General features: G+C 42.1%; 3 protein-coding genes across 4 annotated transcripts; 2 read left to right on the top strand and 1 right to left on the bottom strand.

Annotated features, from left to right (window-relative positions):
* The first annotated feature begins 26,917 nt into the window (after nucleotides 1–26,917).
* On the top strand, nucleotides 26,918–65,669 carry NEDD9 (neural precursor cell expressed, developmentally down-regulated 9). 2 transcript variants are annotated; one of them, XM_030481583.1, is made up of 7 exons: nucleotides 26,918–26,994; nucleotides 42,624–43,061; nucleotides 58,310–58,411; nucleotides 59,517–59,618; nucleotides 60,062–61,285; nucleotides 61,614–61,703; nucleotides 63,044–65,669. In XM_030481583.1, exons 1-7 carry the CDS (start codon nucleotides 26,983–26,985, stop codon nucleotides 63,551–63,553), a joined length of 2,478 nt encoding a protein of 825 aa, XP_030337443.1. In that variant the 5' UTR covers nucleotides 26,918–26,982; the 3' UTR covers nucleotides 63,554–65,669. The 2 variants fall into 2 exon arrangements, with proteins under 2 accessions (XP_030337443.1, XP_030337452.1); XM_030481592.1 differs by lacking the exon at nucleotides 61,614–61,703.
* A 9,919-nt stretch (nucleotides 65,670–75,588) lies between these two features.
* On the bottom strand, nucleotides 75,589–88,456 carry SMIM13 (small integral membrane protein 13). Its single transcript, XM_030481568.1, has 2 exons — nucleotides 87,993–88,456; nucleotides 75,589–79,015 (listed from the first exon to the last, which is right to left on the bottom strand). Exons 1-2 carry the CDS (start codon nucleotides 88,066–88,068, stop codon nucleotides 78,822–78,824), a joined length of 270 nt encoding a protein of 89 aa, XP_030337428.1. The 5' UTR covers nucleotides 88,069–88,456; the 3' UTR covers nucleotides 75,589–78,821.
* Nucleotides 88,457–94,671: 6,215 nt separating this feature from the next.
* ELOVL2 (ELOVL fatty acid elongase 2) lies at nucleotides 94,672–140,244 on the top strand. The gene is made up of 8 exons (XM_030481553.1): nucleotides 94,672–94,796; nucleotides 121,929–121,992; nucleotides 126,028–126,215; nucleotides 135,091–135,168; nucleotides 136,298–136,469; nucleotides 137,163–137,287; nucleotides 139,296–139,430; nucleotides 140,074–140,244. Exons 1-8 carry the CDS (start codon nucleotides 94,794–94,796, stop codon nucleotides 140,200–140,202), a joined length of 894 nt encoding a protein of 297 aa, XP_030337413.1. The 5' UTR covers nucleotides 94,672–94,793; the 3' UTR covers nucleotides 140,203–140,244.
* The last annotated feature ends 3,935 nt before the right edge of the window (nucleotides 140,245–144,179 follow it).

Here is a 144,179-nt window from a genome sequence, read left to right as displayed (position 1 = left end):
GTGACTCCTCATACAATTCTTAATATTAACCTGCCCAATTAAACACAGCCTCTAGTCATTATGTTCACTGTTGTGTAGGGTTACCACTGTGTATGTGAATCACAAGCAGCAGCCAAAGTAAACTCTCTTTGTAGTAACATATAGCAATTTTTGGATGGCCATTTTACATAAAACCCTATTGCATGAACACCATTACTATTCTGTGGGGATTCAGAATAGCAAGCTAAATACACATACAGAATGGGCTGGACTAGATCAGTGCTAACATTTAATGTTAGGAACCAATGTTTTCACAGACAGAAGCAGCCAGGGAGAAATCCCTTTTGCTCTTCTCAATTTTGATCTAACTGAAGCCATTACCACTGAATAGCACAAAGGGAAAACCAGAGCAAAACAAACCCCCTTCCTTTCACAGTTTCTCTAACTTAATCCAAGCCAGAAATACTCAGATTTTCACAAGAAAGACGGATCTATAACACATCCAGCAAAGAAAGAAGGTAAACTGAGTACAGCCCACCCTGGAAGCTGCCTGCTTGTGAGCAGGCCCATGCAGGTTAATAGGGCCAGGCACAACACCTGCAGGCTAGGCTCAGACTCAGGGTAAACATTAGCCTTTCAAAACAAAAACAAATGAAAGGCTTTAGGTTGCCCCAAATGAATATAAATATTTTCCTCCAGGAATTGTTTTGTGGGTGGTTGGGTTTTTTTTTCCTGTTTTTTTTTTTTTTTTTTTTTTTTTAAACTAACAAAGACCAGGCTAAAAGTGAAGGGGCTTTCTGAAAATACCTTAAGGCTTTATTTTCTTTAATCCTAAAGCAAGAGAATCTAGCATCTCTTTAAGTTCTATGAATACATGCGTTTCTTACCGGCTGCATTAGAATGCCACTAAAGAACACGGATTCACTAGTCTGCCTACAGTGTCTTTGCTCTTAATGTCTGAATATTCTTTAGGAAAATATTTTTTAGGAGCCTTATTTTATTTCATTCTTTTTCTCCCTTCTCTCATTCCTGACATTTCCTTATGCTCATGATTATTTATTTGGCATGGCATTTTGCTGTAAGAGAACAGCCAAGCCTTGTGCACATACATAGCGCAGACTTTCCACTTCAAGAGAGATGGGTTTTTAAATTTATAGATGGCACAAAAAACTAACTTCAAGTGAATAACCTTAAAAGTCTAGAAAAATTGGAAGGTGGTATCTGTATAAGGCTTGTGGCAAGTCAAATCAAAGCCATATCATCACCTGCAGCATTTGACAACTTTTGTACTTGGCCCCAATCCCAACTTTACATCTTGAACTTCTCTCTGCTATTGAGCCTGAAAAAACATCTTGACTATATGCAGCTGGCCCGCTCAAGGGGACTGCAATGCCACCAGCAGTTGCACCCCAAGCCTGCTCAAAGGGAGGTAGGAAACACATAAGGCAGCTTGTCTCAGACTCTCTGCCTGAGAGCTTAGAGACAGACTCAGCTCTGTAATTTTCCCCCAGACACCCAGAACTTCTCCCAGACCCTGTTTGACTTTTTTCATGGTTAAGCCCAGAGCCATTTGCAACCAGCAGAAAGACTTCCAGCAGAAAGACTTACTCTTTTCACTGAGCTGCAGAGCTTGCCTTGCTGTTACAAGCACACCACACTTGTCCAGGCCACGCAAACAGAGGCATGCTTCTCTCCGTCACACAAGCAAAGGATAGTGGCAGTAACATGGGCCGTTCCTACCTGTCCACAACTATGCAAACCTTAATAACTACAGACACCTGGAAAAGGAACTGATGGCTGCTTCCCTCCCTGCTAATCAAGTATTTGAGCTACAGCCATTGTTTATTCAAGAAACTAACAAGAGCAGACTGTAGTTATTTTCTGCTTAACATCATTAGTTAAACAGAAATTGATTGCAGATGGAGAACAGCCATTGTGTTTTATTACCAATTATTTGTTTCCTGGCATTTAAGGGTAGATACAGGTTGTTAGATCTGTTCCCTTAGGCTGTAGACACTGCAAGGTGTGGCCACACTCTATGTTTACAAGCTATTACCACAGCTCATCCTTGGCTTTTTCAACTCCAGGCATGTCTGCAAGACTTAAAGGCTCCATGTGAGGGAACACAAGAGGAGCTTGGTTTGTTTGTTGTCAGCCAAAATTGCTGGTGTGCTTTAACTACCTCTTAATAGAAAAGCTATCTACCACACACAATCATTACTTGCTTTCAACAGAAGACCTCAGCAGCCTTGAACAGAGATGATCAAAAAGGAACTTAAATGGCTTTTATATGTTTTAAGCCTTCAAGTGAAACACAAAAGATAGCCTCAACCCCCAAAGTTTAATTTGGCTGAGTCTTGTTACTATCCCTATGCTGTGCCAGACCAGACCCAAAAACTACCCACACCTGCAATAACCAGGATGCAAGCCTGAACTCTGTCAGGCCCATTTTTCTGCATTAGTACCAAAACACATGCAAGATCCCACTCACAATTTTCATCTGGTGCCTATTAAAAATGAGACCAAGCTAATTAAAACAAGCAGTGGGTGTTTTATCAAGCAAATAGCTTCAGAAATCTTTAGTGGCTCCCAGAGCATAGTTGGAAATGGTGCAAAATACCATTATACCACTGCTGAACATCTCTGAAGACTGTCTCTGGTTTCTTTGCCATCAGATTTCCCCATTCTCTGACTTTGCCCCTTTGCTACTCAAACAATAGGTGCCCCAGCACATTTACAAGCAAGTGACAGCACTGGTAGGGTCTTGTAAGGACCTGGTTCTCAGCATTTAACTATACAGTATATATACAGCTATTGCAAGAAGTAACTGGCAGATGTCTTTTACAGTATGTTTTCACCATCCGTCAGAGCTTTCCTACCCATCCTGACAGCTAGAGTACACAGGAACCACTGTATTTGATACAACTAACTCTCCACATAATCCAGCTGCCTTGCTAAGATAAAAATAACCCAGCAGTCCCCCCAAAGGAGAAGCCTGTCCCTAGTCTCCACTGGTTACACGTCAGAGCATGCCTCAAGCCTGAAAATTTATAGCCCTTCTAGTGGCTTCTAATCCACACCTATCGCAGAGCCACCAAATACCTGCTGGTACCCAGATTACCACTGAGACAGATAAACTCCACCAAAGCAGATTGGCAGATCCTCCTTCCAGACTCTGTACGGTCCATGTGACCAATTGCTACTCTGAACCTTGTCATCCTTGCTCCCTATGATGATCCATGAAGTTATACCTTCATAAAGCTGAGGTGGCAAAAGTATACTTACCTATTTCTTTACCTTTTTTCCCCCAACACTGAATATTTTCAGAGAGTTACTGAATCCAGTTGCAAAACGCTTTCCATAGTGCCATATTTAGCAGCTATAGCAGTTAATGCCTGACATAGATTGCAATCTTTCAAATACAAACCTCAATATTCTTCTGACCCTCCCTAATGTTATGTTACATTTCAGTCTAACATCTAATTGATGACCAAATCCAGATCAGATTTGCAGCAGGTGATATGCAGCATATATTTTCCAGCAAATCTAGCAGATTTAGCTCAACTAAAGGCTCCAGATTTTTCTTTTACATAGCTATCTTCTATCCAGTACAATGGTGAATATCAAGTGCCATAATGGGAATTTTTTCTCCTGTGAACCATTTTGTATTATTTCTCAATAATAAGCAGCATAAATAAATTGTTCTTTCTCAAGACTAAAAGGTATATCTGATGTGATAATCTGTACAATTTGGTACCATTAATGAATGTGTTATCACTGCCTCCCCTGTGAGCCTGTACAATGGTATGACATTTGTTAGCTTGTTCAATTGCACTACAATCAACTTGCAAATTCAGATTTCATGAAAGATGTTTTTTGCTCTTAAGCAGCGGGCTGCTGGCAGCATTGTGTACGTTGTGTGCAATTGTGTGTGGTGTTTTGTGCACTATCATCTGCAAAACTTTATTTTACATCATCCCCCGCCCAAAAGTGACTAGACTCTTAAGGGTGAGAACAGATTTTACAGTAGATGATCGTGACTAAAACTTCAAGGTAGAGAATGAGTAAAGAATCAGCTGCAAATGCAGTAAGATTAAAGTATTAATCATCTGCTGGCATGACACACTCTGAGAAAGAGGCTAATTAAAAGGCATTTGTGGATCATCATCTAGTATTACCTTCTACTAAGAGCAGTGGCAAGACATCTGGGTTATCAGTGATTTTTGAAAGTTCTAATTCAGGTTCTAGAAAACAGAGGTTGTACCAAGAAATTGAGTCCTCCAACTTCATCTGCAGTGGAAATATGCTCTTCATATTAGTTCTGCAAGCATTTTTGGCTTTAGGAAACTTGGAAGAGCAAAAGACTGGGGCTCTGTTCTCTCTTTAGCCTAAATCCTCTTCCCATAAACTATCAGTGTAATGACTTCCATTTACATCAGTGACATGGCCTGATGAGGTAACGTAGTAAAGTTCTGCTGATTTTATCAGCTGAAGCATGTGATCTGCAAAACTTGTTTCCCAGCAAATTAAACAAGCAACCAAATCAGGGAGCTGAAATCCCAGCTCTGCTCTTCTGACAGCAGCAGAATTTTGCCCAAAACACATGTTCTCAGGTTTTTCAAAAGAAAACTAGAGAATGAGTCTGAGGACACCTCCTTTTCCATCAATTGTCCATTTGGAGACTGCTGTGCACTTCAGAAACAGTGTTTTGTAGCCTGGTTTTATCTGCTACCAAGAAAAGCTCTTTCCTTGCATGCAGGGAAGAGTTCACTTACAAAACATCTCTAAGCGTGATCAAAATTGCATCTAACAACAGAGACAGATGCAGACATACGTGTTTGCATATGCAGAAATAGGTGTCCTTCAGAGGGCCATTTGTAAGAAGAGATACAGGTTGTGTCACTGTGGGGGGAGCCTCATGTGAAAAGAGCTCGGGTGCTCCTTCTAGCCAACCTCAGTCAATCACAGCATCCATGCAGGAAAGCTGTGTTCCCACACTTTGGATCATTGCTGGACCTCCCACCTTGGCTTCAGAGCAAAAGAAGCAGCATTGTCAGGGTCACCCCCAGCCCACATTCCAGCTGAGGAGCAGTGAGGGTGGGACAGAAGAGTAAATTCAACATCTAATCCTACAGAAAACACAAACTGTCATGATAAAGCCTCCTGTTTGGAAATGCAAGTGTCTTACATTCCCAAGCCAGAAGAGTAGAAAACCTTCCTTACAGAAGCAGCAAGAAACAAGACAAAGAACCCCCTCTTTTTGCTCAGTAACAGCCAGGAGAGGTGCTTCATAGTTTTGTAATGCCCTGAGAGAGCAAAAGTAGCTTCATGCACAGATGTGGTTTAGTGGGATGAATGATGATGTGCATTTAATTTATATTTTGAATTACTGAAGGATGATGACTAGAGAGGGTTGTCAGCGATGAAGTTCAGGTCCAGGTCTGAAACAGCTCCAAGCATTTCAGGGCACGGGGCTTGGGTTTTGCTTCAAGTCATTGGAGAGAAAATGGTCAGCTACACAATTTAGCTCTGGAACCATCCCCACATTTGTTTAGATTCATGGCCTTGGCTAGAACACATTAGTGGTAACAACTGTGAGAGAAAGTGCAAGGGAGGAAAAAAGATAAAATAATGGCATAAATTCCAGTAGCTCCTGGAAAAAATACATTTGACCTTTATTATCTACTAACTTCTAACTCTGACTCTTAGCTCTGGTTTTTGCTTTTAAAATATTGGCCCTGGCAGAATGGGGTCCGAAGAGAAAATAGACTCTGGAAAAAGTGTGAGACTCTGGGGAGATAGATAGTTATTTACTGGCAGTTTCACAACCACCCCTGCACTTCTAATGAAATTTCGTTTGTCAAATTCAGTGCAAGTTGGTGACAAGCCAAGCTTATTCTGCCTGCCTTTTAGCTTAGAAACATCCTTTTGGTCTCCTGCTCCCAAGCAGTGCCTTTATTTCATTTGAGAAAAAAAAAGAGTTGCAGCTTGTCGTTAAAAAGCTGATCGCAAGCTCTCGTGGACACAACTTCTTATTTTAATACGAAAAAGGAGTTCAGATTTTGAACTGGTGTTAACACCATGCATAATAAAGCATGCTCCTCACCAACAGTACTTCAAAGGGAAATATATTCAGCTTTGGCAAAAAAACCAACCCACAACTGGTTGTGATATTATATGGACTCACCACTGTCTGGGATGAGGCCACCTAACAGGAGTCTGGACTCAGCATCCTTCCAATGTAGGATGAAATCTGTAGTTACTAAAGCAGAGAATGGATCTTACTTCTTATTGATGGAGGGTTTTTTTATATGTGAGGCCTGATTTGTGTACATACTTTGTGTTCCATTCCAGTGGTGGGTAAAACAGCTAAGCTATTTTGATTTCTCCCGGTTAAAATACTACTTTAAGCCCACTGAAAGTTTTTGCATGTTTAGTTCGTAGGGCAGAGTTGTCAACAGAAACAGTCACAGGGTTTTTTTATGGAAAAGTAGAATTAAAAAGAGTTAGCACGAACTGATAACATGTCCCCCATTTCTCAAGAAGGAAAAAAGAAGAAAAAAAGGACAGTGATTTATTTCAGACAGCCTGAATAGCTGGAGACAGAGAGCTGAAATATGGCAAGGAAATTGCCACCCTAAACAAGTTCCTTTGAGCAATTTGATGATTTTTTTTTTTCTTTCTGCCTGAGTTATGAGTCCTTGGAATGCACATACCATTGATTTGCTTGGTAATTTGCACAAACAGCTCTTCCTGAGGTCCTAAAGCCATTGTATATCCCAGAGTGGAAATATTAACATGATACAGAGAAATAGAGTCTGACGGTTTGCTAGAGTCAGGCTACCTAACCTTGCAAATGGACACGAGCAGCTCTGGCTTCTCACAAAAAAGCATATCCATCCTGCGACCAAAATACATGTGCTGTCATACACACAACAATGAACATGAGGAGATATATATATATATATATATGACCACCTGCCCTTTGCTGAAGCTTGAAATTTCTGTTTTAAACTACTCATATTCTCATGGAAGCATCATTGTTGCGCTCCTGGATGCACATCAGGTGGCATGACCATCTGTATCACATGGAGTGCCCTCTTCCTGACAGAAAAGTTGTTTGTGCAACGAGCTATTTTCTCTCGGTAAAGAGGTTTGTTTGTGTTTCCCTCTAAAATACAAATATATCTATAAACATAAACAGGCAAACAGCATTAGATGGGATGAGATTGTGTGGGTGCTTTAGGTGTGTAATTGCCACGTTCTGCACAAAGCCTGTGGTTTGCATCCCAAGAACCTAGACCTCAGCCTGCAGATGCTGAACCTTGTTTTCTCTTTCATTTGGCTCCAAACTGCTTTGTCCCTAATCCGTGTTAAATATGGGTCCTACAACAGGATTGCTCATGGCAACCACAGAAAACCCATGCCCAAGAGGAGGTTACGAGGACTATGCTTCTCTTTGATCGAGGCCCAAAGGCTAAATCTTACTTCTGGGACACCTTTGTTTGCCTGATTGGAAACACGCATTTGATGATGGTTTCTCAGACTCCTAGGTGGCCACCTTAGCCGTTACGTTGTGTTATCCTGGAGTGGTCCTCCCACTGTCTTACTGGATGGACTCATTCCACTCTGCTCCCTTGCCTAAACTGGGACAGAGATAATGCAGGAAGCAAAGGGGTAGATCAGTAACCCAGCAAGTTGGATGCTCACCCTGGATGTGGCAGCTGGGCATGAAGCTGCCTTCCAGCAAACATTCAATGACATCAGATGCCCATCAGTAAGAGACACAAACTTTAGGTGCCCTGTTCTTTCAGCCAGTTTTTCATCTTTCCTAGGGAAGAGTGGACAGACTCCATTCGAACTCTTCCTCTAATACCTCGCCAGTCTCAGAGGCCAGCTGAGTGCCCCATGGTGACTGGCACTGCTCACAGCCTCCATCCTGGGGATGTACTGCCAGCCTCCTCTCATATTCATGCCTACCTCCTCCTAACAGTGTCACAGTTCTCAAATGGAGTGTCTGCTCTTAGCTTTTGGGGAGCACAGTGGGCACCCTGATTTCTAGCAGCAGTGGATTAAGTTCAGTGACTTGCACAGCTCAGCCTCCTGTGCTCCTAATTTGAATTTAATTTTAGAAAAGTAGAGCTGAAAGAGACCTTATGAGATCATCTAATATAATTTTTTGCCCAGAGGCAGGGTCTGTTATGCCTAGGCTAATCACAACATGTTTATCTAACATGTTCTGGAAAGCACACAAGAAAGGAGAGCCCATAACCTCATTCAAATACCTGCTTTATACTCCCAGAATTTATCTTCTTTTGTCTTATAGTCAACTAACTATTCTTTACTACAAATTCATTTTCTTCCTCTCCCACCATGTATGAAAGAAAATATTAACTTGTTCTAGAAATACTGAAATTGAATTTCAAAGTTAATTCTTCCCATTGAAGCTAGCAGTTAGTAGACAATTTTGCAAAACAAAAGGGAATAGCTAAAAAAAAAAAAGTTATCTCTTAATGCTGTATCACTGTGTATGGGGCCTCCTTTTGGAGCTTTGCTGTGGATGTGGCAGCTCTTTGTTTATTTTGAAAGGATAAGCTAAGCAATCACTCAAGGATGGGTAGGAAAAGCCTGAGGCTGGAGATTACCATGTAGCTTTCTAATTAGACCAGAATCAAAATAGACCTAAATCCACTGAGTACACAAAATATGTTTGCATACTCAGTAATTGATAATAATTATGGTTCCCTATAACAACAGTAAATGCCTGGTTGTTATTTTGTAACCTAAGGCAAATGAGTAGGGTATTTGTTTTACTTAAGCTGACAAAACTTGTAAAAGGGGCCACCACAATGACATTCCAGAGCACAGGGGGAGCTGTCATTTATCTGCTGGCTGGTGAAAAAAAGATATGATTTCACTATCTTATCCTACAGAATAGTTGAGGAATTGCACATCTTGCTGGAAGGATCCAAGGAATTAAACATTAGTTGAAAAGTCTAATTCGGTCCTACCTCAGTGCAGTATAAACAGTAATGTACACCAGTAGCAACAGAATGAGCTTATCCCTGAGAAACCAGTGGAAAAGTCTGACCCTCATTTCCTTACACAGAAGAAATGACATAAAAGCAATCACTCTGAGATTCAAAACACTTCAGTACAGACACAAACTATGCAATGACCATGTCTTAACTGTCAGCCAAAAAGTACCTAAAAATCCATCCTAGTTATCTAGGGAGGGAATAGGAAACAACATGTGGACATATAATGGCTGATTGTTAAATGCTGACCTTTTTTTGTTGGATTCTGACTTTAATGGTCAGACCTCCATTATGCAGGAAGAGAAGAGATTTTCAGCTTCACGAATAGAAGTTATGCAAAAGCACTACCAAACCCACAAGTCTGGTTAACATGTAGAAAAGTAGAGATTTGTATGTTGAAAGCATTACAACAACCACACACATTCCCTTGTGTTTAGTTCTGAAAGTCAGCTACCAATGCAGCCTATGTAAATGTGCAACCAGACAAAATAGCTCTTCAGGGACCAGCACAGTTTGGTAAACTTCTCAAACTGATTCTTAACTTAATCTACAAAATGTCTATCTGTATTTGTGTGCACCCGTGTGTGGGGTGTATGCACCTCATTTCCTAAGGAAATGAAAGCTGAAGGGATAACACTCTGTGCATGTACATGCATATATTTCTTCACCATGTGCCTGGTTGACCATTTATCTGAACTTAAGAAACTCACAACTCTTGACTTTCTGGGAGCCAAGGCTGGTAGCTCATCCATAGTCTAGCCCAGTGAGATGAAGTTCTGAATTGCCTGCGAAGTCGTTGGTGTACATAAAGCAATACCTCTAAGAAAGCCATTTCTTTGCAATGCAGAAATCCCCTTAGTAGCAGTTATGCAGCTGCAAGTTGGTTTTGCATATTGAAAATGTTGGGCATTTGCTGGGGACTTTGCAAAAGGAGATGCTCTATCTGCACAGAGGAGTACCCCTGCACACTTTATGAGCCAGCTTCTTTCTGCACTTTCGGTATTTGGGATTAAACTCTGGCAATAGATGTGGTTTGCAGGCCTGGGAGATATTTAATTTATGGGCATTCTCAAAGCAAACTACTCAGATTTCCAAAGATTTGGAAGATTCGTATGTATTTAAAAATACTTTATTGCATTTCTGTGGATGAGTTCCAGACATTACAGTGTCCTGCAAATCCTTGTAGCTACCTCCTTTATGGCAGCCTGAATTTTAGACAAAGTCTTATTCACAATAGACATAGGTCCTTTACAGCACTACCTGAGAGAGCAGGAACTGTTCTGCTGGGTAGTGGGACAGAGCTCTGCTGGGTAGTGGGACAGAGCCTTAATCTTCTTTTGCTAATGTGAATTAATGAACTGCTTCAGCTGTAAGCAAAGCTATGATGAGTAACAAACATGAAGTTTTCAGCCAGATTCTAGTGGATGGTGCTTACAGTGATGGACACTCATAAAAAGATTGGCCTAGAGAAGTGAGAGGCACTAGCAATCCAAGAGCTCCCTGCAAGAGAGAGAAGTAGGTCGAGAGCTTACGTTTCTGTATAACGTTTGTTGTTTTTTGTTTGCTTGGTTTTGTTTGGTTTGTTAGTTTAATTTGTTTGGTTTTTAAAGAGAAATACTTCCAATTATTATAGAGGTTTTATTCTCTGTCCTCTAAAAATTTGGGAAAATATGTTTAAAATCTTAGGAGACAAAGGGAATAAAACACCTTCACACATCTGTACTCTTTTCATAACTGGAAAGAGGGTACTTCCTCAGACTTGCAAAACTTTCATCCTCTTTTTGTGCATGAGAGAAAAATGAGAGAAATCAGGTAGAAATACCCCAAAACACAAGCATGTTATTTCTTTTCCCAGAAACTAAATAATGACCAGAAAAACAATTTCATGTAGAAAAGCATGGGTTGTTTTTTTGTTTGTCAACCTGCTGCAGTATCGTCACCTGCAGTATACAGATCATTTTGAATAAACAGAATGACATTTTGCCATTGTCTCACTATCCTCAGGATACTGTGTTCATTTGATTTCATATACCAAAAATCTGATACACTGCAGTCACTAGCTAGGCTCTCATATGGACCTATGTGACTGCTGTTTCCCATCCTACCTTCCTGCATTGTCGGTATAAGGGGACAACATTAGTAGGAAATACAACATTCATACATATAGCATGGAGCAGAAGGAAAAAGCTTCTTCAGTGACACAGGTAGTCCCTGCCAAACTAGCCTTGCGTTACTAGAAACATGTAGCCATTTTGGAAGAAGTTTCAGAGGAACCACCGCATTTGCTTTTCTCTGTCATTTGGTTTAAGCAGCAGATGTCCCCACCTACATTTCTTCCATGCTCCTGGGAAGTCTGCTCTCATAACTGAATGAGAACTGGTTGCAGGAACTAGCTCCTGTGAGCACAGTGAGGCCTTTTGCAGACTCCAAAGCCAGAGGGTCAGGCTAGACCTCTTGAGCACTGACAAGGACTTAGCAGATGTAAAGATTCCTTCTACTGTGCAGCTTTGTGGGTATGGTGTCAAGCCAGGATGCAAAATCTAGTTAGGTACTTGTCATGGAGGATTAAAAAGTCAAGATTTATTGTGGTGGCACCTTCAGTATGAGCAGAAGCCAAAGCAAAGAATAAGTAAGGGCCAGCTTTACTAAGCACTTGGATGAGAACCATTGCTCTGCATGTCTCCGTTTGTCCCCTCTGTCCTACTAATTGTCCTACTGTGCCCACCATGCAAGTTAAACCTGAGTCTACCCTTCCCAGCTGGCAAGGTGCAGTTCAGAAGATTAAAACAGTGGGTTTCATCCTTTTGTGAAGAATTATGGTGAAGCATTTGTCACAGCTGGCACTATGCAGCAAGCTTTCTCCAAGTCCATTTTGGTGCAGCTCTGTGTTGCAACCTATAGAACAGAAAAACCACATCCTTTCTGATTACAAGCATACGACCTAGAAACTCCGAGTGTGAAGTGTGATTTCACTCTATAAAACCAGAAAGACACATTTTATTGCTGCATCTCGCAAGGTAGTTAAGACTGCTGGTGCAGAGAGCAAGATACTGATGCAGAAGTTACTGAATCAGTAATGGATTCAGGGTTTTTTTGTTTTTATGTACAGCACGAATTAGTAGAAACAGAAAACAAATGAAGAGAGTAGTCTCCCTCTCCTGTATCTTTGCCTTCTGTGTGCATTCCATCACATGAACAGGCTTTTCAGAAAAGGCTAGGAAAAACTTACTGGCTACTTTGAGCACTGAGATGCTTGACTGCAATGAATCATTTTCTGTTCCTTACTGGACCAGGAAAGAGGCCACTTTGTATTTACAGGATAAAAGTGGCAGAGGTCATGGCTGCCTAAGCAACCAGGCTGTGACAATTTGACAATGGATGAATTTTCACTTGGCTGAACCTTAGGGATCAGAAATTGGCACGGATGCTTCTACTACTATTACTCTGACTACCAAATCTCTCCTGTTCCCAGAATTCCTGGACCAAAATTTTACCTTGAAACAGCTCAAACATATTTTGAAGAGGTGATGATTATTATTTTACATGTTTTCTGCTCTGCATGTCTGGTGTCTGCCAGAATAAATGCATTTGTGGACAGGTGAGATGCAGCTGTCCTTTGTTAAGCTTTGCTAAGTCAGGACATTCAGATGTTTTGGTCCCGATCCCACAAAAATTCAGGGATTGGCTTCAGAAGACTCAGGAACCCAACTCTCAACCATCCATGAAAGGGTGAGTATAATGCAATAGGACCTATTGGACACCACTGCCTTCCTGGAGTTACAGCTATATGCCAGCTGGGATACCCTAAGATAGAGATGTCCACAGACTCCACGCTCAGGCAACCCAGGCCCCTCATGGTGGACCCACATTTACTTTTGGAATTCTAGCCCTCAAACATTCATGCGCTGACCTACCACATACATAAAGGAAAAAAACTGTTGTAGAAAACGCAGTCAATTTTCTTAAATGCAAGGGACTACGTGATCAAGTAAGTGTATTACATCTCTGCCATATATAGTTCTAGGTCAATATGCATTTAAACACTGGAAATTGTTCTTTTAACCAAAATACAACCACAGTGTGATCAATAAACCACTGACAGACTATAGTGTATGTAATCATTCCCTTAATTTCCTCTACTAAAGAAGACAGCTAAATGAACCAACTTCTTCTTCAGCACTCCTTTTCTCATGCCAGTTGCAGCTGTGGTCCAGAGATGGGTTCATATTAGCATCTCAGCACTTCTTTTCTAACCTCATCTGGTCCAAAAGTGGCACTCTGCAATCAAGTTATTTTTGAAACCTTGAAGGGGAATGGATCATAGAGTCATGAATAGCAAGGGGGAAAAAAAAAATCAAGAGATGATTTTTTTAATGAAATGGAGCCATGATATGAGAAAAAAAGACCCAAAAGTAATTTGAAAATACATCAGCGAACCTGAGAAATAGCACAAATTGTTTGTAAATAAATAATGGAGAGAGAAGGAAGCAAAATTCATCCAGCTTGTATTAGCTATCTGGTTCTGAACTTTGGAATTTAATACTGTTATAACAAGACAGCTCCTTTATTAGAGAGGAGGTAGTTGCTGCTTTGAAGGATGGACTCACTTTTAAATTAAATCTTCTCACACTCTGACAGAATTTTTCTGTATCTAACTACATCATTCCTGATGAGCACTTAGAATTAATCTATAGGAAGCCATATAAATGTAATAAGTCAGAAATATTACCCTACACATACAAATACAACTGTCTCCTACTTCAACATAAGCTTTATCAACTGGACTGGTTCCAAGAGGCAGCAGTCACTCATAAAACTGTGCAGCTTCAGTACAGTTTGCAGGTTCCCAGCATCACCAAGATCTTGAACAAATCAAAGACAGATGCAGACATTAGGATGTATGCCTGGTTTAATTAAGTGGTTATACATATCTACAAAAATGGCATGCCTGATACACCTTAAATACTCTGTGACATCTGCTTACACACAATACATCTGAAGTCTAGAACCATGACTATATAAACATGACACACAAGTGTTTGTTTTCTAAAATGCAGAACAAGCCCTGCAAGAGAAAACAACAAAGACTAACACTCAAGCAGAGCTGAAAGCTGTCCAGAGCTGCAGGTGTAAAAAGTCTTCTCTGCATCAGGTGTCTTTCCTTGTATCATTGTGCACAGAGAAGGTTGAAAGATGCAAATGCACAATGCACTTTTTTATTTACCCAGGTGAAGTGGTGATAAATAGCAAAAAGGGATATAAATTCACAAGTTTTTAAGGAACTCTCATTTTTCCAAAGATTGAAATACTGAAATAACCACTGCCAACCTCAAAGAAGAGAACTGAGGTCAGCAAACAGAGCAGCCTCAAAGCCTGAAGGAAGGGAGCAAAGAGGAGCACTTGCTACTCACCATATGAATGGCAAGCAAAGAGAAAAGCAGGCCTGACCTTTCAGGGAGACCTGGAAACAGCTCCAAGAGCACTGGTCATTAAAACAAAACGTAACAAAACAAAACACATAAAAAGGCATTAAGAAAACCTCACTCCAATGGGAAGAGGAAATGGTTTAAGGGGATTAGCTCCTGAAAAACAAAGCTCCACTCTTCCTCAGACTGCTGAGGAGTCCCAGAAATATTCTTCTATAGCATTGATGGGGCTGTGAAAACGAACAAATGTTGGCAACTACTCAACAAATGATAGTAATGGGAGGTGACATCTCTGGACCTCAACCAGCTAGCAGATAATTGTCTCATTTTCATGGTATGTCAACATAAATTTAGACTTTAGTGCTTTGCTTGTCTTGTGCCGTTATCTCCTTTCCAGAGCAGAACACAAAAGAACATTTACAACTTTACACTGACTTTGACCTGCAAACAAATGCCAGCCCACAAAAACTAGTGCTGAATCATTTTTTCTCCCAGCTGTGACCTTTTCACCCTCCTCCCTTCTCATGTCAGCCCATTTCTTCATGAGTGGCTCTCATGCATCTATATCACAGAGGCATTTGAGAAGATTCAGTGGAGTTGTACTTGATGAGCTGCAGGGAAATTTTCTCAGCCAGGAGCCTTTCATGTTGGGCAACACACGCAGTTCCTCTTTTCTGACAGTCCTTCGTCCTTCTCCAATAACCATAACACCAACTACAAAAACCACAACAGCCTCGTAACCTATTTCACAAAACTGAAAAGACCTAAAATCTTGCGATATTACAAGCAGACATTCATGGATACAAAATAGACATAATTTTTGCCTTAGCACTGTAAGACTGGGATCTGTCTCAGACCCTCTATCTTAAGACTAAACAGATGATGTGGAGTCACAGCCACACTTGAACCAGCTTTGCTGGGACTGCGATTACACCCTCTCTTTACTGAAGTAAGAGCCTCTTCAGCTCTGCAAACCCAACTCTTCTGGAAGTACTGCTACCGAGATCAGACAATTTCAGAGCATTGAAGCTTTTTTTTTGAAGCTGGCATTAAGAATCTGATGTCTTGCTGCACCAAGGCAAAAATGATCAAGCCTTTGAGCTTCAAAATTATTCAGTGATTTGGGCTTTAAAATGGGAGGGAGTTTATGGACTCAAAACAGGGCTGAAGTTACAGTCCTTGAAGTTGGTTAGTTGCTTGTGTGACTTCAGGAGACTCTGAATTTGAATCTAAGACTCAACAGAGAGCAGTTGTAGAGATGGACAAGGAAAGAGAGGTATCAAAATGAAAGCAGGAAATACAAGTTTCAGGTAACTGCATGGGGACTTTTGGAAAAGAGGTACTGGTATGACTGCTAGATTAGATCTGAATTAGTCTGAGTTTACCACAGAAGACAAGGGGATGTCCAATACTACCTACTTCTGCTCAAGTTGGAAATATCAGAAAAATTCCCTCCACTTGTAGTATTTTGGCACTTCTGGGTTCAGAAGATCAGTATACAGAGATGAATAAATATTAGGGAAAAGCCTGAACCAGAGCTCCATCCAATATCCATAAATTTGAGAATTCATTGCATCTGGTGCAAACTTTGTGGATAAGTTTAATGGGAAATAGATGCAGGAGAACAAAGCTACGATGGTTTCTCAAAATCTTGAAAAACATAACTTTTCCAGAACACAATTTTGTTGCACAAGTGGACAGAGACTCATCAAGGACCCAGTTCAGTAAAGCACACACATACAAATGAATAAGAAGGGACTGACCATGTGTGTAAAGTTAAGCACACATCCAATCACTCTGCTGAACACAGAGCATAGCGGTCACTTGCCATTTGGAAACCCTTGTCAGGGAGAGAAAGGGGAAGAAGGAGGGTTGTTTAGCATGATATTTTTAGATAGATTTTTAATGGAATATTTGTTAAGCTTTCTTCCACCCTGACTCCCCCCTGCCTGCTGTCTGGGTTTTGTGTGTTTTTTAATGGTTAGCAATGCATCACAGTACGGCTGCTGTTTAAATATTTGCCTTAAAAAAATGTAGTCTGTGCTTAAGAAAAGTGGTTTGGCACAAACCGGACATTTTCAAACATCCATTTACCAGATGGATCACTTTGTCCAATTACAAAGGGGAAAAAAAAAGATGGTGAAGGAGTTGAAAATCGAGCGGAATGTTCCTAAGCACACTGCATTGTTTACTATGTGCATGTCTCCTGGCATCTTGTGAGAAGCTATCAATAAGCTCTTCAAAAATGTTCCTTTCCTTTAAAGAAGTCTGCATTTTTCACTATACTAAAAAGGCAGTAAATATACTCTACAATAGCCTGATGGAAAAATGTGCTAAAGTATTTCTATAAATCAAATGTAGCAGTTTGGCATTAGCTCTGAGGCAGTAAATTTAGTAAATTAGGACCAGATGATTTTAAAATAGAATCTTACATAACTTTCTAGTGTGATATATAGATATATTTTAATTTAACACAAGTTTGTCTGTCTTCATGAAGTTATCTTGGCTGCTACCAGAATGTAGTTCCATCTTTAAGAAATGTATTTTTTGTTATTTACCAAGTGCAGAATGTTTTAAATATCAAAGTAAGGAGGGGAACAGATTTCTCAAAAGACAGAAAAGGCTATCATCTGTACTGATCCACATAAGGTGTGGGGTGCTTTGTATCCCTAATGCCCCTGGCTATTTCTCTCTTGTTATTTTGATTAATAATAGTCTATTTCTCTATCCATCTTCCTTTTCTTGCCCTCTTTCCCTTTTCCCACAAATTCAAAGCAATGTCTCTCTCCATTCCTCCCCACAGCGGTTACAGCTCCTACAAATGCAGCTTGGTCCAACAGGCTTTCTTTCATCTATGTGCTTAGATCAGCACTTGAGATCTTGCATTTCTTATGTTTTCCCACTTTAAATCTCTGCATCAGAAGATCCACCTCTGAGAAATAAGGAAAATGAAATGGTAAGACCAGTCTAGGGAGCCTATTCCACCAGCCTTAGTCCAAACCTTTGACCCTATCTGAACATATGTACCTGAAACCTGCTCTCCCAGCGCATAGAATCAGGTAGTTGTAGAGAGTGGTAAGGCCTCCCCTGAGCCTTTTCTTCTCCAGACTAAACACCCCCAGTTCCCTCAGCTGCTTCTCACGAGACTTGTGCTCCATACTCTTCACCAGTTTTGTTGCCCTAATGAGTCATTGAAGGCTGACTCTTCTTGCAAAGAGAGAAGGGTATCACAGAGGTACCAGTGCTGACACTCTTCCCCTCAGTGGAGGGGAGTGTGGGAGATGTTATGAGAGGTGGGTGACAACACATTTTTAATCTTAGGATTAACTCTACTCCATAAGCATGTCTTAGCATTCAGACATCACAGTTTTCTGCAACATTTTTACACATCTTTGACTTTCATGTTTCTGAGCCAGTGTTTACACCACTAGCCAATCATGTCAGACCACAGCTTATGTTCTGGGGAGAGTGGATTGCATATGCACAGCCTTCACGGTCTTCTCTTTGGGCAAACAGTCATCGTTACCATGGTCTTTCACTGGAGGCAACAACTCCTGGAATAGTTACTGTGGACCCATCCCACAGCAGCTGTGCTCATTATGGCATGCTACAGTGCCTTATTTTTGAAAGCATGACCAAGGTCCTTTTACAGTGTCTACTTACTGTCTGGAGAGCCAAAGACAACACACTCTATCTCAAAACTTTGGAGGTGCAGGAGAGCCCCTCCAGTACTCTGACACTCACAGGGATTTTTAAACAGGGGAAGTTTAGGTTAGATATAAGAAAGAAGTTCTTTACAGTGAGGGTGGTGAGGCACTGGAACAGGCTGTCCAAGGAAGTGGTGAATGCTCCATCCCTGGCAGTGTTCAAGGCCAGGCTGGACAGAGTCTTGGGTGACATCGTTTAGTGTGTGGTGTCCCTGCCCATGGCAGCGGGGTTGGTCCTTTCCAACCTTAACTATTCAATGATTCTATTTTTAGCAACGGCTTCCAGGATCTTATGGCACAACTAATGAGCCAGGCCACTCCTCAAAAGTCATGAATACACACGGAGACAGATCTTTATAGCTCCCAGACAGGGCTGAACTCTGCGGACGTGAAGAGTCAGAGCCTTGGTCACCTTATGACTCAAGCCCCAGTTAGACGTCAGAAGAAAACACCATGAGTCAACTGGGATGTGAGGATAAGGGCAGGGAGAGAAGAGAACGTAGGTGTTGAAGGAGAGACCAGCAAATGGTTGTGTGCAGCCTTCCTTTCATGCGATCCCAAGACTGGTGCTTCTATCAGCTCTGCAAGTGTAAGTATCCAGACTGAAGCAAGCAGAAGAATAACTGTGGTGGATACTCCTGAAAGCCAATTTATCTGCAAGTGCTGCCTCCCTCCATAGAGACACTCTACTATGAGCAGCCAATTAAGTCAAAGCCAAGGCTGGGGATGCTATGCAGTGTGGGCCAAATCCTGGTCCCAGTGAAGTTGAGAGAAGCTTTGCCAATGGGAACATGCTCTGTCCTTTTCACCCCGTCTTTGGCTACCCTCTTGCTGGAAGCATTCAGAGTTCGCATATGACAGTAATGGAAAAGAGAGGGAACAGAGTTCCCACGTTCCTTCTCTTCTAGCATTGTTTCCTGAGAGTCCTGCAACACGCAGTACTGCAATGATCTTTTCTTTAAATGACATCGGACTGAAATGCGTGTTAAAAATAACAGAACAGGAGGAGGGGTTTGGAAATCAGTCATTTTCCTTTAAAGAATGATTGGGGAGAGACGACCATAAACAGATTTAGATGGCAGCAAAGATAACCATTTTGGGCAGTTTTGTGGAGATGCAAATTTACACTGAGTATGAGATGAGAGCCTAAACACCAATACCCAAAGAAGAGAAAAATAAGTCAGACAATGTGAGACATTTCATGTTCCATTCCCTGTTGTTATGGATCAACTGACCTCCATAGATCTGCTTAAGGTGAAAGAGAGAAAAGATGATCACTTGCTTATTGTATATCCTCCCTCCAAACACCTCCAAAAGCACCAAATTTCCCTGAAATTCCTCAAGCCTCAGAACATCTCCAGGCTGAGACTCCATGGGAAGCTTGGTGGTAAAGGTAAAAGAGAGTTTCCCCTTGGATTGATTTTTTGGTTTTCCTTTTTTTTTTTTCTAATCTCTAATTCGCATTTTATTAGATTTTCCTCTTTGCTTCCCCTCCTGGGGGAAGTATTTTCCCACTGGAAAATACCGGTTGCTGGCTAGTGGACAACAACCGAGCAGCATACTGGCCCTACCAGGGAGAAATGCTTCTCATGCTATGAGAGAGTTGCTGGTGAGAGATGAGGAGAGGGAAAACATGAGGATACAAAATATAACAAGAGCAGATCACCTTTGCTGAAAGTAGCGCGGGAGATATGCAACAAAAGGTTTCTAAAACCAGAGAGAAGAAAAATAACAGGCTTTGCAAGCAAAATGGATACAGTTGGCTACTCCAGTGACAGAACAATTCCTTGGATGATATGTAAAACGGACAATTGTCAGGAGAGACTGTATTTCAGGGTCAGTTTTGAGGTTTTGCCAAGATAAAGCAGAGTGTATTTTGCAAATCGGGGGAAGAGGAGAGTATTTAGACAAGGGCTTCTTTGGTCCTTGCTCCCTGAGATGGGGCTAAGATGCAGAAATGGTCTGCACAGGATTCATGGGATTGCAAGGATGTTGACGAAGTCTTTTAAATCTAATAGATGTGTAAGGACTTCAACACACACCCCTCTTTATATGCCATTTTATAACTTCATACTTCTGTACAACCTCCTTTCACACGAATTCAGAGGAAAATGCTGGCACGTGTGTTTGGAATCGGAGTCCTCCACCCTGTTGACTGCAGGACTGGGAAGGCAGGATTGGAAGGAGAGGCAGGCAGGAAGAGCAGAGAGGAGCCAGCCACTAAAGACTGGAAAGAACAGAGCCATTTGCTACTGCGTTCAAGACAAAGCTTCTGGGGATGGGAATTGCTGCACATTACTTTTTGTGTGCATATGTGGAGGCGAGAGAGATCGCACCTGCTGAGGAAAACTTACTGATACTAGTCTACAAAACCTTATCTTTCTAGATGTCAAGCAGGATGTCACAGGAAAATGAACCTTTTTATTTCAGACCACTGTTTCCTACTTAATTGTCCACACTCACGCTCCACTTTCATGAAAGAACTCCTTTGCAGGTGGTTAGGTGTTGAGTCAGGACTTCATTCCCACAAACCGAGTATGCCGGCTGCATGGATTCAAAAGAGCCTGAGGCGTTTCCAATCTGGGATCATAGTGCTGTGGTGGGCTGACTGGCCTCCACCAAAAAACCCAACCAAAATAAATTGAAAATAAAAACCTTACTCAACCCACTCTTACTTCAACAATTTTAATACCTGTTGGAATAATGTAACATGATCCACACAGATAAAATCTCAGCTCCAGAGTTTCGCCCAAAGTGGGGAAAATTAAAATAGAAAGTTCAGGTAAAGATCTGAGCATTTGGATGCCAGCCCTATGACTTCTTACTGCAGTCATAGTGACTGCATGAAAAGCTTGACATGCCTAAGCTTTGTGCCCAAGTTTCTCGTCTGAGGCAATTCCGGTTCCAATTCTGGATTCCTTTCATCTTAAACGAGCTGTGATGTCTAAACATACATTTCCTCTTGAGCAATCTCTCTGTATTACATTTATCACATTTGATCCACACAGTTGTGAACCAGAGAGAACAGAAGCCTTTTGCAGTCTCCATAGTTGTGCTATTTCTCAGCTTTTCTTAACAAAAACAAAAATCCCCTCTTTTGGCATCAGTAGGTTGAATGGCATGCACGCCACACGTCTGGAAGCAAGCCTGTATTTTTTAACCCATGTATTAAAAATATTCAGTGCCAGAGGGGAAAATAAAGGAGTGTATTCTGTCAGCACAACTGTTAAGACTGGTTTGTTTGTTTGGGAAATGAATAAGCCTTTGACAGTATCTCTGGAAGGAATAGGCCACTTTGTGCTCCATCCTGACATTCTTTTCTCTCTCCAGTCTTCCCCGCATACCTTACATTCTTCTTGTCCTCCGAACACCACCGGTTCGTGGGCAGGCAAGCACTGGGGACCCAGTCTGCCAGAGCCCTGCACCCATCTTGAAGCCACCGGCTTCTGCCGTCTCACCAAGGCACCAATGTTATCTGCACAAATGCACAGATCAAGGTTTGCAGAGCTCTTACTTGCAAAGTGTGAATGGCAGCTCAGCTGCAATTGCTGCTGTCTTGCACAAATTCCTTCCAACGCTGCTGAGAACATGAAGTCCCGCTGACCTGTGTGCTCTTACACCAGCCAGATGGCTGGGGAGCTGCTGTGCTCTGTGGACCTGGAAAAGCTCTTCTTTTCCATCCTCATCTGCAGTTAGTACTCAGCATCGGATCAGAGATAGATTTACTTCATTTTGATTTTACATTCTTTCCTTTCTTTTCTCCAAAGTGAGATGGGTCCCTCATACTGTTTAATAGTGAATCCACTGTTTCCCCTTCCTATGCTCATTTTCCCCTGAGGTGGTGACCACCTGCTTTTCATAACAAATTAAAATTACAGTGGTATTTATTTTCCTTTTTCTTTTTTTTCTTTTTTTTAACTGACCAGACTTTTCAGTTTTTATTCACTGAGTCAGACTGGTGGCTTAGTGATAGCCAGTCCCTGAACATGTGAAATCCAACTGCCTTCCATGATTTCTCAAGCTAACAAAGCCTGGATTCACTTTCAAAACCTTTTGGGTGGGAGGACACCAGTATGTTTCTTTCTGGCTGGCATTTGAAGCAAAACAGAGAGGATAGAGGGAGCTGTATTTATTCCTTTTTTCTGAAGGAGGGTCACTAAACAGGGCCTTGATGGTTGACTTACAAAGTTAAATGAGCGATTCCTGAAGAAACACTGCATAAAATGCCCTTCTTTAGAATGTGAACAGCTTTTGTGCTTTCTTATGAAAGGAGGTGGGATGCCTGTAAGATTAGTTCATATGTATTGAAGGAAATGTAAAATTCTAGAGCAAGGCAAGTGAACTATTCCCGTAGTTAAAAAGCATCTTAGGTAGAATGGCAAACAACCGTCAATGTAAAAAAGATACTTCTATTAACAATTTTCGTCCTCACAGTTTGACTCTTGCATTTAAACCTAAGCACTGCAGCGATTGCTACCCAACCTGTCTGTCTGCCAGGACAGACTTCTGTTACTGTTAAATGGAATAGCCCACTTGCTTGAAAAGATTTCCATCACCGGTCAAAGAAAAACAGAGCAGACTTTGTTTTGGTTTGCTGAAATGCAAAATATTCCCTTCTTTGGGTGAGAATGAAATCTTTTTCTCATTATCTCCTAGTGAGGTGGGACAGGGTGCCTTTCTGTGCAGACAGAGACAGAAGCCTGCCCACGTCAGTGGTGAATTTTTGTTAACGTTCCTTTCAGGAAACAGCAGCATTTCATCTTTTTTAACAGATTTGTCCAAGCAAGCAAATTCCACCACTCTGACTGTGTATAAAACTGTTCTATACTGAAGAAATTTCATCCACTGCATGCTGGCTGAAGTAGTCCGGGTAGTGTTATAGTGTTGGCATGACCAAGGCTAATTACGACGACTCCTTTGCTCGTAAAGTGCAGTGGCACTGTAACTTAATTAATTAATAATTATTATTTATAATAATAATAATAAATTTAAACTAATATTCATTAATTAATTAAAATTATTTTTAATCCTAATCCCCTGCCCAAATATCACAGCGAGAAGTGATGCAGATGCCACACAACATAATCAAAGGATAGTTAGGGCTTTGTGTGGGGCGGGAAAAAAAGAGAGATCTCCGTGTTTCCCAAACACAGAGCTCATAGACCCTTCCTGAAAAGACTCTCTCAGCTGTGAGGGAGACACTCTGCTGTGTCTCTCTTTTCTCAGGTTGTGCCATGGGGAAACAGGAACAAGGGATTTTTGTTTGAGTAACCTTTCACAGCAGGGTATCTGTCTTATGTTCTTCTCCTATCAGTTGTCACAGGGTGATGGCTGGCTGATTTGCTTCAACAGGTATTCCCTTCCCAGCCCGGCTGACGGCTCTGTTCCACCTTGTGTGCTGAGGGCTGTGGCTAGCGAGCTGCTGACAAGCAATCCCTTTGGCTGCCCTACCATTTCACCTGCTGCTGCCCCCAGATACCCCCAGAACCCTAACTGGCAATGAGGAGGGCACCAGGAAGACACAGACCAGTAGTGCAGGCAAAAACAATAAGCTCACCAGGATGGTACAGGGGAGTGGGAGACAAGCAGTAGGTTGCCCAAATGAGCAGAGAGTAATATTAATTGCTCTCAGCAAAAGCAAAGAAACAAACAAAAGCCATTGATGCAGGCACAGGACGAAGTCACAGAACCCATTTGCTACTCTGCTAGAATTGTAGCAGCATAAAATATGAGGCACTGAATCAAGCCATTGCTGTGCTGTGAAGCAAAAAGACACATTACATGAATTACCCTCCTGAGAACTTCAATAGGACCCTGCAGTTATAAATCCTGGCAACACAGCTCAAGTTGCCTCTGCAACACAGACTTCAGTAGTGCCAGCTCTTGGCTTCCTCATCAGCATGTTCCATTGTATAACTGAGCTCATTATCCAAGGCAACCAACTCAAAACTTTCCTAGACTACGCCTGCAATACAGTATTAAATAGTAAAGGCACGACAGTCAACGAGGTCATCAAGAAAAGCAACGCCTGCACTAACCACAGACGTGTGCTTGCCACAGTCCTGACTTCTTACAGTAATGTGTTAAGGTTACAGGATCACATTTACAAATCTCTCTTTCAAGGTATATCTAATTCCTGACATTCGTGACAGATCGGGGAGCTCCACCACGCTGCTACCTCTGCCAGAACTGTTGCACTAAGAGGGAATATTTCACCCTTAAGGAAATCAAAAACCCCCTCAAAGTGCAAAGAAAGCCTAAGAGGGTAAACAGAGCAGGTGGGAGAGAGGGAGGAAGGGTGCGTGAATAAAAAGAGCAGTGGGATTTAACTGAGGAGGTGGTGTGCAATGGCAATCTCTTTTTCTCCCTGTAAAATAACAACTCTTGTACCTGCTTCTTCAGAATTGTAAAGTATAGTTATCAACACCAACAGACTTTGTGTTCTTGTGCCAGAAGTGCTTTATCAGTGACATCTAATTGAAAGTTTTTAATACGAGTTATGGAGAGCAATACGGGCAAAACAATATATAAAGAAGGAAACAATCCAATTAGAATTTTATACACATCTGTTGCCTCACATTAAGATCAGTCAGGGACATTTTACATACATTAAAAGCAATGCAAGCTAAAACAAAAGCAGAAGGCACAGCTTCTCACATGTGCTCAGGTTTCATAATGTGATTGTAAAGGCATTCTGAAAAAGGAAAAACACCAGTTAAATGAAAAGTGTCAGTATTGGTAGGATGACTTGAAACCAGATGCACTCTGAATTTAGATATAGGTGAAGTCAGAAATACGATTCTGCTTTTCTTATTTTTGTCTCTGACACTTCTCCAAATCTTATAAATGTAGTCTGACAATCTTTAACGCATTTATCTTCATCACTACGGTGCCACGTAAAGAGATTATACAGAGTTTAATCAGGGAATGGGATCTGGATGCTAGTCCAATACCACACTTACATCTCAGCCATTGCATCCTCTGTACTTGGGAAGAATTTCCTCCTCCCAGGAGAAATTTTTATCCTTGGACAAAAACAAGCAAGAAGAAAATCAAAGGTCAAACCCTACAGTTAAGAAACACTCCAAAGAGATTTGCGCTCTCCTAACAGTAGGATTATGCATAATCACTGGAAGAATTCTGTTCTTAAATACAGTGTCTAAGGACACAGCATACAAATGAGCTTTACCCTCTTAAAACTACCCAAATTTATTTTGATGCTACACTTAAAACAACACAGCCCCAAAACCAGCTCATATGAAATATCTATTTCAATGTAACTTCCTGGAAAAATCAGAAGAATCAACAGCAACAACAAAAAAGGAAAGAAAACCCAGGAGAAAACCCCTTACAAGAGGTTACAGCAAGCCAAGTAATAGCACTGCACAGGGAGCCCAGTCACAGCAGCACGCTTTGCACTACAGAAAGCAGAAGCACTTTTCCCACCAAGACACCTTTTGTACTGATAGGGACTCATACCCATGAACTATTGGGGTATATGCAGTCAAGAAGATGGTACAGGAAAAAAATTAATAAATTTTTGCACTCATTTAGTAAATTTGTATAGACAACCATATATTTTTTGCTGGAACTAGAGAATGGAGGAGATTGCAGATTAAAAGTATGACATTCTTTAGAAGCCATGAAGCCATTTTAGCAACAGGATCCCTCTCTAGAGAATTAGTCACATGAGAATTTAAGGATATCACTGTACGATGGAATGAAGTTATGTTTGTAATCTGGTAGTACAAGATTATTCTTTGCTGTTTTTCCTTAGGCCACTAGAAATAGTCTTGAGTCCATCTGTGACCTAGAAATGTTGGGTAAGATCCCACTCGGGCAAAAAGGAGAGAATTTATTTCCTGTTCATCTAACAAGCTGGAGTATGCCCCATACACAAAGATTCCCATTATGTGTACCATATTAATCATGCCTGATTAAGAGGTCTGACTTAAAAAGCATGGAGGATCATCACACATTTGTTTTCCCTGCTCTTTCCTACCCCCAGGATATCAGAGTTAATGATTACTCTCCCAAATAACCCTTATTTGCCACAGCCACTCTTTATAATGGACATCTCTAGATCATTAAACACATCTTGGCCTGTGGTGCCTAACCACTGTTTGAACACCAGGTTCTCCTAGGCAAAGTGAACACTTAGAATCTTGATTTGAGAGGTAAAAGATTATATTCTGGGGACAAATGAGAAAAATCAATTGCATGACAGAGCAGAGCAGCATGAAGCACTCAACCCCTCCAAAAGCTGCTCTAGGAAACGGCGACTACGGATGGAAAAGGTCTAGCACCCGGCGGGTCTGGCAGCCCACAGGGACCTCCGCACAGCCCTGCAGGCCCCACACTAGGCCAGGCTGCGAGGGGCGGCGTTGGGGCCGCCTACACCGGGAGCCTGGGTGCTCTGAACCCTGTCAGGCCCAGACTCCCACGGCACAGCCGCGGCGGAACGGGGCACACAGAAGCGCTTTTGTTCCGAGTGTCCGCTTCACGCAGCGAACTCGAGGTAAGCGGCTCTGAAGCGGCTCGAGCGGAGCCGCCGGGTCACGGAAGCAGAGCCGCGGCCCCCGCTCCGTGCGCGGCTGTATGTCGCGATACACGCCGCCGCGACAGCAGCCCCCAGGCGGCGGGACCAGGAGGGCGGCAGGGGGCGTGGCCGGGGAGGGCCCACCTTTTCCGAGCGCGGCCAATGGGAGGGCGCTATGCAAATGAGCGGGGTATCCTGGCGGCGGGGCGGGCGGCGGGGCGTAGAGAGGCGGCGGCGATGCGGCGGGTGGTAGCGTGAGAGCTTCAGCACCGGACCCTCAGCTCTCCGCAGCCATGAAGTACAAGGTGAGCGGCCGGCGGGAGGAGATGGGCGCTCAGGGTTTCATGGGCTTCTCAGCGAACAAGGGAAGCGGGTGGCTCGGGTCTCCCCTCACCACTCCCTTCCACTCAGAGTGGGCGGTTACAGTCGGTGGCGCCGGGGGTCGGCCGAGCCCTCTCCCCTCTCCCGCTGCTCTGTGCAGCCTGCAGGCACAGAGCCCCAAGGGAGGTGCTCCCGGGGAGGGAAAGGGAAATGGGGGCAAGCCGGCGGAGACACCCCCTCTGGGCGCTCTGGGGTGTTCGCGGTAGGGGAAGAAGGAGAAGGGGCTTCCCGCCCCAGCGCCGCGGTTGGGTCGGCGCTTTCCTCGCTTGCACCGGTGCTGGCTAACGGGGCGAGCCGGGTGGCTCGGGAAGGGCGAGTGTGTACGTGGTGCCCGGCACTGGTTTGGGACAGGTATCGCTGCGTCTCCCTGCGGTGTAACTCGCCCGTTTTCCAGCCCTTTGTGAGTGTCTCGTTTATCGCAGCGCAGCTTCTCGGGGCGGGCTGTTGGATGGGTCACAAGCAAGGAGAAAAAGTACAACTGTGTGTTTAAAGAAATGGGTAGCCTATCCCCTTCTCCCCTGTTAAATAAGTGATTTCAGATTAAGCTTTTACCAGAGTTGGTTTTATTTTTCAGAAGTCACAAATTTAGAGGCTTTCATCCTAATATTACTCTACTTAAAAACATCTGGGCAAGGTACTGAATTGCCCACAGGGCATTAGATTACTGTACAGACATACCGTAATCTTGTGTGCTTGGAAAAAAAGGGGAAGGAAGGGAAAACTTTCCTTCCTCTGCCAAAAATAACTTCAGCATCAATAAAAGAAGTGATTTGGAAATGTCACACGTTATATGCTTACTTGGAGACTAACTTGCTTTGGAAGTCAAGTGTAGCATAGAAGAGCCCTGATGCTATAACACTGTATAAGACCTATAAACCTGAGCAGATTGAGATGTGCAAGTGATACCTAGGCAAATATACACAGATTTTCTTGCTTTTCCATGTACTTCTGAACTCAGCCCAGGCTTTCAGGATCTCTCATGCCCAAACTTTGGGAAAAGTCAGAGTTAAGTTTTCAAAGCTGCTGCCAGTTTCTCTCTCTCATGGTGGCTAAGAATAACCAGGAAAAATAAATAATGCAAGATAGAGATAGACAAAGATACATGACTTGAGAGAATTTTTATCTGAATTTGACAGCTTTTTTTTTTTTTTTTAGTATTATCTTTAACAACTGTCTGATCTGAAGTCTGTGATAACATTCATTTCCCATCCCTTTTTACTCTGTCTCAAATCAGTTCAGGTAGACTTTATACCTGCTTAGAGAAGCTGTGAATCTTACCCCAAAACATCAGGCACTTGGGTTCGGAAGAGCAGTGTCACAGTGGCAAAATAATGGTCCTGCATAGTTCTACAGCTTCCAGATTTCTCAGTCACCATCTATCCTTCGGCTGCTGCAAGAAAACCATGCCTTACGTGTAGCCCATTGGCACGGCAAGCATAGGGACCGAGAAGGTGGCTCAAAAGGGGGAAGTCTTCCCTGCTTTTAATGTTTCCTTTGCCCTGTCTGGTTGGAATGAGCATTTTTGTTTGGGTTTGTGATTACGTAATTCTGGGCAGAGAAAGCTAGACAAAGAAAGAACAAGCCATTAAAAAAAAAAGAGACTGAAGGGTTTGGCCTCAAAAGCCTTCTTGTCAGACTTGGGTGTTTACTTTCCCTGGGAAATGTGAAGTAGTTTCTTATACTACTTAACTAGGACAAAGATTCTTAGGTCTATTTCTTATTCCTGGAGCAACATGTAAAGAAAATACCTGCTCATTCAGTCTTTATTATTTTTTTTTTCTGTATTTTCTTCCTTTCTTTTATATTTCTATAGGAAAACAAAAGTTCTATAGTTTTTATTGTATACAGAAGATAAAGGACCAGAGTGTGCTCATGGCCTGCCTGGGGACATACCATCACTTCAGAGGTGGCTTAGCTTCCAGGTGCAGAGTTGGGTCTGTTTGCTCCTAGTGTTATATTGGGGCCTGTCATTCTTTACTTTCATTTTGATAGTCCATGAAGTAAGGCCTCATTTAAAGAAACGGTTGAGATGCTTATTATAATCAGAGTATTAACAGTTGGACAGAACAGGAACTGACTGGCGTGAGACCCTGAGTACCTCTCTCCATCATTCACGGCTTCACTTTCAGTGTGACTAAACCCAAGGTGATTTCTGGCCTAGATAATCTTTCCACTACTCAGTCTACCCTTTTTTTCACTCTTCTTTTCGCTTCACCTAAGCTTCTTTTATTGTCTATCCCACTCCTCAAAAATTCTTCCAATATACTAGTCTGAATCCTCTGAAAGCCACTGGCAAAATCCCTGTGGATTTAAGCAAGTTCAGAATTTTGCCTTATATATGTCTCTGCACTTCTGTGTCTCTTTTGCACACTGTGTGAAATTCAATGAAGCTGTTACTATTCAAAGGAAAAGCAAATTTGAGGCTTAGGGATGTTACCAGGTTAGGTCCTGTTCTATCACTCATGTTCTGGTTAAATAATGGAGAACACATAAGTTATTCTAAGTGAGCAATGGAAAGATAGGAAATGTTAAGCTTAACAAATACTTGCATGTCAGTTGTGAGCCTTAGTCGTACTTATCTATACGCTGCTTTCAGAAACTAATTCCTGTTGGGTGCAGATGTGTTACGGCAACACCCCAATTCTTCATTTGATGAACTCGGCATCCTTCTGTGCTAGCTCTTCATGAACCACCAAGTACACCCCCATCCCATCAAGTTCTCGCAGGATGCCTTTCCAGTATTCTGTAATCCAGAAAGTAAGATCAACCCTTTCTGAACCCTAACCCAGACTGTGACCCCAAGGATGAAGCAGTTACAGCTGAAATGTACTGTGTAGGAACAGAAATACCAGAGATTACTATGATGAGAGAAGAACATGATGGGAGAGGATAATCTAGCCAGCAATTCCAGTACCCTTATCTCAGGCAATAAAAGTGTGACAGAAGCAAAAGGGAGAAGATGTTAATCATAACAAGGCTTCTGTAGCTTGTTGGCTGTTCACAAGCAAGACAAAAAGAGAGGGGGAAGGAGAAAGAGGGGCTTATCTGTTTACCAAAAGATCCAAACAGTGAAAGAAGAGAGGAAGAAAAAACCCCCTACATTCCTTACCTCATTTAAGCCAGAAGGAATGACGTAGATGTAAAGTATGAGGTCTTGATTATCTATTTTTAGATAATTTGTTGGGCAAGGAAGAAACCTAAATAGGGTTCGAAATGCCTGCCATTTGTGCTAAGGCACAGTCCTGTAATATATAGACTTGATTACAATGTCTGCACGCCAAGACAAACAAAATAGTGTCCCTGGGAAGAAATACTATATTCCCAACCAGGAATGCTTGTGAAAAGCCGCTTGTAACCCTGGCAATGAAAGACTTTGAATGTCGGGCCATGTAAAGGGAAAAGAACTGCCTGTACTTTACTAACTAAATCCTCTCTGTTTCATTTATTCCTCGCACTCCTCTGTTTTCTTTTTCTTTTTTTTGTTTGGTGTCTCAGCAGTCACAGGGTGGCAATCAAACCTAGAAGTAAACAGAAACTGTAAAACCTTGTAAAAGGTAGTATTAGAGGAACAAACCCACAAAGGGAAAAACTGCCCGAAGTTTGTGCCGTCGCTGTTACCAGTGTGAATTTGCAATGGAAGTTTCCTGATTTTTCTCCCCTCTGTACGGAGAGAAGTGGCAGAAGTCTACCAGGGTCAGGCCTAAATCAGTCGCAGCACTAGTGAGATGTATCAATATGACTGACTCCTTCCCAAAGCTTGGAGAGCCACTGTCATTTTCAGATTCCCGCTCTTCACTGCTGTAGCCTCTGTGTGTGTCTCCCCTCCCACCCCCTGTACTGCTGCTTATAAGCCTCCAATTTTGGGTACCTCCAATAGAAGTAATTGCCTCAATACCTCGGGGTGTTTTAGAACCTCACATGATAGAATTGTTTTCCCATAGACTTGGTAGGATAGCAAGGTGCTGTTAATTCTGTTTGAGAGATGGAGGTGCTGAGGCTTAGGGATGTTACAGGACTTGTTTCAGAGGAAGAAGAGGAACCATCACAAAGCATTACAGCTAACAGCATGCAGGTTTTTGCATGATTTCTGAACTTCTGTGTTTTTATGCTAACAGCTGCTCCTGAGTAATGTAGCTGTAAATCTATTTCATCAAGAAACTGGTAGCCTAATCTGCCTCTGTCCAGTAGTTCCTAGTATACAATGTGGAAGCGGAACTGCTAGATGAACAGTGTTCCTTATATTCTTGATAGTTCCAATTCATTTTGACCCTAGATAATACAAGAGACTTTGGATACTAATCTGAGGGTTTTACTCATGCTTTTAAGATCCTGCTAGAGGCTGCAGTCACGTTACACTATTACTTAGCCTTGAGATACCTTGACCCAACATTAGTCATTCCAAACAGTGCCTTACTATCAAAAGACCTGATCAGAGGAGGACCTACCAGATCAGAGAGCAGGAGAACTCCCCAATAGTAAGACTTTATGGAAACACTTTCTGCAAAGGAAAAATGAAAGTACATTTCAGGAGAGTTCTGCAGCTCTTCTAAGCCAGTAACTACTGTTTTGCAGAACACAGCCTAGACTTTGGGAAGTCTCATGAAGTGTTACTGTGAACTCATTAAATGTTAGACCACGATTCTTAAGACTGTACAAACTCACCTTTGGAATCTTATGATTTCAAGCATAGCAGCAAGTGGGGTTAGAAAAGATTATACTTGCACTGATATCTTATCACTGAACATTGAACTCGTACGTGTGGTGGCTCAGGAGAAGATTATATTATTGAACTGCCTGTGCTCCATTACAAACACCAGAGTCATTTCAGCAGGGCCAGGTGTGTCTAGTGACCCAAGTAAAAGTTTGCATGAGGTAATTCTCCCAAGTCACACACACCTCCTGCTGGAGGCACCACTACTAGGATGGGTGTGCCTACTGGCTGCCTTGGCCAACTTTAGAAATTGTAGGAGACAAGGAGCCTGTTGGTCTTCTCGCAAAGAGTAGGAATGTAGTCCTCAGTCCACATTCACGGTAATCCTCAGACAAGCATGAGATCCTGCTCTTTCACAAAAGTACATGAGATGAGGATGTTCTCTCAGTATCTGGAAATAGCAAACAGCCTGTGTCTCTGTGCATACGAAAAGTGGAAAACCATGACTGGAGCATGGTTCCATGATGAGGGCTTCCTTGATAATATTGCTATTATCAAAGTTGTTAGGTGCATGGGAATGACTTCTGCATGCAATAGAAGGTCACTTTGGGGCCTAGGTAATTTTTGTGTTGCTATTTTATTTGGACTAGCTTATCACACACATTTATGTACTTAAATCCCATTCATACCAACAGGAATTAGGAGCCTGCCCATCTTCAAGATATAGAGTTTAATTTAATTTTTAAAGCAACATAAGCACTTAAAAAGAGCATGAACAGGTAGGTGTCTGCCTTAGCTGCAACAATTATGGAGAACCCTTATCTTCTACTCTGTTTCTGGCTGCACTTGTTAGAGACAAGTATCTGAACTTTGAGACAGTAAAGTCCACATACCTCCGTAGGAGCCCACATTCACTGACATTTGGAATTGTAAACGTGAAAGTCAGTTTCCAAGCAGTTTCCAAGATGCTTCTTTACGTAGTATGTGCTCCCTGAGCATTCATAAAAGCAGCGGACATTTATCTCTTACAACAGTACTCTGATCCTTGAAGGATGCTTTATGCTAGGTCTTCAGTAGGATTGATCAGACAGCTGTCCAGGACTGTGCTACAGAAGAATGTTTATGGCATGTATTCAGCAGTATTAAGTCAGGCTATTGCTGAGTAAAGCTGCATTTAGAGGTACTCCTTGCTGCCTGTAAATGGCTGCAGCTCTCAGTGTCAGTGAAGCTGGGTCACTTTATAGCAGCTAAGAGTACAGCCCTAGAATATTGCTGCCTGTTTATCACAGGCTGCTCTTGGCAGGTGTTCTTTTTCTTTTGCCTTTTGGTCTAGACATTACAGTAGTGGAAACTGTCTTAATTTTAAAAAGCTCATTTTTCCACAGCAGATTTGGACGTGGTTTGCGTTTGACAAGAAACAGGACTGCTAAAAGCTATAGTTTGCAGTCCTAGAAACACAAGCGCATAGCATGGCAAAAGTTGTATATTTTTTTTTTCTCTATAGGGATGAGGCCCGTTCTCGCCTTTCTATTTTTGTGTTTGTTTTAAAAGCACTTCATTCACAGTCAGAGTGGATTAGCCTGCCCGGAAAAGGAAGAGTAATAAGAATAGTTTTACTCTACAGGAATGCAGTCAGTGCACCAGCAGCTCTTTCTTAAGCAGGCCCCATTCACAGCAAGGTTGAAATTATTAGTAGTAGCAATACTGTGAACCATTTGGTGATGACAAATCTTAGAAAATGCTGAAGGATCCTAGGAGTAAGTCTCAATTTCTGCAATGAATGTCCTGCTTAGTTGAGCTCGGGGGAGGAAAATACAGGCCATGAAAATTCAAGTATTGTCTTTCAAAGGAATTTCTTGATCTAAAGAGTTAAGTACAAAACAACTGGAAGTATACGCTCTTTGATGCACAGCTTTCGGTAGGTAGGGTCATGAATGTCCTTGCCCTATGGACTTTACATGCAGTTAAAATGCTTGGGGTAATAAACCAATTTTTACTGTTATAGAAGCCTAGTTTACAAGCAGTTATCTTCTCTTTTTTTCTCTCTCCCAGCTTATACTGCTTTATGTTGTTTGCAGCCCAGGAATTGCAGAAACCGATCTCTCACGCGATCAAGAATACAGTTAAAGTTGTATTTCAATGTGAGACTAAGCATAGTAACTTGAACTGTTTGAAATGCTCCCACACACTATCCCTCCCCCTTCTCCAGTGGTATGCTTCGCTAGAAAACGTCAGCTTGTCAAAATCAAGCTGTCCTGGGAGGGTTGTTGACTTTTGGCTGCTGCCTTGTGGTATGGAGAAGACCCTCACCACACCTGGCAAGCCCTCATCTGCCAGCCAGGCCTGGCTCCCCTGTAAGTGTGTCTGATTCACAGGCAATTTGCTACGTGTCCCCCTACCAGCCTGCTGAAGGCTAGCCCAGGACTGGAAACATGAGTTCCCAAGCTTCAGTATCTGGATTCTCAGGGCATCCCAAGTTGCAGCTGCTGTGTATTATCCCAGATGGTGACACTAAAGTGACAGAGAACGGTGGCTTTCCCTTCTGTGGAGAGCTTTGGGGGGAGAAGAGCATGTCTCAATTCAGCTAAGTTCTAGATTTAAAAAAAAAGGGGTGGGGGGTGGGGGGTGGGTCATATTTCCCAAAGTTAAAAACATCAGACAAAGAAGTTGGTGACAGTACTGATGTTCTAAGTCTACATAGCCATTGTTTCTTGACAGTTGGGTTGGGATTGTTTCCCCAGAGCTGCACAGAGAAGAGTTAAGTTTAGGAAGGGGTTTTTTTTAAGGAAACTTTGTCTGGGAGAAGACTGCTCGCAAATGCCAGAAAATGGAAAACTGAGAACTCGAAACACACGTTTCGGGATTCTTTCTTTCCATCCTTTTTTTTTTTTTCCTTTCCCTTCTGCTCTGCTCCTTCAATTCTTAAGCATTTAACAGCCGATCTCCTTTCATTAAGTTTTTAATTGCTTGCCTGAGGGAAAGAGGTTGGGTTTTCCATCTGCTTTTTGATTTTGATGTACTGTGGTTTAATCACAGTGAGATCATATTTACTCTAAGGCTATTGTTTGCATGCTTTATTTTTTCCTTCCCCCCCGTTGATGTCACAGGAGGCACACAGCTCTGAGACAGATTTGAAAAGGCCTTTTAGAGTCATGGAACTAGATCACACCCTTCCTTGGGTGGGGGGGGAAGGAAACTGGTTATGAGGTAAAACGTACACAGAAAACTTTGTAAGTTAGGTGTGGTGGAATTTCCCAAAATATTAATAGGTCTTCAAGGTAAGTCAGGGGATGTGGTCTGCATTCCCAGAAAGAGCAAAGAAAATGGTATTGCAGCACTCCTGGAAAACACTAGGAACTCAGAGGGCTCCCCAGATGTGTCCAGATCAGGACACATCATCAGTGGATCACTGCTCTGCTTCACTGTAAAAGGGACTGTCACAAACTGTAATCGGCCTTCTATGATAGCTCCAAAACAGCGTGGGTGGTCTGACATCGAGAAGCAAAGTGCATTAATCTCGGGGGTGTTCCCCAGGGCTGAGCAAAACAGCATTACCTCAGGTATGCTCTTTCCTAGCGTAGCTATGACCTGTCGTGTCTCACTGCACAGACTGCAAACAGAATGTTGCTATGTAGTAAAAGGGAGTTGCCACTTCTGTTAAGCTCCCCCTACACACTCACTGAGCACCTCAGAGGTTTTGTGTTACTCGAATGGTGTTTGTGATATGATACATCCATCCTTCACTGCCTCCAAAACAGAGGGGGTAAATCAACTCCTTATTTAACATCTGACCTCAAATTATATATCTATGATTACCTTTGTAATGCCGAGGAAAGCAGAGCAGCACCACCGCACTTCATATCCCTTCTAGCTAAAATCAAATAAAACCGGCCAAGCAAAAAACTGAAACTCAGTCAAGAGACAAAAGAATGTCATACAAACAAACAAACACAGCCCGCCTTACTATCCTTATTGCAAACATAGAGTTATCATTTTGTTGCTCTTAATAGATGCAGAACCAGAAAACTTTCTTTTCAACTCGTCCAGTTTGAAATGTCAGGCAGAGCAATAAGCTGATGCACTCAGTACAGAATAATGAAGTATTCTATTCACACAGGCCAAAGCTTCGGTTAGGATCTCTTGCTCTAACCTTCATTTTCAGTTTCCCTTTTCTATTTCTAGCCCCTTTACCCTCCTAATTCCTTCTTTTGGATTAATGGATTTAGATTCCCTTCCAAGTTTCAGGTTCACTGCTGTGCCTCAGTTTTGCAAAGTACTTTGCCAACTGCCTACAGAAAAAAAACCCAACAAACCAACAGATACAGAAATACCTCCTATTAGCTTAAAATGGAACAGCTATGCTGAAACAAAAAAAGTTCTCAGACCAGAAAGCCTTCAGTCTTTCACGTGTTTATGTTACATTCTAACGCCAGTCTAAGGTGAACTGATGGACCACATCAGCGTCTTGATCAGGAGTGTGAAGTGCTTGGGCCCTTGTTGTCTGCCTGCCACCCCTGCTGGGTGGAGTATTGTGTCTGCAAAAAACTGGCAGTGAATATATCCAGAGCATGACAGCCATAATGCCTGCTTTTGGCTTCTCCCCTCTCTGAGGCCAGAGAGAGGGGCTGGGACTGCTCAGTGGAACACTGAAATAAGACACTTGTCTCTTTGCCCTGCAGACCCAAGGTTTTCCACATCGCAGCCTCCAGGCAGCTTGGCATACTTTAGCATGACTGACAGCCTCTGTTCCAGAGATGCATAGGACCAGAGTGCAAGAATACTTCAGATGGATGAAGACCTGTTCTCAGGGCTCTGCTCAGATTGTTACCTCATAGCACTCTCATTATCTGTTAAGCCAGCCTTCCAAATCCATGCATAGAAAACTGCCTTTATTTCCATCCAGTAGGGCTTGTAATTATTTGGGCTAGCAACACTTGACCAGAAAGGTGTCTGCGCTAAAACAAAATTCGGGGTTTCGTGGTGGAAGAAAGCAAGAGAGTGCTTGAAAAGTGGAACTGTGGACTTTGCCTGTAAGATTGAACTGAAACGTTTATTATGCTGAGCATTTCCAACCAAGCTCGCTCATTAGCTGTGAGCCAAAGAAGCTCACAGTTCCCAGAGCCAGCAGGCAGATCTGCAGTCTCAACTAGATACTAAGGACCTTTCAGAGTCCTCCTGCTGAGGCTGTGGTAGCTGCAACACTCTGGTAGTGCAGCAGACTCTTTCATACATGCTGTGGTAGCACTTCCTGCCTCAACTACATAGCTGTTGACTTAAGATAAAAAGTGACAGTGAGAAACAGAAAATGAGATGGGGGCTGAATCACCTGTTAAACTGTCCAGTGACTCTTGCACTGAAGCCCTTCTGTCAAAAGGCCCAACAGAGCACAAACTTCCCTCTCTTTTACCAGTACTGCTTGTAGTCAAACTATTTCTCTCAGAGTAAAACTCACTCTTTACTGGGTTTTCAGATTGGTTCTTCAGTCTCATTACTATTAGGCCTACTGCAACCATGAAAGGGTATGTAAATGCTTAAGCTTACTTTCGAATGGCAATGATTAATTTTTAAAGAAACCTAAAAGATAGGGGAATCTGTATTTAGAAAAATGTGATGGATAATTAAGAGATCCAACCAAAATGAAGCTACTGGTTTGTGCACAGACACTCCTTTGGGGTGTCTCCCCCCACCTTTCCTTCCTTTGTTCCTCTCTTCCTTCCTTCTCCTAAGCTAGCTAAACATAGAAGAGAAGCCATTTGGCATTTTAAGAAACAGTTTGTCCAATAATAGAAAAGAGGGGTCCCACCCTTTTTCGGTTAAGAGCAGAGGTGGTTTCTCTAGTTCTATTTGCACATAAACTCTACACATAGGAAGCAATATTTAAAAACAAGACAAAGCAGAACAGAACACGCCCCACTAGCCAAGCACAGAGCAGGGATCAGCGTTCACAAGCCTGTGCGCTCTGGAACATCCTCATATTGCAGCTCTGAGGGAAGCAAATGAAATTCTTCTAGTTTAGGGTCGAACCTTTTCCTCAAGCATTCATTCACTGCAGAGCTGGCGGAGGAGTCGTCAGCAGCCCTGCACCAGGAGCTTGGCACCGCAACACTCAGCCCTTAAAGAGTCCATTGTATTAAAAATCTCATAGTGTGTCATTTATTATTCCTGTGTTTGCTTCCATGGCTGTGGGCACCTCACACACTCTTGTTAGCCAAGTCACTGAATGTGTTTACTCTAACAGAAAAAGTAGATGTTTCCACCAGTCTCTTTAACTCTTGCCTCTGTCCTCTTGTGCCACTCAGCCTCATCAACAGACCACCTTTTCATCCTCCAAACCACAAATTACAGAATTCTGTCAGCTCCCTACAATGCAGGAAAGGCCAACCAAAACAGATCAAATTCTTCGAAGTATTTTAATGTGTCTTTATTCAGCTGCAGGCATGCTAACCATCAATTGGAGTAGGCTAAGGAGAGTAGACACCTTTGACTGTTCTATAGTAGACCTCATTTATGCATCTGAATTTGGCCTGTAATTCCTTCAACATCCAAGAAGAAAAATAGTTTACAGAGTTTTGGAGTTTGGTTTGCTGTTTTTGTTTGGGGTTTTTTTTTTTTTCCTCCAAAGGTTCTATAAGTAGAGCAGCTGACAGCTTTCAGGAAAGCATCTTTTGCTTTTGGTTGTGTACTATTAGCACATGCATCCTGGATGCAAAAGAGAAAATCTAAGGCATGCAGAGAATATGAACTGCACCTTTCTGGGATTCATCTGGTGGACTTGCAACTGGTATTAAAGGAAAATTCAGACAGAAGTTTCAAATCCCAGGTTCGCTTTACCTAGAGAAAGCTTGAAAGCTTTACTTTTGTCTCAACCAATGTAGAAAGTTGGGACCACGGGCACTGTAATCTGAATTTAATCTACAGAGTATCCATTTCAGTTTTAGTTCTTTTAGACAGAGCTTCTGACACAAGGCATCAGCAAAGTCTGCTCAGCCTTTTCCTGCAGTATGTTCCAGTTAAAATCCCTAGGCAGCAGTCATCAGGGCCAGGCTTGTTTTCACTTTGACCTGCTGATGACTGGGATAGCACTTTATTTAACATAAGACTGAAAAACTTCCATTTTTTTTTTTTTTTTTTTTTCAGTGATTTTACAGAAGATACTTTCTACTACAGAGTCCAAGGTTAAGAGGAATTTAAGCTGCTTGAGAAACAAATCATTTGTTTGGGGCTTTTTATGATTTGGCTGCACAGAGTATTAACACAGCAGGGACTTGACCCTGGCCTCCACTTCCAAACATCCCAATATTGCTAGCAAGGCTTAAGGATACAAAAGCTGAAGCTAATCTTTCCAGTCAGCCATTAGGTGTAGAGAAGCACTCATTAATTGAAGTATGGCTACTGTAACAGAGCGGGCTTAACGAGAGTAGAGCTGTATATAGACCACAGGTACCTTCAGACTTTGAGAGCACCACTGCACCTGTCATGTTAATATCATGTTAATTTAACTGGACCAAAGGAGAGCGTAGGATCATATGCATAGGTTAGGGTTGGAAAGGACCTTAAGATCATCAACATAAACTTCCATCCTTAATCTTACTGAAAGAAGGTGGTAGCCACCACTATGTTCATTTTATGAAGCACAGCTGATTTCTATGACAGACCAAAATTTTCTCCTTACCTAGGATCAGATCGCTTCTCGCCTGCCATTACAGAACTTGAATTTGTAGTTCTGAATCTGTTGCCCTTCTTTTTTCTCTTTGTATTAGAAATATAAAGGTACTTCTGTGCAACTTGCCAGTTGTGAAACAAGCTCCAAGACAAGTTTCTCATCAACCCTTTCTCTGTTGACAATTTGTTTAGGAAATGGCCAAGGTTTTCTTAGCACTTGGTCATAAAAAACCGTCATTGCTGTGCCCTTGCCTTCTCGTGTCAGATGTTAGTGCCTATTTCAGACAGATAAGTGATGGATCATGTTTCCAAGAGCAACTTCAGTTAATTCCAGGTAACCCTCCCCAGTCTCTGAGCTGAAGAGACCAATGAGAAGCACTGTTGTGAGATGTAGGCTATGATGACCACAGCATCCAAAACTTATTCGACTTTGTCCAATCAATCCAAATAAAGCCCACAAGTGTTGAGGGGTGTCTTTGATCAAGACTTCTTTCTGCATGTGGAAAAGTAGAGACTACTGTCTTGATCACCACAGCAGATTAAAGGTACCTCTGTGGTTTTCAAAAGGTTTCCTGATGACCTTCTGTGGTCACAATTTCCTTTTTCTCAAGACTGACTGCTGACTTGTGAAAGCAACTGTGGCACTGTTCCTGAAACTCATACTAAGAAATCCTGTGGAGGAAGAATGAAGTCAGGGAAATACTCAGAACATGTCTGCTTAGCAGGAGCAGTTCCTATGCTGCTGGCAACAAGCAACAGGCCTAGTGCTTTTGGTCCCAGTGCTATTGGCTTATTTGGAAGGATATTTTGCCTGCTTCACTGCTCCATCAGTGACTGATGGTGGCATTGCTCTGAACTATTTAAAAGGCCTTGGGGAAATTGCTGTGAAACAAGTGGCAACCAATTAGTATAATTCACATACTGGTGCCTGAGCTAACACTGACAACAAGAATCTGAAGCTGTTTGCAGCAAAGAAGTTCTTGAAGCACATCCAGAAACTATTAAAATGCTGCATGCCAGGTGGTGAGAAGGTCACTGGGACAGAGATAATGAGCAACTGCGGAAAAAAAAATCACATGGGAACTTTTATCTGCTCTAATTTTACCACCAGTCCAGCTCTGTTCTGAGAATTGCTTTGCGATAGAAGCTAATCAAGCTTTTCAAATGCCTTCAATTACTGAACTAGAGGAGAATAAGCATTTATCATTGATTTAGCCTGCTTGTTTTGTGCACACACACACACACACACACAGCCGCATAATCTTCCTCCTTTAAACAACATCCTCTGAGGAGGCCTCCTTTAAATAGTCAGTTGCACAGGCTGAGCTAGTAACATTAGTCAGTATCTCCTGCGAAAACCACACTAGAAAATCCCTTATCTTTCTACATTTCTATCTAGAATATTCAGTCTGAACAGGAGCTTTTCTGTGCTCCTTGGACTCGGCTGAGAGCCAGGTCAACACATCAAGAGCATAGATGTAGCGTTCAAGAAAACGCCACTGGTTTTGAGCATGCTAAAGAATAGTTTTACAGTTCTGCCAAGGCATGGACAAAATTGCTCCCTGCTTTATCTCTATTTGCATTTGTTAGTGTTGTTCACTAATAAGTTCAGTAGACATACATCAGAGAGAATTGGTGGTGCCCCAGTGCTGCTGTTTACATGGGAGTTCAAAATGGCAGACCTGCTTTTCCAAGCCAAAGCTTAATTTATACTGACCTCGCTAATGATGCTGATGAAGGGCAAAGCCAGTGTTTCTTATACATTTGAAAGCTGATCCCCCATTCAGAGAAGAGAAAACTGATCTCATGCACCCCATTTCAACACTATGTGTCCTGGGAAAAGCATATTCATCTACCTTTTATGTGACATCTGAGCTTACCCTTTCTACAGCCACCAGTCAGCCCTTCATATAACTTCCTTGGTTGTATGCTACAATTAAGAAAAGTTGAACTGAGCAAGGTCAAATGGAAGTCTGCTGTCTTGATGAAGCACAGAGATGATGGGAAAACTATCAATGTGGGGAAAAATATAGCGAGTGAGGGATTAAAAAAAAAAAAAAAAAGCTTTTATATGTCCAAGAAGGAGGATAACTATGACAGACAGAAACGCTAAACTGTAGTTGACACTACCCCTTTAAAAGAGGGAAGATAAAACTTCAAGACAGCTGCATATCCTATCATACGGTGGATTAGCACCATTTCAGTTTGTGTACTGCATCCAAATACTTCAGCTAGAATGCTCCAGATGCAGGCCTTCCTATATTTTTTCAAGTGCTTACAATTAGTTTATAACCATCTCTCCTGACTGCCTTCACCAAAAACCATGCAGGCATGGAACAGTTGTTGCCAACGCATTTGGAAACATCACTAGAGCCAAGAAATAAAATGTTCATGACCTTTGTGAGGAGTCCAAGAATGTCAGTACAGACAGCCTGCCTACTTTCCACTGAATAGCTAAGCTTGGCTGATTATTCAGAACTAGATGTGCCATACAGGCCTGCAAAGAAAGAGGGAAGGGAGATGGTTCAATCCGTGGAAAGAGATGACACTTGCTAGTTACATGTAACAGACAAGCTTCTATCAACTCACAATTGGCTTAAAACGTCTTAGCAGAGGTACTACTGGTAGCAGAGCCATTTTTTTGTCCTCGGCAGGTGTTCTACAGATCCCTGACTTGAAGGAGCTGCAGGTAGCAGCTAGGAAAAGCCAGCCCACTCTTTACACTAGTGGGATCTGCACCTCTAGTGGAAAGTCTTTTGGGACCCTGCAAACATAAAAGTGTTTGGGAACAACTGCTCTGGATTATGCCTGCCAAGAGTGTGGTTCAAGTTTTATTTTAAATATCAGCTAACTAGCTGTAGCAGTGCGCAAAGCACATTTATAGGGAAATCAGTATCAAGAGATACAAGCCTCCATTCACGTGAAGAGCGTACCAGTGCGAAGAGCAGAACTCTCGTGACTTCATGTCTGTTGGTTAATAGACAATATAAAGAGCTTCTGTCTGACCTAGTATTACTGGAAAAGTTCTCACTAGCAGTGTTGCTAATGCATAAGCCTCTCATTTCTCCAAGTTGGGGCAGAGGAATCCTGTGTTGCATTATTTTTCCATGTTATTTTGATTTACTGTGCACTCTTTTTCAAATTCAGTTCTTATTTCTCTCCACCTGGAACATGCGTGAAGTTTCAGGAAAATTCTAGCTTGTTTGTTCACTTGTTTTTCTTGCCCTTCTTTCTCCACAGAATCTTATGGCAAGAGCCCTGTATGATAATGTCCCTGAATGTGCAGAAGAGTTGGCCTTCCGCAAAGGAGACATTTTGACGGTGATAGAACAGAACACTGAAGGTCTCGAAGGATGGTGGCTCTGCTCCTTACACGGCCGGCAAGGCATTGTTCCAGGCAACCGTGTGAAACTCCTGGTAGGTGCAGCGGTACAGGACAGTCCTCCTGGTCAGGATATGTCGAATTCAGGACATACGATGCATCAATCCTTCAACCAGCAAAAGATCTACCAAGTGCCAAGCTCGCATGCCTCAGCACGGGACCCTGTCTATCAAGTGCCACCTTCTCATCAGGGGATTTACCAAATACCCACTGGTCATGGTCTAGCAGGACAAGATATTTACCAGGTGCCACCCTCCATGCAGAGATGTGTTGACGGTCCAGCTCTGACAAACAAGGTGCGTGCATTTGCTTTCATGTCATAGCTCCAAAGCAGCTCACTTGTGCTGACCACCAGTTGAAGTGGTTAATGTCTAGTGAGAGCCTGTGCACTTAAGATACAGGAAGGATAAATATATTAAGTTACAGCAATAACTTTACTGTTGTGGGAGAAAGAGAAAGGCCCAGTTGCTTGCTTAATTCACAACCGAGATGCATAGTAGAGCATTTTGGATATGTGCTACCGCAGGTGCTAAAGGTGAAGCATGTGCTCTTGTGTCCTCTTGAGCTCCCCAGGGAGGCTAAAGCACATGTGGCCCGTGGCACTCTTGCATTGTATGCTCAAAAGAGAGCTGCTGCAGTAAGATTAACTCTCCCACGGATTAACGAACAATTACATCATCTGCCCAAGTAAAATTTTTATTTTTTTTTAATTAAAAATTATGTACTGCCTTGCTGGAGCAGTCCCAGGGGGTCTGAACTACAAAGAGAAAGCAGTGATTGATGAGACAAGGGCCATACTTGGAGAGCGAGGAAGGAAGAGGATGGTGATAATGAGGGATGTTTTAATACCACACTTAAAGCTTATAAAAGTGTGCTTGATGTTTATCTACAGCAGAATTTCTTGATTGAAAGCAAGAGCTGCAACAGCTCCATGATGCAGCCAGTACTGAGGCAGCTGAGAGCTCCCAAGGCTCTAGTGAGAAGCATTGCATTATGTGGGTCCCCCCTTACTCCTGCTGTCCTTCTCAGGCGCTCTCTGTCTCCTGTAACTCCCTCATTTTGACTTAATGGAGTTCCTGCCAGGTACCCTGGTGACGGAAGAGGGTTAAGGAAGATACCTGAGGGAGGACGGAGATTCTCCTGGCCTTCCACACCCCTTATTGCGAGACAAAAAGAAGTTCATACACTCCCTCCATTCCCAGCTCAACAGTTCCAGCTATTAGCATCCTCCTTAGCTTTAGAGCTTAAAGCATAGTATTTATATCCAAGTTACATGAGCAGATGATGTCTCTGTCAAGAAGTTCCTGACTCGTTTAAACTTTCTTCTCCTAATTTAGATTAGCAAGACAGTTTATTTTGGGTTTTTCCCCCGCCTCACCCTCAACTCAGCCTTTTTCATATTAGCCCTTCGGAAGACGACATCTCATGCTTTTATTTCCTTGGCATAATTTCATTTTCCTTGGTAAGAATAAACAGATTTTTTCCTTCTGAGCGAAAGAAAAAGATCTGTTAAATCATTCCAAGTCAAGTTATAAAGAGGTTTGTTTGTTCAGCTTTTCTACAGTTGTGTTTGCAAGGTGTGCAGGAAGATAAAATGAGAAAGCTGCACTTGTTGCACAGGTAGAGATGGGAGCTTTGTTGGAGCAAATATGTGGGTTTTCTTGAGAAATCTGACATCTTTTCTCTCCTTTTCTCATTTCCCTATAGACTAGATGTAGTGAAATCTTTTTTCAGGAGCAGTATAGTTTGCCTATCCACAGTAGCATTTAGATTACCTCCAAGGTAGTGAGTGAACACCTGGTAAACAGCCTGTTGATGGAACAGCACAGGAGAGAGCTCATTCTAGTCTATGTCTGCATGAAATTTACAGCACTGCAGAGATGCCTCAGCTAGCCAGCTTGGGCTGAACAAGATGCATTGTACTGCAGAGCTGCACTGAAGTCTGTTGGGAAGCCCAAGATACTTCCTTGGAATAAGTGCTATGTACTTTAATTTTAGGACTTGATCTGTCTAAATGACCGTTAGCATAGTTCACTTAGCATAATGCAAATGTGTGTGTATTCTGCACAGAAAGGATTCTCCCACTGCATGTAAAGTCTCTTCTCCCTCTTCCCACCCTCTCCAGCTCCACTGAAACTAGCAGGACATTGCATAAACCTGGTTGCTACAGGGACTGCATTAAAATCCTATATACACAGAGTAACTGAAATATTTTGGTCTAATTTAAGTGCAAACATCTTGCTGAGATACAAAAATCAGAGGCACTAAAGCACCTATGTTCTCCAAGGTTTTGCCTAGAATTTTTTCAGCAAGCTTAAACATGCATTTTTCTTAATTCATGTCACCTTCTTTAGAAAGTTAAGACCATTTACTTGGCTGACTTGTAACTTGTTTCATTTGATTCCTAGCAACCTATGAAAGGTCAGTCTATGCTGCATAAAAACAAATGGCTACACTGCCAATTGTTGAAGAAACTTAACACGCACATTTATAAAGCATTTTATCCTCAAAAAGGAGCTACCGACCTGCTTAGCACAAGCCAATTCTTGTAATTTAGGATAGGCTCACTTTAATCCTGACTTTACTTAGTTGAAGAGCCTCAGGTCTCAGTATTCATTGTGTATTAGTAGCAGGCTTGCTAGATGGCAAACCTCATAGCAGTGTCCTGCTTTGATCAGAGGCAGACGTGTCAAGTCCTTTGGAATTACTCAGTTCTACACTAAAAGGAGCCCATGGGATTGAAACCATGGTAGACAAGAGAACTGTAGGTTTATTAGTAAGGGTGGAGTCTGAGGTAAAATGTACTCCATTCTTTATCATCCTAACTTTTACAAAACTGGTTTTTAGTGCTACAGCTGCAACACTCTGCTAAGGCCTTTGTTAAAGAAAAGCCCAGTTACGAGGAAGCACTTTAGCACTTGTATCCTTTGAGTAAAGAGTCTGTCCTCCAGATCCTCCTCCTCTTGGGATGAGTGAAAACAACCCCTGGTATTAAGGAAAGATTGAAATCTTGAAGTTTTGATTTTGAGGATCTTTGCTTTGACTTCCAAAGTGATGAATCTCTTTTATCAGATTTGTGGCACCTGCCCCAACGGCTTCAGTGAGCTGATCTGCCTTCTTACATCAGCAGAAACAACTGGTTAGCAAGCTGTGCGTTTTGGCAGTTTTAAGGATGTTGAAGAGTTTTGCTATGTCTCCCTATATATAAGCCTTCTCCTTTCCCATAGCAGTAGCTAGAAGACCGTGTACTCTAGACACCATTGTAAGCAGGGCCAGCAACAGTTTCTATCCTATCCATTTCTGCCCACATTTGCCCGTTCCCTTTGTGCAAATGTGTGGTTTGGCTGCCATACAAGTTTTACAGGCAGAGCTTAGGAACTGCTGTCAGGCAGGAATTGTATAGCCTCAAGCAACAGTAAATCAACAGCAGGCATGTCATAAAGCTGTGCTGAGGTAACACATCTTGCTAGCCAGAAAGGCAAAGCAAGTCAAAAAGGAGTCCTGAGGCAGGTAATTATAATGATGAATTGGCTCTGGCCAAGCTAGTTGTTGACAGCAGAGCTGTATCGGCTCCTTCTATCAAATAAAAATACCACCTTCTAAAACTCACCCTACAAATGACAGAGATAATGAGGGATGGTTTAAAATTAGCCTTGGTTAGCCCCAAGCTTTTATAGCTGCGCTGCAAGTTTCGTCACTAAACGGTTACACCCGCAAGTGTGAAGAGTGTCCAAGCAGCATTAAGATACAAAAGCTGTATCTTAGAATTTTGTCCTGCTTTCTGTGCTCTGCCTTCAAACTTACTTACTTTTGCTGCAGGCAGCAAAGCAAAGGAACCTTCAGACAAATCTGGGATTCAGGAAACCTGGGTTTTATCCTTGCCCCAGGCTTCTGCACGGTCTTGGGTGTTGTTTTTGCACCTCAGCAATCTCATCTGCAAAGTATGTGGGGTAATTATGAGGGACCTCATTCTGTATGGACTGCTTTGAGAACATCCTTTGGGAAAGGTGCTGACAAAGCACAAAGTCTTTTTTGCATCTGTGATTAATCGTTATTTCACACATGAGCTTCAAAAACTAGGGTGAAAAAAGGCACCGCCGCAACTTAAACACCATTTTCCTGGTTCAGTGTTTCCCCTAGCTTTTCTGTTGTACTGTCCCTACCATCCTGAAAATAGCATTGGCCAAAAAATTTAAGGGAAATATTTCATCGTTGGAAAAACATTTTGACAAATTCTGAAAGGTTTCTGTAGGAACCGTTAGCTTTCAGGAGAACTGTTGATCAAGGAAAATCAGCACAAAACAGAGTAAGAGGCCAATGCACCACAGCTGTTTGACCAGTGAAGAGGCTGCACTGCACAGGTTACCAGCTCTGAACTACAGCTCCCACAAGGCATGGACTAACTCGGGCAAATAGAGATTAATGCCAAGTTGGAATTAGGACTTTACAGCTCAGGAAACACTCAGATTTAGCCACCTTTTAGAAGTGGACAAAGCAGAATGGGGAAGGAACTCATTCACATGTGAACATCCCTGGCCTATTTCCATGCCCTTGACAGATCAAGGATTTCACACCCCACCATCCTGCTATCTCCACCTTTTTCAAGAGTTTACTGCCTTTAGCAGGAGGTTTGGGTAAACCATGGGTAAGGAAACAGACCTTGTTCCCTGGTCTTTATTTATGTTAGAGTCATGTTAATTGAATCCACGAGAAAGTAGAAACACCACCCCACAAGCAGCACCACCCTGACAGTTCTGGCACAGACTTCAGTAGCAGAAGCCAGTTAGCCACGTTATGACGTTTTTCCTTCCAATTAAACAAGTACTGGTTTAGCTGGGAGGAAACAAATGGCTGCATATAATATTTTTTCCAGAAATAAGCCTGTCTTTGCATTATTATCTTTTTTTCTTGCTTATTTTCACATTTATGAACTAAGAAGAGACATACATTAAGCATAGTAAGCAGTTGTGTGGCAGGTACATTTTGTCATCAGAAAGAATAGGAGCATATCTAGTATTTTGTAGTTTGTTGGCAAAATGTATTTACATTCCAAGGTGAAAGAATGTCCTCGCTTACCCTCAAGTCTGAAATACCACAGCTTCCTGTGATATTGTTTACTTAAATGGCTCAAACAGTCATCTTATAGTCCCTCTTTTCTTCTGCTTTCACATTACAAATTCGACTTTGGGGATTTGGATCCCTCGTAACAAAATGTTGCTTCAGTGTTAAAAGTGCTGAACACACAGCAAATTTGCCAAGTGCAGCAGGAATGCTAACACATTCCTCAACACTCAGGGCTCAGTTTCACAAAGTGCGCTCTAAAGGATGACATTCTCTCAAATTAAAGCAAACTGAGGGGTAAAACCAGCACACAGCCTTTTTCTTAGACTCAAGAGTTTCACTTGTAACTTTCCATGTGACATTAATAGGAGAAAAGTAATTTTACTGATAAAAAGCCTATGCGGTTAGTCTATTCTTAGTGGTCTCCGTGAAAACCACTGAGTGAAGTAACTCTCCTCCACAAGTCAGAGTAAGCAGTTAGTCACTGATGTGATTTGTAGAGAAGTATTGTAAGAAAAAGACTGCATTTTATTAGGCTGAGCAAATATATGAGCTCAACATTACTCCCTGTTTCTCTCCAAGCACAGGGCTTTCTTTAATCAGTTCTATTTGTAGACTGGAGGCATGCATTTTTTTCCGTGTAGTATCAGAAAAAAAGGCCAGTCCTGCAATCTCATCCAACAGCTGAGGTCCCCAGGGACCCAGGTCTGTCTGCAAAGGCACAAGTGCAGGATCAAACCTTAGCTCAAAAACAAAAAAAGAAGAATAAAAAGAAAAACACAAGGTTAATGGGCTCTTTCTTGATGGTTAGAAACCGAACTAGGCCTTTGGTTTCATATGAAAGCGTACTAGCAAAACACTAAGCTTGTATAATCTACATTTCCCTGTAAGTACTAAAATCTAAGCATGGCAGCAGAGCATTTTAGAAAAATGTGAGTGGAAAACTGATTATTCAAAAAGTGGTCCTGCACCTGGGTCAGAGCAATCCCAAATACAAATACAGGCTGGATGGAGAATGGATTGAGAGCAGACTGAGGAGAAAGGATTTGGGGGTGTTGGTTGATGAGAAGCTCGACATGAGCTTGCAGTGTGCGCTCGCAGCCCATACAACCATATGCTGGGCTGCATCAAAAGGAGCGTGGCCAGCAGGTCAAGGGAGGTTCTTCCCCTTTGCTCTCATGAGACCCCACGAGTTCGTGGCGTCTCATCAGAGGTGGACCAGTACTGTGTTTAGCTCTAGGGCCCCCAGCAAACGAGAGATGTGGACCTGTCGGAGCAAGTCCAGTGGAGGGCCACAAAGATGATCAGAGAGCTGGAGCACCTCTTCTATGAAGACAGGCTGAGAGAGTTGGGCTTGTTCAGCCTAGAGAGATGAACACTCTGAAGGCTCTTATAAACAGCCTTTCAGTACCTAAAGGGGGCCTACAAGAAAGCTGGAGAAGGACTTTTTACAAGGGCATGTAGTGATAGAATATGGGGTAATGGCTTTAAACTGAAAGAGGGTAGATTTAGATTAGATGTTAGGAAGAAGTTCTTCACTATGTGGGCAGCAGCGCATTGCAACAGGTTGCCCAGAGAAGCTGTGGCTGCCGCATCCCTGGCAGTGTTCAAGGCCAGGCTGAACGGGACTTGGAGCAACCTGGGCTAGTGGAAGGCGTCCCTGCCCATGGCAGGGGGGTTGGAACTAGATGATCTTTAAGGTCCCTTCCAACCCAAACCATTCTGTGATTCTGTGAATTTCATCATAAGGAGGGAGTGTGGTTTCTAGAGGTAGGAAATAGAAAAATGGAGATGGGTTTGCTGACAATCAGAAAATTTTATTGCAGTCTAAAGGCTTTGCAGGCATTCAATAATTTTGTAGATGTTTTGTTTTGGAAGAAGATTAATTACCGGAACATCATCATTCCACGTGCCTGGCATGAAGCATTTCAATTTTGCTTTCTTAAACAGCAGTGGTAATAATGTTTTTTTCTTTCTCTTTTTAAATAATCTAAATTAAGCTTTCTCCCAAAACAGATTGTTAGAATGGAATCAAAGTGAAATTAATGTAGTTAGGTTCTTAAGAACCTTCCATAAGACAGTCCATCCCTAATCCTTAAAGGACACTAACACATTCCTGTTGGGTTTTATCACAATTTTTTTTATATGTGCAATGAGTCCTGAATAAGGCCTGGTATAATTATTATATAGATGCAAAGGACAATTAAGGATGGAGTTTATATCTGTTTAAAAGGTGTCTATAACTTCCATAAACTTGCCAAAGCAAGCTATGTATACCTAAACACCTGTTACTAGGAGCACTCTTGTGGAATTGAAACTTTCTTGCAATGCTCCATCTCAACCATATTCTTGCCCACTGGGAAATGCCAGTTCACCAAAACTGAAACTTTTGGCAGGGAAGGATCTGTTCCGAGAAATGTCTTAAAGGAAGAAAGCAAATATTTGAAGGGAAACAAGAAGTCATGGAAATACCCTACTTCAACAATTCCCAAATTAAGCTTCCCCTTTCCCCACCTCCTACTTCCCATCTAGAAATTGAATATAGGAGGGAAGAAATAACAGAAATAAGATGAAGCTCCTCAAAAGAATTAGTTGTTTGGACTGAACCAAACTGGTTTATTGTTTGTGAGCCTTTAGAATTTCATGTCATTCACAACAGTGAGACCACTCTCTGCCCTATTTGTCCCAGCACCTCATCATCTCATTCTTTTTCTGCATTTCTTCTCCTCCTCCAAACCTGTCCTAAATATAGGTTTCTGCCTTCGACATGAGTCGTAGTCAGTCACAGTATTACCAGCATAGAAAACAAGTGCATGTTTGCCAAATGGTTCTTCATGTGACAGCCTTTTTAAATGGGAAGGCTAGACAGATGGGGATAGTCAAAGCGGGTTACTGCTTTAAGTATTTATGACAGGTAAGATACCAAAATGTTGAAGTGCTGAGTTTTGCCACATAATTCTCATTAAATCAAAACTCCAGCCGAAATTTAACCACGTGTTTCCAGAGAATGCTTTAGCAGATAAACATATTTCTCCACTAGAACTTATCACACAATAATTTGGGTTTTTTCTTTCTCTGTAAGATCCATCCACAGGCATTTATTTCACAGTGCATGCCTGTTCTGTCACCACTACTGTAACACATCAGCTCTTTAGCCGTGTTGGCCAATGCAGAAATGGTGATGTCACTGTCTGTCTAAAAATAAGTAATTGTCATGGCGATGGCACTAGTAAAACTTTCAGCAAGAGTATTGGACAAGTATCATCTTTCACACTTCTCTTAAAAATCCCGATAATTTAATAGCAATGGGTATGTTTCACTCCTCTCAAAAATAGGACATCCTCAGATATGTTGGTTTGGCACTTTTTAATCACATTTTGTAAGCAAGAATGACTCTACCAGAGGCTAGGAAATACCCCTTCCCAGTCAGCCTTGCAATTCAAGGCCAGCCAGCACCAAGCCTGTTCCACTGAGGCAAGCAGAAATATTGCTCATAACACAACTGGCAGAAAGCCCTAGAGTTGATGTGAGAGAGCAGGATCAGGTCACGAAAACATCATAAAAGAAAGGGAAAAAACAAAACAAACAGTAAAATCTTGTCAGTGACAAGACTGTTAAGCTTTTATGTGCCCCTTATTGCTCATTCAGTAAGTTCTGTGAAGTATCTGCATTTAGTTTGTGATTATGAACACGAGCAACAAGCAGAAATGCAACATTATAATCCAAAACTACAGCTGATGCAAGTCAGCACCATTCAGTACGCTTAATACAGCCCTGTCATTTTATGCTCGTCAGGGCTTAGGTCATTTATGTAACTACATAGGTTAAAACAAGTTGTTTAGAAAGACAACAAAAATCCTTTAGATTTAGGAAAAATAAAACCCAGAAAAATAGTGTAACGAACCTGCTTTTGTGTCTGGTTAATGGAAAAGGTCACAACAGAAGTTAAAAAGTCAGGATTAGGCTGGTTGCAAAGCAGTTGGCTATGCCCTTGTCATCAGCAGTTGAGGGTTGGAATGAAGGGCAGCTTGTGATTTCACCTTTTTGATTTTAAATCTGTTTCACAACATCTGCTCTGCATCTTCAAGACTCACAACCCAAAACTTGCATAAATCTGGTTGAAATAATATGACCTCAAAAGAAGGAAAGCGTAACACCCATTTTAATTACTTCTTGTTATTTGCAGTACAATACCACAGGGACATTTTTTAAGACTGGGCATACACTGGTGAGGCACTTCATAGCCACACTTAAAAGTTTCTGTTTAAATCCCTGAGCCTGCAAAGTTAAGCATTTTTAACACACCATGAATTGGTGACATCTGGACATGCTTTAAACCTGAAAGCACATACAATCACAGCAGAAAAGCAGATCTTCATAGGTACAGGTCTTGGACAACAAATGGACAAAAAGAGTAGGAGAAAATAAGCAGGTATTTTGAAGATGGAAGCAATATCAAGAAATAAATCAGTCCTGTATCAGGGTAGTATTTGTCACATGTACTTATCTTCACACATCTGAGTTTTACTTCTCAGAAAATTCACTGGTGAGCACCCAATCAAAAGTGGCAGTGTCACTGTGTGCATTGATACCACATTTCTTTCCGCTACATAGTAGAGCTGATAACTTACTCAGCCCAGGAAAGAAAATACATTTTTGTTGATTTCCTCTTGCTTTGCAGAAACATTTGGGTTCTTAGTGTTAGAAACAACTTATAGCTGCAGCTACAAGCCTAGTACATTAGAAGAAATGCCTCTGCAGGCTTCCTCCCCTCTCTTTCAACTTATGAACCTTGATCAAAAGCTCTCCAGTGGTTCAGTTTTGGCAGAAAATAATAGAACATTTTATAGTGGCCCAATGTTCATACATTATTTGAAGTGTTATGATTTCATAATCCTAAAACCGACAGCAACTTACAAAACCAAACATTTATAAAAACAAGTATCCTTAGCACGCGTGAGAATGAAACCCCAACCTTTACTCACTAACAGCTAGGAAACATGTTGTATGTTACTGTATATAGTAAATAAGGCTACTGCTTCATAAAAACATTTTTGCTTTTTTTTTTACAATAGACAATACTAAGTGATACAAAAGGTATTACTGCCAGGAAATTCATAATCAGTCACTGGAAATCTTGATGCAGCCTGCAAAATACAGGAGAGGAAACACTATGTGCTTACTGTAAAAAGGCTGGAGTTTTAGCCAGTGGGCCAGGTTCAAATACCATGATTACCTTAGAGACTGTTCTTTAACACAACCTTCTTGCAGTTCATCTTAGCCACAGAACCTTTACCCCCAAAAAGGCATTTAAGGAGACACAGTTCCTAAGTATATGCAGCAAAACAGAAAGAGGGTCCAAGAGATGGTTCACTGCTTGATCCAGCGTCATTCAATGGCTTCTGCTACTGTCTTCCAAAGGACTAGGAGTTCAAGAGAGTAGGGATTAGGGTTTTTTCCCCTAATTCTCTCTCTTTTATAATTTTCCCATATTCTCTCTGGCTTTTTAATTTTCGTTATGAGCCTAGGAGTTTATTCACTTTTTGTCCTTGTTAAACAATGTAAACTACAGTGTTGTACATCTGCCATAAGCATGAGAAGTGTCTTATTGCTGCCTTAGGAATGTTTTCTGTTGCCGCCTAATGTCCATTTTAATCCTAGAAAAAGTAGAACAGGATTTTTTTCCATATGTTTAAGGAAAAAGAATTTAATGACCCACAGGACTGAATATTTTGCGAAGTACATGCATATTCAGCACTTATTCTTGGTTAGGAACATGCCATTGGCATGGAAAAGACCCAAGTAATTGCTTTTGGAAGAGCATCATCTTCAACAGGAACAGAACAAACTTTATTCTCAACTGTCTTTGTTTTGCAGTACTGGAGTTTGAAGTAGCCTCATTACATGTTTCAGCAGAGCCAAACCTGGTGCCTGTTAGCTGCTCTGCACGGATTAAGTGGTTAACAATGTTTTGAGAATGTTGGGCTAGATAGTTTGTGGGAAGACCATCTGTTTCCTTCAGTGCGTAAACAAGGAAAATTGCTGGTTTGAAATGCAGGATTATTTAAGCTCAGATGACCACAGGCATTCTTAAAAGAGAAGAGGTAAAAGGAAAAAGACTCCTCATGAGTTCTGCAGTTCAGTGACATTTGTTAGGAAATAAATTCCTGAGTACCAGATGGGTCTGCCATCCCTGTTCCAGAAATGGGATAAGGAGAACTTTTCTTTTGCAGCCACCTACTTCTTTCTGAAGCCCATCTTCAAAACTAAACTGCCATCAAACATTCAAACCCATACAAAAATGGTTCAACAATGCCGCCAAAGGGCTGAGCATCCAATTCAGAAGCAGCAAGCTCATTTAATATATTCATGATTGACTATCCAAAATCAAGAGTTACTTCTGAAAATACCAGCTTTGGTAACTTTCTTATTTCACCTATCCAGCTATCTCTCTCTTCCTCATATAGAAGAGCAGTGCGACCACATGTCTTGGGGACATGAGAGTCAGAACATGCTTCCCATTTTCACTTTGCCGGTAGCATGAGTATTCTTTTAATTGCTGCTACAAAACCTTCACTCAAGGTATGTTTTGGTGATGAGCTGCTTCTGTTCTGAATTGACTAGGAACAAGCAGTCCAGAGGCATGTTTAACCTAATGAAAAGAGCTGGAAGGGAGGAGGGGTGGAGGTAAATGGAGGAAACTTTCTTGTATGCAGTGCAGACCAGATTAGCATTTGTAGAGGATTTTATGATGAAATTGCTCAGAACATGTTGTTACTGGGTAATAATCCTCCATACAGGAAAATGTACTTGAGTGATTGTGAGAAAAAAAGCTGTCTTTCATGCTATCAGCAAACCTTGGTTGTTGTTGAGTTTCCTAAAGTTGTATTTTCTGTCTTTCATATAGCTTTTTCAGAAGACTAAAAAGGAGGAAACATAAAAGCCTCTGATGCATTCTTATTTGGAAAATAAATGCCGCCTTAAGTAGAGTGCACTGCTAAGTGCAGCCCTGCAGACTGGTCAGGTCTTCTGTCCGCAGTCACCCATGTAGGCAGGCTGTACTCATGGTGAATACCCAGAATCAGGCACTTTGCATTTTAATCTCTCACTTCCTTTGACAACAGCCAGAAACACCCAAATAAAGGAGTGACCCTGCTTGACCACTACTTTGGATTTGCAACTCAGGAAAGACAGAAAGATACAAGATAAAAAAAGTCCTGCAGTGGTGACTGAAACCAGCTTCTTTGGTCTGGCCAGTCTAGGTTTAGTGTGGTTATTTAGGATTGTATCACAGCACAGTAAATAAAAACAGCAGCCTTGTAGCACTGGAAACGTTTCATATGGCAACTGGTATGTCAGCCTTTTTTGAAAAATGGGAAAGGTCTCTAAGGATGAGCCACAAGAATAACTGCAGCTGCATGATACTGCTGTATGCAGACTGAGGGAGGATCTCTCTATAAATACTGGGTGTGTGCAGAGCTTCTCTTCCATGAATGTTCCAGGTTCCATGATGTAAGGCTATCATCTGCTTTGCCACCAGGGCTTCTTTCTGCAAAAGCAAAGTATCGTGTTTACCTATAACAACAAGAGCAAGTGGTTTTACTTGTGCGTGCTTAGGGACATGGTTTAGTGGTGGACTTGGCAGTGTTAGGTTTGTGGTTGGACTCCATGATCTTAAAGGTGTTTTCCAACTTTCTGTGATTCTTTGCCTTGTTACCAGTGCTGCTCAGATCAGCTCCCTATTTTATGTTAGAGGCCTGTGACTTTTCTTTTGAGTTTGCTCATGGAAATTAATTCTTTGAGCAAGGAGAGTGGTGGTGTCTTTTATCCTGAATGAATTTAGGCATGAGATGGGAAGGACAGTTATTGCTGAGCTTGTGTAAAGTGCTGTGCAAGCCTTGGAGAACTGAGGTGCCATAAGGCTTCTGCAGAGGTGTCATACATTGCTTCCATGGGCAGGACTGTAAGAAGCATCCCACGTCTGAAGCCTGGAGGAGATCTGGTCAAATTTTACTCCTGCTCTGGATTTACAATAGAGTTCTGCTTCTGGAGTAGACCACAACAGAGCAAGGGTTTATAAAGATTTCAGTCTGAGGGACCAATACGTGTCTGTTTGGAGCCTGACACAGCCTGACTCCTGCCTGTCCAGCTAGGCAACAATTGGCAGGTAAAGCAGAGCCAGACTGCGGTGGTCACTGGTCCTCCCTGCTTCCAGGGCTGACTGCCCGCCATGAACAGTCTGTTGTTTTTTTTTTTCCTTTGGGATGGTCAAGCAGTTTCCCAGAGTGTTAGCAAGCAGCCTAATGCCAGTGTTCACAGTAGCAGAACAGTCAGCAGAGATGGGCTACCCAGGGAACAGCCCTCTGTATTTACTGTGCATGGTCGGTTGTCCGGGAGGATCATTTTTAAACACCCAGTGACTCGTTATTGAAGAAACACCACGGTTGTAGTTTTGGAGCCCCTTGAAGGAACCTCTGAGTAAACATTGCTTAAAACCAAATCCTTCTGTTCCTCACCTGGGGAGGCGTGTGCAAAAAGTATACAGCAGTCTGTGCTAGTCTGATCACTAGCCTTCGCTGGCAGAAAAGCATGAGGAAGCAATGTTGATATAAGTTACAAGTTTCTCAGGCAAACAAAATAATCCCAGTATTACGTGAGAGTGGCCTGGGAGGGATAATCTCTGGTATGATTCATTATGGGCAGCTTCCAGTAATTTAAGAAATAACTTTCTTACAAGTTTTATCTGTAGGTACCTTTTACAATGCAGAGGATGACTCTGTGGGAGAGGAATGGCCTGTCATAAATTCAGTACATTTTTAGATTCTTTTTAAAAAGCTTGTGCGTATGTAAACCCTATTAACCTATTAACAGCCAATCCAACCAGAGTTCTCTCATGGGCAGCAAACTGACCTGGTGCTCTGGAGGCCACACTGCTTCCAGTTCCTGTCCTCTGATGCTAATTCAAGGAAAAGCAGCAGTGAAGACCACTGTCTTCCCTGCCTGCCACGCACAGATGCTCCTTCCTCTCCTAAAGCACATGCAGTGAACACAGTGGCTGGCACTGCCACGTGCACTGCCTTGGGCTGCTCGCGTTGAATCAGTATATGTACTGCATACTGGAATGGCAGTCATCTCAGGGAGGGAAATCAAGTGGTTGCTTCACAGTACAGGGGCAGAGACCACACAGCAATATTTGGGCAGCAAGTAAAAAGAAGAAAAAAGCCTGTGCTGTTAACATAGCAGAGAGGAGGTAGCGGGTTAGCATCAAGGACTTTCCCTGCAGACCTCAAGTGAAGCAAAACTCAGCGTGAAATCTGGCCAGGATGCTAGGATTCCCTACAGCAAAAACTATTACAGGATCTTTATTGCATATTTGGGCAGAAACTCTTATTGTACGTCTTGCATACATTTCTAAAGACAGTTAGGTAGCTCTGGTACAGAATACTCTTCAGCTGGCTAAAAAGACACATCTTGTACGGGCCTATATAATTTGCCATTTTATGCCTTTGGGTTACAGTATTTATGTTTTTTGTTAGAGCTAAATAGCACAGGCAGAGGTTAAGATGTCAGCATTTCCACTATAAACACAGCTCGCTCTTGGGGTTAGGTAACATTTCTTCTATACCACACCATACTGAAACTCTGCCATGCAGATTGTGTCCAACACATAAGGTATTTATTTTTCACCAAATTTTATTTGAAGTCACTGTGGTAGTTAATGGTTTAGAAAATGTAAAAAAAAAAAATTGAACTCTAACCTTTTTCTTTTCCAGAAGCTCTTTTTGCATTATATACTTCAAGAATGGCTTAATATTTCCTATCTCTTAGCCACTAATATAGACAAACCAAACAGAGACAGCAAAATTGAATGTCCTGCTTTGGAAGGCTTAAGCATAGCCTTTCCATGCAAAGAATTTCCAAGCCACAGCTCACACTCAGTTATTCAGGATGTTGTGTTATGGAGCACAGGAACACAAGATGTCCTGCTGGAGTAGGTGGGAAATACCTCCACAAGCAAAGAGGTAGACTCACAGAGCCTGAGTATAGTATTTTACAACTCTATCAGTAAGTGGGACACTCAACACCTCAGTAGGATCATGATGCGTGTGCATAGCCCTTATCTCAGTGACTGATGCGACTGTCGCCTCATGTGGTCTGTGGTCATGGGCGGTTAGTGGGAAGAAGGGACCAAGCTCTTTCAGACCTGCTGGGGAATCTGTGCATGACAAATAGAAGATACTGTAGCCCTTGCAAGCAGCCGTGTCAGAACTGGTCTGGAAGGAAAAGATGGTGCATTTGTAGCTTGTAACAGTCATTTTGCAGCATTCGACTGTCAGAAATATATGTAGACTTGTGTCACTAACATTGTCACATAAAACATGAATGTTGATAGTACTGGATTGTTTATACCCTGTGTAGTTACAGAGAGAACATGGCAAGATCCTCAGAGACTTATGTTTCCTCTTTTTCTTTTATCCCACAGGTAATAACTCCAGTCAGGTCAGGACAAGGTTATGTTTATGAATTCCCTTCCAAATACCAGAAGGACACCTACGATATCCCCCCCGTTCGCCCTCTCCAAGGGGTAGGTACCAATAAAACTGCCAACAGCACTGACGGGGCACAAAAGGTGATGAATGTTTACCAGAAGTTTATGAGCAAAGCAAGTTCTCTCATTTCAGAAAGAAAATATGTTTTAATTAAATGCTGTGGCTCATTCACAGAGCACAGAAGTATTTCAAAGTTGTATTTGATGTTGACTAAGATTTGGCAGCACACCAAACATGAAAATCCCATTTGTTCTCTGTGTTTTGATCAAAGAGTGTATCTAAACAGAATAAACTTGCTGCCTGGGAACACTTTTTTTCCCCTTACTTTGTTGTTAGTTGACAGTAATTCACTCAGTAAGGGTAAAATCATCGCCTAGATGAACAGCTGCTATGCAGGGAGTTTTTTTCATCACATATCTACTGCACCATGTAACTGAACTTGAAATACATCTTTGTTCAGGGGAACACCCTTAGCATTCAGTCCTCAAGACTGCTCCTCTCGGGAACAATGCTGAAGCCTATTAGTACATAACACAAACTGACAATGAATGACTGGAACTGCTGGGAATTCTGGGTTAAGAGACATTCAGACAGCGGCCTTAGACCTCACGCAGAACCCACCGTAGGGTAGGACATGTCACCAAGTGGGACACTTGAAACATCTGACAGCTGCACTCTCTGCTAGCAGCAGCTTACACTGCACCCAGTAAAGCAGTTGGGTGATGCTAATAGGAACAGTCTTAGTTTCACAGAGCTTAGTGTGTACTAGTACAAGCATATTCCTCAACCCCTCTAAATCTCTGTCGGTAAGAGTGTGATCAGTTCTGCTCACATGAGTATACTGCTCCCCTGTTCACCCCAACAGGTATCTGTAATAGACTGGCCATGATTTAAACTCTCAGGATGGAAGTCAGCTGTGACTTCACCTCTCCAACCTGATGTCCACACAATTGCCCAGAGGGGACTTAGCTAAGTGCATTCCTCCCAACTGTCCAAAATACGAGGCACATCCAAGCAGCTCTCCCATATGAAACAAAGTTGAAGGCGCTTAAGAGGAAACACAGAAACCAAGAAAACTCGTCTGAGATTAGAGCTTTCCTGAGGTGACTTTTTTCTGTAACAAATTTATTCTTTCTTTAGATATATGACATTCCCCCCACATCAATTAAGGGGCCTGCACTTCCAGTTCCCATGGGAGAAGCAAAAGCTTTAGGAGTCTATGACATACCACCTGCCAAAGTGGTAAGTATTATGCTGTTTCCACAAGATCCTGTACTTTCATGTCTGACCAAAAACACGTATACAGAAGAGTTCATGTATGCTCCTGAAGGAAAAGGAGATTCGGTACTTCAAAGGTTTCCTTGGGTTTTTAAACTGTTAAAACTGGTAAAGTGAATCACTGCGTCAACATTATTAACGTTATGGAGTGTGAATTGATAATTAGACCTAAATTATCTTTGTGGCAGCATGCTGCCTTTTTGGATTTTGCTGCTAATGAGAATTTGCAGCAAGGTGAATGTTAAAAGTGAGATACTAAAACGGATGCTCAAACTCAGAATAAGTAACTGAATTCCATGAAAGTCAATGGCAGATCTTCCATCCCACCATTTTATAGGCCATGTGGAAGACATAAAATACTTTACTATTCTAGCCAAAGGTTTCATGGTTTGCTTTCTATGATTCAGGTCTATGCTACACATCCATCTGCATGCCGAGATGATACAGGCCTGAGAGAAAATGTGCAGGATTTTTCATCTGCAGTGGGCCACAGTGCAAGACCAGAAGGAGTATATGATATTCCTCCTCCCATCACCAAAGCAACTGGAAAAGAACTTAATAAATTTCCTCCTGAGAGCCTTTTATTGCCAGATGGAGTGCCACAGAAACATGGCGTTTATGACTTCCCTATGAACCATCAAAACCATTTTCTTGGACAGCAGATTGCACCTCAAAAAGATGTTTATGATACCCCAAGGGGAGTTGCATTCCCAGGACAACAGACAGGGCTCAACGAAAGTCTCATCCCAGAAGGAAGAGAAGGTGTATATGATGTGCCACCACCAGTCCTCCAAGACACTAAAGGCTTACAGGATGTGACTGATGGGATAAATAGGTTGTCTTTCTCCAGCACAGGAAGCACAAGGAGTAACATGTCCACATCTTCAACAACATCAAAAGACTCTTCTTTCTCAGCATCGACTGCACAGGACAAAAGATTAATCCTTGATCCAGACACTGCTATAGAGAGACTTTATCATCTCCAGCAGATGGTGGAGACAGCTGTCAATAACCTTATGGCTTTTGTTACAGCAGACTGGCGATCTTACGGATATATGGAGAAACACATCAATGAAATTCACACTGCTGTGGATAAGGTAGAGCAGTCACTGTTGGAGTACCTCCAGTTTGCGAAAGGATCAGCAGCCAATGCTTCCTGCCTGTCCGAGTTCAGCCTCCTTAACAAAATGAGGAGGGAGGTGCAAAGGCTGGAGGACTCTCACCAGATCCTTACCCAAACCAGTCACGACTTGAACAGCTACCACTGGTCTTTGAATGTTTTAGCTGTCAATAGACTGCAGAACAAGTGTGATGACCTGGATCGGTTTGTTATGGTGGCGAGGACAGTCCCAGATGATGCCAAGCAACTGACCACTACCATCAGTGTCAATGCAGAGGTGCTCTTCAGACAGGCACCGAGCAGCTCACGTTTCAAAAACGTGCCAGAGAATATCTCAAACACTCCTGACTATGTCTATGATAATCCTCCTATGCAGCATCACGGAGAAAAAGCACAGAACCACTGCACTTCCCTTCCTCCACTCCTGAGTAAAGGTCAGCACCCTCACAATGCTACCAGTGAGAGCTCGGAAAAGAGCTGGATGGATGACTACGATTATGTTCACCTGCAGGTAGGTAAACCCAATGTCTTGTTCTGCACAAGGCCAACTCAGAGTTGTCTGTGGTTTCCTGTGTTTGCGGGAAAGCAGCAATCAGATCATCATGCTAATGCATATTGAAGAGTAATTTCAGCAGGGCAAACACTTCCTCTCGAATAGGGCTGTTGGATACACGATAGTGATAGCCTTTTGCTCTGCCACACAATCCTTTTCTTTGTACTCTTAGTGGTGCACTACCAGTGAAAAAGCCAATACAAAGAAGCCTGTTATTTGATCTATGAGTTGTCATTTAGCTCAGCAGCGGTTTTGATTTGACAGTGTTTTATGTTATGCAAAACAGGGGAAAGAAGAGTTTGAAAGGCAACAGAAGGAGCTGCTGGAAAAGGAAAATATCATGAAGCAGAGCAAAATGGAGCTCGAGCACCATCAGGTATGTTTGCTTGGGTGCAATAGCAACTTTAAAATGCAGTGTTCCTTGCACATAAGGCATGTGAGTCAAATAAAGCAGGAGGGGCCCTTCCCTCAGCAGTGAGCAGCCACTAGCGTCATGGCTGTGAGGTGTGCATGAGTGCCAGCACATGCAGTTGGAAAGTCCCAGGTGCTAGATGGTGAAGACGGCAGGTATTAGGTCTTGGCTAAACAGCAGCTCGTGGTTAGTTTCTTTTGAAGTGGGATTTGTACCAGTCAGGCTCTACCACTAATGGATTATCAATGCAAAGGATAAGGACACACACTGTCATGCTCCAAATGGGAAATGGTGAGCACCAAGATTTTAGCACCTTCCTGGCCCTGTACATCTCTGTCAACAATTCCTTATTTCCTTATGACAAAGAAATCTTAAGTATTAACCACAGAGTAGCCATTGTGAAGATCAGCATCTCTGCCCTTGTCATTTCCTTGTTGCCACTTCGTAATTGAGTGGAAGCACAGCTACAACTCTCTGTTTAAAACATTTCTTATGGCAGGAATTACCCTTCCCCTTGAAAACAGTTTCCAAACATCTCAATTTAAGAGACTAATTTGAGACTATGTCTCAACAGTTTACCACAGAGGAGAAACAGACTTCTGCAATGTCTCACAGTGGGTCAGTCACAAAGCCAGCTGGAGAACTTGGCTTTCCTGACCTGCAATCCAGTGCCTTAATCAGTGCACCACACTGAATACATGTGCTGGCTGCACATCTGTTCAGTGAATATCAATATCATGAACTTAAATACTGTGCTTAACATCATTTTAAATGCTAAAAAGTAGGTCATGTAAGATTGAGAGCTATCACATTGCCCTCATATTAATTCTTCAATATGTTGTTGCCATGTTGTATGGCAGAAAATTGTACAAGCAATGCAGAGGTGAGAGTTAAACGTTTGTCATCTCAAAATCCCACAGAGATGGCAGCTTTTTAAAGATTGTGTAGGAGTCGTTGCCACTTGGATCCATCTCTCTCACTTGTGATTTCAGAACATTACAAGTGAGCAGCAGTCTGTAAATTCAGGAGGTTTTATGCTTTGGTTTTTTTTATGCAAATAAAGTATTTTAGACGTTTTTTCTCATCTGAACTCTGTGTATTTGGATTTATGGTAACCAAAGCACTTGATTACCCCTCACTCTCCAAAATAAAAGATCTTAGAAAACATATATACTACTTTTTATTTAGCACAGGTCAGTCTAGGATACTCAGGGATGTCCTGAGGCATAAGATGAAACTGTAATACATAACACAACATCTTATGTGAATATTCTTTGAAGAGAGCCTTTTAATTTGCCTTTCAGATCAATCAGTTCCAACGTCTGGAGCAAGAGATCACAAAGCCAGTAGAGAATGACATCTCAAAATGGAAGCCACCTCAAGCTCTCCAGACTGCAAACAGCACTGCCACCTCCCGTGACAGCCAGCTGCTTTTGTTCTATTCTGACCAATGTGAGACTCACTTCAATTCCCTCCTAAACGCCATCGACGCCTTTTTCAGTTGCGTCAACGCTTCTCAGCCCCCCCGGATCTTCGTGGCTCACAGCAAATTCGTCATTTTGAGCGCTCACAAACTTGTGTTCATTGGGGACATGCTCACGAGACAAGTGACGACTCAGGACATACGCAACAAAGTGATGAACTCCAGCAACCAGCTGTGTGAACTTCTGAGGAGCGTGGTTCTGGCTACCAAGACGGCTGCGTTGCATTACCCGAACACAGCAGCACTGCAGAAGATGGTGGACCAAGTGACAGAGCTGTCTCATCACGCACAGTTGTTCAAACTCTCGCTGGTCCAAATGGCATCCGTATGAAACTCAGTAGAGGCCAGTCCATGAGCGGCAAAACAGAAAAGCAAACTAGAGCTATTTTTGTGTAAATGTTATCATTTATTTTTTTAGATTTTTTAATGGAATATTTTAAATACATTCTTACGCGTTAGAGAATCTAATGAAATCAGGGATCTGGGAATATATCTGGTTCTGTATTATGTTTCTAATACACATTTAGATTTGTATACACTGCATATATGTATATGTTGCTGTGTTCCCTAAAACATCAGTTAAGCACCTTAAAGATTATGCGTCAGGTAAGCAGCGTGTATCTTTTGTATATACTGCCTGTTTCCTCAGTATATTTGTTAACTGGATGCTGCACTCTTGTTTCATTCCATCTTGATTTTGGCACATGGACTTGGTTGTGAAACCTTCTTGTACCAATCCACGAAGCAAGTGTAATGGTTCTCATAGAACTCTGTTCCCTTCTTAGAAGTTACTTTCTATAGGTTAATTCCATGAAATTTAACTCTCTTCTTGCTGTTACTTTGTTATGTACAGCATTCAATCATTCTGACTGGCATATATGCACAACTGCAACAAGCAACACTCCAAGCAAGGCGTACAGCATTTTGGAGTAAAGCTTTTCTAGGGCATATAAGAAACAGAACTTTCTAAGGAAGAAGGCAGAATTGTATATATTTAGTATCTTACGGCATTCAAATTTCACCGTTTCTAATAACTGCAACATGGGATTTCAGAAAGTGGATGGATTCCCAGCAAGGTAAATTCATACATGTTTACCTTGTATGTCCATGCATTGTCAATTAAATTTAACAGGCTCAAAAGCTTTACTGTTCGTGGACTCAAGAGTTATCCTGAGAGCATCCCAGGATCCGTTGGACTCATCTCATCTTTGAGGCTGCAGATGAGCAACGTCTCAAAATACTAGTCCCTTCCAGAGGGATTAACATACAAATTGTAATTCCTATGGAAAAAAAATCAGCTTGATTTGAAATAACAGATAAGCATCTCTACAGCATATACACAATGTAATGAAGAAATAGCACTTATTTTTGTAGGACACATTCTTGGGAATTAGTTGCATCTGTTGGAATTCTGACTTCCATTCAGCTATTGGGTGCTTTTTTTAACAAATTCTGTTGCATAGGTGCTAGTCCTTCTGCACTACACTGTTGCCAAAAATGACCTCCTCTTTTAATGGGGCCATTCCATCAGTAAGTACACACAATACCACCCAGTAATTTTCAATTTAGACTTTTAAAAATTGTTAGCAGATTGGTAGACTGCTTTAGAAATGTCGTGTATGCTGGCTGTTCCAAAACACATGTAGGCTTATTTGTCTTCATTGCCTTTTTTGAACCTCTTAACAATAAATCACAGAACGCCATTTACCCATGGCCCTCAGACTAGAAGCAATACTTCAAAGTGAGCAATAGCTCAGGTAAATTCCAGGCGATTCTGGCATTTATAAAGCAGAAACACTACTGTCCTTGAGTAATTCAAGGTAGTCCCACATTGATGCGTTCTGAGCATTCACATCAGCAAATGGATCACTGGTAGACCTCAAAACCAGGCACTTTGGCCTAACTTCTCACTTCCTAGTTCATATCCGAACACATGCCTTACTGAAACAGGATTTGTTGTCTTGGATAACAAAACCATTTCAGCAGCATATGAAATCTTGCAGCCTTAATGTATTGTTTCATAGTGAAGACTGTTCTTAGCTATCTTAATGTCACACTTCTAGAGTCTGCCCAACACTCCTGGAACGGCAGCAGAAGCCAGCACAACCTCAGCTGGCCCAGAATCAGCTCCAGGGCCTGGCTCTGGTGTAACATCCAGAAAGGGCAGTTATGCTAATGGTAACCAATAGCCAGTTGCCAAAAGGCAATCTCCTGAACCTGTTTTGTACTAGTGTTGCTTGGGATTCTTTTGGATTTCCTTATCCATTCTTTTTGTTTTTTCACTGTATAGTATTAGAAAGTGAAAAAGTGTTTTGAAGCTTAGTGGTTATGTTGATAGTTTGTGCTTTTGAAAGGAGAACCTTTATTGCAAGCCTGTATTACAGTTTGTTACCTTGTAGAGAGTCATTTTAAAATGATTAAATGACTAGCTTTTTTATATAAAAAAAGGCAACACTTGGTTTTATTTTTTCTTGTTTTCAGAGTTCTCTAAGCATATTAAAAGGAAGTATTAGCAAGCAGCAATATTATCGAAGCCATTCTAAAATAAGGTGTTTACTTTCCATCTTTTCACTGATCGGTGCTTATAGTGTGAAATGAGAACTTGAGGGTATGAGAGGAAGGCATGGTTTCTCTGCTAGTGCAGAAGCAGCAGTTGAAGCATTTATCCAACTCGATTACACAAGGGATCAACTCTGAAACACAACCATCAGGGTCTACAGTGCACCGGGCCACACTCCTGCCCCATTCCCAGTGTCTGTTCGTGCTGCATCGCAAACCTCCTCACCATAGCACCAGCACTGGAATGGGGCTGTTCCTCTCAACACAATCCCTCAAGAAGGTGGGATGCCAGGACACAGATGTGACTGTCCACCCATTATGGCCTGTTCCCCCACTCCATCATTTACTGGAAAAGCCATCATCCACAAGGGAACCAGTAGAGCAACTTTACTTGGTGTAGCCATCATTCCCCCCCAAACCCAATGGTAAGAGCACCCCTCTTCTACTACGTGCCAAGTTGAGCATTATCTGAGTGTGGGTTCTGTCCAAAACCACCAAGTGTCTAAGGATCATGGAGTGTTTCCCAAAAGTTCCTGTCCCATTTCACTGCTGCCAAGGCACTGCCCTACCTCTTGTCGAACACCCTGGGTGTGCAAGGAGCAGAGAAAGAGCCTGGGGCTGGCTCTGTGCTTACACCAGTTCTCGGCTGCCAGTAAAAGATGTTCCTGCTGGGGAGTTCAAGTACAAAGCAAGCCTTGAGAGCAACATGCCTGGTTTGTCTCGTTGTGTCCTCACAAGGGGGCAGCTGGTGATGCATGGCTGCTTCCCGAAAGTGCTCCATTCTGTTCCTCTGCTAAATTTAAAAAGGTCAACTAACAACAAAGCAGAGGCTGGACAACCAAAACGGTTCAGAATAGAAACCAGAGCCTCTTCACTCTCCTCCCTCAGCCACAGTGTAGCCAAGCAGTTGCCAAGAAGCTGCTGCTGTTTGGCAACCAAGTCGATGGCCAGTGTGAAATGACTGTCTGATGTCCGGCGTGGAAGTCTGCCTCACTAGTGGCAAACGTGAACACACTTGGCTCCTTACTCCAGACATTATGTAACTGCTAATTCATATTAATTAGAAAACCACTTCCTTTCTCTTTCAGGATGTGAGTGAGAGAGAAAGAGGAGAGACAAAAGCTGCCCTTGAAATGGGCAGGTTTTAGAGAAATTGTCAATGCGTACTGATACGTGACACAGGACACAATTGCACCCCACACCACACAAGCCCTTGCTGCTACCTCTGCCATTTCTTGCAAACCAGGGCTGCAGAGCTTCTGTTTTCATCAGCTGTGCACTGCTGCAACCTTGGCAAACCCACTGGCTGCTGCTCCAGCAAACGCAACACGGGTGAAGCAAACTGAGCTCCCACACTATCGCCTGATGCTAGATTACATCTCAGCATCTTCACATCCCCCATCACTGTTAGACTTGAGAGTTTGGCACTCCCCAACACGCGCATCTGGGCTGCATTTCAGAAATGTCCCTCCCACATCTACTACCAGCACTCCTCAGAGTGATGCTACACTGGTAACACCTTCCCTCTGCCCATGAGCTGAGCATCTGTAGCTGTTCTGCTCCAAATCCAGCTTTTCCCTGTTGAACCCTGTATCAGGGCTGCCAGCTTCATCTTAACATACCTCAGTCTCAATCAAAAGGCTTTAGAAACTCGTAGGATTTACTCCAAAGGTGGTTCTTCACTCTCCCTTGCCCCCTTCTCTTCTCACAATGTTCATAGCATTAGTCTACATGTAGACAGGAATATTTCTAGGGCAAAGACAGAGTCTTGTCAGTCTCAGAGGACGACACCAGCGTTCCTCCCAACTCTGAAATGTGCCTATTTAATTTCATTTCATCTTAACCTGTTATGCTGGCCATTTCAAAAAGCAACATATACTTAAATCTTAAATCACAAGGGGCCCTTTCTCTGCTAGTTGTATTTTTGCTACTTGTACCCAAATTCCACCAAAACCAGAAGCTTTGTCTGTTTGAGGAGCTGCAGATACAGCTGTGTGGCTTTTTAACATCAGAGTAAATGTACAGTTACATCTAGTGCACAGAAGTTCCTCTGACTCAAAGAGGACACTGAATCCAGGCTTGAGAGTACCTGGACACAGTGAAGAGCAGCAGGAGAAACATCTAATCCAGGCTTGAGAGTACGTGGATAAAGTGAACGGCAGCAGAAGAAACATCCAGCCTTATAATAAACCTCCTGACTTCAGGGAAAGCAGGAGTGACATGAAACTTTACTTCCTGGGAGCAAGCAAGAGGGCTAGCACAGGTTCAGTAACTTGTACGACCTCAGTTTCCCTCCAGTGAACTGCCCGCAGGCAATTTCACTTTGATTAAATTAGAGTTGAATTTTGAGTTTGGTTCACTTTGCTAGCAAGGCCTGATCATGCTGGACATGCAGCTGTTGGAATCACATAGGAAACAAGTGCATCGTTCCCTATTCAAAAAACAATCTTCAGTGCCTGTGAGTTATGCAGGGCATGAAATAGCCAGTCAGCAGCCTGACCTCAGAGGACGCGCTTTACCATGGCATTGCTCTATGTCTCTGGGGAGCTGCTGGGTCCAGAGCACGGCGTTCTTCATCCCACCACCTTCCAGGTCAGTGGCTAGGACCACTTGAGGATGGCCTCCCAGAGCAAAGGATCAGCAAGGAAAGATTCATAGAATCATAGAATGGTTTGGGTTGGAAGGGACCTTAAAGATCATCTAGTTCCAACCCCCCTGCCATGGGCAGGGACGCCTTCCACTAGACCAGGTTGCTCCAAGCCCCATCCGACCTGGCCTTGAACACTGCCAGGGATGGGGCAGCCACAGCTTCTCTGGGCAGCCTGTGCCAGGGCCTCACCACCCTCAGTGTAAAATTTCATGTCAAACCATCAGGGAACAGCTGGGCATGCACAATGGTGGCTGTTGCAGAGCCCTCCTCTTTAGCCTTACAGGGCAGCAGAAAATCAGGAGTTGGCAGTTCCATGGCAAGAAGTGACAAGACAAAAGCTTCTTGTGCCTCCTGATAAACCCATGTCTCTACAGCAACATGATCTTGGCTCACAGTTGCTGTAGGTTTCTGAGCAGAAGTGAAATGCTCACAGAGGCAATGCAGAGAGGAACATGACTTTCCCACCTCTCCTGGGGTTTGACTTGCAATAGTAACCTCCTCACAAGTTTGTTCTTCAGTTCAGCATACACACCGCCTACCTGACAGGGGTTTCTTTTTCTCTGCTGAAGATGGTATCTTCTTCTGTCCGAGCAGCAGCTCAACAGATCAGGCTGACTACAGCACAAACAGAATGGGGGAGCCCAAAGCATCGGCTCTACAGGAGATATATAAAGCTCAGCTCTTGTGCAACGCGCTGCCTCAGCAGCCACCTCCACATGCAGTGGGCTCCCAGGAGGTTACACATAGCACAAGCCCCAGCAGAAATCACGATTCCTGGCTCCACGCACACTCGCAGCCACGGACTATCAGCTTCACCAGCCAAGGGAGGGATGTAGGAACCTTGCTGCTGGTGGGGGGCTTGTCCCCTGAGATCAGGGGGGTTTGTTTCTCCTTCCCTATAACTTCACTTAATTACAGAAGAAATTATAAGAGCTCTTTCCTTGATGCAAAGCTGCAGGAAACCAAATCCAAGAGGCACTTCGTAGCTTCCTACTTCCCTAGCTTTATCTTGCTGAACACTGCAGCCAAGGCTACCCAAACCATTGCCAACCAGGAAGGCGCAATAACAATGTCCCAGAAGCATCTGCTATTTATATAAAGGCAGGCTGAAGCGTGGTTAAATGAAGGTTACAGTGAAGGACAAGCAGAAAAAGGTGAAACAGGAGAGTAGAGAGGAAGGGAAAGAGGAGATAAAAGCCTTCTCAGGCATTAGATTGTCTCGCAGAGAGGAATCAAAGTATGTTTTCAAACTTTTCGTGCAGCTAGAAGGCTCCAGGGCATTTCCCTGTGCAGTGATTCAAGTCTGCCTTTATTCCCAGTTAAGCCCAAAGATAAAAAGCCACAAGGGTGAATGGCCATGAACACGAAAAGAAAGAATGGACTTTTACTGTTTTTTTCACCCTGTGCTTTGTTTTTATGAAGGATGGTAGGAGCAGCCCACCCACAAGCCTTTTATCTCAGGAGGCGATTTGAGCTGGAAACAGGTACCTGTAATTACCATGTATTCCACAATAGGGGAAGTTGACTTACTTGGCTTTTCTTCATGCCACATTTCAAAATAAATTATTTTTTGATAAATGAGAAAAAGCACATGTGTTCTGCAGTGATTGACCTGCAGTTATTTTCAGGCCCCACTGCTCAAGACACAGCTGTTGGCTGTCCACTTGCAGATTTGCTTTTGGAATGAACACAGCCCTGCTGGCAACTTAAATCACTTTCGTAGGTAGTGCTACAATGACCAAAAGAACATTCCCAGAGCAAGGCTGCACCTCATCAGGAGGAGGTGGATGCAGGACCCACCATTTGCATCCTGCAGCAGCAGCAGCAGGGGCTGCCTCTGCACACTGAGAAGTTAAGGTGGAAATCCTCACATCCCACAAATGTGGGCATTACACAGAACCATAGCTCCATCCAAGGAGTAAAGCTGCTGAAGACACTGAGATACACAAATGAGAAAGCCTTTTTCTCACTCCCTTTCTTCTCCATGGGGATGGTGATGCTCAGAATTGCCCTATATTGAATTAGGCCATCTCTGCTCCCAGTGTGAGACAACCCAGATGCCATTCCTCTTGTCTACCTGAAGACATTTGCATACAAGATATCCTCAGGGTCCCTTTCAAACTGAATAGAGATCAAATCATATGATTAAGTCTACTTTTGGTTGCAAAAAACCCTCTCTCAGCTCCAATGATTAGGTCACCTTAGCTCTTCAAGAGCAGCTGAGACAAGTAGCTCAGCTGCAAATAGCCATATCATAGGCTCCTAAATTTTGAGGAGGATTAATCCTACCCACAGACCCCAACACATGCCTCCTGAAACTTGGTGTGGCCACAAACATGGTTCAGGTCACAACCAGAACACACTAAAGCACATTAGCAACTCCTGGACTCCCTCTCATCCATCAAGCCTGGAGATGGTTTCGGTACCATCAAAGCATTGGTCCCAAGGGTTCAGCAAGTCAGAGCAGTCCTGAAGCCTGAGCCCGCGAACGTCACAGCCCCCATCCAAGCTGCCCCCAGTCCTGCCACCTCCAGGGCTATGGGATCAGACCTGACTTTCAAGGCCCATTGACCAAAATTTCCTCTGTGCGAGGGAAAAGCTAGACATGCAGGTATCTCACACCTCTGTGCCTCCGTTCTCTCAGCAGTTCCCTTATAAACTCTGGCCTCATAGCAGCACAGAGTCCAGGCAGTTATGTCGGGCTTGTTTTGGAGCTCCCAGCCTAAAGATATTTCTGGGTTGGGTTGCTCTTCCTTGTATGAGGGCAGAGAAATACAGGGGTCAGGACAGGAAAATCAGACAGATATTCTTCGGGTCGCAAAGATGGTTGTGCAGGTGATGTTTAGCTCCCTTCCAATACACAATCCTATATACATCCTTGCCTTGCTAGAAAAGCATAATACACAGTTTCAGACATGCATTTCCAGGGAAAGCATGTGCTAGATGCAGAGCTGAGTAGCCGCGCATCTGGAGCAGATGTCCTTTGGTAGGGGAAGGGCTGAATCCCCAGGGAAGGCTAAAGGAGCGTCATGCTGTTGAACAGCATTTAATTTTGAAGTGTGAGTTTCAAAATTATTTTCTGACAAAGTGAATTTCTTTCTTTTGTTATAAATGTTTTGTGAAAGTTATTTTTCATTTACTCTGCTCCTCCACTACCAGTTCCTATGCCTCATCCCATTTTTGTCTGTTGTTTTTCCCCAAATGGAGACAAGGATGAAACAACTGCAAACAATACATACCTTATTCAGGGAGCATGTACATCCAGCTGAATGAGTTTTCACCTTTACAGTGTTTGCACATTTTTGGGTTTTACTTCACAATATTTAGGAAGAAACTCTCAGAGAGCTTATTCTCAATGCTTTGTCCACTAATACAAGCAAAGCCTTGTATCAGCAAGGAACTGCCGGTGCAATGGACTGCAGGGGTAGCACAGCAACGAACAGTCAGGTATTTGGGCTCATTAGCAGTTAACAAGACAGGGAAGCACCAAGATACTCCCAAGCTGCTCCTGTACCACAAACCAACAACACTACTATTGGAGGAAACAAAACACACCCACTTTCAGACCAGCATGATAATACCAGACCATAACCGTGCAACCCAGACTCCTGCAGTTGAACAGTTTTCCAGCAGATTAACCTGCCCCAGATTGTGCTAGCATAGGGGTAAATCGCACAATTCATGTATTTCATGTGGAGTCATTACATCCCATCAGCTACTTGTCAGAGGGACAGAGCTACAGATACCTTTTTCTACTTGGAGTCCCACAATGGACCAGTAGCACAGGAGCCTGTGGCATCTCTTCCACAGTAAACCAAAGCCTTTGGAGCAACCAATCCAGCCAACCAAACAAGGAACAGCTTCAACAGAAAATGCCAACTTCTACTTCCAGGCAAGGCAACAGAGAACAAAGCCTCCGTGCCCTATGAACATTGCTCAGTTTAACATCCATTTAAATAAAAACCCATCAAGTACCAAAGTGAAATAGAGTGTTTTCTACCTGAATACATCCATAGCTTCCCAGAACAAACAGCCAGAAAAGCACTTCAGCAAGCTCCCACTCCTCAGCACTGCTTCCTTCCCATGTATATAAAGCTGAAGGCACAAGCTCTATGCACAGAAAAGCAACAGCTGTGGCCCCATCACCAGCTGAGATGCATCTATTTTTAAAGCCCAATCCATGCACACAGCAGTGAGTCGTCCAGGCCTGATAAGCTTCTAGCCCTTGCATTTCAGATAGAGAACACAAATTAAAAGGGAAAAATAAGGCTTCCTAAACACTACCTTTTGCACAAGTAGGAGCTAATTAGCTTTTCACATCTTCCTTGCACAGGGTGAAATCAGCTACAGGGCAGGTGGGTGCTGACTGCAGCACAAAGCCCAAAAGCAGAGCCCAGCTCTGATTTCTGCTGGCCCTGCTCAGTGTGCAGAGCATCCCAGACCATAGGCAGGCAGGCAAGCAAGCAAGCAAGGAAGCAAGGCTGTGATCCCTTCCCATGTGCTGCACTGAATGGTGGTTTATTGCTGGTCATTCATAGCAGTAAACATGGCAGCCATTTGTAAAACAAAGGATTTCTTTTTCATTCTGTACTTTGGAGACATTTTTGTTTAAAAGGATGCGTGTGTGCACTATTCTATTGGTTTTGTTCTCCGACCATCTCTAGCTATCAGCCTGCTAACGTCTAAGAAGGTAAGAACTGCCCATTGGATCAGGCCATGGTGCACATAGCTCCATACTCTAACAGGAGCAGATGGAGTATGTTCAGGGTAAACTCACACACCTGACTCTCCGAAGTGCTCACGATCATTTGACCTGTTAGGAAGTACTGCCTTGACTATACCTCTTATTACCCTATGAAATTGGGATTTGCTCATGGAAATCTCTGTCAGAAAAAGAAAAAAACAACCAAACCAACCAAAAAAACCCAAAAAAATCACAAAACCAACCAATTTCTTAATTTCAGTGTTACAGTGTGTTTGTAACCCTGAAGAAGTGCTGCTGTGGTGTGTTAGGGGGTTTTTTCTTGAGCACCGTGAGAGGTAAGAAAAGCAGATCCCTCCTGGCACTTTTAAGACCTCCTTTCTTGGCCAGATGAATTTTGAGATCACTTTGCTATACAGTGCAAAACCCAGGGTTCCTCCTGTGCCACAGAGCTAATGCACAGGTCCCCCTAGACACAGGACTCCACATCCCACAGCTTTTTTGGCCAAACTAGAACCAGGCTCAGCCGCTGCAAGGAGCTGCCCCTGTACTTCCCAACCCCACTAAACACCATAAACAGCCGCAGCAAATGCAAAGGAGCTCACCGGCACTGGCCCCCATGGAAGCTCCACGTTTCTCCTGCAAGGCGGACTTCTACCCGCAAAGCTTGAAGGCCCATGCCATCTAGTGGTGACAAGCCAGCCCCAACGATGCTTTCCTACGCAGCTTAGACACTAAAACTTTCCAGGGTTTCAGACTGGATCTGCACTGTGAGAAATTCACCTATTTAAGCAGCCAGTCCAGGGAGAAGTGCTTTCCCCATCCATGACATCACCCCAGGGTTCAGGAGAAACATGAGGACATTCTGGAAGCAGGGACAAGGAAAAGCAAAATCAAGTCTGCCCTCAGTATCAGAATCCTTTGGGAAGTGTAAAAATCAAGGCTGAACTAAATGCCATTGCTTATACTTAGACGTCACAATCATTGAATATTGTGATTTTAGAAAATAAAAGAGGCCAACACAGAAAGTCAGTAGAAGACCTGCAAATCAGAGCCACAAAGTGGAATTCCCAGCTCCTTGGCATGCCCCTCCACTGGTCTGGAGGAAGGATGAGCATTTTCCCACATGGCAGCAGTACCTGTGCTGGTTGTTTGCAAACGTGTCCCCATCCCACTGGCAGCAGAGGTCGATCAGATCAGTCCTGTTCCTGGAAAGACAAAGGTGAGGTTGTGCCAGGGTCAGAAGCCACCGCAGATGTGGTGCCATCCAGCCACAACAGCAAGAGGGCTTTAAGGGGTTTTCAGCATTACGGAATGGAACCGATGCTGTGGACCTGGTGTGCCTGAGCTAAGAACTGCCCATTTGTGCCTCGTAGACACCAGCACCCCACACCAAGCTCAGCCTTCTCATAACTGCTCAGATCCCCAGGTGGTGTCTCCTGCGTCTTCTAGGCCATTCTCATAGCAGTGTCTCACAGAATTTGAGGGTAGCGACTCTACATTATTAAAAGCTGAAACCACTCACGTTGGAAGCGATTAGTGTGCAAGAGATGTATTTTGACACATTCTGCTGTGGCAAGGATGTTGCCTGACATGTTTAAACAGGACAAGGCTAACAGCTGATCAGCTGGCATTGAAGGGCTGATTTGAGACACAGGAACTGTGATTAACTCAAAATGAGCAGGAAGTTCTCAGAATGACGGAAAGCTCCTGATTAGGTCCTTAAATAAGCAGCAGGGCACTGCGCTAGAAAGTTCAAGACTGACTGCAGTAAATATCCAGTGTTAATGTAGCCCCAGTAGTTCAAGCCAAAACTAGTGTTATTTGTGAACACACACGTATTTGCTGATAGGAAGCTTTCACCTCCCCATACAAGATGTTAAAACTAGCACAGAGGAGTGGAAATTGATGTGACTTACGGCAAGTTATCCTCCTCTACAGTGGTTCTGAGGACACAGGTTACATGTAACTTCTTGTTTCGAAGCTCTGCAGCCATCTGCATGGACAGCTGGAAGTTCCAATGGGGTGGGGGTGGAAGCCAGCTGCAGGAATGGTGCAGCACACAGCCCCAGGCACCAGGGATTCACAGGCCTCTCAGGCCACAGCTCCCTCATACAGGACACCTTCTTACATTCTTCTTACCCTTTCAAGTTCAAGGACACTGCCAGCATTCAGGATGAGTCCCTGTGGCAGCACACACAAAGCGTGCTAGCAGAGGGAGGTGCACCACAAACACAGTGGGTGACAACCTTTGAGGATCAGGAGGAAAACACACCTTTAGTAACAACTGCTCTAGAAGACATTTGCTAACCCACCCTTTATAATGAAGTAATTTGTAGGTATTACACCAGCTAGAATGTTGACAAGTCTCTTGTAGTATTGCACGCTCAAACAAGAAGTCTTACTTTACAGGCAAAACCCAACTTAAAAAGAAGTCAGAAAAACACTCAAAACATTCATATCAAGTCTGGTTACTTTATTTTTCATCTGTGCAGTCAGTTAAAAGAACAGTTAACGATGAAAACAGACAACCACAGAAGCTTTAGGTACAGTATCATAACACTGAAGAAGCAAATGACCACATTGAACACATTCTTAGTGCTGGTAATTTCCAGACAAAACAGAAGTACATACACAGGTCTAGTTCAGTGTAAAACCTGATATTAAGCAGCAAGTTGCTCACGAGTGCAGCACTGTCATGTACAACATAGGTAATTACTGCTTATTCAAAGTTACACAGCCTCTGCAACAAAGGTGATATGACTGTATTTAAAATAAGAACCCAAAATACATTCAAGAGAATGGCTGCAACAATAAGGCAATAAACAGTTTTTAAACTAGATCCTACTAAACAAAACAAGACCAACTGTGTAACCTGTTGCCTTCATAAGGTTTCAGACTTGAATGGGCCAATTCAAACTTAAGTGCTTACCCACCAGTAACATTTCAGAAGTACACTGGTAAAAACTGATTCAAAGACATGAGTATACTGGACTGCCAGCAATCAGAACCCAGGTCTCATCACAAGTACGCTTTCACACACAGCTTCGCTTTTACAGGTTTGCATGAAGCGCCCTCTACAGAGATCTCACTACAGACTCCTTCAGGAAAAATTATGCATTGACAGAAGACATCAGCATTGCAAAATTCTTCCAAACTGTGTAATACAAACCTTTGGCCTGCTACTAATAAGATCATTAAAGTTATACACTAGGCAGACAGCGTCATTGGCAGCTATGTCACAGCAAGATTAAAAAAATAGCATTAGCTGTTTAACAAAAAAAGAAAAAAAGAGACTGAAAATAACTTTGGGGAGTGAAATGTACGTCTACATACAGCAAGGAGGGGAGAAGGAAGTTGTTTGGCTAGAGCAGATGAGCTACCCAGAGGTTCCACATCCATCTTATTGCGTATTTGATCATCGTCAGCACTCAAACCTGCATGGATATTTCCTTCATTGTCATGCTCCAGAGTCTAGATTCTTGCGCCTTCAGAGCCACCCTGACTCGCTATGTATATTGCTGTAACTTCACATTTCTACACAGCTACTAGAAGCAGAGGCTGAGTTAACTGTTACTTATATCTCAGCTGGGGATACTACATGCACCAACCAGTCTTTTGCCATCTTCTGTGCACTAAACTCTAGGTAAAAGTGCAGTGGAGTGTCAATACTCTACACGTCAGTACAAAAAAGTATCTTTATTTGTAAGCCTATATTAGCAAAGCCCAAGACAAAGATGCTAAAGATGTTTCTTCAGAAAACGTACCAGCACTTGGTTGGCACTGCTAAACTGGCAGTCTCATCATGTGACAAGACGTACAGATGCAAGAATATTGTGACATTAAGTTGTGCAAGGCAAACGACTGAAAGCAGCAGGGAATAGAATCCGATTGCTTTTGCTCATCTTCACTAATTAAATTTTACTAATCAATTTTACTAATTAAAAATACAAGCAGCATCATTAGGCATTCCCTTGCCGGCAGACAGGATAAAGGAAGGAGACTATCAATACTTCTACATGTGTTTCAAGGATATGTGCATAGCACTGCCTAATCATGCTTGAAAATGTCACCCTGTAACACAAAGCATGCTTGTACGCACATGCTAGTAAACAAAGCAGACTTTTAGGCTCCAGAGGAAAGTCAGGGCTGATCTTACATATTTTAATACTGAAACATCCAAATCATTTTATGAAGTGAATGCTCTCATTAGCTTTTGAACAATATTCACAGATGACAAATTAAAGCATAAAGGCGCTAAAAGAGTGCTCTTTTCCCAGATGTAGGCCTACTTGATGAAAAGCTAAATGTTGCTGCTTTTAGCCATATAACCAAACCAAACCACAAGTTTGGAAGTCATATGTTTAAACTTCTAAACAGATGGAAGTGCAAGACCAATTTTGTAGTCCTGTTTAAGTTTCGATACAGGGAGCAATGACCCAAACACCACCACATACCCAAGCTTTAAGAGAAAACTGACTCTGTTCACAACAAGACCTGTTGGTATACCGTTCTCTCTCTCATGCACACACACATCAGAGGTGGTACATGCACGTTCCTCCTCTTGCCAAAGATCTCACGCATCAGTCTTCAGAGCTGCTAGATAAACAGAAGCGGAGCGGTTCGTTCTGAAGTGCAATGTCAAAATAGCCATATAACTCATTCTCAAAGAAATAGGAGCAACTGCTTACTACCAGTAAAAAAAATCAGTAAGTCCTCCAGCAAACCTGAGGTACCAAATTCATTCCTATAACACTATCAAAGTGTTACAGTGATGTCTACCAAACTGGTCAGAATGCCTTAATTGGTTCCAGGAAAGAAGTTATGTCAGGTACCATATACCTGATGGAAAGGTGTACAAAGTGAACTAGAGAAGTGCTTAGTATTCAAAACCCAAAGATGATATTTCAGAATACTATGCAGTGAGGACATAACCTAGGCACCTTCCCCTCTCCAACACAAGTTGGACTTAAGAGTAAAAGGTTCAGGAAAAACAGACCTAGCAAGACTGTTTAACCTGTTACCCTTCTTATGTCAAAACCAAGAAAACAGGTCTTACCACCTGATTCCTTTCTTTTTAAAAGGGAGATAATAAAAACCTCCAAACCATGTGCATCTAATATTGATTTTTCATATTTCATTTATACTTTTTATATAAGAACATAATTAAAATCTCACTTTAGAATACTTTCTAAAGCAGGATATCCTTTCAACCATTTTTCAAATTCACATGCATTCTCAAGGTTGAAGAAAAAAAATATATATTCTTATATAGCTAAGGAAATAAAACTCAATTTCACTATATGTAGTTACAGTGCTGTAAAGAAAAAAATAATTTAGAAACCATTTCAAGTCTGAATTGCTTACTATGTTCAGACTAATGCAAAGGCTAAGCCTATGGTCCAGGACCTGTTTTTAACCTGTGTGCAGAGATAGGAACTACAGCAGCTCAGCATTCTTTGATGGAGGTTTCTCTCCACCTCTCCTTTCTTCCAGTATTCTATGACTTGCTGCTGAAGCCCTCCCTGAACCTCTACTGAAGTAGCTTACACTGGTAGTTCAGAAGTAAAGGTCCACAGGTATTAATACTACCTCTTAAGTCAGTTTTTCAGTAAGATCAAACCACTGAACGACACAGTGCAGAGGTGCTTAACCATTCATAATTAGTCAGAATTTCAATGGAGTACTTTAGGTTGTGTCTTCCGTAGGTGCTCTTCGTTGTCGAGCAGACTTCTGCCTGCTTCTCAGAGATGAAGGTGGAGTCTCCTGGTCGGCTTCAGTCTCTGAAGGCTCGTTGTCTCCCTGTTGGGACCCCGTATCACCTATCAATTCTCTCAGGAATTTGAACTTAGACAAAAACAATTGCCAGACCACGTACCAGCCTGCAGGAGAAAGAAAAAAAGGCAATGCTTAGTTATTCCTTACAAACTGATAGTCAGCTTTCAGTCAAACTAGACTAGAAAAGTGAGAAAAAACTTTTAGCAGCTCCCATCCTCTAACTGCCAAGTCTCAATGCCAACACCCCTCCACAAACACATCCACTCCTTTCCACAGCCTTGTAAATATCAATTCAATTTGATAAAGTTTGTCCTCATCCAGTAGCAAACATTTAAGCTCCAAACTGTACTGCTAAAGCAAGCAGTAGGTGGGTGATCACCACTGCACAGATAAAGAACTGTCAGGAGAAAAGCAACTTCTGTGGTTATACCTAATACAAGGACTCAAGATTCATTACACAGGCGCTGTAAAAGGTAGCCCTAGAGTTTCTACCCTCCCTCAGCAAACACACTGTTCTGAAAATCACATTTTTAAAGCTGCATTACTTAATCACTATTAAGCACACTTAGGGAGATCTTGAAATTAATACCCTGTTTTATAAAAAAACCTATTTTGAAATGCACAAGGTCTTCCTTATGTTCAGTAAATGATCATATCCCCCCAGTTCAAGGTGTTCTGTCACCATGCCCAAATCCCATTAAATAAACATTCTCTGGTAAATTTATGTTCTGCTCCACCACTAGAATACTCTGGGTCCCAAGTAAAGGGTTGAGATAGTAATACTGTGAGGGTGGTGAGGCACTGGAATGGGTTGCCCAGGGAGGTTGTGGATGCTCCATCCCGGGCAGTGTTCAAGGCCAGGTTGGACAGAGCCTTGGGCAAAATGGTTTAGTGTGAGGTGTCCCTGCCCATGGCAGGGGGGTTGGAACTAGATGATCTTAAGGTCCTTTCCAACCCTTACTGTTCTATGATTCTATGATATTCCTAGAATCTCTCTTGAAAAATAGTTAAGATCCAGCTCCTTTTCTCTCATGTAAGTCTTTCTATAAGAGGTAGCCAAGGAACTTAAAAAAAGCAGATACAAATAACACCTAAACCTAAACCAAAATCCTCCTTTTAAAAGGTCTCTCTCTTATCTAAGCATTTAGGTCAAGAGAGACTGGAGTTTTACCCAGCTGAGAATTAGTGATATCCCTTTCCCTCTAGCTAACCAGTCAAGTTTCATCATCCATAGAACAGGAATGTAACTTCTCTGAAATATAGAGTTAAGCAGCATAAAATTTAAACAGCTACTTGAAAACACATGCTATATAAGCATCACTTGCAACCCCAAAACTCACATGTCTTGCATAGAGTTCAGAAGGTCTTGCTATTTCCTTAACCCTACTACTAGGTGCCCTTTGTTGTCAAGCAGACTTCTGTCTACATACACAAATAGTAAGAGTCCTGTTTCACAGAGCTGGGGAAACCCATCCTCCCAATTATACGGCTGTCAGCAGAAACAGGCTTCTGAGTGTTGACAACACAGATGTATTAGGGAAGTGGAAGGAAGACTAATAAGTGGCACTTCTGTAACCACAGCACCACTATTTGTCTTCCTCTTCTGTAATCAGTCATGCCAATTCGAGCAGGCCATTGCTTAGGAAGAAACAAGATCCCACCCTTCCGCTCCCTCCTGGAATACTTTTCACATCCTGCAGACTTTTTAGTTCTGTAACTTCTCTGCTGCTGAGGAAAGTTGGAGGAAAGCTTTTATATGACAATCTTTATGATCTAAATTAATGCCTACACCAAGTATTCCCTTTTCCATTAATACCTAAACCTTTACATGACTTGTGACCAGATTGAATGTGATGTCCCGCAAATGCATCAAAGCCCCCTGCATCTAAAAAAAGCCTCAATGGCAGACACCTGGGTTTGGCATCTTTTTTCTTTCAGATCTAGATGTAAAAATTGAAGCTGCAACTCTTTGAAAGTTGCTTCCATTGGGAGGTATTTCAGATCTCTGGGATCTTCAATGCTTTGTGCATTCTGAGGACCATAAACCAATTCATTCTTCTCATGGGTCTAAACATCATTGAAAGTATTCAAATTTCCAAAAGCCATGCTTGCTTCTAGTCCACATGGGAAAGAAAATGCATAAAATATTTCAAGTGACTATAGGACACTTGCAAGAAAGTGAGACCTACACAGCATACTACGAGCCATTTAAAAATATCTCCAAATCCCCAGTTTGTTGACAGAGACAAAACTTGAGACACTAGACTTAGAAGTGCATGAAAAGCATGTGATACATTCTACTAAATCCAGTAGAGCATATGGGGGGATGACTGTCAGCCATGAATTATTTTGTTGGGGTCATGTTTTTATTTGATTGTTTAAAATCCTAACTAAAACCACCTGCAAAGTCAATTACTGTGAAACAGACACATTACTTACAGAAAACACCACAGAGCAGGGAGGATGAGCCAAAAATATTCCGGGCCTTCCCAGAAGAGCTATAGAGCGCTTTATAGAAGCATAACTTGAATATATTTCGTACAAATAAATACCCCATTAAGGGAAGTATTTTAACTTAGGCTAGAGCAGACCACATGCTTCCTCTGTCACTGCAAAAAGGCCACTCAACACACAGAATTAATACTGTGAGGGGAGAAATACTAAAGAACAGTCACAGTTCATTTGCAAACACTCTTAAGAAAAGCAGCATTATTTTTTTCCATGTTTGGTTTGAGTTGCGTATCCAAAATACCCGGTGCCATTAACAGACTTAAAAGCTCTCTAGCTCAAGACTACAAACAAGACAGTACAAATAATCAGCCAGCATGACTGGTCACAGTTGGCAAACCACCACACCAATGATAATAGCCAGGTGAAATGAACCACGATGCAGCGCATTGAAAAGAAAATTACAATAGGCTTAGCCAATGATAATAGTGGGAGGGCAACCAGGCTTGAACATTAGAGTTTCAAAACCTCACAAGATCTCCCAGCCTGTTGCGGAGACATTTGTGTATAAAACAATCGAAGTAGAAAGATTTCTTTCTTTCACTCGCTCTAGTTACAGTGCCAGCTTGGATGGAAAGTTAAGAAAAAAATCCCCAAAACAAATACACTTGTCTGAATCAAGCTAAGACTACCTCTTCAGCTGAGACTCCCTGTCGCCTCGCTGTTACTAAGCAAGTAAGAATTTCCTTGGAAATAACCAGACTACTAAAGAACAAGTTATTCTGGGTAAGAGAAACTCTCTCCAGCAACAATATCAACTAAATACACCACTAAACAAAACCACACACAAAGCCTGGAGGCAGATTCACAGTACCGAGTTTCTTCTGAATCAGAAGACTGCATTTTCCATTAATTTCTCAGCCTCTTGAGAACATTGCAAAATGGTAACACCCAACATCATGCCATACTGAAGAACTGTAACCTATATAACTGTGTATTTAAAGAAAAAAATTATTGTGAAGTAATTTAAGACAAAAAAAAACCCCAAAAAACCAACCAAACAAAAAAAAAACCCAACAAAAAACCCCAATGGAAAATGGGCATTTCCATGCACTCCCTTCTGTATACGGCTCAGTTTAGCTTTGCAGCTCTTTGGCTGTAGAGCTCTTCCTGAACAGGTAACTGACCCCGGCTGGTTTGCATCTCAAATGCTTCCACTTTGTTCACGTAAGCTGCTCTCTAAGAAGTCCTACTGGTTTAACTTCACCACACACAAAATATTTGATTTGAATCAATCTTCCACTGTTTGCTTTGTTTTCTTTAGCCATTTGATTTACCTTTTCCAATCACTCTTTGCTTGATTGAACCAGTGGAAGTTGAACTGCATACCCTACAACACAGTTTCAGCAAACAAGCAGTGATGACATGCAGACTATAATATATAACATTCCTACATTAACTGGTGAAAGAAACTGCTACTCAGAGAAGCAAGCCAGATCCCACAGTACATCATAGCAACACAAAGTAGGGGCTCCAGCTCTTGGTGTAGCAGATACTTGAATCCAAGAGCAAGTCGGAAAATCCTGTCTATGACAGACAGTATTTTGCATGTAGAAAAAATAGCAGCTCCCAGCCTTGCAGAGTTTAGCACTCACTAAAAGCTGTGAGCCACTCTGTCACTTAAAATACCACAGCCAGGTGCCATCCAAAGACATTTAAGCCACATTTGGCATTATGCCATCAGTATGTCAACTCCTCTTATAAATCATGTTGCAATGTGTTTGTGAAGATGGGGCCATGAGTCAAAGCCTCTTTCACTGACTCATACATAGATGTATGCAACATCTATGCAATATCAGGATGTTAAATACATTTTATGATGTGACTATGCCTCATAAAAGCCACCTTTTCTGTTACTTCCCACCAGCTCCTAGTTCTTTGTAAAGGGGAAAGAAACAAAGTGATCTAACTGCCTTAATCCTCCTCAGATGGTGAGGGGTACAAGTCTCAGGTCCATGTATTCCATTCACCTTACACTGTCTTGTACACAAAAGCTAACAGAGGGTTTTCTTTATTGGAACACATTTTCCATTTGAATCAGGAACAGCGAATAAAACAAAAAACCAAGGGCTAATATGAAGTGCTGGGGTAAAGCAACCTGGTTTTTCTTCTGTGAAATACAAATTAAACCAAGAAAGAAAGATGATGCAGTAATGGCACAAGACAGAGTCTGAAGATCTGGCTTCTATTTCTGACCCTACTACGGACTTTCTGTGCAGTTTTGCAAGATCATTTACCTCTCTGTCCCTACTGGTTTGAAAATAGGATGCTATTACTCCAGCACACAAGGACTAATTTGGAACTAGGTTATCACCAAGGTGAATGTTGCCTTTATTCAAATGTTGAAGTGTCCATCACAGAAAATCTTAAGCAGCTATAGCTTTAAAAAAGGAGCACAGAGCTCCAGATACTAACCCGAGATTTGGGAGAACAAGGCTCTACTCTGAGCAGTGTCAGGTGTCTTCCGTGACCACAGACAAGTCGCGTTGATGCTGTGCCATTTTTAAGATTTAGGTAATACACTGCCCTAGTGGATAGCTTTGCTATGGAGATGATCAGACTGAAGGAAGCATACACTACTCTGACACTGGAGTAACAGAAGACATCAGTAACATGGTGCTTGGCTCTGCATGGCTCCTTAAACCTGGTCCCATTTAATTCAAGACTCTACTAAGTGCTGCTTGCTCACTGATTGCAAGGAAACTCAGCTCTCTTCTGATCTCCCATCTGTAACCATTTCAAAACTCAACTTCAAATTAAAGGGTATTGTCTTTTTATTGCTGGTCTAATGAAGCACGACTTTCCTCATCTTTTGAAGTATTTTACAAGGTTCACTCATTCAAGATAGTTACAAAACTCTTTAAACAAAGCATTAAAGTTATTCAGGTAGAATTTAGGACTCAAGTGTTTTCCCATCTGCAACTGAGTTCAGACTCGTGAAACAAACCACACATTTGTCTCAGCACTTTACGAGTTACATGCTTTTTGTTTTAAGGTCACATCCCCTCAAACCACATTCATTAGCATCTCTTGCCAAATGAGATGAATGCTTCCATCTGTTCCACTGAAGGCACTCCTGCAATTTCACATGGCTCCATGCATTACTACATTGGGAAAACAAAACAAATACACAGAGGTAAGCGGTACTAGAGTTCACCTTGGCTGGTATTTTATCTTGTCCTTGACTATGCATGAGTTCCATCTGCAGAGGAACGTGGAATACACAGAAGTAGCAATGAGACCACCAGAGAGAAGCCAGAGAAAGGAGATCAGAAAAGGGAATTAAAAAAGTGGAATCAAGTTACCTTAGTCCCACTTTTAAAAGAGAAACTGAAAAAAATGCTATGTTTACGGTCCCTCAATGGTTTCTGTGTCAGATGTGATCAGTTTACAAATAGAGATGTTGCTAGCTGCAAATCTTCCTTCCTTCCTAACAAATTCAGATTAACATTGAAAGTAGCAGTTGGAAGCAACCAGAAACGTCTAAAAGAAAATCAGGTCATTTATTTAAAGTACTTTATTACAGGCATAAACGCCTAATTTGGGCATAAATCTGTGCTTTTCGCATAGCTGAAGAACTGGTCCAAATAACTTCTGGTAGTTTGTGCTTTGAATTTTGTCTCTTCACTTTAGAAAAATGATAAAATGAAGTTTTTTCCTCATTAAGTTTTGATACCACTTATCACGTCATATTTGTGATAAGCAGCAGAAATCCCTGTGATTGTAGGCCGTCTCCTGGGTATTTAAGTCTACTGTTCTCTGCAAGCATTCACACCACAAGCATTCACAAATTTGTGGCCTTTTATAAGCCACTCATAATTTAAGTTTACAGCTCTTTAGGCTCTTGATCCTGTAAGTCCTTTTCGTGAGGCCGTTTCGATGCCTCTCATCAGATGGCTGTAAAACATTCTTATCATCAGATCAAGCTTACTCAGGATTATATCCAGTCATTCTCGTGTCAGGTTCGTCCTTTAATTTGTATGCCTCACTGGCTGACATTTATTCATATCCTGTCATACCAGCACTCAGTCTCCCTGTGAATCTAACAGGCTGTAAAGAATAGAAACCAGTAGGTAAGCAGGTGAATAAGAAACTACCTATCACTGGCACAGATAAACAGTTGAATTGGAAGCAGCTTGTATTCAGTTTTTTCCAGTAGTGGTCTTGACACTGTTTTCCTTGAGTATTTTCTATTAATAATCATGGCACAAGAACTAGACGTGTACCAATATCAATTAATAAATGCTGTATGTGGAAAAAATAATTACCGATACTGTAAGTCATTATCAAATCCTATTGAGTCACTTCTAATCCCTGCAAGAAAAACAATGAACATGTCAGCTTCCTATGTTCAGAACTTTTGAAATCTAGGTGATTTTTAGCAATCTTTTTATAAGCTCTGATACTGTTGAAAGTAAAACATAATGAAGGATTCAAAGCAAAGTATTCATGGAATCCAAGTTGAATGTATAACATGGATCTCTAAATAGCTAAGTATTTATAAGCCATTTAAAAAGTAATTTACTTATTACTTTTTCTCACTTTAAGCAAGAAAGCACTGGAGAAGGTTAGCAGGCAAAGTTAGAGATCCCTAGCATTTCAATTCTATTTGTCACATACAGACAAAAGAGGAAAGGCCTGGAGAAAACGGTCCTCATTTCCAGCTTTGAACAACCTGCAGCAAAATCATTTTAATCTTTCAGCAACAGAGTAAGCAAAGATCTCACATGCACAGTCTGAAAACATAAAACCCCTACAAAAACATACACTACCTAGCAAGTAGCACCTTTCATCTTATAAAAGAAGAAAAGTGACCAGACAACATCTAATGAGCATACAGAAATTTGAATCAATAGCCACTTAGGTAACTGTTTTCTCTGTAACAATGGACAGTACAGGACACACAGGAAAAGAACACAAGACCAGGGAAATATACCCACATACGGCCTTGCAGTCCCAGTTATCTGTATTTCAGAAGTTTTCTTACCTTAGTATTCGCACTATAGCTTAAAGATATGGACCCTTCTTCTATGAACTTTAAATAACAGAAGTTACAGAAACCATAATGCTCTTTGTTAATGAGCTTGCAATTTATTTCCCCATTGTGTAAAAGAAAACTTTTTCATTTAAGCCTTTTGCTTGATCATTTAACTTCATTTACTCCAATCCCTCTGTAATCATGAAGTTGCACAATCATGCCCAGTTCACTCTTTTCACTTTTCTCAGTTCTGTAACCATTACCTTTCCTCCAGTCATTTGTTTTCCAGGCTAGACAGATCTAACCTGTTCACAGTTTCTTCATGCAGAAATCATTCTATGGTGAGAGCTACGTAATCACAGAATCATTCAGGTTGGGAATCCTATCTTTTTTAAAAGAAACTAGGCCTATTTTTTTTTTTTTTTAAATAAGGTAATAAATTTTAACAAGAAAATGCACTGTTTGAGACACAGACACATGGTAGATTCCTGCAGTAATATAATAACATTTTTTTACTTTAAACTTCTCGTGTTTGATTTGCCTATTTGTTTGCTACAAAGCATTAAACAAGTATTTTGGAGAAATACCTGCAAATACTTCAGCTAATCCTTTCTTTGGGATACTAAGAGCTCAGTTTGAAGCCATTATATTCCGCCATATAAATGATGCGTGCATATATTTCACGCTTTCACTGTGAATTACTCCATACATGTTAATACCATATTTCACCTCCCATTTTACTACCCAGGCCTCTGACATTGCAAAATCTTTTCACAATGTTTTGCTGTTTTGACCACAATTAACAATTTATTTTAAGTTTTAGATGTCAGCTAACTCTTCACTTCGCTCCCTTGGTTTTCAGTGATCACTTACAAATCCACCTGGCATTTGGTTTTTATCTCACAGGCCTTTCACCATAAGGTATGGCATAGTTTGAGTTTGGTGGTGGCAGGTTTGGAGTCGTTTTTTTTTAAAGCTCTAAATTCAGCATATTGATTCCAACACCTGCATACACGACACTGCTGATTCCTTCCAAGAACTTCAGACATGCAAATTTCGCCTTCCATTGAAATAACCCTTCTCTATACATCAATATGTAATACACACAAGTTTTGGATTCACGTAAGAAAAAAAAAAACAAACCCCACCACAACTCCTAAGAGCTGCTCTCTATTCTATTCTAGCAAACAGATGTCAAAAGCTGAGGGGTACCAGTAGGAAGTTTACTTCTTCCATTCACTGGCATGTCAGACGTAGGTGCAAGCTGCACGGAGTGACTGCTCAGTAGTGCATTCACATAAAAGAAAAAGCTATCAGCTTCAGATTAGTCACCGAATTAAACTCTGGAAGCATTTCAAGGCTCAAAATTTATTTGGAAACAAAGAGAAGGGGGCGCTGCGAACCACACGCGTTCCCGCACACCCCGGGGCACGGTGCCCTTTCATCCCCTTCAGTCAATCTGAGCAAAGAGGAACCACCGGAGATTGAGAAGGCGGGGGGTGAGGGTGGGGGACACAAGCACCGCACACCAGAGCCAGCCCAGCCCTCCCGCACGCCCTCGCCCCCCGCCGCCGAGGGGAGCGGGCGGGACTCACCGCACAGCATGAAGAGCAGCACGCAGGCCAGGGTGGCCACGATCACCAGCAAGGTCAGCCCGATGCTCTGCCACATGGCGCCGGCCGCCTCTTCGCCGGCACCGGGGGCCCCTCCTCGAAGATGCCTCCCCGCCGCGGCGCCCGCCCGCCCGGGCTGGGCCGAACCACAGCGGCGGCCGTCAGGGTCCGCTCAGCCCTGCGTGAGGGGCGCCAGGGACGGCCGGCCCCTCGGCGGGTCACGCCGCGGGGCTGAGGGGAGGGCAAAGGCCCACCGGCGGCTACGGGGAGGAGGCCGCGCCTCGCATCGCTGCCCGCTACTCCCGGGGAAGGGAGGCGGCGGCTCCGCGGCCCAGCCGGGAGGGCGAGGACAGCTGAGGGGCCCCGGGCCGAGCCAGCGGGGCGGTAATATCCGCCCCGTCTCCTCCCACTTCTTCACGACCCGCCGGGGGGGGAGCGGCAGCCGGGGGACGGGGCGGGACTTCCAGCGGTGACGGCAGCCGCGCGCAGTGCATGCCGGGAGCTGTAGTTTATTTCCCGCTCCCCAGCGGCCGGAGCCGGCGGGCACTCGCACCAGAGAGGACAACAAGTCCCGGCATGCTCCGCTCCGCCGATGGCCGGGGCAGCCGTCGCCCCCGCCCTGGGGGAGGCTGAGGGGGTCACGGGCAGCGGCTGCTGAGGGGCGGTGAAGTTGACCCTGTCATGGCGATGACTGTGGCGGTAGCAATGGCGATAGAGCCGCTCCCTCGGCAGGCCCGGCAGCGCTGGCAGGGAGGGTTGAGGGCAGGGTGGGCTGATTGGGTGCCCGGCCAGTAACGGCCTTGTGAGGCGGAGGGGACGGAAAGGGGGCAGCCGGTGTGGTACAATACAGATGCGGCCGTGGCCGAAGCCGTGCGGAGGGCGGGAACCCTGTAGGACAGATCGCTTCCCCGTGCCGTGATTTAGATCAGTGGTGTAGGTCTAATAACAGTGGGGCAACCTGGTCTCCAGTTCCTCCTCCTCCCTCTTGTCACTGACGCCCTTGCTCCCCCGGTGTGATCTATACGGGGACAACAGAGCTACTTGGCCTCAGCTAGGGCAGCGTTTTTACATCTGTGCCACCCCAGAGCGGTTCAAATTCCACATGACCTTGGCTCTTGCCCTCTGTTGACATTGTAGGGTGTACGTCAAGGCTGGTCTTGCGCACGCAAGAGAAATCTGAGGAAAAAGTGTCTTCCAGAAATCATGAGATAATCGTGATTCTGATACGGACTTTGCTTTTAGCACTGCAATAAGGTTATAACTTTCCTTTGTAGTGTAAGAGGCTGGTTAATGTTTCTAAAACTACTGAAAGCAGGTTTAAATCCACTACTACAGAAGCCTGACTTCCCATGGAGATGTGACCATTGCAGTGAGATGTGAGAAAGTTAATCCGGGTCTTTTTGTTTCTTTTATGCGTTATTTAAACTCCCATTTGAAGAGAAGCTAAAAATCCTTGGTTTTCCCGTTCATTGATCATGCCACATGCCTCTTCCTTTACCTGTTAACCAAAATGACCTGCACATGCAGTCTGCATTCACATCCTCAGTTTTGCTGTCACTTCACCAAATCGAACCAGAGTCCTCTCTTTCCATTCCTAGCCTTCTCTCCCAACATTCCCAGCCCTCTTTAATACTCTGCCTAAGCAATTCAGCAGGTCTTGTGCCAGTATTTAATTCAAAACATGTTTTCTGTTATTTGTCAATAAGTTTGTAATTTGGTATGTCTCCTGATCTTTAAACGTCACTCTAATTCTAGCCTAAGCAGTTGTTACACATACTTAGCAAGGGTTTTTTTCTGCATTGCAAACAAGCAGCAAGCCAGTAACAGTTACTACGCTATTAGCTTCTGGAAAAATATTTCAGCTTCCTCCAAGCTACACTGTTCTGTTTCTCTGATTTTTTACTTAAAATTTACAGTTAAAGTAAGTTCTCTGGGTATGGGACCACTGCTTTCCTGTAAAACAGCTGTCACAACATTTTAGGGCTATTAAAATATTTCATAGACATCATCCCATGCTTCCAAACTGGTTTACTAATAGTAGTTGATTAATTCACATCACATCTCCAAGCATTGCAGAACTACCAGCATTCATAACTGAAGAAAGAATTATCTTGGAATGAAGTCATCTTGGAGTGATAAATACATGTATAATCCATGTATTAGATCATGGATGTACATGGATCTATATATACATGATCAAACATACATGATAGCACACAACTAACAAGTGACAGGACAAGAAGAAATGGCCTCAAGCTATGCCAGGGGAGGTTTAGGTTGAATATTAGGAAAAATTTCTTCATGGAAGGTGATCAGGTATTGGAACAGGCTTCCCAGGGAAGTGGTGGAATCACCATCCCTGGAAGTGTTCAAAAACTGTGTAGATGAGGCCCTCAGTGATATGTTTCATGGTGGACTTGGCAGTCCTGGGGTAATGGTTGGACTTTGTGATCTTAAAGGTCTTTTCCAACCTAGTTGATTCTGTGATTCTATGAAGTGTAGCCCTTTCTTCTACCCAGAATATGCTTGGTGACCTTCCCCCCTCCACCTTTCTTTTGGCATTAACTTATTTCTATTTCCAGGACAGGAATACAGAGAGCAGCTTCCTTCCACCCCTTTCCCTTTTTATTACACCGTTATGCATTGCACTGTGATTGAGATCTACACACTTGCTGTAGGTCTCAACACAGCAAAACCATGATCCCAAACTGGGACCCACGTATGCTACCCTAATGCTAAATACTGGCAGGTATGAGAGATATCATTCAGGTCCATTCACAATTCACAGCAAGTTAATGCCACCAGGCTCCTCACAGGAGATTTGCAGACAATGAGGAACTGCGCATCCAACTACAGTCTTTTGCGACAGCTCAGCTTCAGTTTTTGATTCGGAGCCATCAATCTTTTTCCAGTTCTTAGCTGGCTTAAATAAACAATACAGACTATTTATATAAAGATGATAAGCATAAGAGGGATGAGAAAAATTGATTTATGTAAATTTATAGAATAAGAAAATACGTAACTAAACTGTAACTGCAGCCAAGGACTTTTCTTACACACCTTGCAATTGCTTTCCAACTTTAGCAAAGCCTTTTACGGTGCATACCGGCAGTATTACTTTGTTCCAAAAGAGGGTGCTAAAACATAATATTTATTGCAAAACCTGCAAAGCCGTGCAACTGCTAAGTTCAGTACTTCCTTCAGCATAAGTTTGTTGTAGCTTGGGTTTTATTTTACATGCTCGCAGCTGGTAATTTAATACAAGTTTTAGTTTTAGCTGTACAGACAGACCACACTAGCGATAGTTTAAAAAATGAAAAGCATAGAAAAAGTTACATTGTAGATAGAACTTAGCATACCAGACAAAAAAAAAAAAAAAAAAAAAAAAAAAAGAAGACAAACTTTCAAACCAGTTTGGTTAAATTACAAGTCTTTTTGCTTCAGCCTGGTTACTCAGGTTTAATTCCACGCAGTTTTATTACTGACAGTTCTTAAGCACTCACTGAGAGCTAACAAAAATTCTGACACACTGACCTCGTAACTCCCCATGGTGTCACTATCAGAGCCAAGATCTTTAGGTACATAGCCATTGTCCTGTGCCAATAAAATTAGAAAAAGAATGGATAACAGAAGAAAGATAACCTCTTTCATCTGAGCTAGCTGCTTGAGGGTAGAAGAGACATTTTGCCAGTGCGTTGGACAGGTACTACTGACAGGACAATTCTGTGAAACAGGCAGGTCCTGAGTTTAAATTCCAGGCTTTGGAGGAGATCATGACCAAGAGCAGTGATTGGCAATGGGAGACATGTCTGATTTCACTTTTCTTTCCCAAACTAAAGCTAAATACTACTGATGGAAACTTAGCAGGAGTTAAGAGTTGCTGGTAGCTGGTTGATTAGTGGTACCTTGTCCACCCTGTTTCCTGCTGAGCTGCAAGGCCAGTGGAACCTGGCGGCTCTGAAGTCATTGCAACTCAAAGATGCTTTTCCTGCAGTGCAGAGATGTTCAAAAGCTGACTGGACACAGCTCTAGGCAGCTGGCTGTAGGGGGCCATGCCTGAGCAGGGGGTTGGACCAGATGATCCCTGCCAACTTCAGACCTCTGTGATTCTCTAAGTTAGGGAGTTTGCGATGTGCTCCAACCTACAACAACCCCTACACCATCAGGACTCAAGCTAAATCCCTGTGGCATTTCATCATGAAAGTAGTTGTGTAACAGCATCACTTCAGAATGAAGTGCAGCTTTAATTACCTCCACTTGTTCTTGTTTCTGGGGAATTTCAGCTGGAACTAAGCAATTCCATTTGTACACATGTTGACTTACTTTTCCACCTTTCCTCTCAGCACAACATGCTGTTTGACAACCACACAAAGCTAACGTGCGTGGCAGGGCTCTGCTACGGCCCGTGCCTGGGCTCCAACTAAATGCATGACATTGCACTCCATACAAAACTGATGAATCCAAATCCTGCCACAACCCTTAAATCTCCAAATTCAGGTCATTAGATAGGTGTTAAAAATGTCTGTAATACTCTTACAGCTTCTTTTAGATGCCACAAGCGTCCTGTTTGTTTCCTATGTATGTCTTCATTGGAGACATTACAGTTTCGATAAAAACAAAATTGTTACTATGGGAGGAAATGACATTGATTAGTATTAATATAATGAGTCAGGTACAAGGAAGCCAAGAAATTAGAAGTGTTACATCTTTACCAAAATTGAACATTTCCTTCCTATTTTTAACAAAGAAAAACAAGAATAAAGAAAAAAATATTTTGTATTACCCTGTTCTTAGATCTGAATTTGGCTTGACACACTAACTTCAGCCTGTTTGGAATATAAAGAAATAGGAATAAAAAATTGTGAGGCTGAAGCATTCCACTGCACTGAGTCACTGTTATGTTTCTCTCTCAGTCAACCTTCAAACTGCTCCTTGCTCCACAGCATCTACAGAGAAATCTCTTGGACAAAGAGGACAATTTTCTGCTAAGTGAACAACTAACTACTCTGAGGGCAGAATAGATATCAGAAGGTATTTTGAGATGGTCTTTTCACAGAAAGAATTTAATGAATAACCTAGCAAAAAGATGAATTGGAGGAAAGGCTGGCAGGTCAACCTCAGGAATTACAGCAGTCCAGTGTAGACTGACACGCTGGAATTTGGAAGCTTGAGCAAACAAGTCTGCATCTGTAAAAGTGGGCTGGAAGTTACACAAGGACACGCTTTCACGTGAAGCTCCTGGCAGTGTCACTGCTGGGCAGGCGGCCCTGGGAAGACAGCCATTCTCACAGCCTTTGGTGGGTCCTTCCGCAGCTTGGGCCAGCAGAGATGCAGGGGGATAAAGTAGTACATGGACAAAGCCTACCAGGAAGGAAGTCTCAGGGTTTAGAACATCAGCTCTACATTTTGGACAAATACAGCCCATCTATACCTCAAGTACACTTCAGTTTGTGAAGATGTCACCTCTCCTGCACCACACATGGACCCCTTAGCTTATTTCCACTGCTTGAAACACTGAAACTGGTCAATAAAACTGAACAGAGTCGAGAAGGCAGCAATAGCAGCACATGTGTGAACATGTCATTTTTGACAATATTTCATTTAGAAAATAGGATAAAAATGAAGAATTTTAATATTTTAAGAAAGATTATTTTGATTTCAGATGCCAAATATATCTTTATTAAAAATGGGAAAAGAAGCAGGACATTTTCAATAAGCTTTGATAGTTTAAATAAGTGTTTTATAAGAGATATAAGGCTTTATTAGCATTTAGAACAAAAATCAGGCATGATTGAAGCTGTGTAATTTTGTGTTTATTTCACTGAACACAAGCGTCTTCTCCTCCCCAACCTTTTTCTGTTCTGTATCAGTGGCAGGTTTGTGATAGGGTCAGTACCTCCTGCCCTGCATGATTTCTGCCCTTTCCCAAGCCAACCTAAATCAACATTTGCTTATCTATTCCTCCCTAATAGATCTCTGGGGAGTTGCCACAGTTAGGCGGTGGGGCAACATTGATCTCTTTTTGGCACACTGTGTGGAGGATGCGGGGCTTCAGATCAGAGAACTTCAACTGAAAATATGAGTAAGTGCTGGGCTATAGACCGAAAACTTTGTAAAACACAACAGGGTCACGTCAGGATCACAGCAGCCAGCCCATGACCCTGTCTGCTCCCAAACCAGCTTGCCAGCTTGCCATCTGAATTGAATCTTCACAACAGTTTTGCCAAAGGCTGATGGCCATATCCACATAGACGCCTAGGGCAGTGGTGGAGCAGTGTTGCTCAGCTCATTGCCCAGAGAAGTTGTGGCTGCCCCATTCCTAGAATTGTTCAAGGTTAAGTTGGACGGGACTTTGGGCAACCTGTTCTAGTGAAAGGTGTCCCTCTCCATGGCAGGGGGCTGAAACTAGGTGATCTTTAAGGTCCCTTCCAACCCAAACCATGCTGTGATTCTATGAATCTCTTCCCCATCTCAGCTATTTCATCCGCAGCTCCCTGCCGTTGCTCGCCACCATCTCCCGATCCTCTTTGCACTCCATCGGCTCCCGGTGCGGAGCCCTGAGGAGCCCCTGGCGCCGCCGCCGCGGCGATGCCACCTGGAGCCGGGGTCCGGGATCGGTCCCTCCCGCCCTGTGTCCGCCGGCGGGGGCGGGCGCGGCGGAGCCGCGGAGGAGGCGGTGCCTTATAGCGCGGGCGCGGCGGGCAGCGCCGGCAGAGCCGAGCCGAGCCGAGCCGGCCGATACCCTGGACAGCGCCCCGCCGCCGCCGCCACCGCCCCGCCGCCATGGTGAGTGTCCCCCGCCGCCACCGGGGACCCTGACCCCCGCTCCCCTCCGTACCCTCCCCCGGCCCGCCCCCCGCCCGCGGCTGACTGACTGCTCCTCGTGCTCCCTGCCCCCCGTTCCTACGGGTCCCATTCGGGCCGTGGCGTGGGTTTGGGGTATTTTTGGGGGGGGGGGCGGATGCTCTGAGCTGCAGCCGCACCCACCCCATGGCGATGCACTCCGCGGACCAGGCGGCGGGAGGGACGGGCCGTGGGGGGACGGTCAGATGGGGGAACAGGGCGGCGGGAGCGAGCGATGTGCACCCCCCGCGCAGGCGGTCCTGCCGCCTTTCCCCACTTACCCCACGGGTTTCCCTATTTCGAGGTGCGCTTGAGTGTGTTACATAAACGGCTTATTCCTGGAGGTATGCTAACAGAACATCTTGGCTTAGCCACACAATCTGTAGCGGAACACTTTCTTTTCTTCTATGTAATGAGTGAACAATAGAGTTTTACATTGCAGTTCAGCATTTAACAGAGTTACAGTGGAACAACGCAGTCACCTATTTAGCAAGTGGGACCATTTCCCCACAGAACATTGTATCTTTGCAGCCATAGTAACTTTCCCAAAGGAGCTCATCCTGTTTATAAACAGTAATGCATGAAGTGTAAGGCTGACCTGACAATGCAGGACAGTAGCATACAGGTATTTTACAGCCTTAAAGTCTGAGGTACAGTGGGGATGAATAACTTGTCCAAGCTTGTTGTATCAAAAGCTTGGAACATGATTAACAACAGAACCCAGTTTTTCTTTCATACTATTTTAACATCAAAAATACGTTTTACTACTTTTATTTTCAAATGCCTTTGCATCATATATCGTAAATTCTGCCTTCCATACATAAAAATCCATTTGGAATTCCCCCCTACTGCAGCGATTCAGACATGAATAATATTAAAATAGTCTTTCCATGAATTAACGTGAGTTATCTTCCTCACGGTCATGTATCCACCTGCTGTCAGTCTGAACCTGTTTCTCCTATGAGTCTATTTGCAAATCAAATCGAACTTAGGATGATAGCTGTGGAAAGACCCTACTGAATGAAGATCACGAATGGTGCAGTAGTTTATGCTGCCTAGGACCCCCTGAATGACTTTTCCACTACATTATTGAATTCCTATTTCTTATCATGTAGGGTGAAACATAAACACAAAATATATGACTAAATTACTATAACTGCACAAAGCCTAAGTTAACACCAGCCGTTGATAGTGTCTTCCTCACAATATAGTGAAGGCAGTTACGAAGACACCTGGTGTGGCAGAAGGTGATGTGCATTATTTATCAGTAACTGGTACAGCTAACATCCAGGTGCTCAGAAGTGCTGAGTCCACTGAGAAGTTAAAATAGCCTGAACCAATTTAAGTATTTCAGTTTGACTCCTTCCAGGATTGAGATGAAGTCAGTTATATTGGTGCAATCAAGGAAAGATTCATTGGCATACATAGGCGTTGGCAACTTTGTATTTGTGCTAATGGAAATGATAGCTGAGACCTACCCTTAACCTGTTATTTCTGGTTCTTAGAACTGTTTAATTAACATTGAAATTCTTCTTCAAACTGCTGTCAGCAATATCCAGAAATTGCCAGAGCTATGCATGAGCTATTTCTATTAGCAGAGCTATTTCTATTAGCAAGTTCTGCTCTTCTGTATCTCCACTAACTTTGATATTGAAAAGTTGCTGAGATTTCCCAAGCCTTGTTACTCACAGGCATTCTGGGAGGAGAATGGAAAAATTGGGGAAAATCCTTGAGGGGGTATAAAGGCTGAAGGTTGTTTTGTTCTAAAATTTTTAAAGAGTGTCCTTGGAACATTAACTACTGAATCCAAACTCTGAACTTTTGATGAAAACTGTTGCAATGACACGAATGCAGGGTTAAAAGTTACAGCATGTTGATGTCTAGATGGACGTGGAGCTTGGGGTTAGGGGGACACAAGGACATGGGATGATACTGCCAAAGGTATCAGGAGCAAATGAATGACAAACATAGATTTTTCGCCCAAGTGGTGGGAGCAGTATTTTAGCACTCCCTTCTCTAGTGGCGTAGAAATAAGCAGGCATATGTTGCTAGTGTCCCTTCAACTTAACTGAGAGAGTTTCCTCAGCATCCTGGGTGTTCAGTCACTATAATTTGTAGAAAGTAGCAGAAGGAAACATACTTTTTTCCTCTGAAACTTCATTTTGCTGAAGCAGCAAACCATAGCCTTCATCAGGCTTTAAGCGTTTCCTTGGGATCCCCACCATATGAGGGCAACCACAATGGGACAGGGTTCTTCTGTTTATGTAGTTCACTGTAGACCTACTTACTTCAGTGAATCTAGGTCAAATTACACTGGCTCAGGATTTGGCTGCACCCTTGAACTTTAAACCGATTACAAATTTTGATTTGTCAGTATATTTTCCATGGGGTCAAATCCCACTTTTATGGAGTACAAGAGCGTATAACCTTGCACAGTGCATGACAACTAATACTTACAAAGAGGCTAGGTAACACTAAGGTAAGCATAAACATGAGATTGGTGCGAAGCTGTATTTAGTAGGTTCAAGTATCTGTACCCCTACAATAATCCAGTTGCAGAAAGGTTATATAGACAGCAGCTAGAATATTTTTTAAATTCCCTAAGAGACTTTGATAACCAGTGTAATCTGAACTCAGTGAATACAGACACCTGACTCTTCTAAACATTGATAAGTATCATGGCCACCATATCAGGTATGGTGCTTGATATAGGCATACGTTGATTGCAGGACATACAGAAAGGGCCCTAGACAGCAACAAATCTCTCTTCTTTGTTGGCAGTAACTAAAATAAAGCTCTGCCTCATTGTCTTAGAATCATAGAATCATAGAATAGTTATGGTTGAAAAGGACCTTAAGATCATCTAGTTGAGCACTTCCTGAAAGAGTATTGCAAAGACAATATTCCAGCCCCTGAGCATTGACACGCAAACTGGAAGAGAACATCTTCTGTAGGCAGAGATCAATCCAGCACAAATCCATGACTGACATGGGAAGCAGTGCTACAGCACCCACTCCCAACGATATCTCTCCAGCTCCATCAGAGTGAAAAGGCAGCAGACTTCTGCAGCCCTGCCATCCAGAACCACAGCAGCAAGTCAGAGCTATGCCAACTGATACAGACTTAATAACCTACATGCTCAGAAACTGTATGGAACAAAGGAGCATAAGTACTTGCACAGAAACTCAAAAAGACGCACTGAAGCCTTTTGCACAAGATGCAGTTGATTAAAAGAACCCTCTAAGGCCTGAAGCAAGAGTCCAGTGTTTCATTTGCATAGTTAGTTATAGATACCTGCTTATCAAAACCTGTATGCTGGCCTTGGTATTGATCTCTTTCATCTCTGGGAAGATCCTTTGATTCTTTAAGACTGATCATTGTATCTTCATTACAAGCAGTCTGACCTATGCAAAGAAATGGACTCCTGTTGCTCATCAAAATCACTAGATTTTACGCTCATTTAATTTAATAGCATCTCTTGATCTTATTAAAGAAAAAAGTTAATCAGATGCAAACACTTTAAAATTTAACCTCTGACTCAAGTAAGAATTGGGAAAAAATCTGCAGTAGTATTTTCTTTAAGTATTAGTAAACCCCAGATTAATGTAGATATAAAGGGCTGGCTTATTCCCTAATCTAAACCAGCTACCTCAACAGAATCACATCATGTAGGAATTTTTCCTGATGCTTTCATGCCACGCTATATGAGAGTTTTGTTAATCACTGCCTGTAAAACTGATTAAGAAGCTGAGGCATTGATAGACCTCATACACATAGAGCCTGAAGTCCATATTCAGTGATAAAGTGCAACCTGACTTGTAATTAAAGAAGGTAATGGAAAAGTGAGGAAAATTAGGAGGATGAAACTAAGTGTACCACCTGTTGTTCAGAGCCAGAAAGCTGCTGGGATGAGTCTGCCTTCTGAGGCAGTGGTGAAAGGGCATGAGAAGGATTGCCCATCTGCAACAGAGAAGAAACACCTTGTGAGACTGGGGCCTGCAGCTCTGCCACTTTATAAATACCACACTTCAGACTTCAAGCATACCAAATTTGTCAGCCAATTTGTAAGCTCCTGGCAACAGCTGAGCTTATAAATCCATTATCTGCATACACTCCCCATGACTTGCCTTATCATATGCTAAATACATGGGCCACAGGATCTGACAGGCTAAGTCTTTACCCACAAGACTGCTGCACAGCTGACAAGTGGAATTCAGTATGAAATAAAGTGAATATTTATGTCTTCTGTGGGGCTTTTTACCTGCTTAAGTAACAGCAAAAAACACTTGAGTTTTTGAGGACTAGTTATGCTTAGACTTAGGGGGGTAAGAGGGAACAATTTACATCTTCAAGAACATGACAATTAACATTATATTGGCATTAATACAGAAATTATGATATTATATCAATTTAACAACTACTGAGTGATTTTTTAAAAACATTACCGTATTCTAGTTAAGAACTTTTAACTTTCATTGCATTTCCTCTTCCTCGGTCAAAACTGACTGTGATAAAATGGTAAAGGTCAGATGTCACAAATTGAAGGAAATCAAACTCCATGGGGCAGAAATTTCTATATGAACATGTGTAATTAGATAATGAAAAATTAAGACTGTTTATGTCACTGTTGGGACACATTTTGATTTTTCCCACCTAGAACAGCACCTATGAAAATGAAACAGGAAGCACTTCATATTCTGTGTCATTATTTGAAAGTTAAACACAGCAAGAAATAGAAGTTGGAAGTAGGGTGTCCAAGTTTTAAATAAATATCCTAAACCCAAGCATAAGGAAGCTTAACAAAACCATTCTTTCCCAAGTTCGTCAAGGGGTCCTGAAGTATGCTGGTAAGTACTTACCATTCATGAGGCTTTGCAGCTAGCAAAGACGAACTGGTACAGCAACCTAATGGGAGGGAATAACTTACGCACATGAAGAAAAGTCTACAGCTGGTTTTATTTCCCCTATGTGACAATAACTGGTGCAGTTTACAGACATTTTGTGTCATTAGGGCCTTACTGTGCAGCATAGTCATTAGCATTTTTATTTTGTTTTGAGAAAAACATCAGTCTGAGTCTTTCCATGGTATAAGGGATTTAAGCATTTGGGGCTTTAAAATTCCAGTTATACATGGATTAAACTCTAGGATACCTATTATTGGGGTTAAAGGAGAAAGGGAGCTAATTAGCTTGTGCACCCTCTTATCCTGTGCCAGCAGACTGTGCCCTGTTATTCCACACAATTTTTAGAAGTGTTCATTAGCCTGATTTAGGGTTTTAAAAGAGGTAAATTTAGAACTGTTTTGGAGGAGGAGATAGAAAAGAACTTCCATACTCTCTTTTTGTCTTCCTTATTAAACTTGAAAATCAACCGTAATTTCCTTCCCTCTCCCCACCCAGTCTTACTTAATCATGATTGAAGTGCAAAACATGAATTAGCATTTGAAATCCAGGTTTTTGCCCTCAAGGATTTAAGGGAGAAATGAAAAGGAAAAAAAAAAAATAAAAATGAAAAGGCCCAGTTAACAGAACAAGAAGATATCTATTGTTGTTTTGTGTTCTCAAGTGACACTTTGGAAAACACACATCAGATTCTGTTTCTTTATTTCCCTCTATTACATATGCATTTTCACAGCCACATTGAAGTAAAAAAAATACTTTGCTTCTTGCATTTTTCTCTGAGCATGGATAAAACCATTCCAAAAAGAAAAGTGCGTTCAAACTGGCAGGAAATAAATGGTTGGCAAAGTTGTTGAGGGTGATTTCCATGTCAGGGAATTGGCACATCTTTTGGTGGGGCAGTTCTGAATAATACCATCTACACCCTCTCTCTCTCCCATTGCTGGCTGCAGCCAGCCAAGTTATTCCTATTGCAGTTTAAAAGGTGAGGAGTGAGGTTGTGCAAATTCTGCATCTGCTACAAGTTGGTATTTGTGGCAGAACAGTGTTTTATTATGTACACAGTTTTGGTTTTTTTCAGTGCTTGTCAACAATCCATGCAATTCTAGGGGGGGAAATACATGAAGTCTATTTTCTTATTTATATGCTTTTCAATCTATTGTTGAAATCTCTTTGTGTAATAAAAAGTTTAATCAATTTAAGCTGCTGGCTGACTACTCAAAATCACCCTCCTCCCCAAATTCAGAAGCTTGTCTAGTATGAAAAATATCCCATGCAATGCTTGTAGGAACAGCTGCCTCTCTCCTCTCAGCTCTTAGGACTACGTGCCTTCTTAGAGTATCATTTCAGTGTTGATTTGCTGTTACACCAGACACTGTACTTGGTTTAAATCTTAAAATCAGCCCTTCTTATCTGGGAGTACCTCCTTTACTTAACTAGACTTCTGAGATGTACCTTTTTTAATATTGACAGAAGGCTATGCATGAGCCAGACAAAATCTCCATCTTTTTTAGTTTATGGAAGAAAAAAATCTGAGACATCAGAAAACAAGCATATCAAAAACCAGTTCAAATTAAGAAGGTGTTCATAGTTTCCTTTTTTCTTCCCACCTTCTACTGCTGCTGAAAGCAGAAGAGATGTCTTTTAACCTGCCAGTGTGCAGGTGGCTTCAATTTCAGCAGTTATCATCTCCGTCCAAATAGACACTTTATTTTATACGAGTTACTTAAGAAATCCAAATCTCTTCCCAAAAATCAGGTCATTTCATGGAAAAAAAAAAGGTATTAGAAGACTATGGATCCACCCTCAAAAGCATCCTTGGAAATTTTGCCTCTTCAAATACTGGAGCTACCGGCTTTATATGAAGCTTGGTGATTACGAGCCATGAGAAGGTAGCACTGAATCAGTCCACCCCCCAAAATAGACAAGTCAGGTATATCACACCTCTAGTTTTGTGGCATTGTCTTCCATTTCCAGAGCTCTCTTTTCTAGCAGGAAGTTAGTTACATCTCTCCGCTTTTTTAAATTTTATTTTTCTGATATGTGTCAAAAGCATCAGAGGGTGTTCATGCTCCCCTTTAAAAGCTGAGATACAACTTGTCATTTCTCGGTGCTGAAACACATTTGAAGCTTGGCCCAAGAATAGGCAGTTTGTGCAGGGAAATAGAAAAGGTAGCATTTAGCTTTATTCCTCTGCAAAACATCAGTAGCTCTCCATTCCACACTGAAAAGCGATACTGAGAACCTTTCGGGTTTAATACAGTTATTTCTTCCTTACTGCTGGAGACTTTGTAAGCCTGCATTTTAATAGCATCTGAAAAAAAACCCAAAACCCTTGAAAGGTAGAAGACTAGATTAGAGTTATTTTGTTTATAATAACTAAAAGAAAAATCTCACAAATGTCCACCATAGCCTACCCTGGATGGAAAAGCACCACTTTTTTCCCCACTTACATTTACTAAATTAACAGCATAATTTTATCTCAAATTGGGTATCACTGAAATATCCCCTCAGGACTACATTTAATACCTCCCCCCCAAAAAAATAATTTCTTTTTCATCAAGTGGGAAGTCATTTCCTTCTGTTTGCCACACACCTTTGGGAAATGGCAGAATTCAGATCAGAAAGTTTTGATGGGAAGGTGCAAAGTTGAAAGCCAAACCAAAGAACAATATCACAAGGATGAGAAACAATACAGCACTATCCCATTTTGTCTCCAGCTGCATCTTTGTGCATTTAAAAGAGTATAAATATTTCAAAGTTCTGTCTCATTAAACTTTAGGTCTTGCTTCAAACTTTCTATGTGTGCTGCAAGCACTCAAAAATACTCCACAACTCCTGAGCGCTCAGTAGGATGATGAACATCCTGGTAAGCTGAAAACAAAACCATACCAGTCCCTTACTCTTCAGCAGACATGGGGCTTTGTATGCTTTTGTTTCTTTTGAAAGGCGTCTCCTCACCCGCTAGTGCTCGTCCTCCAAGTATGAATGGCATTGGTAAGACACTGATGCAAATGTGAGTCTCAGCAGTTCTCAGTGGATGCAATAGGGTGTTTAAAGTGAAGAAGATACAATGTCGTTGAAGCCATGATGCCATGTAAATTAGCGATAATGAGCTAAATAGAAAAGTACTCACTGCAACGTGGCATTTGTGTTGCAGAAAGCAAAGTGAGATCGTTAAACACCTATGATGCTTCATGCATCAATACAGAATCACAAAAGGTTTGAGAATTTGTTACCCGAAATGATCTTGTGCTTGATTCAATAAGCCAGTTTAGGATATATTTTGATCAACATCCAGTTGGATCAGATCTTCAGGTTAATACTGCAGGTAACTGAGTCTAAATTACTAAGGAGAAATGTGCGTAGTCAGAATGAGCATTCAGTTCACTTAGAGCTCTCAAATAGCACAGTGCTTATACCTAGCTGGGAAAAGTACCAAAGGACATCTACAGACATGACATCCTGGTTTCTTTCTGAGCATCTTCCTAAATGAAATAATTTCAAATAGATGCATTTTCTTTAAAACCAGTAATACTTGCAATTCTTTTATTTTACTTGCTTAGTTAACTCTCACAGCTATCACGCATTTGCTCCCTCCACACATTTACAGATCACACAGACTTAAACAGAGATGTGTATTTCCTGCTATAGTCTGTTTTCCAGGGTAAAGTCTCTTGTTGCTCCGTTTTATCTGTAACACCTTAATTCTCTATTCAATAGCTAGATTTACCACCATTACCTTTGCTATTTCTATCTTACAACATGTTTTGCTGGCAAATAATTATTCTGTGTATGCTAGTTAGTTTTTCTCTTTGCCCCAACCCCTCTTTTTTTTGACAATAGAAGTTTCCCCTTTTATCTGCCTTTAAGGATATCTGTAGTGATATCTAAATCAGTTGCAGGTGCCATCAATGCTACTTCTAACTTGTTCTGTAAAACAAATGTATTTATTACATTTACTCATAAGAAATTGTCATCTCTTCAAATAGTGATTGCCAGTGGCACAGATTTAATGCTAAAGAAGAGATGCTTCTCCTTCTTCGAAATGGTAGCAAAACTAAAGGGACTTGGAGCATCTGCTTCAATTGTTGGAAACCTGAGCTCATGTGGATATTCATTTTCTGGAAAGTGGTACCTGATCGGTGCCTGTGATGTATATCAGGTCTCAGACAGTTCACGTTGACCTTGCCAGCAACTGTTTTCTTTCTGCCTGCTATCTGTCCTCTACAGGGCAGCGCTGAACATCATCGATATTTAACCATCGAGGAAACCAATCTTTTTCCACACAATCTCTATCTTTTTAGTGGCTCCTTGCGCTAAGAATCAATTAATCGTTAAATTAGCCAAGAGAGGTGTGGCAGTCACCGCAGTTCTCATGTAGATGTTACGTCACATGGAAATTCCCAGCTTCAGTGACACTTGATTTTACAGGTCAGCTTAGGCTGATCCTCTCAGATGATCTTCCTGAATGATGAAGAAAGCTGTGTGAAAAGCCTCTACCAAGAAAGCCGTTCTAATACTGGACATAATCACAAAAACACAAAATGTTTTGCAAGACCAGCATACCCCCTGAAGCACTGAATTGTCTTCTAGTTATGTTTTCTTTCCGTAGTATTAGGTATTTTCTGGTTTTACTTTTCTTCTTTGAATCAGCATTTACCTGTAAGCAATATCTAGCATCAAATGATAAATTAGAAGATAAAGGACAATTAAAACTCATAAGCTTGAAATCTGTTTGATTTTAAGTTTAATAGAGAGATACTAAATTTTATAAGCAGGTATTTTGACCTAAAACCACAGGTTTCTTTCCCAGAGTGAATTATACTCACAAATACCCAACTGAAAAGCTTTCTGTAATGACTTTTGCACCTGCATCTGTCACGCAGCAGTTAGACTGTTTAGAACATGGGTAATGACCTCTAAATGAAATTGAAAAGCTTTGTGTGTAGTGGAAGATAAAGGCTGAAACCTTAGAAGATGGGATCTGGACTCTCTAATCCCCACCAGCATGCTACAAACACCTCCTCTTCCATTCTTTTCCTTCCCCTTTTTCCACCTGCATTCCTATAAGTGATTCAAGAAAGGGTCTATGCGTTTGGGCAGCAGCTACAAGAAACGGTGTAGCAAATGACTGAAAACCAAGAAAATCCCATTTCTCTAATGGGCAAAAAATCACAACTGGATTTCCTTCACCCAAACCATAAGAACTAGAATAAATTTGTAAACTCAGTGCTGTTACTTTTAAGGATGTGGCTAAACAAACTAAAACATGACCTATTTTACCAGTCTTTGAACAGAGAGCAATGGAAAGAAAACACACACATGAATGTTAACCTGCAGCACTAAGCTATTTTACCAGTTTTCTTGGTTCGAAGTTTTGAAGAGAAACTAAAATACAAAGGCTCCACTCCCAGCTTTGGGTCCAGTCAGTCTGGACCATCACACCCATGTGGAACTCTGCCAGTCTCTTCAGCATCCAGCACAGCATTTACCCCTACATATTGGGTTATAACTATGCAATGAACACCCCAAACCCCTCCCATCAATCTCCTGCTACTTCCAGGTCCATTCCTCGACAAGGAAATGGGAATATGTCCTGGTTTATACCTCGTATAATTCAGTAACTTGAGCAGGTTACCAAGGTATATATCAGGATAGATTTTGATACACTGTGCTTTTGGGAAGGTAGATACCCCAGTTTGACTAAGTGTTTATAGGACAAGTTTTTACAAAGGAAATACAGCTGGGCAGAATTCATCTCACTCAGTAGCTTTATGTCAGGATTAAATAAGACCTTCAGTAGAGGGGTTTGGAAACAAAACAAACACATGGGCATTATTATAGAAATGGCTTTGCGGGTTTTAATCCCACTTTCTTCCTTTCTGGGTTACCTAACTTTACAGAGGTCAGTAATAATCTTAACTTACAATAATAATTCCAACTTTTTGGAATTAAAATTCCGAAATTAAAATTCCACAGTTTTACTGTGTCAGTGAAAAGCTTGAAAATATGACTGTAATCTCTAGAGAATGTAAATTTATGAAAACAAGAACTTTGCGGTTTAGCTCAGTAAAAATGCAGGATGGAGGTTTTTTGATTTGGGAAGTCACTAAGAAAGCCAACCAAGGATGTGAACATCTGTCTACTCCTGTTCCGGCTGTGCCACGGATGAGATTGCTGCTCCCAGTCACACAGCAGAATTCCTTTGCTGCTGGTCATTGTCCTGCATGGCTTTTCACATGAACTTTCCATAACATATTTTAAGAACTCCTGTTTGGATAGTTTCAATTAACTGGAGTCACTTTGTCTAACCTGCAACAGCTGTACAACCAGCACTGCCAAGAGGTCCACAGTGGTATCCCAGCACAAGAAAACACAGCTGAGAAGCCAGCGCACTGGAACCCAACTCTCCAGCTAGCACAGCAACTCTCATGGTGTCTAAAATGCAACAGCTCTCTAGCTCAAACTTGGTTTTTATTTATGCTCACCAGCAGTTCAGTGCAGTTTATTGACTGCATCAACTGGAGATGGTTTTGTTCATGAGAGTGAAAGTATTTACAGGACTGTTATTTTTTTCTGAAAAACCAAGGTATCCTATGCTATATTTCTCTATTTTTTCCTAGAAGTTTTCATACTTAAAACATTCTTCTGTATGTATTCAGTAGCTGCGACAATTTTAAAATACCTCTGGAGCATGGTTTTAATAGTAGTAACCTTCATAAATTCATAATACATTGACTATAAATATAGTACACAGTTAAGTGTGCTGCATTTCATTCATTTTCTTATGTACAGTAGCTTTAGCATTATATATATATACACACACACATGAAGTCCATTTTACCTTATACGTCCTGACTTGGTTTAAAACAGGTATTAATTAAAATATATGTATATAGCTGTCAGGTTTTCCAGCAGCTCAGAATCTTTTGTTTCTGTTATGTGCTTCACAGGACTGTATTCAATCTTCTGCCATGGCTGTCCTTAGCAAAAGCGTGCCTATAAAGGGAATTATCATTGCATGAAAGTCTTAATTAAACAATTATTTAGTTAGTATTTTACAAGTTGAGTTTCCGACAGAGTTTTCTGAAGGACTGCTGACAGTTGTCTGTTAAAGAGTATAAGATATAAAGAAAAAACCCTAAGGCTTTATTTTTATGTTTATAGTTTATTATTTTAATATTTTAATGTATTTAAAAGAGAAAACCACACAGTCCTACTTTTATGTCTACCCAGAGGAACTAGAAATGCTACCCAAGCAGGTTTTCAGATACTCCTGCCTTGTATCTCCCAGCACTAGCACAAGCTGTTTAAGAAACTCAGGCAAAACCATTCAATGGGAGAGAGCCCCAGCCAGGGAACACGTTTTAGAAATCCCTTTTGATCCTCCCTGCCTGCAACAGGAGGGGCAGACAGCCCCTTGCACATTAATCCCTGCCACGGGGACACAGTGTTACGTTGCAGACATCTGGGATTGCAACCAAGAAACCTACTTCTTGGGCATAGAGTGCCCTTTGTCTTACTGCGCTGCCAGGATTGTGGGAAAGCCAGAGCTCTTGCTTTTGGTGTTTAGGGGTTTTTTCAAGGTTCATTGTCTAACAAGCCATGAGATCCTGTGCAGAGGCTTAGGATCCTCTATTCATCTTGGATCCTGAAGTTTGTTACAGTAGAAAATGAAGAGATTTTCACAGTACTAGAAAGGGTGTGTTGTCTGTGTTGGTTGCTTTCTCCAGAAAAATTGCCAAACATGTACGCCAAGTACAAAATAAAACCCTGTATGCATTATACCAACTTAGGAAATCAGCTTCTCAGCAGCAACAAAATCTGTTTGCAAATAGCAAGGAAAACAAAATTATCATGATACGAAATACTGAGAAAACTGAGCTGCCCCGCAAACTTGTTGCTGTAATTCTCCCCCACCATTTCATTTGCTCCCTGTCCCCATCTTATTTATTCACTTTATGGGTCTAAATTTAGGATGCAAGCTTTTTGTTGCAAAAACCGTAATTGTATACATGGAAAATGTTGGGCAGACACTATACACCCAGGCACATCTTTGGGGAATATCCTGTTCCAAACCCAAATCACCTGGTAAATCCAGGGCCTTAAAAGGGAAATTACCCTCCCTTGCTCTCGTAGAATTATTTTCCCATGCTGCTCACAGTGCAGCTGGCTGTCTTGGTCTTATGCAATGAGAAGTGATACACTGCTTCTTCGTTACATAGTTTGGTTAGGCATCCTTTACCCAGTCTAGTTGTTTTAAGCTGTGCAGGCTTGTGTACTGCTGATGAAAAATTAATTCTGATACTCCTTGAAAAGTCACCAAAAGCTGAACAGTCCATTAAGGAGGCCACCATAACAGAATTAGCCTCTCTCTAAAAAAAAAACTCATTAAGATCCTTTGCTTGTAGCTTAAGGACTTTCCTGCTCCAAAGGAAACTTTCTCTTATTCAAGCCAAGACCAGTTCCCAAAGATTGTTGCTTTGACAAAGTTATTTATTCACTCAGGCTATTAGAAGGAGGCAGAATTTTTATCTACCCTTTCATTTTTGACTAATTTCCTTTTTGTTTATTCCCTCACAGTCATACAGTCTTGTCACATCGCCACTGACAGGAATTATGCTCCTTCTCAGGTCATACTGTCAGTTTAAATCTGATTCTTAGCGCAAAGGAAAAATTAGGTCAATAATTGCTGCCATTTTCTTGGGAACTGACAGGCCACATCTGAGGTCTCCCAAGAGAAATCTTCTTTAATTACAAGTTAAGCTGATGTTCCCCTGTGTAGCAGGTAGAATTGAGCAGGATTACTTTTAAAAGGATTGCACTGATCTGCTTTGGTGACAGTTTCATTTTGAAATTCTGATAACAAGCAAGATGATGGATTATAGAGATACGGTTCTCAGGAGTGCAAATGACTGACACATGTTTCAAATTGGGCCACAGCAGCCACCTTTCCTTTCTGCTCTTCTTTTAAGGCCAGAAGAGTTCTATTTTGAGCAGTGTGATCACCATGTGTTATTTTGGTGATTACTCAATATGATTGTAAAGAACAGAGCAAAAAAAATTGGAAATTGTAGAATCCTGCAAGCAGTGATTCCAGAAAGGGAATTTTTCATCTTGGAGACAATGCAACACTCAGCCTTTTACATGATAAAAGAATGAAAAAATATGTAATAGGCTAAATGCTTTCAAGTACTTAAATTATGAATAGATTTTGGGAAACCAAGTAAATATTAATGGATTCTTAAATCACTTTTATTCTAACCCATGTAATTGTAGTGCAGAAACCTTCCCATTTCCTTTTCCTTGCACTTAAAAAAAACCCAAGAACAACAAACCAAACAGCTGATTAATTTTGCAAAAGCAATTTATCTCACGATATATGATCTGACAGTAGCATGGTCATAAAATAAGACCTTATTTTATGTGAGAAATTAATGTTTTCTCTGGCTCCTAGCACATTACGTAATCTAAAAGCAAAGACTGAAGTCTGAAACAGCTTACATACTTACAGTGTTTTCATTAAAATTGTTCTGTCTCTTATGGCTTACTCACCTTTGATGTTGATGGTGCGTCAACCTCATTTGAGTTCTGACAGAAGCAATAAAGCAGATATTCCTCCACCTAGGTCCTTATTCCCATGCATGGGATAAATATGTGTAGCACTGAGCAGGATCACAAAACCAAATGAAAAGACACCTCTTGTTAAAAATAAAAATCCTGAGGCATAAGGAACCTAAATATTAGTGCCATTTCTCCAGAAGTGAAAAGCCTGAAGTATGTTGGCTTTAGTAGGCCACCGTTTCTCTTAATGCTCTCTGCAAATAATACTCTGAGAGCCATAAGATGTCTAAGCAGGGGCTTGTTAAGAGAGCTGTGTCCTCCAATTCTTATGTAGGCCAACCAAACTCACACTCCAGAAGTGGATGTGGAAGTCTTTCAACCTCAGGGTCATCTACTTCCCTTCACCAGAAAGAAAGCACTTTATTTAAACTGTTGAAGATAACTCAGGAACAGATAATGAAAGATGGCGTTGGCTTTTTGCCACTAGCCGTTTTAGCAGAAAACGTGCCAAATCCCCTCTGGCCTTACTCTTCTCTGTGGAAGCACCTAGATCTGCCCATGGGAGCTGTTGGTTTGAGACTCTCTGCTCTTTCTCCACCCTGAGCGATGAGGAGGAACATTTCCCAGGGTCACAGTTTCTATTGCTTTAATATTCCAGCCTGGTTTGGGGGTGACACACACGCAAAAAGTACAAGCACAAGTACAAGCGGATAAAGGTGACATTATTCACCAGAGGTACATGGAGACCACAGGAAAGCTTGGTTTTAAATAAACATTTACCAAGAGACCTGTTTCTAGCTTCCCAAAGAACAGAGGTATATTATCAAGAGGAAGGATTGAATGAGCTGTTGCAATCACCTCTAGCAGGGCAGAGACCATTTTAATATTGAGTATGAGCTTGGAACTACATAAATAATAAAGAAAACTTATACAGAAGAAAAGTTGCTCTGAAATACTGATCCTGTATGTTCAGGGAGCAGCTGGTAGAAGAAACTAATTTAAGAGCCTCACCCTTCCTTACGGAGTGTGTTTAGGACCTCCTTTCTGCCTGTATTCCAATGAAAAAGTAGAAGGTTTCAAGACTGCCACTGCTTAAATGTATAGTGGCCACACCTCTAAGTCTTCAGGCCCCCAAAGAAGCCCTTTTGCCTCAGAGAGATGTGTAAATACCTTGTGAAGACCTCAGCGTACTGGGACTCACATACAAGCTATGGGAGGCAGCATGTAGAACTCCTCTCTCCTTGCTATTGGGCAGTACAAGTATAAGAAGAGATCCAATAGAGAGTTGCCTTTCCCTAGAAAATTAGCCTGGGAATCAGTAGTCTACATACTGTCACTGAAGATACCGTGCAGGGTGCCTTTAGAACCCAGAAATACCCCAAAAAACCAACACTAGCAGGAGAAAAGAAAGGGTAGGAGAGATTCCTTGTACAGCAGATCCCCAACACCAGTCCTTGCAGTTTGCTACAGAGCACAGGCATGCTGAGGGTGTGATTTTACAATGTGGGATGACATACTATTGGCTTTATTTTCAGCCATGAACTGCATGAATGCTGCAGTCCTCAGCCCAGATTGGAGTGAGAAACATATTCTCTGAATCCTCTTCACCAGTCTCACAGAGAGATTCCTGTTTATTTTCAGATTTTTCTGCAAGCCCAGGCCTAACGAAAACAGCTTGCAATAGTGGTAATTAATGAATAAAATACTAACCAGTTTGGTTTCTTTTTTTTTCCTTTTCCTTTTTTTTTCTAATGGACTAACTGCAGGATGAAAGCAGCAGTTTGAGTGATGCTTTTTTTTCTAGAGGTAAAGCAGAATGGCTTTGAAAATAAAAATACAGCGAGGGGCTAACATCTAGTCAAAGCAAACCAAGAAAAAACCCAACAGGCTAGCATTAATGATTTCAAGACCCATTTTTCTGGATTAAACTGCAGTTTAAATCTGACACATACCAGTATTTTGATACTAGATATTTTCTTGGTTGAAGCACATATACTAGGAAACTACTGAACCCTGCAAAAATGCTGGCAAATCAGGGACAGATGTGAAGGGAGAACTAGATATTGCACAAGGCTTTATTCCTTCAGTTGTTGAACTTCTTTTTCAGGGTACCTATGCCCAAAATTTAAAACCCAGCTTCCACAGGATGTTGGAGGCTCCTTAATTCCTTAAACACTCGTAGGTGTTTGTGTTTCCAGTAATAAAGCATCTGTATTTCTGTTTATAACTATACCAGTCTGAGCTACTAAACTCCAGGAGCATCCTTGAGCCATGCCTTCCTTGCCCTCCCTCTTCTGGAGGAGGACATGGTTTTAAGCCTGCATTTGAGACTGCCACATACAGACCAAAACTATGTGCTGCCACCAAGCCCACTATCTTGTCATTCCTGTTAATTCCATGCATACAGCCCTCATCTGTTGTATGGGAGGCCAAGCTTCAAACTGCTTTTCTGGCTAACTGGAAGTTACATCGCATATCTGTTTATGACTTCCCTTCAGCTGGCATATCTCCCTAAATTTCTGAGCATAGTCAGCCATCACTAGCATCAAAGAAAGGGGAAAGAATTAGAGCCGAGGTCATTCAACATCTGGATTCTAGTCCCTGCTCAGACATACACTGAAGTACTTCTTAGGGAGACAAGTGCTGCAGCTGAAGAAATGAAGAAAAATAAATTCCAGAGTTAACTGCTAGTCTAAGGCTCGGGGCAGATGGAGAATACAGACTGAAAGCCCACTGACAGATTAGACAGGGGGCAGGTGAGAACAGCAGTATCACCGGAGCACCTGGCCCTCAGGCTGCTGCTTTTACATGGGTACCACTTTCTTATCTTGGGTCTGTTTGCAAGAGGAACAGCTTGTGTAGGTACCCAGCTCCAGAAATAGCTGCTGGCTGTAAGTAGCAAGCAGGGGGAGGCACCCAGCTGCTTAGGTACCACCCTCCAGAAAGGAACATCTTGGACCCTCTGCAAGCCCCCCTGCCTGCACAGGGTGGGCAACCAGGTACCCAGGTCTTGTGCCTTGCATAGAAGGCTTGGTCATCTCACCTGGGACCACGGAGCTCATCAAGACACCTCAGCATCACGCACCACAACACTACACCCCAGACCTCTTTGCAGATTTAACTCTTCCTTGCAAGATGTTTGAGCAGAGAGAATACAGAACTAAAATCAAGATGAAACTGAATAAATTCAGTTTGCCTGTGTAATTAGGATCTTTTAGCATGCTCCTGCTAACTTAGTAAAATCTGCCTAAGCTTTAGGCTCAGTGCAGATAGTGCTGGCAGCCTACCACTTTCCTGTGGGTGTTGCTAAACCACATGGTGAATTTCTCTGGACAGCAATAACATAAGAGAACCTTTAGACACAAGTGCTCTCACTTCAAAATTACATGAACATAGGACAGAGGAGAAACTATATATTCCAGGGGAAAACATCTATTTTTCAAAGTCAGGCCACCTAGACAGGCCAAATGCAGTAACTGCTGAAGATAAAACCTCTGGCCCCATTTAGCTGTGCCTTTCCTTACCAAACTTTACATCCTTCCATTCATTTTTCACATCAGAAATTACATACCAGTCTTCTTATTGAGGAATCCACTGAAAACACAGCATTTTCTTGCAGGTAGTACAACCTAAGCAAAAGTCGTTGAGTCTCCCTTTCCTTCGCAGCTACCATCCCCTTATCTTTTCACCCTCAGTAACACCATCATCAACTCAGCTTTCTCTGCCGTAACTAAATCATCACAGGAGAAGATGCTCAGCACTTTTGGCTGTAATCACTGTTCAAACAGCTGTTCTCAATCCCCTCTAGAGAAAACCAGCTTATTTGATGAATCAGCTCCTCCACCAACTTACTCTATCAGATAACAGGCAGGACTGCAAGCTACCAGCCCCCTGTAGCATGCTAACTTGCAGTCATTATTTTCAAATACATGCAAAAGTAACCTTTAGTTGCAAGAATATTGCCCTTTTTGTCACAGTAAGTGCTGAATTTGGTAATATCAACTGGAAAATATCCAGGCATTTGTATTTATGTGTCTAAGCTTTAGCAGTAGAATGGAGCATATATGGCATAGTATGAGAAAATAATAGCAATAAAATATAATCTGGTTGAAAAACATTGAAAATCAAATAAATTTTCAGACCAGACATGGCTCTTACTGAAATCTTTTAGAAATATTATTTCTCAAATATAAGCAGTGTTATTCTTTGTTACCTTCAAAGCTGGTCTTGAAGTCTTTTAAATAATTTACTGACCACAAGGACAACATCTTTCTTTCCTGGGGTGCTTATAGTTTATTGTGAAAGCCTTTAGAAGAAAGGAAATAAGAAAGAAACATAGGAAGACCATTCATTTTTTATTTTTTGTGCTAAAGCTGGAAGAGCCTTCTTTTGCTTTTGCTCCACTATATCATATTTTTCATAGATTTTTGCATTAAAGTATGTTGCACAATTTGCATTTCCAAAACAATTCTTTTCTTGGAATTCTAAAAGAGTAACTTTAGGTGGAGTCATCGGTAGTTCTTTTTATTAGCTATTCATGGCTATTTTCCACAGAATAGGAGCTTTACCAAGCATTGTTCACATATGGGCACCTCTCTGGACCTGGACTCTTGCTGCAGTACTGCTTGGCTTTGGTGACTTCTGTCGCATCAAATTACATGCCTTTGTAGCACAGATCCAGTTACAGAATTCTGCTGGCTTTGCAATGCTGCTTGGTGGGAAAGAGTCAGGCACTGGGATTTCTACACTAGCAAAAACATCCCACATGGATGTGTCTTACATTGGCAAAAGAGCCCTTTAGCCAGCCCAGTTTACCACAGTCGGGGGGCTGTGCTTCTACTGGTTGCTCTGGCAACATAGCTGTGCTGATTAAAGCTTTGTAATGTAGCTAGCCCCTAATTTTGGTCAGCCATCAGAGTTGAGAGAATGATCCAGAACTGGGACACAGAAATTGCCGTGTCAAATAAGGAGTCCAGTTTCTGACTCTGGAAATTATTAATCTGAAATGGTAAGAAAGAAGATCTAAGGAAATGTCCCTTCTAGCCATTTTTTAATTTCTTTCCCTCCCTTCCTGTTCATCCATGGGATGTAGCGGCAGTCTCATCCCTCAGCTAGTTGTCTGTTTCTCTCATGAGCTCACCCCCACTTGTTTCTGCTCTCTGTGAGATTATCTAGCAGTGAGTTCCATATATACAATTAATTGGAAGTTACATAAAGCAAAAGTTTATCATCACCATCCTCATGTCCTGTCTCCTGATTTCAGGAGCTTTATGAGAAAGCAGAGGCTAGCACTCATTTCAGGGTTTTTTTTGGTTTTTTTTTAAGCCTGAAATAAGATCTCTTTTTAAACAGATTTATAATCTCTGTATAGCTGTGTAAGAACAAGAAAATTATCTTGGATTTTTGAGATACTGAGTGACATTCAGGGTTTTTGCATGAAAAAGAAAACAAAACAAGATGCCAACATCAATACAGAAGATTTTCAGATAGCAACAGTGAGACTGAATGCAGTGTACTCATCTGTAGAAAGTTTATTTCAGAAAGCCAGTTAAAATCTGCATAACTAAACAAAAAGCCTCACAAATTTTTGCATAGCTTATACTTCTTTTACTAAAACTAGTAGGAAACCAGTAGACATTGGTCTTTCAGTGAAGACCAACACTAAAAAAGACAAATAAGCATAGAAGTGTTTTTTTCCCCCCCATATCTGCTGACTTCCATATAGTGTTTTAAGTGCAGCCAGCATGAAAACAGTAATTCACATGTGTACTGTGCTACTTATTCACTTCAATTTCTGTTGCAAAAACGTTGAAACACATTAGAGATCTCTATGTTGTTTTATGCTCCCTCCCCATCTTTCCATTTGATTTGCTCAGATAACCCAATGCCTTTTCATAGTTGTAGGTAAATAGATCTTCCACAAATCTGTCCAAAATCCTGCCCAAATGCTGGCTTGCCAATACGCAGAGCAATGTCCTCTACAACAGAAGGAAAAACATGAAATACACATTAATCTTTAGCCTTGTAACTCAAATACCTTCATTGATAAAGGCTATTACAGTGATTTGCCAGAGTGGAGTTGTCTGAGCATGTGGTTTTGTTCAAGCTGATTTCATTTGCTTTTCTTTAGAAATAAAACAGATCAGGTTGAGCAAGACATTTGCATCTAATCTGCCCAGAGGCACTATTAAGGACATGTTCTAAACCCCAGAAATTTGGTGTGGTCTCTGGTAGCAGTATTGACAGGAAGAAAACAAGGCTAGTCACATAAAATGACGTACCTTTTTTAAAGTAAGTTTGGGGTTTTTTTCAAATTATTAGTAATAGTATTAGGTATATAAACAAATGTATTTTCTATAACAACCTTGTAAATCTGTATCTTATAAATCTCTATTTTTGTTCCTGTAAATGAAGATAAGCTATAAAAAAACTAAAAGGGGGGCAAATTCTTCAGAATTTCTTATTTCTTCTGCTGCACCTCCTAGACAAATTTTTACTCTCAAATCAGTGAAAGCAAACCAGGCACTGAATTGATGTAGTACTAATTATGATAGACCAGAGCAGAGTTGGGAGCTGCTGCAAGTCCCCACTGTTTCATTTAAGCACATTCATAGGTAGGTAGATTTCACTTTAGACCAGCTCATCTGATCAGCATGCTGTCTGCTGATCCTAGCCAGGTCTAAGAGGTCAACTGTCACAAGCTAGATCAGTGATAACAGTAACCTACACAAAAAGCAATCTTGGTATATTTTGCAGATGACACCAAGTTGGGCAGGAGTGTTGATCTTGTTGAGGGTAGGAAAGTTCTACAGAGGGATCTTGACAGGCTGGATCAATGGGCTGAGGCCAATTGTTTGAGATTCAGCAAGGCTCAGTGGGGGACCCTGCACTTGGGTCACAACAATCCCATGCAACACTACAGGCTTGGGGAAGAGTGGCTGGAAAGCTGCTTGGCAGAAAAGAACCTGGGGGTGCTGACTGAACATGAGCCAGCTTGTGCCCAGGTGGCCAAGAAGGTCAACAGCATCCAGGCCTGTATCAGTAATAGTGTGGCCAGCAGGGCCAGGGCAGTGATCATCCCCTGTACTGGGCACTGGTGAGGCTGCACCACAAGCACTGTGTTCTGTTCTGGGCCCCTCACTACAAGAAAGAAATTGAGGTGCTGGAGCAGGTCCAGAAAAGAGCAGTGAAGGTGGTGAAGGGTCTGGAGCACAAGTCTGATGAGGAACAGCTGAGGGAACTGGGGTTGTTTAGTCTGGAGAAGAGAAGGCTCAGGGAGGACCTTATTGCTCTCCACAACTACTTGAAAGGAAGATGGAGAGAGGAGGTGGCTGGTCTCTTCTCCCAAGTAACATAGTGGCAGGACAAGAGATAGTGGCCTCAAGTTGTGCCAGGGAAGGTTTAGATTGGATATTAGGAAAAAATTCTTCACTGAGAGTGTTGTCAAGCATTGGAAAAGGCTGCTCTGGGAAGTGGTGGAGTCACTATCCCTGGAGGTGTTTAAAAAAATGTGTAAACGTAGTGCTTAGGGACACGGTTTAGTGGTGGATTTGGAATTCTTAGGTTTACAGTTCGACTTAATGATCTAAAAGGTCTTTTCCAACCTAAATGATTCTATGATTCTATTATTTCTCTAAGTTTTTATTCTGCTCTTTCTCCTTAATAATTATTCTACAATTCTAATTCCTCCATCTGTTAGAAGAATTCAGACCCTAATTTCCATTTCAATGCAGCTGAGAGTAGATTTGTCTGCAGTATTTTAGTATAAAAGGAATGTACATGGTTTATTGTTTTGTTCTTGACATGTAAAATTTGTTTATATAAGCATGAAAGCAAGTAGCTTTGTATGCTCACTCCTACAAGTCACTTGAATCCACAAAAGTATCTTTTCCAAAGCAGTCTGTTAAGTCAAACCACAAAACTATCAAGCACACGGTAGCCGTTTCAAATTAATGCAGCAGCTGGGCACATCCCAGATAAACAGCAGTGTGGCATTCCCCAAACGGCAATACCATCGTCATGAAATAATAGCAGAAAAACTGCATAGGTCCAGGATGCAAAAATGGAAGTAGATCTTTTGCACAGGTCCCACACCTGGAAACAGAGCCACCTCCTGTGACAGAAGCCATCCTTAGGCTGCTGAGGAAATTGTCTCACATTGAGAAAATGCTTTTTCCAGGAGCAGTAGTCAGGACCCTTTCCTAAAAGCTAATTTAGTTTCCTCTGTGCTGCAAAGTATGAAAAATCTTTTTGTATCATGAATCATCAGTTTTATTCTCTCCTATTTCTCCTCTGAAATAAAAAAAAACTTTATTTTTTGTTAAACACACATATATATATAGTTTTGGGTTTGGTTTTTTTTCTTTAAGATAAAATGAACACAGCACCATCTTGCAGAGACAGACCTTCACAGCCTGAGATGCTGCAAAACCTCTTGTTGCCATGTATTCACAAAAAATCTGTCCACTTTGAACATCCTAAGGACCAAAATGGAGGAGGAGAAGCAGCACAATGGGTCTGGGAGTGCCAGGAGCTTCTCGCTACCCAGACCACAACCCAGCCCCAGCTGGGGAATACAAAGGCCAGGGCTGGATCTGCCAGGGTGCAAATGTGGTTATTCATGAAGCAGATCTGCTAACGGTGACTGCAGCCCAGGCTGGTGTGGAGATAACTGTCATTCAGAGGCACACACAGCGCTTGGCAGCTATTGCGCTGTGGAGACGCTCAGTGTCACTCTGTGTCTTTCTTCTCAGCTTGGCTGTATTTGCCCAATGCTGAAATTGATTCATCAAGCACAGGAGGGCATTGTTGGAAGAGCAGAGGAAGAACCTGGCTGACCTCAGGCTTGTGGCAAGAGTTGTTCAAGCACCAGCATGCAGGAAGCCACTGCCCAGAACTGGAGTCTGGGAAGAAATATTTTGGAAAGGCCACCACATCCGACTGGGGGACGGACTGTGTTGATCATGGCTTGGCTCCCAACTCAGTCACAGACACAGACTTGCTAAGCCTGCCAGCGTAGCAGCTTCGTTGACTTAGACCTCAAAACACAATGTCTCTGTAACGTAGCCCTCCTCTTCCTCCCTCACTCCCTTCATGGCCTGAACTTCATTACTGGAGGTCTGGGTTCGACTGTAGACTTTATTTTAAGACTTCAGTGCCTGATTTAAAGAAATCTCATTTGGCTCACCCCAAAGGTTTCCTTCTTTAAGAGTAAAGTGTTAAGATAAACTAGATGTGTTGGGGGAGGGGAGCATTGATGCATCCCAACATTCCTGGTCAGTTGCCAGCACCTGTAATAAGTGCTTGGAGCGATGTAGAGATGTTCCAGCTGCCCCAGCCATTGAGTCGGCTTCATTTGGAGCTCGGCTAAGGTGCCTCTATACAAACGCCCGTAGTATGGGGAACAAGCAAGAGGAATTAGAGATGTGTGTAAGGCTACGGGAATATGATGTCATTGGTATCACAGAAACATGGTGGGATGGCTCCTATGACTGGAATGTTGGAATGGAAGGTTACAGGCTGTTTAGAAAAGACAGGCCAGGCAGACGGGGAGGGGGCGTTGCTATCTATGTCAGTGATAGGCTAGAGAGTATGGAACTCTGTCTGGGGACGGGTGATGAGGTAACAGAGTGTTTGTGGGTCAGGATCAAAGGGAAAACAGCAACAGGGGACATTACGGTGGGGATCTGTTACAGGCCGCCTGATCAAGAGGACTCTGTGGATGAAGCGCTCTACAGACAGATAGGAGCAGCCTCACGCTCGCAGGCCCTGGTCCTCATGGGGGACTTCAACCATCCTGACATCTGTTGGAGGGACGGTACGGCCCGGCACAAGCAATCCAGGAGGTTCCTCGATTGTGTGGAAGACAACTTCCTCTTTCAAGCAGTAGAGGAGCCGACGAGGAGAGGTGCCATGCTGGACCTTGTGCTCACCAACAGGGAGGGACTGGTTGGAAATGTAACGCTCCAGGGCAGCCTTGGCTCTAGTGATCACGAGATGGTTGAGTTTGAGATCCTCAGGACGGTGAGAAGAGCGTGCAGCAAGCTCACTGCCCTGGACTTCAAGAAAGCAGACTTTGGCCTCTTCAGGAGCCTCCTTAGTAAGGTTTCATGGGATACAGTCCTAGAGGGCAGGGGGGCCCAAGACTGCTGGTTGGTATTCAAGGATCACCTGCTACGTGCTCAAGAGTGTTGCATCCCGACTAGAAGAAAGTGCAGCAGGAGGGCCAGGAGACCTCCATGGATGGACAAGGAGCTGCTGAGGAAACTTAGAGGGAAAAAAGAAGCTTATAGAAGGTGGAAGCGAGGACAGGCGGCCTGGGAAGAATACAGGAACATTGCCCGAGAAGCTAGGGACCAGGTTAGGAAAGCTAAGGCCCAGCTAGAATTAAGTTTGGCAAGGGATGTAAAAGATAACAGGAAAGGATTCTATAGATACGTAGCAAATAAAAGACAGACTAGGGACAATGTAGGCCCTCTCCAGAAGCTATCAGGAGAACTGGCTACCATGGATTTGGAGAAGGCTGAGGTTCTTAATGACTTCTTTGCCTCAGTCTTCACCAGCAAATGCTCTGACCACACAACCCAAGTCTTGGAAAGCAAATGCAGGGACTGTGAGAACGAAGACCTTAGGCCCACTGTAGGAGAGGATCAGGTTCGAGACCATCTTAAGAAGCTGAACGTGCACAAGTCCATGGGACCTGATGAAATCCATCCACGGGTCCTGAAGGAGCTGGCGAATGAAGTTGCTAAGCCACTGTCCATCATATTCGAAAAATCCTGGCAGTCAGGTGAAGTTCCCGATGACTGGAAGAAGGGCAATATAACCCCCATTTTCAAGAAGGGGAAGGTGGAAGACCCGGGGAACTACAGACCAGTCAGCCTCACCTCTGTGCCTGGCAAAATCTTGGAACAGTTTCTCCTGGAAAACATGCTAAGGCACATGAAAAACAACGAGGCGGTTGGTGACAGCCAACATGGCTTCACTAAGGGGAAATCCTGCCTGACCAATTTGGTGGCCTTCTATGATGGAGCCACGGAACTGATGGACAGCGGCAGAGCAGTTGATGTCATCTACCTGGACTTGTGCAAAGCATTCGACACTGTCCCACATGACATCCTTGTCTCTAAATTGGAGAGACATCAATTTGATAGATGGACCACTCGGTGGATAAAAAACTGGCTCGATGGCCGCACGCAAAGAGTTGTGGTAAATGGCTCGATGTCCAGTTGGAAACCTGTAACGAGTGGTGTCCCTCAGGGATCGGTGTTGGGACCGGTCCTGTTCAACATCTTTGTCGGTGACATGGACAGTGGGATTGAGTGCGCCCTCAGCAAGTTTGCCGATGACACCAAGCTGTGTGGTTCGGTTGATACGCTGGAGGGAAGGGATGCCATCCAGAGGGACCTTGACACGCTTGTGAGGTGGGCCGATGCCAACCTTATGAAGTTTAACCAAGGCAAGTGCAAGGTCCTACATCTGGGTCGGGGCAACCCCAGGCACTGCTACAGGCTGGGCAGAGAAGAGATTCAGAGCAGCCCTGCAGAAAAGGACTTGGGGGTGTTGGTTGACGAGAAGCTTAACATGAGCCGGCAGTGTGCGCTTGCAGCCCAGAAAGCCAACCGTATCCTGGGCTGCATCAAAAGAAGCGTGGCCAGCAGGTCGAAGGAGGTGATCCTGCCCCTCTACTCTGCTCTTGTGAGACCCCACTTGGAGTACTGCGTACAGTTCTGGTGTCCTCAACATAAAAAGGACATGGAGCTGTTGGAGCGAGTCCAGAGGAGGGCCACGAGGATGATAAGAGGGCTGGAGCACCTCCCATATGAAGACAGGCTGAGAAAGTTGGGGCTGTTCAGCCTGGAGAAGAGAAGGCTGCGTGGTGACCTCCTAGCAGCCTTCCAGTATCTGAAGGGGGTCTACAAGGATACTGGGGAGGGACTCTTCCTTAGGGACTGTAGTGGTAGGACAAGGGGTAATGGGTTCAAACTTAAACAGAGGAAGTTTAGATTAGATATAAGGAAGAAGTTCTTTACAGTGAGGGTGGTGAAGCACTGGAATGGGTTGCCCAGGGAGGTTGTGGATGCTCCATCCCTGGCGGTGTTCAAGGCCAGGTTGGACAGAGCCTTGAGCCACATGGTTTAGGGCAAGGTGTCCCTGCCCATGGCAGGGGGGTTGGAACTAGATGATCTTAAGGTCCTTTCCAACCCTTACGATTCTATGATTCTATGATTCTATATTCAGCTGATGCGCTGTTACTAGGCTGGATGCAACCAGGCAGGTTTAAAGTAAAAACAACATCCATCACAGATGAGTTTGCTGTGATACTTGTTCCTCTTCATTTGTAAAACCTCAGTTTCCCTTCCTCAAGAGTTCTGGTTTGGACAGTTTCCAGTAACAAGGCTTCTATTGTTACCTAGACCACAATCTGCTCTAAATTAATTTTTAAAGAGGTTTGGGGTTTTTTCAGTAAACATGATGTCGTGTACTTTGGAAATACTTGAGCATGCCATGCTTTTTGTTCATCTGTTGGGATTGTTTTAATTGTATTTTTTATGTGAGCCATGAGATAATATCTTTGTCACATATCCTTTTTTTTATTATTATTTTTCAGGAGAACCTGAAAGCTTTTGACCGGGAAGTAAATGAGTTTGTGGACTATATGTTTGGACCTCGAGGTAAGCTGCTCCACCTGTAGCCCTTTTAGGAAATAATACCTATCCAGATTACCACTCAAAAATATTGCAATAAATAGAAGCAGTCAAAATCTTCACTGAGAGATTATTCAGATAGAAAAATGTGGACTAGACAGAATCACAGTATTTACAGGAACACACCATTATTGTAGGAAATCTGTGAATGCACTGCATTTATAGAAAGCCAATAGATTTTTGTTTTGACTGTTTAATGTATTATCTGTAATACACCTTAAAACCACTCACAGGTTATACTGAAGGTGAAAGAAGAAATGAAACTGATATTTATTTTTTTTTTTTAAATTTTATTATTTTAACTTAGAAATCGCTAGATTTTGGAGTCCTTTGTTTCTGAGAATGTCAAAGGATTTCAGTTATGTATCCTAATGTAGATTACAAAAAGTGAAAGCCTGAATTTTTCTAAAAGTGGAAGATCTGTTTTGGGACTGATTCTCATTCATAATCCAGTTATTATTTGGTCCAGCTACCTATCTTTTAAAAATCAATCCCATATTTATGGTTTATATTTTAAGTAATAACTCCTGAAATACTGGTATCACTATGCTGGGTTTAGTCATCATTACCAGATGTGGCGGAGGGCAGGAGAAGGGGTGGAAAGCCACACACTAGTTCCCAGAGGCAATATCTGCATACATTGGTGGTAGCAAGCTAACACCAGGTGCAATACTGCAGTACTAGAATAAGGGGTGTACTACTAAAGATCTGAATTTGATTTAGATAAAGGCATATGTTATGCCTTTGTTCACTGGTCTCAGCTGGACTTTGTACACAAATTTACTTCAACGTTTGCTTTTGAACTAGCAGACCAAGTCCTTTGGATTAGGGAACAGAATCTGCATTTCTTAATAAGCAGCACTTTTTATGTTTTGGTGTTGGTCCATATTATTCTGGATATGAGATTATCTAGGCTCAAGGCAAAATGAGAGAGAGTGAAATAATGTTCTGTAAGAGCATTTTTCCAGAGTCGTCTTCATCTGCAAAGTATCGTTTGGTGTTATGCAAAATTAAGGAATATTGAATTGCAGGAACTAAATCTAGCTAATTGATTGCTTGTTTTGTCTGTGAAGGAAACAGAGGTGGTCAGTGATAGATACATTTTAATAAAGTGATGATAAAGTAATAAGTACTCCTCAAATCAGTATGAACAGTAGCAAGGCATTGGCGCAAAACCATTTACCTTCTGCACCTAGAAAGACCTGAATCTACTCAGACACCAACTGGCCAAAGCTATACAGAAACCTAAATCAAAATGTTTCTAAACGTCACTGATAAATGCCTGATGCCTTTAAAGAGCCTGGGAGGCATGCCACTCATTTCAAAGGAGCCAAGATTTCACCCCAAGGGTCTGGCACATCATGGCTGGTGGTTCTGAATGAGCTTATTCACAGAGCGATGGGAGATGGGGGCACCTGCTTCTTCCCCTGCTGTAGTCCAGCTCTTTCCCACTGTGGCTTTATTCACTGCTTTGGTCTCAAGTTCAGATGCTGTATGGGTTCAATATTATAAAAATAATCCTTTCTCCTATTGACAGTGTACCTTTACAGTACTTTAAATATGGAGATCAAACTGTCAGTCAACAGAAATACTTTTGAGCTCTCCTTCTTCTAATAACTTTTTTTAAAATACACTTTCTTCTCCCTTCCTGCCACATAAAAACCTCCCTCCTCTTGTCATGTGGGGATAAGCATAAGTAGAAACAAAAGCCACATTTCTTGGCTGCTGTTTATAAACCACTTTCTGCCAATAATTGTCTTGCCCTTCAAGGTACCTAGGTCAGGGTGGAAAATAATCCGTAACGGCACATATTTTAATAATTTCTTTTAAAATTGAAATCATACAGATCTTAAAAATGCTTGACATGCTGAGCCAAACAAACATATAAGTTCTGCTTTTGTGTGGATCAGCCCACATGCTTGAGGCCACGCACAGCAGAGTGAAAACTTTCTGAGGGTGTACTGGGGCAGAATTTAATGCTGTTTAGTTTAATTTGTATTTTCAACTCTTCCAATTACTTTTTCTCTTTGGGCAAACATGCTGTTTTGTTATCTACTGATGCCAGTTGGCCTTGGTACAAGTAACCTTTATGCATCACGTTTTGCAATCATCGGATGGGGAGACCTTTCTTTAGATAGCAGTCTTGCTGATGTGACTGCTTTCTGTATCTTCATTTAGGATATCAATTAAATAAATTAAATCCTTATGGTCCCAAAACATTCACTAGATCAACATTTACACATGCCCCTTTTACCTGTCCTACCACTCCTATGTCCTGTTGAGAGCCCATATGGGAGCAGAATCACTTCAAAAACATTCATTCCAAAGCTTCAGATATGGCTTGTGAGCTTTAAGAGGGTTGTTGGAAGCATTTCACTCTCATGCTGAAGTGATCCTAACAGGCATTGATATTTGAAGTCAGAAAACAGGCATTCTAGCTTTGTAATCCACAACAAAGCAAGGCTGCCTTCAAGGAAGGCTTGTGCGTTGCAATAGATGGTTGTGTTGTCATTGCTGCTTTAAATTCTACACCTCTCTTAAAAGTTTTTGGTAGTCCAAAAGGGAGAGTCAAGACGAGGAGAGCATTGCACTTCCATGGTAACTTATGTCTGGCTGGAAGTCTTTCCTGCAAGAGAGCTAACATCCCATGTGGAGCCCAAATTCAACAGATGAGTGTTACTGCAATGGAAGTAAGGTGGGAAGTGGAGGGAGAGTGTAATGAGAAAGAGAGCTGGTGTTCATAGTGTAGTTCTTAAGCAGATTACTCCAATTCACTTAAAATATCAGTTTACATACATACATATATCTCCAAGGAAAGAATAGTCAGAAAGAATATAGTACAGCAAAATTGCAATCAGCTGCAGTTTGTTAAACTGCTTGGGCACATTTGGTTTCAGCATCATTCATTGCCCAGTCCTTTCCAAATTCAACACAGGCAGAAAAATAGTAATTATTTTTTTTTTTCATGCACTGTGAATAACTTTTCTTTTACAATTTTCAACATAATCTTGGGTTTTGTAAAAAATAAACTAAGTAACTTAAAACCATTTCTAAGAGCAGAAAGAACTACTTGTGACCTGCACAATAGCTTCTCACTCCATAAATCATGACAAATATAAAGAAACCTTTTTGAAAAGCTAACCATGATGCCTTTTGTCCCTTTCATAGATAAATGTCTGCAGATTGTTGCTCTGGACTACTAACTCTAAATTTTGCTCCGTCTTAAAAAAAAAAATGCAATAAGTAAAAAGAGAGAAAGAAAAAAAACCCCAAAACCACACTCCTTTCGCTCAAAGCACTGCCTCCAGATTGGCATATGGGATTAGGCTTTGCTCATATAGACTGAACTATCTGATTACTGCCAATGGGATTACTCGTGTGAATAAGGCAAGCAGGATTTGACCTTAATATTTCATTTCAGGGCCAGGCAAATGGGACAGAAATTGTGAGAAATCAAGCCCTTGCCTTACCAAAGATCTCAGATAGCCGTCAAAGTAAACATTTGCCATTTGTTTTTCATATTTCATGTTTTTGAAAAATCCTCCCCTTCTATAAGTGTTTTTTTTAGCAAATGTTGTATACCTTCAATTCTGCAAATGCAGAATTAAAATAGTATATGAACTAGCAACTTTACATGCATATTTTTATTTAATACTATCTGCAAACTATCTACTGAGCTGATTAAGAAATGATTTAAATATTAAGTTAAAACATTAAATTAAGTTTTAAAAAGCATATAGGATTTATTTTCTCTTTCCTGTTCAAATAAGGAGATTTAAGTGACTTTAAATTATTAGGGAATTCCATGCAGTTTTCAGCACCCATTCTCTGAATTAGTATGCCATTTTGGGGAGGTAAAAGCAATGGATAGTTCTTGCAACCAAAGCAAGGCAGACTCCTTCTCACACTTTTAGTAGATTTTTTTTCACAATGTGATTGCCTTATTTTAGCCATACTTTATCACAGCCTTCTTAATTGTGTGCTGCATGTGTTTCTTTTCAGATCCCAGAGTTAGAGGATGGTTCCTTTTGGACTCTTACCTTCCCACTTTTTTCCTTACTGGAGCATACCTACTGTGCATATGGCTGGGCAACAAGTTCATGAAGGATAGGCCTCCTTTCTCTCTCAGGACTCACCTCATTGTATATAACCTTGGGATTACACTGCTCTCCTTGTACATGCTCATAGAGGTAAGTGTTCTTCCACACAGCACGGCTGAGAAGGGTAAGCAATATACAGCTTTTAGCAGGAATATCTTAGCAACAAATTTAACATCAACAGCATATTTAAGATCAAGAAAATTCCCTTCACAATTGGACAGTGAGTTGTACTGTACCTTCTCAGCTTAGATCTCAGCATGATTTAACTGTTCTTCCTGAGCCACAGTCCACATGTGAGGACAGCTGGGTGCTACCAGGGCAGTGTTTACAAGCATGGATTTGAATCTGCAGCAGTCGCTTAGCTCAAACATGCCTACACACACCTCGTTCTTCAGCACCCATGAACTGGGTTTTATTCATATGACTGTCTATGGAATGATTTTTCTATGTACAAATGTCCAAGCTTGAATATGAACAGATTTATAGATGAGAGTAAGTACTGATTTATTTATGGGATTGGCAATTCAATGTTATCTTTCTGCTCTCCGACTAAGAAGCTTTCCTCATATAGTCAGAGAGTAAGAAACATGTTAAAAACCTGCCACTTCAGCCAAAAGCAAGTGCTGTGGGACTTGGAAGCTGAATATGGTCACACAGATTATTCCCCAAGCACTTATCAGGAAGAAACATGCTCACAGAAATCAGGATCCATCCAGAGCCTGAAGAGAGGCTTGAATGCATCTGATGAGTTGGCAACAGCAGAGAACTCAAACAGCGCTCCTCAGCAAAGACGTGTGTTTTCACCTCCCCAGTGGGAAGCAGAAGCCAAAAGTAACTATTTCGATATTATTTGGGAGATTCCCATTCTCAGCCTTGTGATAATTGAGGTGCTTTTTAATATTAAAGTGTTAACACCCATCACTTGCAGCCCTAAAAAGCAAACACTAAAAGATAAAAATGACAAAACATTTTCTGACTTGATTAAAAAGTGACCCCAGGCATGAGAAGTCCTGGCTGAAGGACGTGCTTGATTTCATAGTGTGACCTGTGGAGGTGTGAGCTGACACTGCTGCTTTGCCTGCAACAATCAAAGCATTTCTTGCTCCCTGGCCTCCTGGCCACAACAGCAGTTTCCATGAGAAAAACAAGGACCGACTGTTCTGTAAGCTGGGCAAGAAACTTTGCAGAAGCCAAACAAGACCCCAAAGATTTCAAGTTTAAAATTAATTTGACCTAAACACCAGGTGACTGGTTAAAAGGCTGGAGAGCAGTTTGGGTTTGTGCCTTTGTGCAAAGGACTGATAGCACTACACAGAGCATTGTCCTGGCCAAAGCTCCAGCTGGCTTCAGTGGTTGCAGTGGGTGTCTGAGAGCGCAGGATTAGGCCAAAGCAAAGGAGAAACCAGCACAGTTGCTTGAAGGTTAGATGACTCCATACTGATTGTCCTTCAGAATTTAAATTAGCACTTTGAAGTTTAAATCCCTATTTTGCTTGAAGGTATACAGAGAAGTCTTCAGTAGCAGGACTCGGCAAAAAGGATTAACTGAAGAGAAAACAAAACTACTGCTTCCTTCCCCCTGCAGGCTGATTTGGCCTGCCACAAGTAAATGAATGAACAGAGAATTTTAGTAGGTCTCACTCACATGAATGAAGCAAACTGGTTTTTGTCACCTTCACATCCTTGTAGGAATTGTGCTTCACTGCCCTGTCCTTCCTGAGGCTAACGTCACTGCAGATGATTGCTGAGTTGCATTACTGCTCTGATTAGTCCCTTCAGACCTCGATTCTGTAGCTGGAGGCTGCTGATTTTCACCTCCCAGACTGCAGCTGGGCATAGCTGGCAGTGGCTCAGAGCTCCACATTCTGCATTTGCTGGGAACCCAGGGGACATCACGACCAATCTGCACTGCCAGCTGGTTTACTGCAGATTTCACTTTCAGCTCTGGACTGCCAGCCAGGCTGGTTTTACTCTGTGTAAAACACTTCTGTAATAGCGTCTCTGCCTTTTTTCATAGTCTACTTGCTTGATTCCTATCACAGCTTCTCCTGTGAAGGAGCAGAATAGAAGTTAAGATTTGCAGATGTGCCTGAGGTAGCTTGCACATCTCTGCTGAAGGAAAAACAAGCAAATGGGAGAGCAGAAATCATCTTCAGTACTGAATAACTTTATGGTGACTCAACATCGCAATGTCTCATTTCCAAAGCTTCTCTCTGACCCTTATTCCTTCTGTCTTTTATGGAGTGTAAGCTCTTTAAGGCAAGAGTTACCTATATTTAGGGCATTCTTCATGGTGGTTTCTTATGTAAACACAGCTGATCCCTCCAGTGAGTATGATTCAGGATTAACTGCTGGTTAGAGACATCTGTAAGAGTTATCTTATTCCATCATCCTCACAGTGCACCTGAATGCCTCTGGTCTCTCTAGCGGAGATCTCTCACACAAAAATAAGCTCTACAATAGACATAAACCACCAAAAAATACCCAAACAGTTATAATTGTTCTTGTCTATTCTTGGTTTTGTTTGTAAGGTTATTATAAAGCACACCTTTTCTTGTGATAGATCCAGAATGGAGTGGGGGCCTCTTAGACATTTAAAAGAAAAAACATCTATTTCAAAACAAATACCTCACTCAAAGGAAAGGGTGTATCTCCAAATGCAGTCTGTCCCATGTGATGGCTTTAAGTGAGAAACGTGGTAAACCAGCTGATGGGGGTACCTATGCTGCAATTCTTTTATCTCCTCACCTTCATCTCCTGACCTAGTTTAGCTGCCCCTTAACTACAGTTGATTTGTACAACCTCAAGGCAAGAAGACAAAGGTTACAGAAATGAGTCATAACAAAAGGGCTGTTTTTTAATCTCCAAGGGCAGAATCCTCTTTTGAGCCAGAGCTCCATGCACTGCACCATGGGCATGAAGTATCTGGGAGCCAATTTTAGCTCCATGAGCTGAGGTCAACCAATCCCTAAAGGAGGAACAGGTCCAGGACAACTAAGATGTGCCATTAGCGTAAGGTCAGCTACAAAGGATAAGGTCTAAAGCAAAACAGCTCTGCCCAGCTGCCCTCATCCTACTGAGATGTCTCAGAATTTTTGTGTCAAGAAGAAGTCAGGTGCCATTGAAGACCTCCCAGAAGGGCAGTTTATTAGACCTTAATTTAGAATTCTGAGTCAGGCAAATAGATTTTCTTGAAGTCATCAAAGGCACTTGCCTCTCCCCATTGAATAGAATGGAGAAGTGGGGCACTTGGTTTTGGAGCATGTCTTTTTCAAGTACATGACGCTTAGATGTAAACCCTATTCTTAAATTAGGCAGGCTGCATGTGCACTGCTGAGGGGCCAGAAGACAGTTCCTGCCACCCTTGCACTACAAGAGAAACCTGCATCAGAATTTTGTTATTGGTTGTGTACTCTTCTGTACCATTGTGTTCATAGACCTAGACCAAGTCTACTGATCCAACAATTTCTAGTAACACGGCCAAAAATCTGCATAAAGAAAAACAAGCACCACCTTTTTATTTCAATAAAAATCAAAACTTTTAGCAATTTCACTGAAGAAAAATATGCCTTTCCTCTACACAAATTTCTGCCTAGAATCCTAAAAATACCAACTATGAGCAGAAAACCAGCTGACTGTGAAAAGCAATCACATATTTGCGCATTTTAAAATTATTTCATATGCAAGTTAACTCACAAACCATACTCCAGGGATACAGTCTGAGGCACCAGAGGCCAAGATAAGTTCACCGCAGGATAAAACTGTCGCAATTCCAATGATAAATTAAAACTGGAAATAAAGGAGGCCAGTGCTGATCTCTGAATTGTGAAATTACTCTGGTGAGGCCACTCACTCTCATTAATAGGAAAAGACATAATCTCCACCATGGTCTTAGGCTGCTTTCCCCAGCAGTATCACCTCTGCCCTATTTAAATTAAATCTCAGCTTGTCACCAAGGTCTCACCCAAGTCCTTTTGTTGGTCAGGAACTGAGAAAACCAGGACACTGGCACCACCTGAGTCAGATTAAAAAGGAGATCTAGAGATACATGCCATTAGCATAGAGGTGGCATAATGTCTCAAGCTGTCTGTATCCCCAGGTAGCTTCATAGGTTTACTACAAACCTATAGGATTTGTAAGCAAGCAACTACACCCATGTGAGGAAGCAGGACTTGCACGTGAGTACCCCTTGATTCAGAGCAAAGGGGAAAGAGCAGAACCCAACAAGTATTGCAAGCCCACTACATTAACTTTTTTAGTGAAGCCAGAAGGAAAGTCTTTTTTCTTACAGGATATTTAAAAAAAATATAAAAATAATTACCTTCACTTTACCTATTTATAGGAGTTGAAAATTCACCCCATAGTAAGTCCAACTTCTGAATTATAGTATGACTTGCAAATCCATAGGTACCAAGACAATGTGAGGCTTTTCAGGAAGACCAGAATTACCTTTTCTGTATCCTTCCACAGCAGGGTAAGGTGAGAAGCACAACAGTGTCACAACCAGGGCCACCAGCCACCATTTTTAGCCCTACACATTGCAACTGGGATTACATCTCACAAATTAGTAGAAAGCCCAGTATAATACCTGGATTTGGGATAACAGTGGGCAAAATGAAAGGAACAAGCAAAAAAATAAGAGCACTGAAACTCAGTTTTATTCCATCATTATAATGGTTGGCATCAGAAAGATTTTCTTCCTAACTGTACAAGTGTTAAAACGATAGAGCTTGAGTAGCAGAAGGTCTAAGTGAAGTTTTAGCAGTACAGGTGATGAGGAAAGGTAAAAGAGGCACACATACTAGCTGATATGAACTGTCCTGGAATTTTACTATAGAAATTCAACTTCAACATAATGATTTTTCTTTTTTTTTTTTGGTGAAGATTGTAATGAATGATTATTTGCTGCTTCATTAACTGTTCAGAAATTAGCGAATGTAAATTTAGCAGAGAAGTAAGGAATTATTCTAGATCCATAAGAACTGGTGCTTGAGGTGAAGGTTTCCTTTGAAGTAATTCTTTAATTAGGACAGAAAGACTGTCTTAACCTTAGGGGAGCAAGACAAAGGCAACAAAGTCAGAAACCAGAAGATCGTGTGCACCTTTCTACCGTTTGGAAGAAGGGAGAAGTGAGGAAAAAAAACCCAGACAGCAAAAGGTCACTGAGTGCAGTGTAAAGTGGTGAAATGTAAAGACAAAAGCAAACAGATCTTTTGAGCAAGTAGTAACCTAGAATAAAGTTAAATTCCCAGGTGTTCCTCTATCTTAATCAAATAATTTGGAGAGCTGAGGAGCTGACTTTGCTGTCCTTGCCCGCAGTTATTCTAGCTGGACATGTTGTCCTTACTTCTCAGTTTTCATCCTCTGAGTATCATCATCAAACTTGCTAATGGTGCATTCAACTCCTGCATCCAGATCATTGATAAACATATTAAACAGTACTGATTCTAGAATTGAACCCAGACGAACACCACTAGTGACCGTTAACCAGCCAGATGCTGATGGCTTACCCTCTTTCTCCTGCTCTGGGACATGGGGGAATACCTTGTTGCTTCCAGGTATTTTCTCTCTGAGAAAGCCCAACATGAACAGAGCTTTTGCTACAACTCAAATAGCACAGAGGCACCCCAGTTGGTAGAAATAGGAATATCCATTCAGAGAATCATGTTGCTTTCCGTTCTAGCCTACCTGTAAGGGACGGATGCAAGAACAAGCTACAGCTACGAGATTTTTAAGGCTAAAAGCTTGTAATAAGAAGGGCACAGGCCCCTGGGTACAAGCTGTTGCTGCTTAGCAAGGTGAGAAGTTTTGGCACCATATTCTGGCACCTACTGCCTGCCTGTCCCCCACCCTAGCTGAGATTTCTTATAGGGGAACTGCTCTTATTCCTGAACAATGGGATTCCCCATTAAAAATACATAAAACAAACAAAAGAGCATGAGCAAGTGTTGTGAATCCTCATGCTGTTTACACTTGAGTAGATGAGAGAAGGTCATTTATTAGTGTAAAATCTGGAATCTGTTAAGAACAACATTAGGGCAACAGCAAAATACAAAATCTCTACTAATTGACAGGATGTTGCTACTTAGCAGAAATTTTTCCCCAAGCAGCACTTTCCTCTTTATGTGATCTGATTTTCCAAATAGCTTCAGACAATGCGTGTGTTAATATTATTTTCAGGATAGGCTGCCAAGAATGCAAAGCATTCAAAGAATTGGTTTTGAGAGAATTTGTATTTTGAGAGAGAGAGGATTTCTCATCTCTTTAATACACGCTGCACTTGCACCATCTCTGGATGATTAATAATACCATCAGCTCTTCAGAGTTGTTAGAGTGCTCAGCATATGAAAAGGAACATAACTGAAACAGTACTAGTAACACGTGAGTTTTGTATGAGAAAGTAAAAGCCCTAGTAACTGAACATCTTGCATCAAGGTACCAGGTTCTGTTCCAGGCATGCAGCTGGCTCATTTGGTACCATTGGTTAAGCTGTTTCCCTTACATGTTATTGATAGCCAACATGAAAGTCATGGCCTAGGATCACCAGGATCCCCAAAACATACTCTCTGCCTTCCAAGTTTCCCCACTAACTTTTTTTTATCAGGAAGTTAGCCAAAAATCTTGAAAATTGGCTTGCAAAGTAGAGCAGTCAAAAGTCAAAGTAGATTTTCCTCTTTCCCTGAAGGAGACCCAGCAATACGTAAAGGACCTAAAACAAAGAAAAGAAATGTTGAGCTACAGAAAAGCTGACATGAAAGAGCAAGGTTAAGACAGTCAAAAGAGATCGTAACTATAAGCTGTGGCTCTTGAAACACAGACACAAATCAGAGGGAACTCTTCTGCCAAATCAAACAATTAGAGAATAGGCACACAGTATGACCTGCAAAAACCGGCATTGTATGGAATAATGAACAAAAGAAATTACAGAAAACCCTGCAGAGAGTGGTATTTTACACCAGCTCAGTCACCTCTTATTTGGAGAGAAAATCCAAGGCAGGAGAGTACACAAAGGCAGCAGCTACCCCGAACAGCAACCATGCAGTTATGTCTCCCCATCCCTCATAAAGCTGCTACCTATTGCCAGCTACAGCACAGGCATAGATCTGGGGGCCAAGGATATGTCACAGGAGAGAGAGCTGGGGAACTGCATGCCCTCTTCCCCCTACTCTTGAGAACAGAAATTACCCCTTTGCCACTCAGCTGCCTTTTGAAAGATGATAGGGAAATGAAGTGGCACAATTTGCTTTTCTCAAGGAGTTTTAACCCCCTTCTCTTCAGCACCTCTGCAGGTTAAGTTAGGCAGAGAGATGTGACCCATGCCCCCCATTCCCACCTGCCTGGCAGAGCAGGGAAAGGGGAGAAGCCCACATGCCCCAGCCCAGTGTGCTTGCAGGCATAACACCCAGGCAGAGGCCAAGTTGGCAAGACAAGTTGTAATCTCTGCTGCACCAAGCATTTGTATAAAGATCTCTAGCTAGTTTTCTGTTGTTTAACATGTTTTTAGACTCTGGTCCCATCCTGTTTGGTTTGGTGACCCTCTGGCACACACTGTAGGTGAATCCACCAAAACCACAGGGTGTTCCAAAAAGGAGTGGGTTTGTTTTGGTTGTTATATAGCAGTTATCTGCAAAACACTAATTCATCGTCTTTTTATCTCTCTCTGCAATCTCTGTGGGTTATTTTGGCCACACACACCGGCTATGTGGGAATTTCAGGGACAATCACAGAATTGCAATTTGGAGGACAAATAACAGAAGACCCTGGTTCTCCAGGTTTTATTGCTTTTTAAGATAAATTTATAATAAACTTCCTAGGCTATCTGATAATTCTCCCTAATTATCAAATAATATTATCAATAATAAATTTTTAAAAAATTATTTACTCTAGAAGTTAATTCAGTTTTATCACTGAGAATCTCTGCTTCATTTTTGTAGACTGTCACACACTCAACACAGGAGAGTACTCTTCTGTCTGAAGAAAACCTTGAGTTGAAAGCAAGCCACTTCGCACAGCGTCTTGCAATTCTGCTTACAGTGTAATATTTGGATCTATTTCTCCCACAATCACTCACTGCATCCTCTGTAGAGAGGGAGACAGACCCCAGAATATGAATGGTTGTTTGCACCCCCACCAAAAAAACAACACTTTTCATACATTCAATAAACAAAATAATTAAAAAAAAAAAAAAAAAAAATCCATGAACTCTACATAGCATTTACAGGCAATAGATTATGCTCCCTATAACAAGAGGGCTGCCGAATGCTTTAGGTGGTTATTACTATAAAAATAATCTACATCAAAAGCCACCACATGGCTTTCTAGAAAGCTTCTGCTCCATCACAATGTGGTAGTCCAACATCTCATTGCTTTGTCTGCTACCCAGCACAACATGTGCTAAATCTAAGAAATGGTTTTTATGTCTATTCATGTCTCCATTCAAGCACTATGGTCTGTTGTCCTCTGCTTCATCCTGTATTAAACAGTGTAGGCAAAAGAGATGTGTACAGCATGAGGAGATATTTCTCCCATTGCACTACTTTGGATTTGCTTTCTGTTTGCTTGCTTGGCATCAGGGAATTTTTCTCAAGGACAGTTTTGCACAAGTAGCTGTGTTAAGCTCTGATCATACTGCTTCAGGGCAGAGATACAATATTCAAGCATGAGCTTTAGAGTGAGGATCACTGCATTAAGTAGCAAGAGATTTTAATGGATGCCTTGAAGGCTCTAAAGCCAAAGAAATGTAAAAGATATACCATTTCAGTGTACATGTCCAACACAACCTGATGCCTTTCCCATTTCAAAACAGAAGATGTTACTAAGTTGTCTGGTTTAAGAGCATCAGTTCATGAAAGGAGTAGGAACATACTGTACTTCCATGCTGTTTTTCCCAATAAACACAGAAAAAACACAGGGGTAAAAACTGTTACATCTGTTCATGAACATAATTGCTCTGTTTTCTGTTCCAGCTCATCCTTGCCACATGGGAAGGAGGCTACAACTTGCAGTGCCAGAACCTTCACAGTGCAGGGGAGGCCGACATCCGGGTAAGTCAAAGCAGCAGCTCAGCCCCCAGTACCCACAGCAGTCCTGCCCTCCATGCCACTGGCACAACACACTTCTGTGTTCACGGCAGTTATCAGGATGTTATTGGAAACATCTTTAACATAAGGGTTTTAATCAGCTTGCCTAATAACTAGTAGAAGTGTCATCTTTTCTATTCAACACAGATGCATCCTTGCAGTGGAAAGCATGACAGGAAGTATTTTGAAAAGCCATATACCAAGATTTGTGATCAGAACACAGAATATGGATCATTTGAAAACTCGGAACAAAAATCAATCATTTAAAACATAACACTTGTTGGGCTGTAGCTGGGAATGGTTTTAAGCCCAACTCAACTCTGGAAAACTGCAGACATTGCTGGCTTGACTCATCTCTGGTTTCAACCCTAATTTCTGCATCACAGCAATTCCATGCATTAACTCTCTGTCACTTCCCATGTCAGGCTTACTTTCCAGATAATGGTATAGTTCAAGAGCAGAAAGATGGTTAACTTACAGAATTTCCCCCAACCCTCAAAATTTATCTGTATCATGGCAAAGAAAAGGTCGCTTAAATACCTTTTCCCATCAACAAGGTATTTTCCCCCTTTTTGTTTCAACTGCCTTTAACTGTCCTAGGACATATCCTGAGCTTTGATAAAGTGTCTCAGCTCTAGAGGAGGACATATTCCATTGTACTGAGTGTCAAATTTGGATTATTTAAGCAGCAGCAGCTGCCAGTAAAATCTGGTCTGTGCCAAGAAAGTGTAAATGATAGAACCCTTAAAAACCAAGATAGATCAAAAAACAAAACCCTGAACATAAAAAACCCCACGCAACTATCTTTGAAGAAAAAAATAGAACAATTAGAAAACCCTTCCTTAAAGCTTGTATTTTTAAAATTAATTTAGCTATATATGTATGCAATCACATTAAAGAAATAATGCATTTTTTCTAAACAGCCTAATTCAAAAGGGAAATAAAATTGAAGCCAAAGCTTGTGCTCCTCCTTCAGTAAGATATTAATGCCTTTGGGGAAGTTGCATGCCTAGGGACTGATGAAGTGCAGCAATATTTAAGCCCTTTTATGAATAGATATCGATCTCCTGTTCTTTTTTTTCTTGCTTGACAGGTAGCCAAGGTGCTGTGGTGGTATTACTTTTCCAAAGTAATCGAATTCATGGACACTATCTTCTTTGTACTGAGAAAGAAAAGCAGCCAGATCACCTTCCTTCATGTGTATCACCATGCCACTATGTTTAACATTTGGTGGTGTGTTCTGAACTGGATACCTTGTGGGCAAAGTAAGTTTCTGTTCGCTTCATCACCTGGGGTGTAAGTCACCTGCTGCTGGAGATGAATCACATCACCATGCAAAGCAAGTGCGTCACTGTCCTATATGATAGCACCTTTAAGGTTCATAGCCTTTCAGAACTGCTGAACACCTGCAGACAGCAGTAAAATTAAAAGCATGGTTAAAAGTTCGGGCCAAAAATATCTGAGCGTTAGGCAATAGATTTTTCACTTAGCTGCCACCGCCTCTCACATTTACTTGTCTTCAAAGCACTTTTAGGCAGGATAACACTACTGAGTAGTACACAAGAGTGTTCACATACAAGACCTACTCCAAAAGCAAATGTAGGAGGAAGTCATGACCTTGGTAAAGTCAGTGTCAATCATGATGAAAGAATGCAATAGCATTTTTACAGGTTTCACTCCTGTATGTATCAATCTGATTATGCTTTAGCAAGATACTTTACTACTTACACAATCACTAATTAAAATACCTGTTTGAGCTTGTTTGGTTTTAAATAAGAATACACCTTCATTCAAGAACTAGAACTACTGGACAACCAGAACTGATTGATACGGTCTTACATTTCATACTGAAATAGCTGAAGTAGCAGCATCCTTTGCCTTATTATATTTTGGGTTCAATAGACTTCACAACAGTAATCTCCAAATGACTTGACATTTTCCTTAATGGATTTTTATAGGTTTCTTTGGACCCACGTTGAATAGCTTTATCCATGTGCTTATGTATTCTTATTACGGACTGTCAGTCATCCCCTCTATGCGCAAGTATCTCTGGTGGAAGAAATACCTCACTCAGGCACAATTGGTATGTATCTATTTTACTCTCATTTTTAAGTACCAGAAATCCTTAAGAACACCAGAGAAGGCAAAATGAATGATAAATATTGTCATTTTCAGAATTTAGCTAGTTAGAATTCAAATATAACAAAGGTATCATAGAGAATAAGTGGCCCAGCATAACTTAATAAAGGAAATAATGCTTAGAAACATTTCCTACAATAGAGTAGAAAGTCTGTAGTCCATAGAATTCTTGCATAGAAAATGGACACTGCTTAATCATGGCAAATGGACTGATTAAAAAGTTATAAAAATCATCAACAGAGCCATCTCCAAGACAGACCCACTGCTGGCCAAAGCTGAGCCCATCACAGCAAAGCTGGGGACACCTCTGTGATGTTGTGTTTAATAAAGGGTAAAAAATGCTGCACAGAGCCTGAGAGAGAGGAGTGAGGAAACATGAGAAACAACCCTGCAGACACCCAGGTCGGAGCAGAAGGAGATATGGAGGACCCCAAACAGAAACAGGTTTCAGACAGAAGCTGCAACCTGTGGAGAAGAGCCCATATAAGAACAGATTTTCTGGCAGAACTCGTGGCCGGTGGAGAACTCACACCGGAGCAGTCCATTCCTGAAGAACTGTATCCCATCGAAAGGATCCACACCGAAGCAGTTCTTCATTGACTACAGCCAGTGGGAAGGACTCACGTTGAAGAAGTTCATGTGGGACTGTGTCCCATGGGAGGGACCCCAGGCTGGAGCAGGGTAAAAGTGTGAGGAGGAAGGAGCAGCAGAGACAAAACAATACTGACTGACTGCAACCCACATTCCCCATCTCCTTTCACCACTTGGGGGAAGGAAGTACAAGAACCAGAAGTGAAGTTGAGCCTGAGAAGAAATGGGGACTTAGGGGAAGGTGGTTTTAATTTTATTTCTCACTATCCTCCGTTATTAATTGGCAATAAATTAATCTTCCTGAACTCAATTCTGTTTTGCCTGTGACTGTAGTTGGCAAATTTTACCAATTATCCTCCCTGCCTTTATCTCAATACACAAGTTTCATCATCTTGTTTTCTCCCCCTACTCTACTAAGGAGAGGAAGTGGCAGCCAACCAGGGTTAACCTACCACACCGTGGTACGACTACAGAATGCAAAGTTATGTAAGACGGAAGTTGTCTGTCTTCTAGAAGTCTACTCCAGCAGTTGCTGTACCCAAAAAGCCGAGCCACATCAAAAGCTCCTATCAACAAGATATAAGGCCTGATGTGACATAAAGTTCGTTTCACTTTTTTATCTTGGGGGCTATTCATATTATATGGGAGTTCAGATGTTTGCAGTGAGCTTGAACACACCTGTGTAGAAATGTGTTTAGCAAATGCCTCTTCACTGAGCTGAGACCATCCTTGCAGCTGAACAACTCTGCCCTGTTTGAAACGCACCTCAGCACACTGGATTGAGGGCATGCTCAGCTGGTTGGAAGAATCAGATGCACCAGTATGGGCTACAGTTCACAGTCCTAAATACAGCCAGCCTTCTACAATTCCTTCTCTGTCTCATTTTTCCTTCATTTGTCCCCATTTTAACTGCGTTCATGCAAAATTTCTCCCCTGACCTGGGATTTCCATTTTCTGTTCAGACTTCTAAAGCTATTGTCTGGAGTCTTCCAAGTTTTCTTAAGTTACTTGTTCCCAGTAACAGAGACAACCTGTAGCTGGCATGACATGGTCTAGAGGATAGAACAACCCCTGTTAAAACAAAAAAAAAAAAAAACCCACAAGAAAGAAAAAGTGCTTTCATTTTGCCAAATAGTCCTATAAACTTATATTTTTAGAAATCTGACCCCCTTAGGTTTTTTTTATTCCATGAGAGGGCCATTTTAACTTAACCCTCAGAATAGATTCACAGGTTCAGAAAGGGGCAATTTTCAAGAGTATTCAAACTTCAACAGAGAAGGACTAGATGGCATTATTATACCTGATTTAGGTAGCATTGACACTTTCTCAGCAGATACTTGTGCATGATCTTTCCTCCCCAGGTCCAATTTCTGCTCACTATTGTGCACACACTCAGTGCAGCTGTGAAGCCATGCGGATTCCCGTTTGGCTGTCTCATGTTCCAGTCCTCCTATATGGCCACACTAGTCATTCTCTTCATAAACTTCTATATCAAGGTAAGCAGTCTTCCAAGAGCTCTCTGAAGACAGTGGGGGGAAAACAGAGAACTTTTTGCATAGCAGTCTTGATCAGCTCACATGTAGAAAGAACCTCAGTACTTAAAATATGTTTGTATTAAAATACACATCAGTTCAGAATGATAGCTACAATAACATCTGCAAAATAGTTATTCAGTAACAGTTACCTCCCCATTGCAGGTCAGTTCTTCTGCACTTGTATAGCAAGCCAGGTACCACAGTCAGGACTTAGGAGATCTGAACTTGCTCTGTTGGGCACCTTTTTGACTCTTCCTCTTTCCTTCCCTGGGGAAAAAACAAACAAACAAACAAGCAGCTCTGTCTTTGTATTGTTTACTTCAACCTTTTTTAGCAGGGAATGCCCCAGGCTGCCTGCATACATAGATCTTTAAGTGAAAAGAACTTAAAATCTCTTTTGACATTAGGAAGTGTTACAGTAATACTAGTAAGGTAATATCACCTACGGCAGTGCAAATAATACAGTTCACTGAGCACAGTTTGAAGCAAATATATACATCTGCATCAAGAAACACCAGACAGCTCCATTTTGCAGTTAACCATAAGTAGATTTTGTGGGGGACTAAATAAACCCAAGTGTTAACTTTGGATTTTGCTTTTATAGACATACCAGAAAGCACCTTCAAGAACAGCTACAAAGGAAACCCCTGTCACAACAGAAATCAAGAACGGTTTCCACAAGGACTACTTTGCTGCTGCCAATGGATTCCTGGACAATAAGAAAGCACAATAAGTATGGTATTTCTTGTGCCCTTTTTTTTTTTTCTGAAGAAAAGAAAAAAAAAGGAGAGAAAAAAAGACTGAATTACAAGCTTTAGCTTAAAACCTGTTTGATTACATTTATCAGTTCTTTATACCAGACACTTATTAATGTACCACTATTTAGGTTTTAACAAACTTGTTCTGTCAAAGATCACCATTGGAACAAAGAAGGCCAAGATCTTTCTCCTGTGAAAAAGAAAACCTTTGTGATCTCTAATGCTGACACAAAAACGCCTTATTAAACACTTGATGGATAAATCCATCAATGCCTTCAAAAGGTTAGGACTCTGTTCAGACTAATGCAGTGAGCACTTTCTATGTATGTGAAAGGTCTTGAGGCAAGGCTTTACAATCCACCCAAGACATTCAGCTAAACTGTGGCTGTAGTCAGGAAAAGGAGGAAGGGGAGAGGAGGAACACTGAGAATCATAACTTTTGCATCACGAAACCCACTTTGCTTCTTCCCAGCTGTTCCCCAAAGCTTCCACAGACACCAGCAAGATGCGGCCATCCACTTGGTCGTATGGGAGCCCTGAGGAAGGACATGCACTGTGCTCGCTTGCTTTACGTATGTGCAACCTGACTCAGATGCCACAAAGGCTGGCAGAAGCACGCTGTTTAAGGGGGATGGAATGGTAGCACATGGGGCTGCCCGGTATGGTATTTAGAATACATGATATCACATCATGATACATGTTTTTGAGCAGAACAAGTCATTTTGGATGTGCCAGATCAATAGGAGTTCTGAGTAAATGGATTTTGAAGGAAATAGGAGCTCAACAATTTACTGAAGATAAATCCTTTGAATGTAAACATGCACAAAGTTAATCCTATACAAATACTGTAATTCGAAGCAAACAGACATGCCACATATTAATAGACTTGAAGAACCAGAAAATCTTTAAAGTCAATTCAGCAATAAGCAAAGCACATTATATAGGAATTTCTGTGCTAGGTGGGCCTTATTCAGGCTGGTCTCTGACTGGAGAAACAGATAGGACTGAGGCACAATCCTCTGTAGGGAAAGCAAGGAGATGCTTGCTGTCTGCAGCTGTAACAGCTTATGTTTCATATAGCTGGTCACCATCCTCTCTGCTTCAGTTAGCAGCATTTACCTCCAACTTCAATGATTAGAAATGAAGAATACCCAAGGTTAGTTTGGGGATCTGCTCTTACAGTTTTCTTATCTAGCCCCCTTCAAAATCTCTACTAAAAGTGGACACAGCCTTTTTCCTCTTTTTCACAATGAAGTAGTTCTGGTCTCTTCCAGCCTCGTGTATAAATTCTCTTAACAAAAACACCTTTCTGAGTTGCCCCATCCCAGCAAGAACCTTGGACTGAAGCAATTGTGTAAAGGGACCACGTCCTCTCCCTCCCATCACCCCATGGGGTTCCAGGGCAGGAAGGGGACAAACCACATGTGCGGCCAGTACAGGGGGACCAAGCAGCCATAGAAGGCTCACATGGAGAGGAGGCTGTCCCAAATCCCGTTCTTCCAATTCTTCTCCACCTCCTGAGTCAGTTATCCCCTCTAGGTGGTCTGTCACCATGGGGTCTTTGGAGACTGCAGGTGCAAAGGCAGGAAGGTTTGCCCCAGGAAGCGATGTGAATGCAGGGCAGCCTCAGAGACTGCAGCCACGAGGGCTCATGGGTGGGAAGGGAAAGGGTTTAGGAAGTGGTACAGTACAAGGAAGAACAGAGAGGTTTGTCCAACAAAAGCAAGAGAAGAAAATTACACAGAGTGGGTGTCTCAGATTGTAACTCTGTTTGAATTTGCGCTTAAAAGTCCGATTAGATCTCACCTGTCTCCAAACAGTTCCATTGTAATGTGGACAAAACCTTTCTGCTCCAGCAGAACATTCAATGAGGAGATAAGGCAGCAACCAAAAAAACCAACCACAACTCAAAAGCTTCTCACTGGCCCTTTCATAAGCTTCCGTTTGCAGATCTTTCTGGTTGATATTCAGAAGTTGTAAGAAATGAGTGGGTTTGACCGAAGGTGTTGGACACAGCCCTAAGTAAAGGGAGAGCTTCAGAGCTCTGCAGGCTGATACTGGAAACAGGCGCAGAGACAGAGGGAATTGGAAGACCTGACAAGTTAGCACATGAGGCAACTAGCTGAATCATTCATCTGAGGCAGGTAACAAAATGATCGTGTGGCCCAGCATGGATTTTAGACTGAATGGAGTCCATAACCTTTTAGATGGCAAAGCATGCATTTGACTATGAAGGTGGACAGCGTCAGCGTGCTAAGTGTTGAAGTTTACTGTAGCAACCAAACCCACAGATACTGTCTTTTGTTTTGTTGAAACCTCTTTTAAAAGAATAAATAAATAAATGCCTTACTCAAAACTCAAAGGGCTTAGGGGGGAAAAAAAAAAAAATAAAATAGGAAAACCAAGATGGTCTCACCTTGCAGATCCAGACCAGCTGGGAAGGCTGGAATCAGGTATGTTTAAAACTTCAGATCTGTCTTAACATCTTCCAAATGCTGCAACTTTGAAGAAAAAGCAGCACAGACTTTTTAAACTGATTTTCCTGTAATACATAACACTGTAAATAAACAAATTTTACTATCAGGCTGTCTCCACTCCTATTTAAGGCATCAAATTGCTGGGAACTGGTTATTTGAGGCTACTTTTGCTCTCAAACTTTTTCAGAAAGTTCTTAGGACATTCATCCCAGACTGAGAAACAGCCTCCACAGCTTTACACACCTTGCATTGATGTAAAGGTCACCTGTGGTTTTTGTACAACTGTTGGCTGTGTTTTGTCCTCCCCATTGACTGGGCAGGGGATATTTCTGGATATCACGCTCATACACACACACACACTAATTAAGTTGATAGGAAACAGTTTTCTAGAGCATGCAGATACAGCATATTTACACTTCTTACATAAGATTCCTTTCTCTGACAGAATTAACGTCCTCATCTCTCCTAGACAGTCCTGATTCTTGACAGCGATTCTACAGGCAAAACAGGCTCCCACCTTTGCTCATTTGGGTTTTAGTTCAGGTGCATGAAGCAGATGTTGTGAATACCTCATTGAGCTTGATTTTCCCATCAGAGAGAAAAACCCCTTCCAGGCCAAACTTCAATCCAAACAGACTAGCTAAAATTTCCTGGGCTCTGGTGCCTCCCTGTTCCCAGGTTATCTTGTCTTGCAGAACTTGGTTGGTGAGATCCTTTTGATGCACTTACTATAAATTGGTAAAAAGAGCAGTCTTGACTTTGATGGAGAAAACTTTCCAAATATTACATGGGAGGATGACCATTGCATCCCACTCATTAGTTCAAGTTTCACTACCAGTTTTCACTCACGTTTAATGCATTGTGGTGCCCACACAGAATACCGAAAACACCTCTAGATTTTGCTGTGCATGACAGCATGAGGGCACAGTGAAGCACAACTGGAGCATCACAGTTGAGATATGGTGAAGATGGAACTTACAGAACATCATCTCTCCACCCAAACTTACCTACCAGTGGGAAGAAAGCCTGGCTTACTGTTTATTTGCAAAGATGTGGAATCCTGTCAGTCAGTCCAGACTTCTTTACTGGCTATGTGGCTTCTTGTACCTGTGGTTTCTGCTATAGAAAGACTTTAAAATATCTCATTTGGAAGCTCTACCTGACAAAAATAAGCAAATAAATCAGCAGTCAACAGCTTAGAAAGAAGCATGTGAATTTCCAGCAACTGCTGTACAGGCTTTGCAGCTATGAGAGACTTTTAACTGACATACATTTCCTGGAAAAAGGCAAAACCTAGGCTTGAATAACTATTTCAAACTGACAAAAAGGGAAGCCTGGTCAAATTCAGCAGATGAATTTCAGTTAAGACAGAGAAAGGAAGCACTAAAATTATCCTCAATATATTTGTGAAAATTTTAAAATTCTATCCTCATGAAACAATCAGAAAAATATTTTGAGTTTCAAAAAGTGTTTAA

This window comes from Strigops habroptila, chromosome 1, assembly GCF_004027225.2.
Source record: "Strigops habroptila isolate Jane chromosome 1, bStrHab1.2.pri, whole genome shotgun sequence".
In the NCBI taxonomy this organism is placed as follows: domain Eukaryota; kingdom Metazoa; phylum Chordata; class Aves; order Psittaciformes; family Psittacidae; genus Strigops; species Strigops habroptila.
This window is presented reverse-complemented; position numbering and strand designations above follow the sequence as displayed.

Bases quoted from the DNA above. Each gene is read 5' to 3' on its own strand.
- NEDD9 (XM_030481583.1), top strand. The intron at 43,062-58,309 runs GTGCGTGCATTT...TTTATCCCACAG, and splicing joins GTCCAGCTCTGACAAACAAG to GTAATAACTCCAGTCAGGTC. The intron at 61,704-63,043 runs GTATGTTTGCTT...TTTGCCTTTCAG, and splicing joins TGGAGCTCGAGCACCATCAG to ATCAATCAGTTCCAACGTCT.
- SMIM13 (XM_030481568.1), bottom strand. From the start codon at position 88,068: ATGTGGCAGAGCATCGGGCTGACCTTGCTGGTGATCGTGGCCACCCTG. The intron at 79,016-87,992 runs GTGAGTCCCGCC...TTTCTCCTGCAG, and splicing joins GCTGCTCTTCATGCTGTGCG to GCTGGTACGTGGTCTGGCAA.
- ELOVL2 (XM_030481553.1), top strand. The intron at 136,470-137,162 runs GTAAGTTTCTGT...GGATTTTTATAG, and splicing joins CTGGATACCTTGTGGGCAAA to GTTTCTTTGGACCCACGTTG. The intron at 139,431-140,073 runs GTAAGCAGTCTT...TTGCTTTTATAG, and splicing joins TCATAAACTTCTATATCAAG to ACATACCAGAAAGCACCTTC.